The sequence below is a fragment of the Scyliorhinus canicula genome, chromosome 19, assembly GCF_902713615.1.
Source record: "Scyliorhinus canicula chromosome 19, sScyCan1.1, whole genome shotgun sequence".
In the NCBI taxonomy this organism is placed as follows: Eukaryota; Metazoa; Chordata; class Chondrichthyes; order Carcharhiniformes; family Scyliorhinidae; genus Scyliorhinus; species Scyliorhinus canicula.
Genome location: NC_052164.1, coordinates 77,636,738 through 77,780,916, shown reverse-complemented (window position 1 = coordinate 77,780,916; position 144,179 = coordinate 77,636,738). Strand labels below are relative to the sequence as shown.

The 144,179-nt window shown below is 48.7% G+C and overlaps 2 protein-coding genes and 1 non-coding gene across 5 annotated transcripts in view; 2 read left to right on the top strand and 1 right to left on the bottom strand.

The window, feature by feature from the left end:
* LOC119954379 (myb/SANT-like DNA-binding domain-containing protein 2) overlaps window positions 1–17,922 on the top strand; it is a 21,558-nt gene extending 3,636 nt beyond the window's left edge. The window contains exons 1-4 of one of the 2 annotated variants that reach the window (XM_038779576.1): window positions 9,280–9,467; window positions 13,115–13,163; window positions 14,259–14,703; window positions 17,510–17,922. In XM_038779576.1, coding sequence (XP_038635504.1) covers window positions 9,461–9,467; window positions 13,115–13,163; window positions 14,259–14,703; window positions 17,510–17,911 — 903 coding nt within the window. In that variant the 5' untranslated portion in view covers window positions 9,280–9,460 and the 3' untranslated portion in view covers window positions 17,912–17,922. Of the gene's footprint in view, window positions 1–9,279; window positions 9,468–13,114; window positions 13,164–14,258; window positions 14,704–17,509 lie in introns of those variants that run through there. The other variant, XM_038779577.1, reaches the window with a different exon arrangement.
* Window positions 17,923–61,299: 43,377 nt separating this feature from the next.
* On the top strand, window positions 61,300–119,477 carry LOC119954500 (cystathionine beta-synthase-like protein). Of its 2 annotated transcripts, XM_038779787.1 has the most exons (15): window positions 61,300–61,436; window positions 65,543–65,649; window positions 67,034–67,168; window positions 69,508–69,587; window positions 84,353–84,487; window positions 85,144–85,213; window positions 88,388–88,479; window positions 92,972–93,097; window positions 94,936–95,020; window positions 98,325–98,430; window positions 100,070–100,138; window positions 105,801–105,935; window positions 108,422–108,530; window positions 110,569–110,653; window positions 119,163–119,477. In XM_038779787.1, exons 1-15 carry the CDS (start codon window positions 61,300–61,302, stop codon window positions 119,294–119,296), a joined length of 1,605 nt encoding a protein of 534 aa, XP_038635715.1. In that variant the 3' UTR covers window positions 119,297–119,477. The 2 variants fall into 2 exon arrangements, with proteins under 2 accessions (XP_038635715.1, XP_038635716.1); XM_038779788.1 differs by lacking the exon at window positions 100,070–100,138.
* On the bottom strand, window positions 113,420–113,505 carry trnay-gua. The gene is given in 2 exon segments: window positions 113,420–113,455; window positions 113,469–113,505. It is a non-coding gene; the product is annotated as a tRNA-Tyr (tRNA).
* Window positions 119,478–144,179: the final 24,702 nt, after the last annotated feature.

Sequence of the window (144,179 nt, the reverse complement as noted above, 5' to 3'; positions counted from 1 at the left end):
TTACAGGGATAGAGTTTGGAGCTGGGCCTAGGTCGGGTGCTCTTTCAGAGGGTCGGCGCAGGCTCGATGGGCCAAATGGCCTCCTTCTGCAACTGTAGGGATTCTATGATTCTGGACACCTTGGCAGTGCCAGGCTAGCAGTGGCATTGCTGGGGTACCCAGGTGGCAGCAGCCGTATAAAGGTGCCACCCTGCCCAGAGAGAAAGCACCTGGGGGCCTCCGATCCCCTGAGAGATGCCCACGAGTGCCGTTCTATCTGTCTCAGTTTGTGGAGACTAACGTTTTTTTTTTCAAAAAATATACTTTATTCATAAAATCTCTAATAAACATTACAGAACATTTCAAATTGTCTTGACTGTACATTTCCATCAAAGTTACACATGCACTTGTCTTTCTTCCATTCACTTGGGATGACATTACACACATATCCTTCTTTATGTTACAGTTCTTTCTTAAATTGTTTGTGGAGACTAACATTGAATGGTGCTCACCTGAGGTCTCCACGGAGAGGGGGGGTCTGGTAGTATGACTAGAGGTACCACGGTACCTGGGAGTGTGAGCTGCTATTGGTGGAGAAGGCTCGCTGCTCATTGGCCCAAGAGTTGCTTTCTCATTGGTCAAGACAAAGGTAGCTCCGCCCAATGAGGCGGAGTATAAGAACCCGTGTTTCCCAGCAGCCATCGTTCTTTCTGTACTCAAGCTGCTGGGGAAACATCTTGTAGATTAAAGCCTTCAACTCAGATTACACCTTCGTTTCTGTGGTTATTGATCGCGCATCAATTTAATCTACAAGTTTTAAAGGATGGAGCTCCACATCCAGCCGGAGTGTCTACCACTCAGCCCCCATGCAGCTAATGCAGCATTCAAGCACTGGCTGGCTTGTTTCAACAGCTACCTCAGTACGGCGGAAAACGTACCGACGAGGGAGCAGAAGCTACACATCCTCCACTCGTGCGTCGGCACCACCATCAACACGGTCATCAAAGACACAACCGACTACGATGTGGCCATGGAACTGCTCAAAGGGCACTTCATCCGGCTGGTAAATCAAGTTTACGCTTGGCACTTACTGGCTACGAAGCAGCAGATCCCTAGTGAGTTGTTGGACGATTTTTACCGTGCTCTCCTCGTACTGGGGAGGAACCGTGCGGCTGCCTACAAGTGTCGGCTAATGAGCACACTGAACTCTTCATCCGAGACGCTTTTGTTGCAGGCATGCAGTCCCCATAGATCCGCCAGAGACTATTAGAAAGGGAAACCTTGAGCCTCACGGAGGCACGGTCCCTCGCTACCTCCCTAGATGTCGTGAACAGAAACACCCGCTCATACGCTCTCGACCACGTGGCGGTCCCCTGGGCAGCATGGAATTCAGCCTCCCTCTCCCCCACGGACTCGGACTCCCCAAGGCCTGCGTCGCAGGACGCCACGAAAAACCCGCGGGGCCCCGCTGTGATTTTTGCGGCCAGGCGAAACACCCTCGGCAATGTTGCACAGCCCGATCGGCAAATTGCAAGGGCTGCGGGAAGAAAGGCCACTTTTGTCCATCTGCTAGGCCAAGGCAGTCGCTGCGGTCCTGGGCAGCGACCGCAGGACTCCCCCTCTCTCTCCAAGCGCCCGTGCGGCCCGCGAACCTCTCTTCCCCATCCCCCAACGCCACATGCGGCCTCCGGGCGCCGCCATCTTGTGATTCCGACGCCACGTGCGGGGGACGGGCGCCGCCATTTTGTCCAGCCCCCACCATGTGCGACCGATGGGCGCCGCCATCTTGGATCGGCTCCAAGGACCCCGCGGGTGACTACGCACCTCCCGATGACGACTCCGACTATCTGCCACGACTCACTTCAGTCACTCTGGACTAGTCTCGACCCCGCACCCTCTCTACTGCAACAATGAAGGTCCTGCTCAACGGGCACGAAATGACATGTCTACTGGACTCCGGGAGCACGGAGAGTTTCGTACACCCTACCACAGTAAGACGCTGCGCTCTCCCTGTCTATCCCGTCAAGCAAAAATCGCCCTTTCCTCTGGCTCCCATTCAGTGGAGATCACGGGGTATTGTATAGCAGACCTCACAGTCCAGGGGAGGGAGTTTAAAAATTACAGACTCTACGTCCTCCCCCACATCTGCTCGGCCGCACTCCTGGGTTTAGACTTCCAATGTAACCTCCAGAGTCTAACATTTAAATTCGGCGGCCCTATGCCTCCCTTCACTGTCTGCAGCCTCGCGACCCTCTATGTCGATCCCCCGTCCTTGTTTGCAAACCTCACCCCTGATTGCAAACCTGTCGCCATCAGGAGCAGATGGTACAGTGCCCAGGACCAGGTCTTCATTAGGTCCGAGGTCCAACGGATTATGAAGGAAGGGGTCATCGAGGCTAGTAACAGCCCCTGGCAAGCACAAGTGAGGAGATAAGTGAGATACTAAATGAATACTTTTCGTCAGTATTCACTCAGGAAAAAGATAATGTTGTGGAGGAGAATGCTGAGACCCAGGCTTTTAGAATAGATGGCATTGAGTTGCGTAGGGAAGAAGTGTTGGCAATTCTGGACAAGGTGAAAATAGATAAGTCCCCGGGGCCTGATAGGATTTATCCTAGGAATCACTGGGAAGCCAGGGAAGAGATTGCTGAGCCTTTGGCTTTGATTTTTATGTCATCATTGGCTACAGGAATAGTGCCAGAGGACTGGAGGATAGCAAATGTGGTCCCTTTGTTCAAGAAGGGGAGTAGAGATAACCCCGGTAACTATAGGCTGGTGAGCCTCATGTCTGTTGTGGGTAAAGTCTTGGAGAGGATTATCAGAGATACAATTTATAATCATCTAGATAGGAATAATATGATTAGGGATAGTCAGCATGGTTTTGTGAAGGGTATGTCATGCCTCACAAACCTTATCGAGTTCTTTGAGAAGGTGACTGAACAGGTAGACGAGGGTAGAGCAGTTGATGTGGTGTATATGGATTTCAGTAAAGCGTTTGATAAGGTTCCCCACGGTCGGCTATTGCAGAAAATACGGAGGCTGGGGATTGAGGGTGATTTAGAGATGTGGATCAGAAATTGGCTGGTTGAAAGAAGACAGAGGGTGGTGGTTGACGGCAAATGTTCGGAATGGAGTTCAGTTACGAGTGGCGTACCACAAGGATCTGTTCTGGGGCCATTGCTGTTTGTCATTTTTATAAATGACCTAGAGGAGGGCACAGAATGTTGGGTGAGTAAATTTGCAGACGACACTAAAGTTGGTGGAGTTGTAGACAGTGTGGAAGGATGTTGCAGGTTACAGAGGGACATAGATAAGCTGCAGAGCTGGGCTGAGAGGTGGCAAATGGAGTTTAATGTAGATAAGTGTGAGGTGATTCACTTTGGAAAGAATAACAGGAATGCGGAATATTTGGCTAATGGTAAAATTCGTGGTAGTGTGGATGAGCAGAGGGATCTCAGTGTCCATGTACATAGATCCCTGAAAGTTGCCACTCAGGTTGATAGGGTTGTGAAGAAGGCCTATGGTGTGTTGGCCTTTATTGGTAGAGGGATTGAGTTCCGGAGCCATGAGGTCATGTTGCAGCTGTACAAAACTCTGGTACGGCCGCATTTGTAGTATTGCGTACAGTTCTGGTCGCCTCATTATAGGAAGGACGTGGAAGCTTTGGAACGGGTGCAGAGGAGATTTACCAGGATATTGCCTGGTATGGAGGGAAAAACTTATGAGGAAAGGCTGATGGACTTGAGGTTGTTTTCGTTAGAGAGAAGAAGGTTAAGAGGTGACTTAATAGAGGCATACAAAATGATCAGAGGGTTAGATAGGGTGGACAGTGAGAGCCTTCTCCCGCGGATGGAGGTGGCTAGCACGAGGGGACATAGCCTTAAATTGAGGGGTAATAGATATAGGACAGAGGTCAGAGGTTTTACGCAAAGAGTGGTGAGGCCGTGGAATGCCCTACCTGCAACAGTAGTGAACTCGCCAACATTGAGGGCATTTAAAAGTTTATTGGATAAGCATATGGATGATAAGGGAATAGTGTAGGTTAGATGGCCTTTAGTTTTTGACTTCCCATGTCGGTGCAACATCGTGGGCCGAAGGGCCTGTACTGCGCTGTATCGTTCTATGTTCTATGTTCTAAGTTCTGGTGGTAAAGACCGGGGAGAAGAATAGGATGGTCATAGACTACAGTCAGACCATCAACAGGTTCACGCAGCTGGACGCGTACCCTCTCCCCCATATATCCGACCTGGTCAACACGATCACACAGTACAAGGTCTTCTCCACGGTGGACCTCAAGTCCGCCTACCACCAGCTCCCCATCCGCGCGAGCGATCGCAAGTACACTGCGTTCGAAGCGGACGGGCGGCTCTACCACTTTTTAAGGGTTCCCTTCGGTGTCACAGACGGAGTCTCGGTCTTCCAAAGAGAGATGGACCGAATGGTCGATGGACACGGTTTACGGGCAACCTTCCCGTATCTCGATAATGTCACCATCTGCAGCCACGATCAGCAGGACCACGACACCAATCTCCGCAAATTCCTCCAAACCGCAAAACTCCTAAATTTGACTTATTTCAAAGACAAATGCGTGTTCAGCACCGACCGCCTAGCCATCCTCGGCTACGTAGTGCGAAATGGAGTGATAGGCCCCGACCCGGAACGCATGCGCCCCCTGATGGTGCTCCCCCTCCACCACTGCTCCAAGGCCGTGAAGCGCTGCCTCGGTTTCTGTGATTATTGATCGTGCATCAGGGGGTTAGAGCCTATGCCATGGTTAGATCTCGGGAATGCATATTAGAGTGAGGCTAGCTGTCTTGCCCTGATGTGCAGATTTGCCAGAATGTGATCCTGCCCAGAATAAGCAAGGTTCACATTGCGACGTCTCGTGAGATGTGTCGTGAGGCATCTACCGGCCACGCTGCTTTTCAGGCGCAAGACGGCGGGTAGATCTCACCCGTTATAGTTTTTAAACAAGGCAGGGAAAGTAAGGGAGGGCAAAGAGAATGAAATGGGAAAGTCTCATGATTAGATGAAAGGCAAGTAAGATTACATGAATAAAGGGATCACAGCGCAAGGCAAACAGAGATATGAAGGGGCCAAGTAAAAAAGTAAAAGATGGATTGAATGTTGGTGTAATTGGGAATACCAGAATTATTACCAACAGCTGCAGTTCAGAGGCAAGATAAAATGAATGGGTACAGGGGTTATGATCTAAATTGATACTCTCAGCGCTCAGTCTTGAAGGCTGTAATGTGTCTAAACAAAGTTGTGAGTGGGAGCTCTTGCGGTGCAATGGGTAACATCCCTGTCATTGAGCTCGAAGCTTCAGGTTTGTGTCCCACCTTAGGACTTGATGGCAATAGAAGATGCATTCACAACACAGCGCAATAGGTTGAGTGTCAACCTGCAAATCTTCCCAAAACCAATGGAGGCAGTAAGAGCAGGAGAGACTCCTGTTCAGCCATGTGATGGGGAGAAAGCTGGAGCCTCTACCATTGCTATCCACAGCTCCAGCATGTTGTCATTTGCTATTTCGGATCATGGAAAATCTAGATGTGTATTACACTTGAGAAAAATAAAGAGCCTGTTATCCAGAAAATGACTTTCAAGGGGAATCATTATGTTGGAAGGAGAGAAGCCCAGAAATAGCTGCTTTCTAATAACGTGAAAAATACATTTTTGCAATGCAATGTTGCGAGTTCCATCATTATTTAGTTATTTTGTTTGATTATTTACGAAACTATTGCTGAAGTTCAGTAAACAATGAAAAAATAGTCCGTCATTTTGCTCATGACCCTGTGATCAAGTGGTGCATGTGTGGTGAACCAATCAGGGTTTAGATAGAAGAAAAACATTCTCCAATGGATTTACGTTGATATTTTTCCAATAGTCCCAGACCAACTATGCATGTGCTTAATCTTCTGCCACACAATAGCTCGTACTGTACTCAGCAATCTTACTCGACGTCATATTGCCTTATTTTAACATAGTGTAATACAATGAGAATTACTTAATTAGAGTAAAAACATCGCCCGGCAATTATTGTTGGTGATACTGAATGAGCAAACTTCCATTCAGCTTCTTTCACATCTTCAAGATATCCCAACGGATTTTGACAGTTAAGGCAGGGTTTTTCAGAGTCAGGGTCGCGACCCATGGGTGGGTCGCGGGTGGGTGTCAGGGGGATCACAGAACGATCGGGCACGTTGGCCCTGCGGTGGTTCCGATCGGGGGAGGAGCACCGGTCTTTCACTTTGAGAATGGCGGGCAAGTTTGAAAATGTCCACGGCTCAGGCGGAGAGTGCGAGTCAGAAATGGGGGGTGGTCAGCAGGGTGGAGAGAGAAACAGATGTGCGCGGCTCAGGGTTCACCCCCGGTTTGTGTGGAGACATCTAAGCATCAGCTGGTGTCCAGGCGGTTTTGTGCCGGGCGCTCGGTGTGAGTGAGACCCGGCGATTGAGGGGAGGTGAGGCCACTCCATCTTCATGGTCAGGAGGAAAATCGCCCTCTGTGAGTATTTTGATCTGATTCCCTCACTGTGCTGCTCCCGATTAAGTTGTGTGAAGCTTTCCAGAAAGGAATGGCAGCAGAGAGCAGGTCACGTACTCTGCCGCACACCTGACATTAAGTACCCTCCAGGTGTGTGCTTTTGGCGCCAACTCACAAAGCAGTGTTGCTTCCATTTTCCAGTTTCTGGGAAGCAATGCAAATGAACTGTGAAGATAAATGGTTTTCTTCAAATTAAGAGATGGCCAGAGACTCAAATAGGCAGTTTACCTATTGGCCAGGATCTCACAACAGAATCTGCTCGACAGAGCTGCTCAGTAGAATTCAGGGCAGAACAGAGCAGTGCCAGTGAGTGTTTGCTGTGCACCAGCTCCAGAGTCTCTGCTCAACAGCCTAGAAAGCAGAAACTTAACTCGGGAACAGAGCAGTTTCAAGATGATTTCTTGAAGGATGGTTTTGTCCTTCATGAAGCCCTACATGTGCGAGGTTGGATTTTTTGTTTGTGTAAAGGTGAAGACGGCACAAAGGGACTGGCTGAAGTCCTCACCTGATAAGAGCATTCTCCTCTCCTCCTTTGCACCTGATTCAAGTGGGATCATGATCAAGCAGGCTTCCCTTTTGCATTAAAGGTAAGCAAAGATGGTGTTTGTTGCAAAGGTCGGCCGGCGTGGGTTGCGAAAGTCGGCCAGTCTGGGTCCCTGTAATAATTTCACGGAGGCAGAAGATCCTTCACCAGAATTCCTTTTATTTACAAAACCAACAACCAGGTGCATTCAGCTTGCTGTCTACACTGGGACTACAGAGTCTCTGACACTCCCTGTTATATACAGAGAAAGGGGTTCCCTGATTGGGCCACTAATCAGGGAACTCATGTTCTAATTGGCCAATCTCAAAGGCCTGGTTTAAGTCAGTTCAGTCCCAAAGGTCGGCCGGTTGCTATAAGCGGGTCCTGGGAAATAAAGTTTGAAAAACACTGGGCGCGATTCTCCCAGACAGGGAGAAATCGTAAGGCTGGCGTCAAAACCGGGTGGGTTTGACGCCAGCCTCCCCCTCCCCGACCGGGAACCGATTCTGGTCCCCGGTCAGGGCTAGTATGCCGCGGCCGTGAACTCCGGCATCGCGGGCTTAACGAATTTCGTTAAGCCCGCTTGCCAGAGTTTGCGACGGCTGACGCGTCACATGACGTCAGCCGCGCATGCGCGGATTGGAAGACTCCAACCCGCGCATGCGCGGATGACGTCATCGCGCCGGGATGCCCCTCAGCCGCCCCGCGAAGTGATACAGCGGGGCGGCGGAAGGACAAAGAGTGCGCGGGAATCGGACCCGCTGCCCGCGATCGGTGCCCACCGATCGCGGGCCCATGGCACCCTTGGCACGGCCATGGTACTGCCATGCCAATCGGTGCCATGGCATTCAAAATCGGGACTTTTATGAACGGCCAGACCAGGTGTGTTTGCCGTTCGTAAAAACGGCCGTAAAGGGCTTGGACTTCGGCCCATCGGCCAGCTGAGAATCGCTGCTGGCCGTAAAAAAACGGCGGCAGCGATTCGTGTTGGGAGTCGGGCGTGGGGGGGGGAGAATAGCGGGAGGGCGTCAGACTAGCGTGGCCGTAAAAATTTACGAACCCCGCTATTCTCCACACCGTCGTGAGTGTCGAGAATTGCGCCCACTGAGTTAAGGAATGACTTCAGCCAGAACATATGGCTACCAAACTATACACAGCAATGCCCCTAAAATAACAATGAAATAATGATCATTTAATCTGTTTTGTTACTGATGGTTGTGGCAGGGCGTCGGCAGGGGGAGGGGTGGAATATTGACCATTACACCAAGAGAATTCCTCTGGTTTTTTTCAACTTGTGACAGGAAAGTTTACATTCACCTGAACAGCCAGCGAGAGACTGGCTTAAACAATCTATCCAAAAGAAAGCACTCCCAACAATGCAGTATTCCCTCTTCACTGCCTGGAAATGTTACCAGAAATGATATGCTGAAGTAGGCCTTGAACCAACAGCCTCTTGACACAGGAACAACAGTACCACCACTGAGTCCCTCTGACACAAATGTTGAAATTATTTATGTCACATCTCTCTGACCACAAGTAGAGACATAAACTCATTGGAATAAACAGGCTATCATCTATGGTAAAGCAATGCAGGGACGTCATATGAAATCTATTGGTCGCATTAATATCACCAACATGACTTGTATGCTGTGTAACCAATTTGTGAGAGATATTTAAAAAGTTAACAAACAAAATTGATAAATATAGAATAAAATTCTGTTCATAATCAATTGAAAAGAACCTCCCAAAATCTACCCTATTTTAAATAATCTTTTTTGCCATGAAACTCTATTTGAACTATATTAGCATGTCTATTCAAAGAATTCATGCACATCACAGCCAGCTCTGGGGTTAAAGGCCCCAGCCAAACAGTGGGCCATCTGTGTAAAACAAGCAAGTTCTTATTCTTCTAAATGAAGCTCTTGTGCATGTCTTGTGTCTTAGTGTAAAACATTTCCAACAACAGGCTGCATTGAGTTACAATGAAATCCATGTGATTTATAGATTTGGTCTCCATGGAGCAGTTTTGACTGCTTTGAGGACTGCCTGATAATTTTTGCACCAAAATTTGCAGTAGAAAAAAAAAGGTCTGGAATTCATCAGCTTATTCCAAGAACTGTACAAGGATATGTTCCATACATTCATTTACTTCTATTCTATAACATGCCTAGTGTATTTATAGCAAGTTATTTTTGTTGTGTGCCTTAATTAAAAGCATCAAAGGGTTAATTGTGTACAGAGGTTAAGGATGTGAACAGGGCACCGTGAAGAAGCAGCATTATAGCAAAGACCCAACAGTCTGGTCATGCCTGTGGTTCATTCAAGAAGTGTACATTAGTTCCTTAAAAATGAAAAACAAATTGGAATTGAGTGGGAAGGCTTTCTGAATTCAAGGCAGCTTACAGCACCATGGCTGGTAAGGAGACACACTTCTTGAATACTTCTGTGAAACATCAGTGAGATGTCATTTAGCCTTGCAACTAATCTTGTCTGCATTCAGTGGAGTTTTGTGAAGGCAATCATCCTGAATAACAATTGCAAAATTGGTTATCCTATGTGAAAGGATTACATTTTGTAGATTTTTGTGACTAAACGTTTACTACAAACATAAGCCACTTCACTTTGAAAAGAAGAATAGTCGTGCCTGTTCATTGTTGGAGCAAATCAATATATTACCTGATATAATATTAGATTAAATGCTTGTAACATTACTTCATTATTTGTAAAAGTCTGGGCTGAGTAAATCTGATAGTCGCTCCTATGTCACTTTGTGTGCTAAAGAAATTGGATTATCCAATCATTTGAAGTAAACAATGTGAATGACACAGCAAGTGGAGAGTTCGGGTTAAAAATGAATCAATGATTAATTTGATTTATGAGGCGTAGACTGTAGTGAAGGCTCATGGATTTATTGATAAACAAAAAGATTGAACTCTTAGCTTAAAGAATTTCTTTCAAATGAAGTAATGAGTTAAACTATCTATTTTGCTTTATTTATATCTGCACTTCAATTCTGATGTACGTAGAAAACATGGATGCTATAATTAGATGCCACGTCAAAAGTTGAGGCTCGAGTTAACATCAAACAAAATAATCAGCTTCCTTTCTCATAAACTGGTATATAGTAATATACAAATTTTAAGATTATGAGGTGGATGTGAATGAAGAAAGACATTAGGTCAATCCCACCTCTTAATTCCCTGTGAGACTTAACCATCTATTTTCACAGCATCAACTGTTTGCTACATGTTGCCAGGTTTTTATCTTCACTGTCCTGCCCAACTGTTCATTCCACAATGTTGATCAATCTTTCTATGACACTGCAGCAACTTGCTAAACTTCCTTCAGCAACACCCTTCAAGCACGCAACCTCTGCTGCCCAGAAGGAGGAGAGTAGCAGATGCATGCCACCACCCACAGGTTGATCTCCGTCACTGTCGCTGGGTTAATCCTGGAACTCCCTCCCTACCAGCACTGTGGGTGAACGTACACCACATGGATGGCAGGAGTTCAAAAAGGTGACTCACCACCACCTTCTTGAGAACAATTAAGGGTGTGCAACCAATGCCGGCCTTGCTAACAATGCTCACATCCCATGAACAAATCAAAAAACAATTTAAATCATGAAACAACAAGGATGGCATGGTGGCACAGTGGTTATCACTGCTGGCTCACAGCACCTGGGTCCTGGGTTCAATTCCAGCCTTGGGTGGCTGTCTGTGTGGAGGTTGCTCTTCCTCCCCGTGTCTGCATGGGCTCCTTCCGGGTGCTCTGGTTTCCTCCCACAGTCCAAAGATGTGCAGGATAGGTGGGGTGATGGGGATAGGGACAGGGAGTGTACCTGGTTAGGATGTTCTTTCAGAGGGTCGGTGCAGACTTGATGGGCAAATGGCCTCCTTTTGCAATGTAGGGATTCTCAAATTCTATGAATAGCTGTTCTGGTGTGAGTCCTTAACTGATCTTTTATTTGTTATTCCCTCGTGTAAGATGGTTTAACTTGAAATAATGGGCATGTTTCGCTGCTGCAGGGGGCACTCCGCTGTTGGTCTCACGCTGGTGTCAATGGGATTTCCCATTGTATCCACCCCACACTGTCGGGAAACCCCTGGCAGGGGTGCGCCATCGGTAGGACTTGTATGTCCAGCTGGCATGAATAGCTGGAAGATCTCTCTTCTGGGTTTAGCTTTTCGGTATCATTTATTGTTTTCCATATTTCTCTGCGATCACTTAGTGACCCCCTTTCAAAGCTGAAGAGCCTTTCAATCTTCTGGCAGTGTGCTGGATTTCTATGCATTACTTTAAGATTTGAATGACCGACCTTGTATTTTAGTGACCAGAACACATCGCAGTAATCAAGTTGAACACATTCAAGTAACAGTGCTGAAATATTGTTTTAGTCTGAATACATGTCAATAACTTTTTCCATACCACATGTTCTTTTTAAATTTAGAGTACCCAATAAATTTTTTCCAATTAAGGGGCAATTTAGCGTGGCCAGCACATCTTTGGATTGTGGGGGCGAAACCCATGCAAACAAAGGGAGAATGTGCAAACTTCGCACAGACAGTGACCCAGAGCCGGGATTTGAACCTGGCACTTCGGCGCCCTGAGACAGCAGTGCTAACCACTGCGCCACCGGGCTGCCCTGCATCCAACTTCTAATGCCTTACCATCAATTGGTATATGGCCAATCGTGCATTGCATCACCTTGACATCATAATTGCAGGTAGAAATGTAACATTACTCAGCTCTGTCATTCTTATTCAGGATGTTTAAATACCAAAACAATTGTGAATCAAGAATGACATTATTACAAATATGGTGCAGAATAAATCCGTGAAGTTGAAGCCTTCAAATTTTTGAATAGAGATATAGGGAGTGAATTTGAGCCCGCTTTAGCCGTGCATGGATTGACAACGCAGGCGCAAAATGCAGAGAGAATCGGGAAATGCGATTCTCTCCTTGGAGATGGCATTTCACAATTTTATCCGCCCCTTGTCGGTGACGCCACAAAGGACAGGAACATCATTTAAATAGATTGCAATGAGTGTAAATATTATTAATGTGCACCCCACCCCCGCCAGATGAGGCCGCCCGTCACTAAATATACATAACTCGCCAATGTGATGTCACATTGGCGTGGTTTACAACTCGTTTAGCCAAACAGGAATCAGTGGAAGGGTTCCCACTGGGAGCGCAAAGGTAAGTATAGCCTCGGGGGAGGGGTGGGGGGGGGGGGTGCTACTTAACCAGTGCCTTCTCTAGCACAGGTCAGCACTGTGAAAACCTGGCACTGCCAGTGTGTGCCAGGTGACAGTGCCAGGCATGGGTCCCAGTGCAAGCCCCTTGTTGGGGGTAGGGGTCATTTCTGTGTGGTGGGAGGGAGAGAATGGGAACTGGAAGAGAGATGGGGAATGCCGATGGTGATTGCAGGGCGGGAATGTTGGTGATGATTGTTGTGGAGGGGGGGGTGGAGAATGCTAGTCATGATTTCTGGGACAGGGGGAAGTATTGACTATGATTGCTGGGTGGGGGGGGAATGTCACCGATGATTGTCATCGAGGGGGGGGGGGGAAATGTCAGTGAATTCTTGGGGCGGGGGTAGGGAATGCCAGCGATGATTGTCGGGTGGGGGGGTAATGCTGACGATAATGTTCGGTGGGGGAGAATGTTATCTTGATTGCCGGGGGGGGGGGATTCCGGCAATGATTGTCTGGCGGCAGGGCAGAGTGCTGCCAATGATCGGTGGGGGAGGGATTTTAATGCCTGCCTAGTGGGGGTTGCAGGTTGTTACCTTTCAATGCTGATCAGGGCACTCTTTACAGATGGCACCCTGATCTCTGTAGAGCTGTGGGCCTGCTCTGCGAAACCTGCCCATTAGTGTAAACCACGCCCAGTCGTTCGCTTTTCTTTAAAGAGGCTCAAAATCTGGAGAGAAAACTGCTCTGTGCGGCCGTTTTCAGTCTGAGCCTGACAATTGGCCAAATTCTGGTAAGATTCCGCCCATCAATTGTAAATTTACAATGCATGTTATAATAAATATATTTTTTCTTCCACCCTCAGGATTTGCTAACCGTAGATCGATATGTGGAGATATTTCAGGACTGGACAGGTAGGAAATGAAATGAAAATCGCTTATTGTCACGAGTAGGCTTCAATGAAGTTACTGTGAAAAGCCCCTAGTCGCCACATTCCGGCGCCTGTCCGGGGAGGGTGGTACGGGAATCGAACCGTGCTGCTGGCCTGCTTGGTCTGCTTTTAAAGCCAGCGGTTTAGCCTGGTGAGCTAAACCAGCCCCTGAGAGGAGAATAACAGCAAATCTTTTCTTAAATCTTCTATTTTTATTTGCTGTCACCAGGTTCAAAAATTTCCTGTCAGCTTTTCAGTGAAGGTTTGAGAAGTGACCGGAAATCTCCGGTTGTTTTACACCGGAATTCTCTGGATTCTATTGACAAGCAGGGGGGAGGAGAGAATCCCGCCACCAGCGAATGGCACGGCTGGAGGATTGAAGCTCCATATGTTGAAATTAGACTGAATGAAATGTAGATAATAATAATAATCTTTATTTTTGTCAGAAGTAGGCTTACATTAACACTGCAATGAAGTTACTGCAGAACTCCTTCTGCTGATTAATGCCGATTTTCTGTTTGTAGAGGTTTCAACAGGGTTATATTCGGGTTTGTTTCGCTGGTTTGCCCTTGTAGTGAAAATAGTTTGAAAAGGTTTGCCTAGTGGAATAGTTTCTGTGTTTCTGTCATCTGTTGAAAGACAAACATTGCACAGGTACTTAATTTAACCCAATGCCAATCAAGTCAAACCTTGATAGTGAGTTATTTTTTAGAGGAAATGTCAAGATTGAGGGTTGTCGGTAATAAATTTGTAAAAGTCTTACTCGAGTTGCACTTTTCATTCATAATTTTTTTAAGTAGAATTAGGAGGATCATCTCCTGAGCACTGGGAGACCTGTTAGTTTGTGCATGTATATGGACAGGTGGTGCAGACTGCAATTGGTTTGATTGTAATTATTTCCATGCTCAAACGGTCAACCAGCATCAATTATCTAGAGTCACACATGGGAAATGGTCACTTGGGTGAGATTTTGGGGGGGCCAGACTACACCATTGGAAGCATGCTCCAGAATGTATCAGAGGGCAAAAGGAAAATTCCACTTGAAGCACTTTAAACACTAACTATGATTCTTTTACAGGAGAAAGTACCTGACAGTTCGGTCCTACATTAGACTGATAGAAACTGCATGTCCCACTTGGTTGCCTCTCAACATAGATTCCAAAGACCAAATGAGTGACCTCCCTGGGTTCGGACTTTATGCCATTGGATACAACACGCGCTGGAATCCCAGGATCCGCTATTATTTGACCAAGCTGAGTGGCAGGGGGTCAAAGCTGGTGGAATCGTTCTTTACTCCAGGTGGCAAGGGTCACAAGGTCATTGCAATGAAAGTTGAGGCTAAAAAATGGAGAAATGTGTTTTACAAGTATGTGGATATGACAGTAAGTGAGATGGAATGCCTACAGCTTCTCCAACGGGTGATATGGATGCCATTGCGCCGATGCACTTCTGAAGATGTCCTTTCTCGCATCACAGAGGAAAGTGGTCTTTTGGCATTAGGTTACAGCGGACTTAACACAGAGGTCAGTGTTTACCACATGTTGAAGATGAGATAATGAGACTGATAAAGTATGGGTGCTATTTAATGGAACAAAAAACATGGGCATGTATAGTGGGGTGTTTCTCAACACCTGCAGCACCGAGAATGACCCTATCTTATACAATTTACAGTGCAGAAGGAGGCCATTCGGCCTATCGGGTCTGCACCAGCTCCTGGAAAGAGCACCCAAGGTTAACACCTCCATCCTATCCCCATAACCCAGTAACCCCACCCAACACTAAGGGCAATTTTGGACACTAAGGGCAATTTATCATGGCCAATCCACCTAACCCGCACGTCTTTGGACTGTGGGAGGAAACCGGAGCACCCGGAGGAAACCCACACACACACGGGGAGGATGTGCAGACTCCGCACAGACAGTGACCCAAGCCGGAATCGAACCTGGGACCCTGGAGCTGTTAAGCGATTGTGCTATCCACAATGCTACCGTGCTGCTCTAATGGGCCTCAGCAAGAAATGCCCCAGCGAGGCCGCACTTACCTAATTTCCAGGAAGAGTTCTCGCTGGTGGGCCGCCATTTTAAAATGCTGCCCCGATCTTTCAACCCCGCTCGGATGCCCAACCTGCTTAGGGGGTCCTCAAGCTCACGGCTCAATGTGGTACCATTAGTTCCCCGGCCCTGGGGTAACCCGGCCTAGACATATTTCAAGGAGCCCAATGGCTTATTTGAATATGTTAATATGGATCCCACCCAGCGAGGGCGAGATCCATATCGTGACGTCTCGCAAGATCTTGTCAGATCTCGCTAGGCGTTCAGGATGTCGAGAATCTCACGAGAGGCCTCTCGTTTTGGGCATGCATTGCAGGGAGTTTCGAGAACGACCCTCCTATCTAACGGGCATCTCGCAAGAGTAAATGACCTTGTCACATCACTAAAATGGGCATATTGGGGCCATTAAATCGCGTCCTGTATGTCATATTTTCAGAATGATTTATTTTGTCTAGTTGTTTTTCTCTCCTACATTTGAAGGCCTTAATTTTCCTCTTGAGTTTAGGAGTTACATGGTGCCTGAGCCATGTCTGAATTTGAATGGGCTGATCACCTCATTGGCACTCTAGCCCTGTACTTAGAACAGGTCTGAAATCAAAGACCTTAGCTTATGCTTTAAGGTGCATGCTGATTGAGACAAGCCACTGGCCTCAAGATCTTTGCATTATGTTAGTCAAGAAAATCCACAGAGATTCTGGAAGGAAAAGCTGGGGCCTGCGTTTTTATAGACCTGCCTCGTTTCCCTCAGATCATCAGATGTGAGGAGGATCACTCACATGACACCTAGGATGCTTCCATGGATGCCCCTGTGTTTGGGTGTCCTTCCAGGAAACCTTGAGGAAAACCTGATGTGATAGCTGGGACTGCTACAAATGTGCATGCTTTATCGGGGCCTCCATGCAGGCAATCTTCACCCCACCTTTGGGAGAAGCTCCCGAAATCCCATTGCAACATAATAGAGATGGAGTTCTCAGTAACACTCGCTGCTGTGGCATTTCTAGCAAATTGAGTTTGACTCCTGCTTTTGTTTTTGGTTTCACTGTTCATTATTTAGGGTCAGATGGTAGGCAAGCAAACAAACCACCTGACCTCACTTTGCAAATGCATTTTCAAGAAGCAAACTGGTGCCTAAGTTTCATCAATAAACTAATTTAAACATAAGTACCAGGGAACACATTCAATTGGAGCAATGCTTTATCTCCCCTGAAAAAATGAGATAGTATCTAGCCCAGATGGTTGGGAAGAACACTCTTCTACCAACTTCCCAATTAATCCTATTTGAGATAAATTTGAGAATCTCATGCCTCTTTATATCACAACATTGCAGTTGATGGCCGCCCAACTTCAATGACCTGCCAAATTACCCAGGTATTGTCTGATTGTCTAGGTGTGCAGGTAGCAGCAAATATTAATGGACATAAGTGATGGGACCGGACACCAATTGTTCTTGGCAAATTGGCCGCTCACAGACCGATCTTTGAGAAGGTACATTGCTCAAAATTGAAAGTGTTTGTGAATTCTAATTAGCTGCACATGTGCAATCTGACTGACCAACCTTGCAATGTAAATATCCCACTTGAGGCTTGGGAAATCAACAACCTGCTTAGCCGTTTCACTGAGAAGTCACTCTACTATATTAGGGACATTACTATGTGATAGGGAATGCCAAAGCACAATCAAAATGTAGACAGATACAGCTTTTGCGGAGCAGACCCAATGGGCTAAATGGCCTAATTCTGCTCCTATATCTTATCTTATGAATTTGTGTAAATTGATTACAATCTGAAGAGATCTCTTAGTGGAAGGACCCAATCCAATATTAGGATAATGGTCAGGGAGCTAAATAGGCTTTAGTCACCATTCTCACTCATAGTGCAACAGAATATAGACTTTAGTTTATAAAAGAAAAGTCATTTAATATTACCTGGTTAATTCATATTGGTTAGGTGGATTGGCCATGCTAAATATTTCCTCTTAGTGTGCAGGTTAGGTGGGGCTATGGGGATAGGACTGGGGATTAGATCTTGGTGAGGAGCTCTTTTAGAGAATTGGTGCAGACTCTGTGGGCCGATGGCCTCCTTGTGCATTGTAACGATTCTATGGATTTAGAATATTGCACATTATTAACAAACTGCTCCTCAAGTTGTCTTAGAAACACAATAAATGACTGTTGCATCCCATAGAATCAACAATGGTGTTATTTTACAGAAACCAAGAGGTCCTGTGCTTCCCTTATTGCTTTGCCAATCAAGATTTGATCTCATGTTTCTCAATACAGGTAAGGACAGACATGTCAGGCCTGGATGCCACTGACGACTGGGCTGATGAATCGGGTGAAGACCAGGCTGCCTCCCCAGAGTCAGATACCGAGCGAGACAGTGAGTTCAGTGGAGTAAATCAGGTCAAATACTGCTACATAGAAGCTGTGACAACAAATATCCGGGAGCAGCTCATGAAACTGCTCCAATGTCCAGTGAATATAATCGATGATAAACATGCCTGTGCAGATATCCATCATTTCATTTGGCATCCGTCTTCAATGGACCAGAGTAAACTCTATTGTAAGTGGTATCCAGTGAAACCTGAGGTCCTCAAACAAGGCTGCATCCAAGAATGCCTGGAGTCAGCGTTGGGCTATCAACTCAAGTACAAGAAACCTGGAACCTGTAGAACAAGATAAGCTAAATGACAAATATTTAGTTCATTGGTAATGATCTTACTCTCATTTTCTGAGATATCCCAGTAAGAAATGGTACAATGTGTACATTTTAAATATGAACAGATATTATCACAAGTATAAATATTTTCGCCGGGAACTCTGATATGCTTATTCATTCTTTTTATTATACTCGCTTTACCCACATACTGCAAAGTCGCACAGCTTCTCTTAACAAATATATACATAAATAAAACTATTCAAAATGTTCCTGTAATGATTTATGCCCGGCCTTTGAGATTGGCCAATTAGAATATGTGTTCCCTGATTAGTGGCCCAATCAGGGAACCCCTTTCTCTGTATATAACAGGGAGTGTCAGATCCTCTGCACTCCCAGTGTAGACAGCAAGCTGAATGCACCTGGTTGTTTGGCTGTTGGTTTTGTAAATAAAGGGATTCAGGTGAAAGGACCTTTGCCTCTGTGGACTTATTACAGTTCCTTTTTCATAAACTAATCAAAAATATTTCAGAAACTTTGTCTGAATCATACTTTTTGGTGTCACTTCCTCTTTTCTAAACACAGAAAGCACTTTACATTTTTGAAGTGGTCAGCAGCTGTCAATCATAACAAGAATGTTTATAATCTTTAGGATCAATGGAGAGTACTTCAGATGCATTTAAGTGTGAAGGGAAAGATAAATAAACAAACCTCCTGGTAGCTGTGCCAAACCATAAAGTTGTCAGTCAAAAGCTAGGGAAAGGTATTGCATTGTGAAATTGAAAGCTCAGCATTTCAAAGGATCTCAGAAGTTTTCAAGACTTTTCAAGTGTTGTGGACTTTCCAGAAAGGCTCTGACACTTCAAGAAGCAGCAGTTTCAAAAGGATAGGACTGAGGGAGCAGACGTGAAGAAAGAGAATGTTTTCCTGTCTTGATTCTTCACTGAATAGCTTATCAGCTGTCAGAGAGAGCATTTCAGAATGAAAAGACCACTTCAGAGTTTAAAAAAGACAGACTAGGATGATGACCTTGAACAAAGGACTGCCTGAGATCACCATGCCAAGAGTGATATTCAGGTTGCCCAGGCTGGAAGGTGTAGTTCATACATGGACCCCCCCCCCCCCCCCCCACCCCCCCTAATCCCGGTGGAGGTCCCGGGTCATCCTCTTATCACAGAACAAGTCCACCCAACCACCGGAACCCTGAGGAGACCCTCCCTCTGCAGTCTGGCAGTGGCAGAGAGGCACATGAGAATTAGAAAAACCCCCTTGACTCCATTCGGGTCCCATCACACCAGGCTAGGGTGTCACTGCCAGGGTGTCCGTACCATGGTGCCAGGGAGCAATGCACTATTGGCAATGCCAGGGGGCAGAGCACTGAAGGGGGTACTGAAAAGATGGACCAGGGGTGGGGAGGGGGGAATGGTCGAAGGGGAGGCAGTGGCTGAACAGCGGTGGCTGTACTGGGGGCTGGAGGAACTGAGGGAGTTGGGTAGGGACTTCAGGCCACCCATATGTACGCGTGATGTGGAGGGGTAACCTGCTATTCCTATGTGGGGGAAAGGATGCTCCTCCTTGTTAAGGGGTTGGGCAAGCTCCTCTTGTTAGTGGAGGGTGAACATTTGCATTGTGGGGGGGGAGAGGCTGGAAGTTGGGATCAGGACACTGATTCAAAATGGCTTGCCACCCACAGAGGGAGTGCAATGGAGGTTCACCAGATGAATTCTCGGACTGGAGGGATTGTCCCATGAAGAACAAGTAAATAGACTGGGCCTTTATTCAAAGGCGTTTCGAAAAATGAGAGGTGACCTCATTCAGATATACAAAACTCTTCCTGGACTCAACAGGGTTGATGCAGGAAGGATAATTCTCCTGGTTGGAGGGGCTTCCAGAACCAAGGGAGGCAATGTCAGAATAAGGGGCATCTCATTTAGGACTGAGATGAGGAGGGTTATCTTTATTCAGAGGGTGGTGAATATTTGCCATTCTCTGTCCCAGAGGACAGTGGTTGCTCAGCCTTTGAGTAAGTTCAAAACTGAGATTGATGCATCTTAAAAGCAGCAGGGATACAGGGACAGTGCTGGAAAATGATGATGAGGTAGTTCAGCCCAGGTCTTATTGAATGGCAGAACAGGTTGAAAGGCCTACCCCTTTCCTATTTCTTGTGTTTTTATGTTCTTAATTGTCCTGGAGATGGTGATAGTGCAGTCCATTTTTCATATGCAAACCCACAGCACAATTAGGTAGGGAGTTTCAACAGTTTGATCCAGCAATATTGAAGGAATAGTAATATAGTTAGGTGATGCGTGGTTTGGAGGCTAAGTTCTAGGTGGTGGTGTTCCCATGCATCGGTATTCCTTGCCCTTCTAGGTGGTAGAGGTCGCGGGTTTGGAAGGTACTCTCGAATGAGGCTTGTTGCTGCAGTGCTTCTTATAGATGGTTAACATTTCTGTGATTGTATGATGATGGCAGAGGGATTGAATATTTAAGGTGGGGATGGAGAGCTGATCAAGTGGGCTACTTCGTCCTTGAATGCATCAAGATTCCTAAGTGTTGTTGGAGATGCACTCATCCAGGAAAGTTCGGTGCATTTCATCACAATCTTGACTTGTACCTTGGACGTGGTGAATGGGAGTTAGGAGTTGAGTCACGCTCTGGAGAATTCCCAGCCTCTCACCATCTCCCGTAGCAACTGTATTTATATGGCTGGTCCAGTTCAGTTTCTGGTCAATGGTAACCCCTCCCCCTTCTGTATGTTCATGGTGGGGATTCAGTAATGACAATGCCAGTTAATAATAATAATCTTCATTAGTGTCACAAGTAGGCTTACATTAACACTGCAATGAAATTACTGTGAAAATCCCTGGGAAATGGTTATATTCTCTCTTCTTGGAGTTGGTTATTGCCTGATACTTGCGTTGTTCAAACGTTACTTGTTGTGGTATGCCTGTAAGCAATATTATAGATAGCTGGTGGGGTGACCTCCAACCAGCAGGTGGAAATATAGATCCACCATAAGGTCTCTAGACAGTGGTCAGGCGACCAGGCACTCAGATATAAGTACGGGCACATCCGGTCATCCCCAGATGGTCATAAGATGTACATGAGGATAGTCATGCATTGGGATAATTCCAGAGAGTTAAAGAACCGCCATGATAACTTGCTCTGTAACAGATCTTTTATCTTACCACATGTGATTTCATAATCACAACTGGACAAGTCCCCAGTCATTTGGTAGATTCCTTACAAGACATCAAACACCAAACACAACATTAATTGCTCCCTATCAGCCCAAGCCTGGATGTTGTCCAGGTCCTGTCCCATGTTGGCAAGGACTGCTTCAGTATTTGAGGAGTTGCAAATGGTGCTGAACACAGTGCAGCCATCAGCGAACGTCCCCACTTCTGACCTTACGATTGAAGGAAGGTCATTGATAAAGTAGCTGAAGATGGTCGAGCACAGGACATGACCCTGAGGAACTCATGTCCCAGGGTTGAGATGATTGGCCACAAAACTCCAACCAGTAGAGTGTTTTCCCCTGATTCCCATTGACCCCAGTTTTGCTCCTTGATGCCACATTCGGTCAAATGGTGCCTTGATGTCATTGGCTGTCACTTACACCTTACCTCTTCAGTTCAGCTCACCTGTCCATGATTGGTCCAAGGCTGTAATCTGGACAGGATCCGGTGCTGCCTGGTTTGCTGGTACCAGAAGTCATAACGTCATTTTTTTCAGTCATTCTCTCTTTGTATACTCAACGGAATTTTATTTTCCTTCTAGCTGTTCCGATATACTCACTTCCTGCTGAGAAATGTCGGCTGTTGAATATAGATACTCCACTTATTTTACAGGTGACATTTTTGACTTCTACGTGGATCTAAATCAGACATTCCTTTCCAAAAATATCTGAACATTACTTTTTTAAATGTTCTCTTAAATTTAGCATTTTCTCAACTAATAATCTGTTCCAGAAAATTCCTTCAAGTTTTCTAATTTAGGTGAACAAAATGGAAAATGTCGGCATGTAAATAGGACAAGAACTTGACAGCTGGAAGGACACTTTTATATACAGGGTGTGCATGCTGATTAATATTTCTTCAGGTGTTACAGATTCTTATGTGCGTAGAAATTATAATTGGTGCTATTTATATTCCATATTGCATATTCCAATCTGCACTATCTTAAAACAGGCTATTTATGGATTATTTCCCTTTTTTAAAACAACACAGAGAAGATTTGGTCTAATGAGTCCTTTTGCAAGAACGACTTTGATTACAATTTCTACGCTAATGTTAGCGAGCACCTTGATGCAATGGAGAGCCATCTGCTGGACTAAAGATATAAAGAATACATACTCGTATTTGATCAGCAATTCTACTTCTTATTCAAAATAAAATTGTATGGGAAAAAAAGAAGTTAGCTAGTGAATTTATAGTAATCCATCAACTTCATTATACTCTGCATAAACAAGTTGAATGCATCAAAGCTGGATGGTAACTTATAGTAAAGGATTGAAAATGTTCTTCACTTAAAGTAATCTCAGACGTGCGGTAACTGCAGATGGTGCAATAGCCTATATGATTCTAGTCCATGATTGTTGAGTCTTCTGAAATAAAGTGAGCAAAAAAAACACAGGGTAATTGCAGGAGATAACAAGGACCACACCACAGCAGAAGCAAAATAACAAGGAGCAAAGTACGATCTGTAATCTGGTTGTTACTGTGAGTTGCTAATTATTTGACATTTGTGCTTTTTGTTCTCCTTTCAGGCAAACAAAAAAGCATTCTGGTACTCTTAAGCAAAGAGCATAGCAATCTCCTGAAATGACTGTGTTGAAATGGTGCATGCGGATTGACTAGCCAGAATTGGTCATCTCTGTTCCTCGCATTTTACTGCATCTTACTGCTCCAGTCCCTTGTCAACAGAGCCGATTGAAGAGGCCTTTATTTTCTGATCCTTTGAAGGTCACCTGAAGGAAAAATTAGGAACAGATGCCTCATTTTATTGTTTTTAAATTATAACTTTAGAGTCTCCAATTTTGTTTTTCCAAATAATGGGTAATTTAGCGTGGTCCATTCACCTACCCTGCACATCTTTTTGGACTGTGGGGGTGAGACTCACGCAGACACTGGGAAAATGTGCAAACGTCACACGGACAGTGACCAGGGGCCTGGATTGAAATGGGTCCTCGGTGCCGTGAGGCAGCTGTGCTAACCACTGCGCCAACGTGCCGCTCCTAGATGCCTCATTTTAGAATAATTCATCCCCTGTATGTTATGGTGTGCTGCCGGTGAAGGGAAGAACATGCGTCAGGGTATTATCTAGACTCAGCCTTCTCTATTTTGATGCAAGCCTATAAGAAGTGCTCAAAGTCCAGGGTCAATCCTTGTAAAACAATGTGGGACAATCTCAACCTAATTTGCCTGGTGGGAAATTAACATGTCTGGATTTGACGCCTGTTTTGGACCTGGTCCGATTTTTCTTTCCGTACAGAAAAGTACAGAATCGGAAAAGGTAAGACAAACCCCATTAGTTTTATGCTGGGTGGATCGGGCTGGTTGGGTTACAATTTTCAGTTGAACACGTTCAGGTTTATCAAATTAATTGCATTTTATGTCCGCTCAACCTCACAAAGCTACGAACCAAGTGCTGGGAAATGGATTAAGATAGGTGCTTGATGGCCGGTGCAGACACGATGGGCCAAAGGGCCGCTTTCTTTGCTGTAAAACTATTATTCTGACTCTAGGACCTGCCTATCTGAAGAAACAAGGTAGGTTACTGTGGCATTCTTGTAGAAATCATAGAAATATACAGCATGGAAGGGGTCATTTGTCCCACTGCCTCTGCCTGGCTGACAAGAAGTTATCCATTCAAATCCTACTTTCCAGCTCTTGTACTGTAGATAATGGCACTCAAGTGCACATCCAAATAATTTATGAGGGTTTCTGCCTCTACATCTCTTTATGCAGTGAGTTCCAGATTGAAAAAATTCCCTTTGAATCCCCCTAAACTTCCTATCTCTTAACCTAAATCTATGCGGCCTGATTATGCAATGATGCCTTTGCTATCCCCTTTACTTAGGCCCCTCATACGATTACTCGTTTTGATCAAGTTTCCTCTCAGCTTCCAAAGAACCAATCCAAACTTATCCCATCTTGCCTCCTAACTGAACCTAACATAACAAAAATCTCCACACAACATCCCCATAATTCTCCTCTGTGCCCTCTCTAGCGCAATGATATCTTCCCTATCGTGTGGTGACCAGAACTGCATCCCACATTAATTATTCCTTGATAAGGCTATAAGAGCTATTGTCGGTACTATCATTACCGCTGCTCAATCAGATGAAGGAAGAATGAAATAATTTGTAGTATGGTTTTTGTAAAAGTAATGATAAAGTGACAGTTTTAATTTCATAGATGTGTGTTCAGTTGAATTGGCGTTTATGAAAGTGGTCCACGTGATTCAGTTGTGTTCGACTGTCTTATACAATTCAATTAAAGAGATATGGGGCCAAATCTTCTGTGCTCTGTATTTTTGGAGGCTGGATGTAAGACCCAAGATGCGTACCAGGAACCCTGTGGAAATCCTGGTGGCCAGACCTTGGTGGAAATTTCCTGGGACGTTTCTGTGGCGTCACTGTAAATACACAAGGGGTTAATGTAAATACATGTAGACTAGCTAAACATTAGAGGGAGCACCAGAGACATGACACAGACACTCAACCAAGAGGTCAGTTAGGTAGGACACGACCAATGTGCATTCACGATACACACAGAGGTGACACTACCACAGGGGGGCATTACACCAAGCCATATATAAAGGACACAACATATATGATCTTCCTCTTTCCAGTGGCGACACTTAGTGAGTAGAGACACAGGATTGATTCAATATCACACCCACCACGTGGATTGTAGCAGACTGGTTTGTCAGTCTGAGTAGCTATAGAAGGATCATCAGTCGAGACGAACCTAGGTAAGAGAATTGTAAATAGTTTAATAAACGTGTTGAAGTTATCTCCACGTCTGAACCTTCCTTTGTCAGAGTGCACATCAAGGAAGCCGCTTATGTTACACCAAGAGCATAACAAGGCAGTTTCAGCTTCTGATGGGCAACTCCCCGGGTTTCCCGGGACTCACTGTGATTGTCTCTGACTCTGAGTTTGAGTCAGGGACTTCAGATGGGTCTGCAGTACCTGGATATTTACCCACAAAATGTCCCGACTTCCCCTCCAACTTGCCCCTGACCCGGCTACCCGCTTCCCACTGACACAATTACCAAATCAAACTGCACCACCCTTTCATCCCACTGAAAGACTCGATTAACCCTGAACACCCAACTTTCTTTTTGATCTAACAATCCACCCTCGGCCCTACAGATTCCCTGACTAACCACCCCAACACCTGACTACAGACCCGATGAGACTAAGCCCCTGACCGGATCTGTCTACCAACTGACCTACCTACCCAACTCAGCCACTCGACCCAATTACCCATCTTACCCATCTGCCGATATAGCACCTCACCCACATACCCAAATCCCCACCTATCCATTCATCCGTTCACCTATTCATCGACTCACCCATTCACTAACATTCACACTGGACATTTAAACTTACCATATGACAACTATTCCCTTAAAAAGGGGGCATGTCCTGTTTACCCTCTATCCCGCTGCAATGGAGGTCCCTGATGAATGCTGTGCTGCATATTTCTGTGGAGGTCGTGTTCAGAAGGTCCCTGTAAAAATGCGTAGCAGCGCCAAGTCGGGGTCAGTTTTCAAGCAAAGCGACAATCCAATGATGATTTTCGTTGCTCAGAAGATAATTGGTATTGATTAGAGAATGGAGTAACAACTTAAAACAAGAGTAGACCATTGGTTCATCTAACCTACTACCCTACCTCCTGCATATTAATAATAATAATAATAATCTTTACTGTCACAAGTAGGCTTGCACTGCAATGAAGCTCCTGTGAAAAAGCCCCTAGTCGCCACATTCGGGCACCTGTTCAGGTACACAGAGGGAGAATTCAGAATCTCCAAATTACCTAATAGCACATCTTTCAGGACTAGTGGGAGGAAACCGGAGCACACAGAGGAAACCCACGCAGACACGGGGAGAACGTGCAGACTCCACAAAGACAGTGACCCAGCCGGGAATTGAACCTGGGACCCTGGAGCTGTGAAGCCACAGTGCTGTGAAGCCACAGTGGTCCTGTGCTGCCCTAAGATTCACTCTAAATTCTGAATCTTATTTGCCAAAGAGAAAAATTGGTCTAGTCACTCTTCAAAACGTGGAATCATAGCATGGTTCCAGCGCCATTCACGCTGCTGTGTACCCTCTGTGAGAATAAATCAGCTGGTCCCACTCACTTGCCTTTTCCTGCATCCCACCAATTTTGTTTTTATTCTTTCGACAACTATTCATTTCTCTTTTGAAAACCACAATTGAGCCTGTCTCCACACACCCCCAGGCTGTGACAGAGTGTCAGGCCCACTGATCATAGAATCATAGAATTTACAGTGCAGAAGGAGGCCATTCGGCCCATCGAGTCTGCACCAGCCCTTGGAAAGAGCGTCCTTCTTTAGTCAATTTACCTTGGCCAATCCATCTAACCTGTATATCTTTGGAGTGTGGGAGGAAACCGGAGCACCCGGAGGAAACCCACGCCGACACGGGGAAAAAGTTCAAACTCCACCCATCATCCTTGTTTCTTCTTCCAGCACAATTGCTGGGTTGCCTGTCCAACATGTTGGACGAGATTTTAACTATCTCAAAACCTGTTCACTTACAGAGTTAAATTCAGGTCCACTATCTCCCTTTTTAACTTTAATTCTACCAGCAGAGGGCTCCCCATGATGTATTATCATATTAGGCTGCCACATAACATTGGGACGGATATTATTATTAGGGCTAATTTTGTACGGAAACTTGCTGAATTACAGAATTACTCTCTGTGTTATTTTAACATGGGTCTTAATCCAAAATCCAGTTACGCTGGTTTAAAAGAAGGCAGGAAGTAATTTTTTTAACAAAATGTTTTTACTGAAGATTTTTCAGACTACACAATAAAGGTAAACGTGAACATACACCGGAAACAAATATATATATATACATCGGTCATCCTCCATTATTTACGTCAGTTGTCTTTTGTTATTTATCACGGTTACTGCTTCCTGTTTTATCTTCTCCAGCAGGTGCTCATTTCTATCTGGGACTCCTGCCACCCTCACCCACTTTCCTTCCTGACCCACCTCCCCTTCTGGTCGCCCGTTGTGCCCTCTTCTCTCATCAGTTCTTATGTCTTGTTCCTGTTTGATTTGCGTTACACTGTATTATGTTATTTGCTGGGCATGCTTGGACTCCATGCCTCTTTATAACCCCCTCCAGGGCGTTTGCATTTGTTGTTGTACCGTGGCTTCCCTCTCCCTTCCTCTGGCTGTTGGCTACAAACTGGTCTTGGAAGACCTGGGTGACTAACTCCCATGTTGAAGCCCTCTTCCAATCCCCGAATGGTGAATTTAATTTTCTCCACCTGGAGAAATTCCGATAGGTCGACCAGCCAGTCCACAGCTTTGGGTGGTGCTGCTGATCGCCTGCCGAGCAGGATTCGCCGGCGGGCGATCAGGGAGGCAAAGGCAAGGGCATTGGCATACCTCCCCATGAAGAAATCTGGCTGTTCTGTTACCCCAAAGACTGTCAGTCTCGGGCTTGGCTCCAGTTCATCCCCACCACCTTGGAAATTGCCTCGAATATGGCTGTCCAGAACCCGACAAGTCTGGGACAAGACAAGAACATGTGACATGATTGGCTGGGTCTCCTTGGCACCATTCGCATTTGTTCTCCATCTCTGCTCATTTGGGTTCTGGTTAAGTGGGCTCTGTGTACCACTTTCAGCCGCATTAGGCTTAGCCTCGTGCATGTGCAGGTGGAGTTGACCCTGTGCAGTGCTTCGCTCCAAGGTCCCCACCCTATTTCAAACCCTGGGCCTTCCTCCCACTTTTCCCTTGCATCATCCAGTGGTGTACCAGCCCTTCCTATTAGTCCTGGTCATTTTTATAAATTCCATGTCGTTCCAGTTGGGCGCGTACACATTCACCAGGACTACTGGTGCCGCATCCAGGATACTGCTGACCATGATGTACCATCCTCCTGGGTCCGTAACCATCCTCGTTGGGTAAGAATTGTCTCTTATTTAACAGTATGGCTACCCTCCTCACCCTTGTCCCAGAGCAGGAATGGTAGGTCTGATCCAACCAGTCCTTCCTTACCCGCAGTCGGTCCTTCTCCCTCAGATGCGTCCTGGAGGAAGACTATGTCGGCTTTCATGCTTTTCAGATGGGCGAAGACTCTGGATTTTTTCACTGGGCCATTCCAGGCGACTATCCTCATGGGGGTTTTTTGTCCCCCCCCCCACCTCCCTCCTGCGGGATCAACCATACTTACTCGTTGGACACGCTCCTGCACTCTGGGGTTTCCCTTTGTTCAGGGACCCTCCAAAGTGGTTGCTTGCGGTGCTTTTGTGTTCCAAGTCACCACGTGTGACTTGTTGCAGTCAGCTTAATGCCCTTAATAGCTTTGCTCCTATGATTCCCGTATGGTTCTTTCTCTCACCCCACCCCTCCGGATTCCCTTCACCCTGTTTCTTCCCCTAGTTGTTTCCCTGGTACTGATGCGTGCACAACACCCCCCCCCCCCCCCCCCCCCCCGTTGCCTTTGCCAGGTGGTCTCTCCCTTACAGGAGATACTCCATGGCCCCTCTCTCCCTCATGCTTCCCGGTGCCAGCATTCCTGCTGGTATGGTGGCCTCCCGCCCGGGGTAGGCTTTGTATCCACCCATCCCGCTATCTATTCTCCCTATCTGCCGTACTCCTCACTCTTTCCAGCGCTCTACTGCCCTCACTCTTTACTTCTGCTGCAACTCCCATCTTCAGAATAAGGAATGCAGTCCCGCGGAAAGTGTCCTTCGACCCCGCAATGTGTACACCTCAATTAGGTCACCCCGCAATGTGTACACCTCAATTAGTTCACCCCGCAATGTGTACACCTCAATTAGGTCACCCCACAATGTGTACACCTCAATTAGGTCACCCCACAATGTGTACACCTCAATTAGGTCACCCCACAATGTGTACACCTCAATTAGGTCACCCTGCAATGTGTACACCTCAATTAGGTCACCCCGCAATGTGTACACCTCAATTAGGTCACCCCGCAATGTGTACACCTCAATTAGGTCACCCCGCAATGTGTACACCTCAATTAGGTCACCCCGCAATGTGTACACCTCAATTAGGTCACCCCGCAATGTGTACACCTCAATTAGGTCACCCCACAATGTGTACACCTCAATTAGGTCACCCCACAATGTGTACACCTCAATTAGGTCACCCCACAATGTGTACACCTCAATTAGGTCACCCCACAATGTGTACACCTTAATTAGGTCACCCCACAATGTGTACACCTCAATTAAGTCACCCCGCAATGTGTACACCTCAATTAGGTCACCCCGCAATGTGAACACCTCAATTAGGTCACCCCTCAATGTGTACACCTCAATTAGGTCACCCCACAATGTGTACACCTTAATTAGGTCACCCCGCAATGTGTCCACCTGAATTAGGTCACCCCGCAATGTGTACACCTCAATTAGGTCACCCCGCAATGTGAGCACCTCAATTAGGTCACCCCGCAATGTGTACACCTCAATTAGGTCACCCCACAATGTGTACACCTCAATTAAGTCACCCTGCAATGTCCTCTGTTCTGTGGAAAATAGCCCTCGCCTAGTTCCTCATGGTGATAATTTTCAAAGCCTGGCAACATTCTTGTAAATCTCCTCTGCACTCTCTCCCGAGGAATCATGTATTCTGGTTTCCAGATCTTGTCACAATTCGAGCGGTGGCCTAACCAGTGTTTTATACTGTTGACCGGGACCTGCTGTCCAATCGATTCATGGACCCAAGACATTTAGCTTTCCTCAAATCACTTCTTTATTAAACGCAATATAAAAATCCCAATGCTTCTCACTACTACAAGAGAGTTTCTATCATACACTGTATAAAAAGCACATAAATAATTCTACCTTCCTGTACTACCGCCACACGTTCATAAGCACAGGTTAGACAGTTAATATTTATCAAATAACTATTAGTGGACCTGTGGAGACTTCACCAGTCAAATGCATTTGCAAGGCACAAGCTGGGACCGGACTCCATCTTTAAGCTGGAGGCTTGACGGTTCTTCTGCAATTGTTCATTGAGGTTTTGCATATTTGGTCACTTCTGCATTGATATTTATATATTTCTTGGGTTTATGTGTCCGATAGCCTACATGCATTTTGATACGGAACTGATGACCACCTTCCCTTTCATTGGATAGACCACAAGAAAATGCTAATCTTTATGGGCCGCTATATTTCACACACGCTTATCTCTCATCCTTCCTCTTCCTAGTGATCGTTCCCAGACCTTGTCTTCATCTTTTGTTGATAATGAACAGTCTCACAGTGAGAAGCCACCATCTACTGTCCTGTTCCCTGTTTCAGAATCTTCACTCTCAACTCTTGATGTCTCTTTTATTTCTTCAGTGTCTCTGTTACTTGGCCATATTTCCCAACGGCCAGGGGTACAATACAGTTCCAGAATTACTTTGCTGCTTTTGTATTCAAAAGCTCATCCAATAAAGTAAAGCATTCTATATGCTTTCTTTTCTGGAGACCAGCAGGGGCTGGTTTAGGACAATGGGCTAAATAGCTGGCTTTTAAAGCAGACCAAGGCAGGCCAGCAGCACAGTTCAATTCCCGTACCAGCCTCTTCGAACAGGCGCCGGAATATGGCGACTAGAGGCTTTTCACAGTAACTTCATTTGAAGCCTACTTGTGACAATAAGCGATTTTCATTTCATTTCCCACCTTGTCCACCTGTTCTGCCACATTCAGGTACCTGTGAACCTGCACTCCAAGGTATTTCACTTCCTCGACCTCTCTCAAAAGTCTCCCGTTTATTGAATATTCTCTTGCTTTGCTTTCCCTTCTCAGATGGATTACCTCATCCTTCTCTGGATTGAATTCCATTTGCCACTTTCCGCCCACTTAACCCAACCAATTATATCATTCTGGAGACAAGAGCTATCCTCTTCGCTATCAACTACACGGCCAGTTTTTGTGTCATCTGCAAACGTCCCAGTCATGCTGCACACTCTTTAAGACCACGTTGTTACTATATATAACAAATAGCAAGGGTGCCAACATTGAGCCCTATGAAACAACACTGGAAATCACTTTCCATTTGCAAAAACATCCATTGACCATCACACTTTGTTTCCTGTCACTGAGCCAATTTTGGATCCAACTCGCCACCTTTCCTGATCCCGCGGGATTTCAGGTTTTTAACCTCACCACCACCTCTCTCCAGTCCCGCCACCATTGTTAATTTATTGTACTGGTTGTTCGAAACCATGAGCAAACATTTCCTCCAATTAAATATTGGGAGGAGTAAAGTCATGGTTTTCAGTCCCTCTTTCACCTTCCCTAGCCACTGACTCCATCACGTTCCCTGGCAGCTGACTAAGCCTAAACCAGACTGCTTACTGCTGTGACATCATATTTGATGTCGTGGTGAGATTCCAACCATATATTCATGGCATCACTAAGATGGCCAAGCTCCATTACTGTAACATCACCAGATGTTGCCCTGTCTCAGCTCACACGATGAAACCCTTATGTGTGACTTTGTTAGCTCTTGACTCAAGTATCCCAACTCACCTCAGCTGGCCTCCCCATTCTACCCTCCGTAAGCTTGCGATCAACCAAAACTCATCTGCCGACTGTGTCCGAACTCATGCCCCGTGCTGTTTGCCCATCACCCCTGTGCTCATTAAGCTACATTGAGTCTTGGTCAAGCAACAAGTTGAATTATAAATTCTCTTCCTTGTTTTCAAATTCTCCCCAAGCCCTCAGCCCTTAATCTCGGCAATCTGCTCCACTCCCAGGAGCCTGCAAGATATTTGCATTCATCTAATTCTGATCCTTTGAATATCTCTGATTTTAATGGTTCCACCATCTGTGGCCTTGTCTTCAGTTGCCTCGGTGCTGAATTCTGTAATTCCCTCACAACAACTCTCTGCCTCTGTACCTCACTTTCCTCCTTCAAGATTCTCCTTAGAATTTACCCCATTGACTGAACTTTTGGTTATCAGATCTAATGGGTGGGTTCTCTGGTTCTGCCAGCTGCGTGTTTTTCTTCGATGCACCGTCTGCTGGCAGCGGGATTCTCTCTTCCCGTCGCCTGTCAGTGGGATTTCCCATTGAAGTCACCTCACAAAGCCGTCAAACCTGTCGGCGGGGGGTGTGCTGCTGGCAGGAAAAGAGTATCCCAATGGCCGGAACATTCTGGCGAATATCGCCTTCCGTGGTTTTGTGTCATTCTTTGTTTTATTTTTATAATGTTCCAATGAGGTTCCTGGGCTGTTTTATTAGATTAAAGGTGGTTTATAATCACGGACGTGGGATTCTCCATTCTTGAGACTAAGTGTTGATGCCTGGCAGGATTCGTGGACTTCCACAACAGCGAAACTGGCACCACACTTGGACCGATTCAGCGACTTTTAAGGGGCTAGCACCGGTGCCACGTGGAACACAATGAATTCCAATGAGTAATGGTGCCGGATTCGCCAGGTTCATGATTGACATTCAGGAGGCTGATAAGCTGCAGCCGCATATACACACTTCAAACACCACACACCATCCAAGCCAACAAGATGGCTGCAAGGAGAGCAGGCCTGAGATTTATGGATGCCGAGCACAAGACCCTCATAGACACTGTAGGAGGAGAGACGGACCACCCTGTACCATCGTCCTGCCCGGGCGCAGGTGGCAGAGATGGTCGGCGTCACCAGCATCACTGTCTGGACCGGCCTGCAGTGCCAGATATAACTGCACAGCCTCCTCAGGGTGGCCAGGGTGAGAAGGCAGCATTGTGCCCCCGGAACTAACCCCTATCTTACACACCAGTGACCCCCTCCCCACCAGGAGGGAGGCAGAACCTCCACCCTGCACCATATGCCAGCACCCATACCAACGGCCATGGCCGGGTGCCCTGGCCACTGAGGTGACCAGCCACCGATCCCCTAGACTATATGCGTCGGACTGTCTAACATTTGCGTTATTTGTTTCCCCCCACCCAGGAGAAGTCCATAATCGCCAGGAGCCGGAGAAAACTGGAGAGGGTCCGCCGGAACTGCAGCCCCTCACCATGGCAGAGTAGCAGGCCTTGGACGTGGTTGGTGGGCCGGAGGAAAGGGAAGTCGCCGGGGTGGAGATCAGCCTCTGGCGAGGAAGGCAGACTCCGTTTCGTTGTGGTTCCCCGTGACACATGTGTCAACCTCCTCACACCATCCTCACCCCCACACCGCCCTCACCCCGACACCACCATCACCCCCACACCCTCATCCCCACACCACACCACCCCAACCAACACCCCCCGCCCAACCCTGGCAGGGCACCACTTCCCTCAGCCTAGCCAGTCTGGCTAGTGTCAGGACCAGCAGTCCACGATCACACCCAGGGCCGGCTCAAGGTACCGGCAACTCGGGCAGTCGCCCGGGGCGCCATGTGCTAGGGGGCGCCATCAACGAGTGCGTGACCGGCATCAGAGACCTGCCGACAGAGAGACCGGCCCGCCGATCGGTGAGTCCCGATCATATACCAGGTCACTCCGGCCCCCCCCCCGGCCCGACCCCCCCCGCCCCCGACCCGACCCCCCCCCGCCCCCCCCCCCCCCGACCCCCCCCGCCCCTGACCCGACCCCCCCCCGCCCCCCACCCCTGACCCAACCCCCCGCCCCTGACCCAACCCCCCCGCCCCCCCTGACCCGACCCCCCCCAACCCGATCCCCCCCGACCCGACCCGACCCCCCCCCTGACCCGACCCGACCCCCCCGACCCGACCCGAACCGACCCCCCGACCCGACCCGATCCGACCCGACCACCCCCCGACCCGACCCGACCCCCCCCGACCTGACCCGACCCTACCCCCCGACCCGACCCCCCCGACCCGCCCCGACCTGACCCGATCCGACCCGACCCCCCCTGACCCGACCCTACCCCCCCGACCCGACCCGACCCCCCCGACCCGACCCGACCCGACACCCCCGACCCGACCCGACCCCCCCGACCCGACCCGATCCGACCCCGACCCGATCCGACCCGACCACCCCCCGACCCGACCCGCCCCCCCCCGACCTGACCCGACCCGACCCCCCCGACCCGACCCCCCCGACCCGCCCCGACCTGACCCGATCCGACCCGACCCCCCCTGACCCGACCCGACCCCCCCGACCCGACCCGACCCCCCCGACCCGACCCGACCCGACACCCCCGACCCGACCCGACCCCCCCGACCCGACCCGACCCCCCCCGACCCGACCCCCCGACCCGATCCGACCCGATCCGACCCGACCCCCCCCCGACCCGACCCGACCCCCCCCCGACCTGACCCGACCCGACCCCCTCCGACCCGACCGCCCGACCCCCCCGACCCCCCCCGCCCCGACCCGCCCCCCCAACCCGACCCGACCCCCCCGACCCGATCCGACCCGACTCCCCCGACCCGACCCGACCCCCCCGACCTGACCCGACCCGACTCCCCCGACCCGACCCCCCCGACCCGCCCCGACCTGACCCGATCCGACCCGACCCCCCCTGACCCGACCCGACCCCCCCGACCCGACCCGACCCCCCCGACCCGACCCGACCCGACACCCCCGACCCGACCCGCCCCCCCCGACCCGACCCGCTCCGACCCCGACCCGATCCGACCCGACCACCCCCCGACCCGACCCGACCCCCCCCCGACCTGACCCGACCCGACCCCCCCGACCCGACCCCCCCGACCCCGCCCGACCTGACCCGATCCGACCCGACCCCCCCTGACCCGACCAGACCACCCCTACCCGACCCGGACCCACCCCGACCCGACCCCGACCCGACACCCCCGACCCGACCCGACCCCCCCGACCCGACCCGACCCCCCCCGACCCGACCCCCCGACCCGATCCGACCCGATCCGACCCGACCCCCCCCGACCCGACCCGACCCCCCCCCGACCTGACCCGACCCGACCCCCCTCCGACCCGACCCGACCCCCCCGACCCGCCCCGACCCGACCCGACCCCCCAACCCGACCCGACCCCCCCGACCCGATCCGACCCGACTCCCCCGACCCGACCCGACCCCCCCGACCTGACCCGACCCCCCCCGACCCAACCCCCCTGACCCGACCCCCCGACCCGACCCCCCCGACCCCCGACCCCATCCCCGACCCGACCCAACCCCACCCCCGACCCGACCCGCCCCGCCCCGCCCCCGCCCCCCTCCCCCCCCCCCCACACCCCCCCCCCCCCCCCCCCCGCCCCCCCCGAATGGTGCCGAAGTTCAGCTTGCCCGGGGCGCCAGCAACCCTAGGGCCAGCGCTGGTCACGCCTCTCTGTGTCCTACCTCCTCTCTCTCCCCCATCAGCCATGGCACCAGTATCATGACTTTTAAAAACACAGGTGAGCCTCGCCAACGTGAATTGGACCCAGTGGAGGCAGAGGATTGCGGAGGCTCCGGAGAGTACAGGCTTCAGCCTGCTAATGATATGCCAAGAGTGGTTACTGTACATGCATTCTGGAACGCATTGACGCCGCTATCGAGGCACCAGAGAATTGCGCCTTGGCGTGAAACCAGCACCCGCAAAACTTATTCTCCGCCCAATTGCCTTTCCTGATTCCGGCATCAGCCGACAGAGAATCATGCCCGTTGTTCTTGACCTCTAATGTGTCTACACCGCTCTAAATGTTTCACTTTGCCCTATTCATCATAGCCTCTTCTCCGAGATCCGATAGACTCAGTTAAATCTATTTTGTCTTGAATCTTACTTTAGTTTGCATTGTGGTTAACCATAAACTTTTACAGCTGCCTGGAATGCTGTTTTCTATCTTATCTCAACAAGTTTAAACTGCTAACGATGTCTTTTCCTGTGTCAGCAGAAATACAGGCTGAGTACAGAAAGTATTGATTTAGGCTCACACCATCAATGCATGATTCCAGTATTTGCCATTCTCTACTATTGTCCCTGGAACCCACCAATTTGAGAATCCAAAAAGGAACTGATAGAAGTCATTCACTTACTTGAGATATTTAGACTTCGACCAGTCACAACTTGAAGAAAGAAATACCAAGAATTTCTCAGTAATTAATTTGTCTGGAACCCCTTCACTAACAGCGCAGTGGGTGTACCTACACCACATGAACTGCAGCGATTCAAAAAGGCAGCTCACCACCACCTTCTCAAGGGCAATTAGGAACAGGCAATAAATGCTGGCCTAGCCAACGACAGCCAAATCCCATGAATGAATAAAAAAAGGTCCCAGGCAAACATATATGTGACATGGACACAAATGACAAGCTTTGAGAAAGAGTCATCCAGATTTGAAATGTTAGCTCCCTTCTCTCTCCACAGATGCTTTCAGACTTGCTGAGATTGTCCAGTATTTATTGTTTTTGTTGCAGATTCCAGCATCCACAGTAATTTGCTTTTAGCCAGAAAAGAATGTGCATTATGCTCGATTTACCGACCGCATCCCGGCGGAATCAGGACAGGACGCGGGCGGTAATTGCTGCAAGAGGCCTCTTCCAGGATTCCCCACGGCCGTGATGGCCCGTACGATCTAACGCAAACTCGTGGGGTGTCACGATCTGAATCCCGCTCACAATGGGCGAGATCTAAACTTGCATAGTTAAGTGAGCTTCAGAGCACTGACAGGGTGCCTGGGTGACACGGTCAAGGGTCAGGGCTTGAGAGGGGTCATTCCGATGAATGGGGGGAATGAGGGGGTTATGAAAGATGCAGGAGGGAAAAGCAGGTATGAAGGAGCTTGCAAAAGGTTGGGGAGGGTGAAGGGTGGAGGACCTTGTCATAATATCCACTCATATATATAATGAGATGCAGACAGGCAGTGATTGACACATAGGATGACCAATGAACACACAACACAGAACAACCAATCACCAGACAAGACACCACCACTATAAAGCTCACAGGGCATTAAGACTCCCGCTCTTTTCGGGACCCAGACTGAGACAGTCAGAGTGCATAAGTCAGTGGACATTATTGCCAAGTGGTAGCTAGTAAGTCTGGTCGAACCAGTAAGAGGTTGTCAATAGGATTAGTAGAGTGTCAACCCATAGCTGAACATGTACAGCCGTTCATAGTTTAAATAAAACCGTGTTGGATCATCTCTGGTGTTAGACGTTTGTTTCTAGCTTCGCAGTATCCAGTTGCAGTCAACGTCAAACCAACCCGCCTGACACATCATGGTACCAGAGTGCTATTGATCCTGCCGAACCTACCTCGAGTAAATTTGCAACAACCAGCAAGCGGCCATCCAGCGACATGGAAAACATCCAGTCTCCTCCGCAGCTCCGCATCTCCGGCAACCTCGCCGCCAATTGGAAGACCTTTAAGCAAAAGTTCCTCCTGTATATCGAGGCCTCCGACCTCGAGGCAGTATCAGATGCAAGGAAGATCGCGCTATTTCTCTCGACCACGGGGAATCACGCCATCCATATCTACAACTCGCTTACGTTTGCCAATGGTGAAGACAAGACGAAGTTTAAAACGGTCCTGCTAAAATTCGATAGCCACTGCAAAATTGAAGTGAATGAGAGCTTTGAACGGTACATCTTCCAACAGAGGCTTCAGGGTAAGGATGAACCTTTTCAGTCCTTCCTGACCCAGCTCCGCATCCTAGTGCAGTCATGTAATTACGGCTCAGTGGCTGATTCCATGATCCGGAATCAGATCGTTTTCGGGGTCCACTCCGATTCCCTTCGGCAGCTGCTCCAAAATAAAACAGCGAACTCTCTCCGTCGCTATTGAGATGTGCGTGGTCCATTAGCATGCAAAGAATCGTTACTCCCACATCAGGGCGGCGGAAAATGCAAAACTGGCCTCCTACGAGGCAGAACGGGTGCAGGCCATTGACAGAATGCAAGGCCTGAGTATCGAGGCGAGTGGCCCTTTCGCGTGCTTTTCCCGGGTCCCGACGTATGAGCGCCGCAGCCGGATGGACATCAAGGCCGACAGCCCAAATGTGTAGGTGCGTACGTCGGCCGACCGCACTGCGCCTGCGCGTTGGGTCACGGAACGCGCTGACGTCAGTGTTATGACGTGTCCGAATTGTGGCTCTGCCCATTTAAAGCGGCAATGTCCATCCAAAGGACAGCGATGCCGACAGTGTGAAAAGCCTGGCCATTACGCGGCCTGCTGCAGGTCTGCTCCATAGATTATCAGCTAGCAGTCCCAGATACGGTGCAGAAGTATCCGCTCGGTACAACAAGACATGCAGGATGCTGATCCCGACAGCCCAACGGATCCGGATTGCCTCAAATCTCCATATGGGGTGGGCATCATAACCACACGCGAGCTGGTCCCCACTGCACCGGCAACCCACCTTTCGATCCTCAGTGTGGATCCCGACGATGAGTGGTGTGCTATCCTCACAGTCAACCAGGATCACATCCGATTTAAACTGGACACCGACACATCTGCAAACCTCATATCGCAGTCAGATCTTGACAGCATCCGTGACCAACCAAGCATTCTTCCACCAGCATGCCAACTCGTCGACTACAATGGCAATGCCATAGCTGCCAGTGGATTGTGTCGGCTAGGGGTATCTCACAAGGAATTCAAAGGCAACCTTACGAATCGAGATCGTTAGACCTGACAGGGCGTCCCTGCTCAGTGCTCGCGCCTGCAAGCTCCTGAATCTGGTCCAGCGAGTTCACACCATGTCCTCAACACCGACGACTACCTCGACCGATGTGAATCTCCAGGCCGAGATAGACGACATCCTCACGCAATACCACAATGTGTTTGATGGAATGGCCACACTCCCATATCACTACAAAATTCTGCTAAAGCCGACGCCACCCCAGTGATCCATGCACCACGCTGGGTGCCGGCTGCTCTCAAGGATCGCCTAAAAAAGCAGCTGCAAGACCTCCAAGACCAGGGCATCATCTCAAGGGTCACGGAACCAACAGACTGGGTCAGCTCCATGGTATGCGTCAAAAACCCTCTGGTGAACTCCGCATTTGCATTGAGCCCAAAGACCTGAACTGCAATATCATACGGGAGCACTACCCGATCCTGAAGCGTGAAGAGTTGACCAGTGAGATGGCTGATGCCAGATTCTTCACCAAGCTGGATGCCTCCCGTGGTTTCTGGCAAATACAGCTGGATGCCTCCAGTCAGAAGCTGAGCACGTTCAACACCCTGTTCGGCCGCTATTGCTACAACCGCATGCCCTTCGGTATCATATCAGCTTCCGAAGTATTTCATCGCATCATGGAGCAAATGATGGAGGGCATCGAGGGGGTGCGAGTGTATGTGGACGACGTGTTCGTCTGGTCCACAACGCCCGAGGATCACATTGCCCGTCTCCGACAGGTTTTTCAGCGGATTCACGGAAATGGGCTCCAGCTCAACAGGGCCAAATGCTCGTTTGTTCAATCCACTATCAAGTTCCTGGGTGACCACATTTCACAACTCGGGGTGCAACCTGACGCCGACAAGGTGTTGGCGATCAATGCCATGAAGACCCCCGGAGGACAAGAAGGCGGTCTTCCACTTCCTCGGGATGGTGAATTTTCTCGTGAAATTCATTCCCAATTTGGCAGACCACACCACGGCCCTCCGGCATCTCGTAAAGAAGTTGACAGTATTCCAGTGGCTGCCCGCATATGGAAAGGACTGGCTCGAGCTAAAGGCGAAGCTCACCACAGCCCCAGTACTGGTGTTCTTTGACCCCACCAGGGACACCAAGGTATCTACTGACGCTAGCCAGGACGGCATTGGGGCGGTGCTCCTCCAGCGAGATGTCTCCTCGTCCTAGGCTCCAGTGGCATATGCCTCCAGGGCCATGACGCCGACCGAGCAAAGGTATGCCCAGATAGAGAAGGAGTGCTTGGGTCTCCTAACAGGAATAGTCGAGTTTTATGACTACGTAAATGGCTTGCCGAAGTTCACGGTAGAGACAGACCATAGGCCTTTAGTCCAGAAGGATCTAAATGACATGATGCCTCGGCTACAGCGCATTCTTCTTCGTCTTGGCCGATATGACTTCGAACTCGTCTACACACCGGGTAAGGAGCTCATCATCGCAGATGCCCTATCTGTGGTGATAAACATCACTGTAGCTACAAAAGGGGTTAATGTAAGTACACGTAGACTAGCTAGACGCTAGAGGGAGCACCAGAGACATGACACACAGACACTCAACCAATAGGTCAGTAAGATAGGACACGACCAATGGGCATTCATGATACACACAGAGGTGACTCTACCACAGGGGGGCATTACACCAACCCATATACAAAGGACACAGCACACATGATCTTCCTCTTTCCAGTGGAGACACATAGTGAGTACAGATACAGGGTTGATTCAACATCACACCCACCACGTGGATTGTAGCAGACTGGATCGTCAGTCTGAGTAGCTATAGAAGGATTAACAGTAGAGGCAAATCCGAGTAGGAGAATTGTAAATTGTTCAAAAAACGTGTTGAAGTCATCTCCACGTCTGAACCTTCCTTTGTCAGAGTGCACATCAAGGATGCAGCTTATGCTACGTCAAGAGCATAACAAGACACTATCCAGGTCCGTGTGACCAGGGCGACTTCATCTGCCACATAGAGGCACAGGTGCAGTTGTGTGCCAGCAACTTACCAGCCACTGATGAACGTGTGGTCCAAATGTGTGAAGAAACTGCCAAAGATCCTCTACTGCAGCGCGTGATGCAACACCTCACCTATGGCTGGCAAAAGGGGCAGTGTCCCCAGTTCTTTCACGTAAGGGAGGAGTTAACGGTCATTGAATGAGTCCTGCTTAAACTGGACAGGATCGTCATTGCTCAAAGCATGCGAGCTATGGTGCTCAGGCAGATCCATGAGGGTCACCTTGGGGTCGGAAAATGTCGATGCAGAGCTCGGGAGGCGGTTTATTGGCCGGGTATCAGCCAGGACATTGCTAACATGGTCCTCAACTGCCCGACCTGCCAGAAGTTTCAACTGGCTCAGCCCAAAGAAACACTGCAACAGCACGATCTTGTGACCTCTCCGTGGTTTAAATTGGGGAAAGACCTCTTTCACGCCAATGGGCGTGATTACGTGCTCCTTGTTGACTACTTCTCCAGCTACCCAGAGGTGGTGAAATTGTCGGACCTCACGTCTAGGTCCGTCATCAAAGCCTGCAAAGAGACATTTGCCAGACACGGGATACTACTCACAGTAATGAGTGACAACGGTCCGTGTTTTTACAGCCAGGAGTGGTCCGATTTTGCACAATCCTACAACTTCAGACACATCACTTCCAGTCCCCATTACCCGCAATCAAACGGGAAGGCCGAGAAAGGGGTCCATATCGTCAAGCGTTTGTTGTGCAAGGCTGCAGACTCAGCATCCGAGTTCAACTTGGCGCTGCTGGCCTACAGGGCGGCCACTCTGTCAACTGGTTTGTCTCCGGCGCAGATCCTCATGAACCGCAACTTGAGGACAACTGTTCCAGCCATTCATATTCCAGACATTGACCACCTCACGGTGCTGCAAAAAGTGCATCGATCTAGGGACCAGCAGAGGATCGCGTATGATGCTCATGCTACGGATCTGCCTGCGCTGGCTCCCGCAGATGTTGTTCGCGTCCAGTTGCCTGAGGGAGTTTGGTCGGCCCCAGCTGTTGTTATCAGGAAGGCCGCCCCAAGGTCTTTCATTGTCCAATTGGCTGATGGCTCCACTCTCCGGCGCAACAGGAGGACATTGCGGAGAGTTCCCCGCCCACTGCCTAACCGCATTTCTCCGGCTATCGTGCCTCCTCCGGGCGTTTCCTGCCACGAGGACACCGATCTGCCAGCGATCCCGCCTGTCCACAACACCACCGCAATGCCAGCAATCCCGCCTGTCCAAGTGCTGTTGTCTCCTGCTCCACCTCTGCGGCGATCGACCAGAATTCGGCGCCCGCCTCAAAGACTGAATCTATAGACTTTACTTTTGTAAAATTCGTTCAGTTTGCTCTGTACCTGCACGATAGACACCTTCCCATGTATATATGTTCTTTAACTCACCATTTGTACATAGTCAGGCATGTATATACCTTCACGTGTCATAACTTATTTTTAAAAAAAGGGGGGGGAGATGTCCACTCATGTACATAATGAGATGCAGACAGGCAGTGATTGACACATAGGATGACCAATGAACACATAACACAGAACAACCAGGGGCTGGTTTAGCTCACTGGGCTAAATTGCTGGCTTTTAAAGCAAACCAAGCAGGCCAGCAGCACGGTTCAATTCCCGTACCAGCCTCCCTGGACAGGCTCGGAATGTGGTGACTAGGGGCTTTTCACAGTAACTTCATTGAAGCCTACTCGTGACAATAAGCGATTTTCATTTCATTTCATTTTTCAACCAATCACCAGACAAGACACCGCCACTATAAAGCTCACATGGCATGAAGACTCCCGCTCTTTTCAGGATCCAGGCACTGAGACAGTCAGAGTGCACAAGTCAGTGGACATTATTGCCATGTGGTAGCTAGTAAGTCTGGTCGAACCAGTAAGAAGTTGTCAGTAGGATTAGTAGAATGTCAACCCATAGCTGAACATGTACAGCCGTTCATAGTTTAAATAAAACCATATTGGATCATCTCCGGTGTTAGACGTTTGTTTCTAGCTTCCCTGCATCCAGTTGCAGTCAACATCAAACCAACCCGCCTAACACATCAGTCCTGAAAGGAGAGGGGGCCCTGAAGAGGATGTCTAATGGCCTGAAAAGGATGGGCCCTCAGCGACCGCAGAGCTGGGTGTCCTCACTTGGGAGAGAGTGGGGTACTGCCCAGGTGTGTGGGGGTGTCATTGCCCATGGGTGAGGGGTGCGGGGGGCGCTCAAGCTTATTTAGAGATTGGGGCACCCTTACAAAATGGCAGCCCGATCTCTGAGTTTGGCCGGGGTCTTCAGTGATTAAAACATTTTAACGTGTGGGCTAGACCAGGGAGAAACTTCCCAAAAAGAATTACCAAGGGTGCAATCTACCAGCCATGCTGTGTCCCCGTTCCAGGATCTACACAGCTCGCCAAGCCTCGCAAGATCTAACAAAATCTCGCAAGTTGTCGCGATCTGGATCCTATTGTGGGCGGGATCTGTGTTTGGCAAATCTGTATATTAGAGAGAGTAGCCAGTCTCACTCTAATATTTATCTTGCCTGATTTAACACCTTCATTCGGAGATCTCAGGCGAGTGCAGTTCAGTACTGGTCTCCACAAATGGGCACCTAGGTGGCACTGCCAGGTTGACAGGGTTCGGGCCCGGGTGTTCCCTGCTTGTGTGAGGTTGGATGCAGGGGGATGGGCCCCAAGGACCTCCTTATAGGTGAGTGGGGGTTCTGGGTGGTTTGGCGATCACGTCAGGGATGTCGAGAGATCGGGGCGCCATTTAAAAATGAGTGGCGCTCAGTGCAGGAAACGGGACTAAGTGCAGCCTCGGTGTTCCGTGCTGAGGCCCCGGATTGCAACAAAGTCCCGTTCGATAGCATGATCTTTCTCTGCATTGCGAGTGTCAGGAAAGAAATGGCTAAAGCATTCGGCGCAGGACTCTGTTGCAATTCAGTTAGATTGCGCCCTTAGTGTGGTTAAATAGCAGTACGGATCACACCGACAAAGCTGGCAGGAAACACCCGGCCAGACCCGCCCAAAACGATACTGAGGCGCGATCTACTGGCCATTGTACACCCAAAAGGTAGTGCGACATGACAGGTAGATGCGGGAGATCCCTCTTTCAGAATCTACCCAGTTCGCCACACCTTGCAAGGTCTAACACGATCTAGCAAGACGTTGCGATGTGAATTCCGCCCACCGTGGGCGGATCACTATTTAGCAAATCTGCATATTAGGGTGAGACAGCTAGTCACATTCTAATATGCATTCCCCCAATCTACTGAGGTGTGGGAACTAACCCCTTCGTCTTCAAGACCATGGGCGAGCACTGTTCAGTACTGGTCTCCAAAAACAAGACTAGACGTAACAGAACTAGTGGGGGGTCTCCCAGGAGAACGGAGGCATCCAGATGTTTGCCCTCTGGGCAGGGTGGCACCCTGGAATTGCCAACCTGACACCATGGCACTGAATGCCTGGCAACCTGGCAATGCCTCCTGGGTGCGAGACTGGCACCGCCAAACTTCCCAGGTGGCACTGACAGCTGGCAGGGTCACTGCTGGCACACTAGTCTGGCGGTAGCAGGCTGGCATTTTTCCTGTGCTGGGGGTCGAGCCCAGGGTTGCCCTGCGCGCGTGTGGTGGGGGGCCTGAAGACACCTTATGTGTGAATGGGGGCTTTGAGGGGTTCAGGGGTTTTGTCAGAGGGGGTTGAAAGATCGGGTTGGTCTTTAAAAATGGCCTCCCGATCTCTCCCTGCACTGAAGTGTTAAGGCGAGCGGAGTTCCTCAGACCAGGAAATTGGACTAAGTGTGGCCCCATCGGGGAGTTCCCTGCTGAAGACCGTATCGAACCAGAGTCCCAAAAGATAGCGCGGTGTTTGTTGGCGTTGTGAGTGCCGGGAATCACCTGGATAAACGTGCTCATCCCGGGAATCTGTTCCAATTCAGGATAGATTGCACCCTTAGAAACCTTTCCGTCAAATCGTGTCCATTGTAAAATATCCTAGTATGTCTGGAACTACAATCATTTTACACAGAATCTTCCCACTTCACAGCTATCAACATTTTATACCAATAAATGCTTGCCTGGGATTAACTGCTCCTTCTAAGACTGTTGAAATCCATTGTTTAATAAAAGAAAATTCAAAATTTGCAGATGATGCAGAATACAGAAATATTGTGAACTGTGAGGAGAATAATGATAGACTTCCAAAGGTCACAGACAAGTGGCGGATGAAATTTAATGCAGAGAAATGTGATGATTCATTTTATAGGAAGAATGAGATGAGACACAACTGAATTAATGTTGCAATTCTACAGGGGGTACAGACGTGGGGGTGTCTGTGCACCGATCATTGAAGGTTAAAGGCAGGTTGAGACAGTTATTCTTAGAGAAGGGAAGGTTGAAAGGAGATTTGAGGCAGTGATTTAAGATGATTGATAATAAAAGCAACAGGTCATGAGGAATTTTCTTTTTAGGCGGCAAGGGATCAGAATCTAGAATACACTGCCTGAGCGTGGCCTGGAGGCAAAATCAATGGGAGCTTTCAAAGAGGAATTGGATAAGCACCTGCAGGTAAGCACCTGAAGAAAAGGATTTTCAGGGGCTAGGGAAAAGGTTTGGGAGTGCAAATGGCTGACCTGCTCTCGCAGAGGATCGACATCTGTGTGGCAACCATGTTATGATTCTATAGGCTGGATTTGTCATTTTCCTGTGAGAGGGGTTTGTAGTGTTAAGGGTCTGGCACACATTGGGTTAGCATGTGACTGTGTAGTCCCAGCAGCGCCAGCTAGGAGAGATGGCTACTGCTGGAACTGCAGGCAGTCCTCCCTCTCTTATGAGTCCAGGGGGGTCATTCAGAAGCGTGATCTGGATTTGCAACACTAAAATAAAGCAGGTGACCAGCCCGCTGCCTCCTCGCCCACTCTCAACCTGTCCCAGATAATAGGGGGCAGGCAAGGAATCAGGCAGTCAATTAAGGACATCATTCGATCTCTGCCGCAATTGTATGACCTATAGGGAAAGGCAGAAGGGAAATGGCCATTCCAGCAGCTCTGACATTGGGCAGCAGTCAGAAAGGAAGGGGAGGTGGGGGTTCCCTACTTTTGGGGAGGGGCCCCCTCTGTTCATTGGGGGCACTCCCCCATGTTTCTTGCATTACAACACCCACCTGTCCCTGATTATAGGGAGCAAGCAAGCAATTAGGCAGTCAATTAAGGTCAGGTGCGTGTGTTTGGGCCTAATGGTTCGGATTATCAACATAAAACATTCTGAACCTCACAGGAGATCCCAGGTTCTTTCGGAATTGGAGATGCCGACCACGGAGTGCTCTGCCAGCGGGAGAAGAGAATCCCAACAACCGGAGAATTTCGGCCATTGTAACGAATTTGCACACAGAAAATCCCACCAACAGCAATAAGATAATGAATTAATTATCAGTGTTAGTGATGTTGGCTGAAGAATAATAAGTACAGGCCAAAACACTGGGAGAACTCATCAGCTCTTCTCCGACGGTGTCATGGGATGTTTTATGTCCATCTGAGGGATGGTTTAAGATCTCAACCTAAAGACTGCAACACCACCAAGGCAGCACTGCACCAGAGCCGACTGACTCAAAGGTGAGAAAGCTACTGCAACACAATTATTGAGTTAAAAGTCCCAATAATTAGAGAATAAATGAATAATGTTCAGTGGAAGCAATTAAGGCTTACAATGTTGTTAGAAAGATAATTACAATGGAACGGAGAAGCCCTGGGCCGGGTTTCTCTCCTCCAGGAACTAAGTCCCCACTCCGGCAGGAAAACCGTCACCAATGACTCCGGCACCAGTAGGTCCCCAAGGTGAGGGATTCTCACCTGTCTCGGGGGCTAGGTGGATGTCGGAGCGGTTGGTGCCACTCCAGCCGGCGCCAAAGGGACTGCGCGAGTCCGCACATGCGCGGAATCGCCATCGTGATTCCGCGCATGCGCAGAACAGTCTTCGTATTTTGCCACATAAGCAGGGGGTTCTTTTCTCCGAGCCAGCCATGGTGGAGCCCCACAGGGGCCGGCGCGGAAGGAAGATGTGCCCCAACAGAACAGGCCCTCCCGTAGATCGGTGGGCCCCGATCGCGGGCCAGGCCACCCCTGAGGTCGGATCCCCCCGCGCCCCCCCCGAGAACTGCCCATGCTGACTTACCTGCCATGTGCAGCAGTGTGGAACCATGGGTAACTGAAGCAGGCAGGACTGGCCAAAATCGGACGGCCGCTCGGACCTTGGGGCCCAGAGAATCACTGCCAACGGCCCCAACCAGCGTGGCGTGAGAGGGGTTTGTAGTGTTAAGGGTCTGGCACACATCGGGTTAGCATGTGACTGTGTAGTCCCAGCAGCGCCAGCTAGGAGAGATGGCTGCTGCTGGAACTGCAGGCAGTCCCGCCCGAAAAACGGCGGCAGAGAATACGGCAGACGGCGGCGGGGCGGCAGGGCTTGATTAGCGCCGCCCCCCGGGGCTTCTCCGACCCGGTGGGGGTCGGGGAATTCCGCCCAATAATGTTTTCCGACTAGTTGAGATCCTGGGCTGAACTCTCTGCCTCGAGATGTTGCAAACGTGAATTGCGATCGAGTGGAGACTCGAGCGTCCATCCAAAATTGAGGTCCATGCACAACACCATATTGTGTGCCATGCTCCATTCCCTCCCTGTTGAGGAAAACGAGGGCATACAAAACCAGCATTTACATTAATTTACATGTGTTTAGTGCATTTGGCCCAGTATGCTCTGGGCCACTACGATACTCTTCCCCTCTCCGGCAGAAGTCACGCGGGCTTGATTTACTACAGGTATTTACAAATGGGAACTGGGTGCCTGGTTGTTGAGGGGAGAGAGGATGGAAATAAAGTTTGAAAAACGGTTAAAAATTGGAGCACTTACAGGGAGATGGCTACCAGGGCCGGGGTAGTAGCAGGGAGGGACTTGGTGATAGCTCTGTGGATTTGGGGTATCCCCCCTCGGGATCAGGGTGGGCTGGCTCAGGTTACCATTGCTGCAGTATTTCTTTAAAACCTACCCATTTGGTACAGGTTACAGGTTCCTGGGTGCTCACTCTGCTGACTGCTCACTGTGTCTTGTAAATGTTCACACAGCCTCTGGGGCAGCACGGTAGCATTGTGGATAGCACAATCGCTTCACAGCTCCAGGATCCCAGGTTCGATTCCAGCTTGGGTCACTGTCTGTGCGGAGTCTGCACATCCTCCCCGTGTGTGCGTGGGTTTCCTCCGGGTGCTCCGGTTTCCTCCCACAGTCCAAAGATGTGCAGGTTAGGTGGATTGGCCAGGCTAAATTGCCCTTAGTGTTGGGTGGGGTTACTGGGTTATGGGGATAGGGTGGAGGTGTTAACCTTGGGTAGGGTGCTCTTTCCAGGAACCGGTGCAGACTCGATGGGCTGAATGGCCTCCTTCTGCACTGTAAATGCTATGGTCCTTTGGGAGCCACCCCACTGGAAACCTCAAACCCCAGCTGACCCATCAACGGGATGGGCGTGGCCCATCAGGTGCTGTCACTCCTCAGTACGCTCAACAGAAGAGGCTCCCCATTGAAGGGATAGCAGGTGAGTAGCAGAGCTCACCCCAAATGAAGGGGTGCACCGTGGCATCTCCTGCACCGTGGCATCTCGCATCCTCCCTGTCACACTGCCCCTCTTAGGGCAGAGTCCTCAACAGTGACACTATCAGCTAGCCCACTCTTCAGGACCACCAACTGGCTCCAACCCCACCTGTCCATGGGGTCCCTGCTCCCATCCATCCTACCCCGGCCAGGTTGTCACACCTGTGTGTCACTCCACGACCCACATCACACTGCAGCTATGCTCCCAGCAGACGCACACATCTCTTCTGTAAGACCTGCCCACACACAAGCCTCTACACATGGAGGAGATTAGTGGCACACGGTGACCATCTCTGCCCCTTAACCAGGTGCCACCCTTCTGGCGGGATAACACACGATCCACCCAATGAGGACACCACAACAGTAGACCCCACTGGAGGAATCAGAACAGGGGCTGCAAATCCTATTGTTGACATGGATTGCGGTAGCCATCGGTACCACTGTTGATATGGATGGTTGGTGAGGATAGAGGCTCCCTGCATCTCAGGCCTTGTGTCACTCACTAATGGGGACAGGGGTGTAGTGTGGTAGGTAACATATTGGGGGGAACAGCAGAGGGGTGGTGGGTGGGTTTATGGAGGGTGGAGCTGAATTGCACCTCATGGTCACCATGTAGTCTGCTGGATTTGGATGGGTAAGGGAATATTCATCTTGCTAACATATCTTCCCTTTTTTTCCCCTGGAGAGAATGAATTTCGGAGTTCAACCAGCAATGCTCACTATCTACCTGGTCGCAGCTGCTGCTGCAGATGCACGGAGGCTAGAGGCACGGGGCCAGCCCGGGGAGGACTCTGCACAAGTGGAGCATGCCCCAGAAGAGGAGGGGCCGATGGTGAGGGTCAAGTGCCGGCCGTCCAGCAGGCCGAGGAGGAGGTGCAAAGGAGATGCCGCATCAGGCCACGTGTATACCGTCAGAGCCTGTCCTTCGAGGATATACCGGACTGCCTTTGATGGCAAAGAATTTGGCTAACCAGGGACACGGTGTGCCACCTGTGCTAGATAGTGATGCACCTGGCACCGCAGGGGTATGGAGGAGGATACCCATTCCCTGTGTCCGTCAATGTGACGGTCACCCTGAACCTTGATGCCTCTGGGTCTTTACAGGGGCCAAGCGGGGACCTTTCTTGGGTCTCTCAGACATCCGCACTCATGTGTATCCACGCCGTGATGGACTCCCTGTATGGTACTCACCAGATTGTGCCACAGAAGTCTGTCCACTAATGTCACCGACCGAGGTGTGTGTCTCTGCGCTGGTGGAAGGTGGAGGTGATAGCTGTGACACCTCGATGGTGGCATCCTCTGAGGTCTCCTCTGAAGTGTTCTCCTAGAAGACAGGGGGGTTGTGGTTGGACCCAGATGGCTGTCACCATTCGATAGAGATCCTGCAAGAGAATGGGCTTGTGGTTAGTGCGAGGGAAGGATCATTTTGTCTGACATGACCAACACATTTGAGACAGGCCGTCTGGGTGAAGGGGCAGTGGATCCTCACCTCCGTGGTGCAGGAAAAACTCACTGTCAGTGACCGCTCTATCCTTGGCCATCCCTGCTATCTCCAGGGCCGGTTTCTCACAGGGGCTGAGGAATCTGGGGCGGGATTCTCCACGAACCTGCGGGGCAGGCCACTCCTGCACCGAGGAGTGGCGTGAACCACTCCAGAGTCGGGCCACCCCGAAGGTGCAGAATCCTCCGCACCTTCCGGCGCGGAAGGCCTTGGCGCCACGCCAATCGGCGCTAAAGGGCCTCCACCAGCCGGCGCGAATTGGCGCATGAGCAGGGGGGTTCTTCTCTGCACCGGCCATGGCGGAGGTTGACATTGGTCGGTGCGGAAGGAAAGAGTGCCCCCACGGCACAGGCCCGCCCGTGGATCGGTGGGACCCGAACGCGGGCCAGGCCACTGTGGGGAACCCCCCAGGGCCAGATCCCCCCGCGCCCCCCTCCTCCAGAACTCTGCAGGTCGCCCATGGAGCCAGGTCCCGCCAGTAAGGACCTGTTGTATTTTACGCTGGCGGAACCTGCCGAAAACGGGCGGCAAGTCGGCCCATCGCGGGCTGGAGAATCGTCGGGGAGGCCGCTGCAAGCGGCTGCTGACCGGCGTGGCTCGATTCCCTCCCCCGCCAAAACCCCGGCGCTGGAGAATTTGGCAGTCGGCAAGGGCGGGATTCACACCGACACCCGGCGATTCTCCGACCCGGCCCGGGTGGGGGGTCAGAGAATCCCGCTCCTGATGTCTGGACCCTTTCCCGCCTGTTATGTACCAACTTCTCCTGCGGGGACAAAAGAGGGCAGCGTGATCCGGTCACTTGATGCATCAGGAGTGGGGGTGGGGGGTTGGGGGTGGTCTATGGTTGCTGACATGTGCGGGCACAGCTGCTGGGCATGGGTGGGTTGTGCTGATGGGTGCCAGGGTGTTCTGGGGCACAGGCACGGCGTTAAGCTGAGAGGTGGTTTGGTGGTGTGTGTGCGATGTCAGCCGTCGGCTTGTTGAGGGGAGCGGCGGGGAGGATAGGGGGATTACAGAAGGGGGAGAGGGGGGGAACAGGTCAGGAGGGGTGGCAGGTGGGACCAGTGCCATGGAACCCCCCCTTACGGCTGGGTGGAGGTCGTTGGTTTTCTTCCTGTAGTGGACTGCAGCCTTCCTGGTCACGCTACCCGAACTGACGGCCGCTGCCACTGCCTCCCAGGCAACACTCGCATCCCTGTTGCTGATCCTTCGACCCCCTCGGGGGAAGTAGGTGTCCTGTCTCAACTGCACGCTGTCCAGAAGCCGAGCCAGCTCAGCATCACCGAAACATGGAGAAGGTCTTCGTGGTGCCATGGCGGTGGGCTGTCAGGAGTGTGTTCGGAGGGAGCCGTTCATGTGCTGGTCCCCTTTGTTAACGGGCAGTTGCCAGGCACGGTCCTGATGAATCAGCTGGCGGGACAGCTATTTCCACTATGAAGCCCTTGGGGGATCATTTCCGGCCCCAATTGACATTAGATTCCGGTCGCCGTCCCGCTGGGGATCACCCAGCAAATCGAGCTCGCTACCACACTTTGTGCTTCTCCCATTAGATTAGCGCTCAAAATCTTCTCAAGTACTCCTTATCAGTTATTTAGTTTACAAAGAATTTACAAACTGTGGAAAAGCAGATTGCAAAATCAGGTTCTGCTGCTTGTGCCAAATATACCGTAATTATGCATAATGGGGACAACAAAAAGTAGGCGGGTTTACAAGCCATAAATCTGAAGATAGTCACTGAGGTCTCCTTCACTGCTGGTGGCATTCCGAAGCATTTCGTACTTCCCTGTAACTATTTTATTTCTCAGAAGAAACACTTCAGAATTTGACACTGATACTCTGCAGGTATGGTTTGAGCGAACAAGATTGCTCTCATCTATTTCTTCGTAACAACATTTGAAACAAAACTGCCAACAACTAGGACTTTTAGCAGTACAACTGACAAGAGAAAATAGCAAATTAATTATTTTTTTAAAGAGGGAATATCTCTGCATTGGTTGTGGCATTTGTTTTGCTGATGTGAGAATGCTGATCAATCAGAAACTTGAAAAGGTGATTGTTTTTTTGGGCTGTCTGTGAGGTAAATGAATGCAATCGGGGCCTCACGGTAGCATGGTGGTTAGCATCAATGCTTCACAGCTCCAGGGTCCCAGGTTCGATTCCCGGCTGGGTCACTGTCTGTGTGGAGTCTGCACGTCCTCCCCTTGTGTGCGTGGGTTTCCTCCGGGTGCTCCGGTTTCCTCCCACAGTCCAAAGATGTGCGGGTTAGGTGGATTGGCCATGCTAAATTGCCCGTAGTGTAAGGTTAAAGGGGGGGATTGTTGGGTTACGGGTATACGTGTTACGTGGGTTTAAGTAGGGTGATCATTGCTCGGCACAACATTGAGGGCCGAAGGGCCTGTTCTGTGCTGTACTGTTCTATAATTGTGCTGCTGTTGTTCTCAGGCTTAAATCATCAATCAGTGTCAGAATTCATTTCATGGGGAAATGTCAACTTGCGGGGAATAAGGTGTGGCAAAATGAAGCATCAAATTGTATCATGGTGTCAGAGGGTGTTTTTCATTACGGGAGGGAAACAGCTCATCTCATGAGTTACATTTCAAGGCTTTTTAAAATCTAATCGAAGGTCTGCCCAATGATCTAGAAAGAACAGAATAGTGGAAGATAGCTTTCCAAATACGTTGCTTCATTCGGAGCTCATTTTGCAAGTATGCAGCAGAGGTTGGGCAGCTTGATAGCTGGAGAATTAATTTGGAAATATTATTTGTTATTCAAAATGCTATTCACAAAATCTCACCAGTGTAGATTCTGGGCAAAAATGTGTTCACAGTTGATGATAACCTGGTTTCAACAGCATATATGTGTGGAACTTAATGGGCGGGATTCTCCAGCCGCCCAGCCGCATATTTCCCGGATTGACGGAGACATCTAGCGGCCTTGCTGAAGAGACCCTTGCCAGGCACCGTTCAATACTGGTCCCCACAAACGGGAACCAGGTGGAACCGTACCTGGAGGGCAGGATCTCCTGGGCGATCACGGTAGCAGAGTGGTCAGCACTGCCGCTTCACAGCTCCAGGGTCCGAGGTTCGATTCCCGGCTTGGGTCACTGTCTATGCAGAGTCTGCACGTTCTCCCAGTGTGTACGTGGGTTTCCTCCGGATGCTCCGGTATCCTTCCACAGCCCAAAGATGTGCAGGTTAGGTGGATTGGCCGTGCTAAATTGCCCTTAGTGTCCAAAAAGGATAGGTGAGGATACTGCGTTACGGGGATAGTGTGGAGGTGTGGGCATGGGCTTAGTGTTCTTTCCAAGGGCCGGTGCAGACTTGATGGGCCTAATGGCCTCCTTCTGCACTGTAAATTCTATGATTTTACAATTGTAGACCCCCGAGTGGTTGGCCTCTGGGCAGGGTGGCATCTTGGCACTGCCCAGGTGGCACTGCCAAATTAGCAGGCGAGTTGGGGTGTTAGATGTCCGTAGGTTGTGTCTGGGAGGTCGTGAGATCGGGGCGGCATTTAGAAATGGCATCCTGATCCCTTCCTGTACTGAGAGAGCAGGTAGGCCACTGAGAGGCATGACCGTGGGTTGTGGGCCATTAACTGGCCAGGCTGGCGGGGGTGGGAGGTGGCACTGTCAGGGCCGGGTGGGGGAGGTGATGGGGGAATGGGCAGTGCGGTCGTGTTGACCCCCCCCCCACGGGATTGGGACAGTGTCCAGGCATGCACCGCCATTGCCGCGTCCTGCAAGTCAGCCATCTTGCTGCGCATTCCACTGACAACCTACCTTGGTCCCTGGTTCTGCAGAGTGACACTGGCCATATGGGTGCCCCCAACCCCACACACCAGCAACCATTCCACCATCCCCCACACCCCAGGCTCCATCTCGACACCCCGCACCCTAGCCCCCACCCTATCACCCCTGCACCCCACCATCCGGCATACCCTCCCAACTGCCCTCCACCCACTGGTAGTGAATCCTGTGGCCTTCCCAGGGCAATGCCCACTGTAGCCCATATGGGGGTGCTGGACAGGTGCTGTGGAGCATACCGTTGTCAATGGCAGTGCCAGCTGACTGTACCCAGGCAGCTGGGACAGGTGCCAGGGCCAGAAGCCACCATGGTTCCGGTCACCAACAGAACCCGTGGTGCGGAGAGGAGGGGGTGGTGGGAACATGTCAGGGCAGAGCCCACATTGACAAGCGGGGCACCAAGTAGCCCACTGAATCTCGCTGGGCATGGGAGTACGCACCATGCTAATCCCTGTGCCAGCCTTTCATCCCCGCAGACAATGGATATTGGAATACAGCCAGCAATGGTGGCCTTCCTCCTATTCACCGCAGCCCTGGGGGATGAAATGTGGCTCTACGAGCTGGAGCTGCTTGAGGAGGAGGAAGCTGCAGCAGCAGAGCATGCAGCAGCAGAACGGGAGGCAGCCTCTCAGGATGGAGACCCGTCCACCCAACAGTCCAATGAGGAGGAGGAGCAGGAGGTGGTGTGTAGGAGGCGCCGCATGAGGCCTCGTGTGCATCGGCAACGCCTGTCATTCAAGGATCTGCTGGTCCGGGCATGCCATTGAAGACTCCGGCTGAGCCATGGGAAAGTGCGACATATCTGCCAGATCGTGGCACAAATGACACTGCGGGGGAATGAAGCAGGACCCCCAATCCCGATAGCCATCAAGATGACAGGCGCCCTGAACTTTTACGCCTGGAGTCCTTCCAGGTGCCGAGTAGGAACCTGTCCGGGATCTCACAGAGCTCAGTGCACAGGTGTAACCGCAGCGTCATGGAGGCCCTATATGCCCGGTCAGCACAATACATCCATTTCAATGTGGACCGAACCCACCAGGATGCCCGGGCAGTGGGGTTCACCACCATCACCGACATGCCCCGGTTCAAAGGTGTGATCAATGAGATTCATATCACCCTACGAGCAACTGCAGATGACAGGTCGCTCTACACAAGCCGAAAGGGGTCCCAATCTATGAACGTGCGGCTGATATGTGACCATCAGGTGCGCATCATGCACGTCTGGTACCCAGAAAGTGTGCACAATACCTTCATCCTGACACACTCGATGATTCCCGGCCTATTCGAGGCACCGCCCTGGCTGGGGGTTGGCTCCTGGGTGACAGGGGTTATCCACTGCAGTCGTGGCTGATGACCCCTATACGAATGCCACAGACAAATGCGGAGACCCACTACAACAACAGCTTTGCAGCGACCTGGGGCATAATCAAGTGGTGCTTCGGCATCCTGAAGATGCAGTACGGTGGCCTGGACTGCTTTGGAGGGGTTCTCCAGTATGGCGCTAGGAGGGTCGCCCACAGCGTGGCGGCCTGCTGCGTCCTCCACAACATCGCGCAGCAGAGGGGCGACATGATGGAGGAGGATAATGAATGCCAGGCCTTGTCTGACGAGGAGGATACAGGGAAGGGTGAGAATGGGCAGGACATGGGTCCCAGGCAGGCATGACAGTCTGCACAACGTGTGCATCCGGGCGAACAAGCACAGGACGCACTGGCCGCCTCCAGGTTTACTGACAGGAGGTTTGGGGGGGGAGAAGGAGGTTGGGGTGGGTGGAGAACTGGCCAGGGGTTCAGACGCCGCATCCCACTGCCACATCCACACCCCCTCCCTCCTGGCCACCCCCCTGTCTGCAGCCCCTTCCATGATACATACCTGCCGCACTGTGGGGGTGTGGGCCCTGGATTGGCCACAACAGTGTGTCTGGTCCATGGAATGTATGATGATGACAACCTGCTCTGCAATGAGCTCTGCTGCTCCACATCGTTCGTCAACATCTGATTCCTGCCAGTAGCACTTCCCACTGTCCACCTGGGTGATCCCTGCATGCGAGCTGGCTATTCCATTACATGGTCCCATCAGATCCCTAAGGTGGCGGAGGTGGGTTGTTGGGCGTGGGTAGCCCAGCCCACCCACAATGTATGCTCATTTGGCATGTGTGCCCCCCCCCCCCCTCCCCCCCCCCCCCCCCCCCCCCACCACACCCGCTCTTTGGTCAGCCCAGGCCAGCCCACTGCTCACAACCTTCCAACAGAGTCCCGAGACAAGTTGTAACAACGTGTTAAATGTGAACAAATATATACAGAGTCGTGCCCTAGCTGCTATCACTATACTGTGCCCTGCACCTGTGCCAACGTAACTGGTGTATAACTTTCTGGCCTTACACACGCTGCTTCTAAGTGGGTCCCCAGATGGTACATCAGGAGTGGAGGCAGCCTGCTGTGATTCCCGCCTTGCAACCTCGCTCCCCGTTGGTGGCCGTTCCTCTGGGCCGACTGGGCCCGAATGGGCCCAGTTGTTGCTCAGGTGTTTCAGGTGGCATGGCGCTGCCCTGTTCTACCCGCTGCCCGCCAGATGCGCTAGAGATAGAAGGGGGGGAGTCCACGGTGCTGCGGTGCTCCAGCACCTCCCCTGCGGGAGTCACTGGCACAGGCCCCATCACCTCCTTCTGCCTCGGGGTACCCAATGGCTCCTGGGCGACTCCATGGGATGGGGTGCAAACAGAGCTATCCTCTGAGGGTCTCCCGCCATCTGGCGCTGCCAGTTCTGCAGGTGCGCCCTCATCTTGGCCATGGAGCACAGGGAATGGACCACCTCCGTCTAGAACTACACCACAGCATGCTGTGATTGTGCCTCCACCTTCTGGGTCTGTTCCATATCCGCCAGTGATTGTGCCATCTCCTTCAGGGACTGGGCCACCACCCTGTGCATCTGTGTAACGTCAGCCAGCGCTTAGGCAATGCCACTGACACTCTCGGCCATGGCCCGCTGTGACTGGGCCACACTCAGGAGTGTGGCCACAATGTCCAATGGCTGGCTGTGGGAGGGCAGCCATATCCTGGGCCTTGGCTACCACCTGCACAGATTGCCCCAGGTCTTGGACATGCTGATCCATAGCCAAAACCCATGCCCTTTCCAAGGCCACGACCGCAGGCGACACTCATGCAGTTTTCGCCTGGGTGGCAAGCATGGTTGGCACCACCCTCCCACTCCTGCACACGATTGGATTCCTCTACTTGTGCCTGCAAGTGCTGGATGCTCGCCAATAACCCTTCACGTAATCCCAGGCTCTGCGACTGCATCTCCGCATGGATGGAACTGTCCGTTCCAGAAGCCCAAAACCCATCTGGACGGCAGCTAGTTCCTGGGATCAGCCTGCCCTCCTACTGTCCGTCCCCTTGGGAGTGCCTACCGCCAGCTGATTTACCAGAGCATCTGTGTGGTGAGCACCAGAGAATGTCCCAGGAGCTTCTTCACTAAAGTGCCCAACCGAGGTGAGTGCCTCTGGGATGCTGGAGAGTGTTGGAGACAGCTGTGATGGAAAGTCAGTGTCATCCTCTGACTTGAGCGCTTAGGTTTCCTGGATCTCAGGCATATGGGTCTCCTCCGTGTCTGTGTTATCATCGCTGCTTGGCACACGGAGGGTTTTGGGCTGTGGCTGGGGTCGGAGGACAGCAAACGGACCCACCCCATCACCAGAAACACCTGCAAGGCACAAGACAAGACTCATGGGGGCGGTGTGGTGGTGATGGTGGTGTGCGGGTGAGGGTGGGGTTGAGAGATGTGAGGGTGGTGTTGCGGGGGGTGGGGGGTAGGTTGACACACGTGGCACGGGGCACCGCATCTCAGCAGGGTCTCATTTCCTCACAGTGCTCAGCAAAGGTTTATACCAATAAAAAGGAAGGACGGTAGGAAGAGGGAAAATCGACCGTGGATATCCAGGAAAATAAGGGAGAGTATCAAATTGAAGGAAAAAGCATACAAAGTGGCAAAGATTAGTGGGAGAATAGAGGACTGGGAAATCTTTAGGGGGCAACAGGAAGCTACTAAAAAAGCTATCAAGAAGAGTAAGATAGATTATGAGAGTAAACTTGCTCAGAATATAAAAACAGATAGTAAAAGTTTCTACAAATATATAAAATAAAAAAGAGTGACTAAGGTAAATATTGGTCCTTTAGAGGTTGAGAAGGGAGATTTAATAATGGGAGATGAAAAAATGGCTGAGGAACTGAACAGGTTTTTTGGGTCGGTCTTCACAGTGGAAGACACACATAACATGCCAGTGACTGATAGAAATGAGGTTATGACAGGTGAGGACTTTGAGATGATTGCTATCACTAAGGAGGTAGTGATGGGCAAGCAAATGAGGCTAAAGATAGACAAGTTTCCTGGCCGTGATGGAATGCATCCCAGAGTGGTAAAAGAGATGGCTAGGTAAATTGCAAATGCACAAGTGATAATTTACCAAAATTCACTAGACTCTGGGGTGGTCCCAGCGGATTGGAAATTGGCAAACGTGACACCACTGTTTAAAAAAGGAGGTAGGCAGAAAGCGGGTAATTATAGGCCAGTGAGCTTAATTTCGGTTGTAGGGAAGATGCTGGAATCTATCATCAAGGAAGAAATAGCGAGGCATCTGGATGGAAATTGTCCCATTGGGCAGACGCAGTATGGGTTCATAAAGGGCAGGTCGTGCCTAACTAATTTAGTGAAATTTTTTGAGGACATTACCAGTGCGGTAGATAATGGGGAGTCAATGGATTTCCAGAAGCCTTTGACAAGGTGCCACACAAAAGGTTGTTGCATGAGATAAAGATGTATGGCATTAGTAGCATGGATAGAGGATTGGTTAATTAATAGAAAGCAAAGAGTGAGGATTAATGGGTGTTTCTCTGGTTGGCAATCAGTAGCTAGTGGTGTCCCTCAGTGTTGGGCCCACAATTGTTCACAATTTACATAGATGATTTGGAGTTTGGGACCAAGTACAATGTGTCCAAGTTTTGCAGACGACACTAAGATGAGTGGTAAAGCAAAAAGTGGATACCGGAAGTCTGCAGAGGGATTTGGATAGGTTAAGTGAATGGGCTAGGGTCTGGCAGATGGAATACAATGTTGATAAATGTGAGGTTATCCATTTTGGTAGGAATAACAGCAAAAGGGATTATTATTTAAATGATAAAATATTAAAACATGCTGCTGTGCAGAGAGAGACCTGGGTGTGCTAGTGCATGAGTCGCAAAAAGTTGCAACAGGTGATTATGAAGGCAAATTGAATTTTGTCCTTCATTGCTAGAGGGATGGATTTTAAGACTAGGGAGGTTATGCTGCAATTGTATAAGGTGTTAGTGAGGCTTACCTGAGAAAGGACTTACTGGCGCTGGAGGTTGTCAGAGGAGATTCACCAGGTTAATCCCAGAGCTGAAGAAGTTGGATTACGAGGAGAGGTTGAGTCGACTGGGACTGTACTCGTTGGAATTTAGAAGGATGAGGGGGGATCTTATAGAAACATATAAAATTATGAAGGGAATAGATAGGATAGATGTGGGCAGCTTGTTTCCACTGGCGGGTGAAAGCAGAACTAGGGGGCATAGCCTCAAAATAAGGGAAATAGATTTAGGACTGAGTTTAGGAGGAACTTCTTCACCCAAAGGGTTGTGAATCTATGGAATTCCTTGCCCAGTGAAGCAGTTGAGGCTCCTTCATTAAATGTTTTTAAGATAGAGATGGATAGTTTTTTGAAGAATAAAGGGATTAAGGGTTATGGTGTTTGGGCCGGAAAGTGGAGCTGAGTCCACAAAAGATCAGCCATGATCTAATTGAATGGCGGAGCAGGGCCGAGGGGCCAGATGGCGTACTCCTGCTCCTAGTTCTTTAGTTCCTTGCCCTCAGCTGATCTCCACCCGGCGTCTTCCCTTTCCTTGGGACTGCCGATCACATCCAGAGCTGCTCTACCATGGTGAGGGGCTGTAGGTCGGTGGCCCACCCTCCAATATTGTCCCACTCCCTGCAGTTATTGGAGGCCTTCTGAAGAGGGCTGGCAGGGGGAAACAGATAACGCACAGTGTTAGACTGTCCGGCGCATGCAGCCCATGGGGCAGGTATGGGTGCTGGCATGTGGTGCAGGGTGGGGGGGGGGGGGGGGGGGGGGGGGGGGGGGGGGGTGTCAGCCGCCCTCCAGGTGGGAAGAGTGGTGGGTTAATGGGTGTATGGGTTAGGGGTTGGTGCCAGGACACAGTGCCGCCTACTCACCCTGGCCGCCCTGAGGAGGACGTGCAGTTTCTTCCGGCACTGCTGGCTGGTCCAGACGGTGTTTTTGGTGGCGCTGACCACCTCTGCCACATGCCCCCAGGCAACAGCGGAGGTTTGTAGCGGTCTTCCTGGGCCAGGGTACTGGGTGCCCACCTCTCCTTCACAGCATCCAGGAGGATATCTGGCACGGCGTCCGTAAATCTCAGGGCCGCTCTCCTAGCTGCCATCATGTTGGCTGGGATGGTATGTGTGGGGAGTGAAGTGTGTATATGCGGCTGCAGCATCTTAGCCTCCTGAGTGCCAATCGCAAACCCGTGAATCCCACTGGAATTGATTGTGTTCCACGTGGCACCCGTGCTAGTGCCTTAACACTTGCTGAATCAGTCCAGGTGCGGTGCAAGTTTTGTTCTTGTGGAAGTCCATGAATCCTGCTCTGGCGTCAACACATTGGGCAGGATTCTCCATTGCCCAACACCGATATCGTAATCGGCGATGGAGTGGAGAATCCCTTTCAATGCCCAAATTGGGGGTGGCAATGTGCTTTGACGCCGGTTTCCGAGTCCCCGTCCCCTCCAAAATGGCGTCATCGCATCATGCCGCGTAAGCCGTTGTAACGGCGTTGGCACATCATTGGAAGTCCCTCCCCCGATTCTCCGCCCCCAATGGGCCGAGTTCCCGACCGCGCGGCTGATGTGTGGCCTGAGCGGTCGGGAACCCACCGTGGCAGCCGGGGACTGCGTCCACACCATGTTAGCCGGAGGATTCCGGGAGGGCTGGGAGGACTGGTGGGGGGTGCCAGGAGGTTGCCAGGGGGTGACCTGTAGGGTCATATTTGGCAGGTCGGGTCCACGCACGGCCGGCACCATGTTGTACGGCGCGTACACCTTCGTGGCCACAGACCCAGCCATTTCCCTGCCGTTTTTGATGCAGGAGCCAGGAGTTTTACTCAAAGCTGTTGCTGGCCCCTCACCGATCCCAGAATCAGTGAGGGTTCGGCGCTGATTTTGGCATGGTAAAACGCCCAGGAATTCTCCGTTTCAGCCGGAACTTACCCGCTGAAATGGAGAATCCAGCCCTCAGTCACAGGAACGGTGAATCCCGCCGCAGGTTTCTGCTGCTGACTCTATCCTCCATAACAGGATTCACCCCACCCTGCTCACTTACAGACAATGTTCAATACACAGTCAGTAGGGATTAAAATCTATTCCACACTTCCCAGCAATTAGATTATAGAATACAGATCAAGTTTGGGATCACTGACTGAGTTTTCTCTGTCTTAAATAGAGCATCAATAGATACAAACAGACTTAGCAGCTAACTCTCCCCTCTCTGGAAATAGAACTGGGGACTAATCTGCATATCAATTTCCGAGTTTGCATCATTGAATTGTACACCGGACAGAACCATTGAAACATAAAGAGTACTCAGGACAACATCCCAAATTTTTTTCCTGCTATTGACAGGATGACCTCCGAACGGAGCACTGAAGTGGAAGATTTCCAAATGCAGACAAAGCAGTGGAGGATGCCAGACCTTCCATCGCGCTGCACCTGGAGTCTGGGGACGCCACCATCCAAATCTCCACACGGCCAAGACAAGTTGTGAGTATAACATACGGTTAGGAAAAGTAGCATCAGAACAAGAAGACGCATGTCATTTAAAGCTGTATAAAGCGAGGCATTTCTTTCCAATGGTCTGAAAAAGTCGACTGCTTTATAAGTAGGAGATTTTCTAAACTCATTTTTGAGGAATCTTATTCAGTTACTCTACTTATTTTTATGTGCAAGAATTGGAGATTAACAAGATGATTCTATTTGAATGGTTAAAGTCCAAACACATTCAACGGATTCAGATCAATACACAAATGAAGGGCACTGCATTCACTGTTCTGCTGTATTTCTCTGCTTATTCAATTAACTCTTGTGATTAAGAGTGTAATCTATTGTCTGTAACTTCTTCAGCCAGGTGAATTATCACCAGAGCCTACAGAGTAAGTATTGAATTGATTACAATTGATTGTAATCTAATCAAAAGGCCGGTAAACATAAACTAGAAGAGGCTAGGCTGGGTGGCTTGTATTCATCAACAGATGGGCTGGACTTAATGCAACCCCCCCGCCCCCTCCGCCACCGCAATAAGTTGGAAAGTTGGGGTTCTCCAGTGCTTGAAAAGAATGTCCATTTAAAGGCCTAACCCCATGACCACCAGTATTTAATTGGCAGCAGGAGGGATCAAGCACCCAGGCTGGCTGGTATCCCTGGGCCCATCAGAGGACCCCTCAATTTTAACCACCCGTTCTCACCCAGCAGTTTGCCCTTCCTCCCCATGAGCATTCAAAGCCCAGGCCCCAAATACCCTGCAACCCTCACCAGAGCCTGCCAGCTCGGCCTGAGTGAGACATCTGAACATGTATCCAAAACCTGAACCAAGTGCTCACATGTCTGACCCTGGAGCCAAGGCAAGCTGCTGGTGACTGATTGACCTGTAACTCTTTGAGGCTGGACTTCTCAATCCAGAAGGATAGGATGGGAAATAAGTCTTTGCATTGCTACAGGGCATCCTTGGCGAGATTCCTCCCCCTCAATCACAGGGAATCTAATACCCCACACAATTCGGCCCATTGAGTCTGCACCGACCCACTTTAAGCCCTCACTTCCACCCTATCCCCGTTACCCAATAACCATTCCTAACCTTTTTGGACACTAAGGGCATTTTAACATGTAGCACCTAACCTGCACGTCTCTGGACTGTAGGAGGAAACCGGAGAACCCGGAGGAAACCCACGCAGACACGGGGAGAACGTGCAGACTCCGCACATACAGTGACCCAGCAGGGAATTGAACCTGGGACCCTGGCGCTGTGAATCCACAGTGCTAACCACTGTGCACAATGCTGCCTGCAACCAATGGTTCATTGTCTTTCTCATTTACTTTGAAAACTTAACGCAGTTTTCATTTGTAGAATTGCCCTGGCGTGCGTGGGAGGTATTTAATTTTAGTTTATGAATTTGTTCACAAGATGTGTGAATCGCTGGCAAGGCGAACATTTATCACTCAGCCCTGGATTCCCATCAGAAAGTGTTGGTGAGCAGTTGCCTTAATCTGCAGACATTTGTGTGGTGAAGGTCCACGCACAGTGCTCCTGGGTAGGGAATTCAAATATTTTGATCGGGATTCTGAATGAATGCAGCTACTGGTGTTGTTTGCTCACTTAAGATTCAATTAGATTGACCTTTCCACTGGGTTGTTGAGTCAGGTTGACTTGAGCTGACTGCTGATTGCTGAAGCCGGGAATCACACAGGCGGGATTTACTACTGGTATTTCCCAGCATGGCCCTGATGTATTGGACCTCACGTGGGCCAAGGGGGTAACCTCTTAAGAGTGTTGCCCCCAAGGTCCATCTGGTGGCCACCCCCCCCCCCCCCACAATGCCAGAATCTGCCTCCAAGACCACTACAGCATCCCTCCCTGAGACGCCCTAAATAAAGATACGCTCCCAGAGACCCCTGAATAGGGGGACCCCAATGAGCCTCTGAATAGGGCACCCCCACAGAGACTCCCTGAATGGGGGGATCCCCCACAGAGACGCCTTAAAAATAGGGACCCGCACAGAGGCCCCGAAATAGGGGGCCCCCACAGAGACCCCTAAAGAAAGTGACACCCCCAGAGTTCCCCTAAATAAAGGGAATCCCCCAGAAAAGCAAAACCTGTCTGGAAGCTAGAGAGCAGTCCAGATGGAGGCAGTGAAAAAAACACTGTAGTAGCCTTCACCTGGTCAACACACCTGCTGGCTCAGGCAGAGGAAACACCACTTATCAATTCCTGGAAAGAGAAAGCTGTGACCTACATTTAAACCCATCAGACCCTTGAGCTGCAAGCCAATCATTCACTTTCCTTAGTGGTCTGTGATTGGCAGCTTCCACACAAATAGCTGTGAACCTTATTTCACTTATCTTCTTTTATGGTTCAGTAACTCTAAAGTGCTCTGACCACAATGTTTACAAACTTCAACCACTTCAAAAAGAGTTAAATGCTGTCAATTTCCACCTGAGCACTTCAAAATCACTCAAGCGTGAAGAGGTGATTGGAATGCACTTAACCCTCTTTGAAGTGGTTGATGTTTGCAAACATTGGGATCAATCTGCCTCTGGCTGGACTGCTCTCTAGCTTCCAGAAAGTTTTCTATTTTCTGGGGGGGGGGGGGGGCTTCCTGACAGAGGTCTCATTTCTGGGGGGCTTCCTGTCAGGTGTTTCATTTCTGGTGGCTTCTTGACAGGTTTCTCTTTTCTACGGGAAATCCTGATAGGGTCTCATTTCTGGGGGGCTTCCTGACTCTTAAAGAGCTAACCCCTTGGTCCACTGTGTCAGGGCCACGTTTATCCAGACCTACATTCATTTTCGCCTATGTGATTCCCGGCGCAGAGGACCGGAGAATCATGTAGGACTGGCCGGGATTTTCCGATCCTGTGCCAGGTTGGAGAATCACCGGTGGGGGGGGGAAGAGGGCGAGAATAGCACCATGCTGCTCTGACGTCAGCCCACTGATTCTCGGGCGCCTATTCTCGGGCGCCGGCAGATCGCCACCGCGCCGATCGGGAGCCACTGAAAGCGCCCCCCCAGCGATTCTCTGCGCCTCGATGGGCCAAGTGCCCGCCAAGTTTGGCCAAGTCCCACCGGCATGGGTTACGTATGGTCTCACCCGGCGGGACTTCGGAGTTCTGGCTACAGGTCCGTCCAGGTGGGGGGGCGGGGGGACCCGACTACGGGGGTGCCTCCACGGTGAGCTAGCCTGCAATTGGGGCCTACCGATTGGCAGGCGGGCTAATTCTGCACCGGGCCCCTGTAGGGCTCTGTCATATTGCCCGGGGCCCGGCGTGGAGACGGGAACCCACATGCATGCACAAACGCATGCCGGCCATGGCGTGCCTGCGTGTAGTTGCGTGGCTGTGGCGCGCATGTGTGGCTTTTGAGTGCGGAGCAGCGAGGAAGGGGTGAGACCTGGGCCTGGAGGCCCGTTGACGCCGGAGTGGCTCGCGCCACTTTTAACATCAGCGTCATAACTTGGCCGCGGGATCAGAGAATCCCAGCCATGGTGTCCGGCCCGTTGATGACCCCCTGATTTACGTCCTCCCGTTGGCGTGAGGCATGAACTCAGTCCTGACACTAACGGGGGACTGGAGCATTGGAACAGGATTAGCGCCCAACACTGGATTCTCTGCCGCATCGCAAACTCCACTACCCACAGCGGGCAGCAGAGAGTCCTGCCCTCTGTTGCTGCTCATAAATCTAACCCCATCACTGGCTCAGCCTCTACTGTACTCCGGGCAAGAGAATTCCAAAGACTAAGGGCTGGATTCTCCGTAGTGGGTTTGCTCCACTCCGACCAAGGATGGGCCATGCTGTTCGCTGGCGAAAATGTTGTCTACTCCCGTCGTTTGTCAACGGTAATTCCCATTGAAGCCACCCCATGCTGCCGGAGAACCCACAGGCAGGAGTGCGCTGCCAGCAGGCCCAGGGAATACCGCCACCAGTGAACGGTTGGAGAATTCCGGTCTAATACTCCTGATCTCAGGTGTAAATGGGAAACCCCACTTTAAACTGTGTCCCTTAGTTCGAGCCTGTACAGGTAATACCTTTAAAGGCAGTTCAGATTCTTTAAGACTCTATTATAACATTATGTTAAAATGTATACGATGTTGATTTGCAGAAAGGATTCACCCAAGATCCTGCCTAATGTCCTTTATAAAATTGGTAACACTCCCCTCATCCGAATCAATAATATTGCAAGGGAGTATGGACTCAAATGTGAGCTATGTAAGTAACCACGTTTTTGCCTCCCATAAATCATCGCAATCTTTCATAGACTTGTAACTTTCAAATATTTTGTTTTGTGGTGTTGCAGCATATAAATGTGGCAGAGTCTGGAGACACATCTCTATGAGACAGTGAGCTTGGAGCCGTAGTTTAGTTCTTAAAGTCATGCTCTAATCATTCTGTTCCAGTATTTTATGCATCTGGTACTGGTCAAGTCACTGTATACAAAAGTTCTATTGGTTGCAGTCAGATTTGCTGGATTACCGTTCAATAAAACAATCTTCAACTAGTTTATAAATTTCACAGGGAAATTAATTATTCTCAGGATATTCTATAAATTGAATGTTTATATAAGAATATCTTATTCACAATTAATAACTAATCCTTAAAGTGTTATTCACCTTGCGGAAGGATCTCACCAGTTGCTATTTTTAGGAAAATTGCAAGAAAGGTTTAAAATTTTTAAAAATTATTTCTTGGAATGTGAGCATCACAGGCGTAATTTGCCCATCCCTTATTGCCCTTGAGAATGTGGTGGTGGTCCACCATCTTAAACCATGGCAGTAGTGATGTAGGTACATCCATAGTGCTGTTAGGGAGGGAGGTCTAGGGTTTTGATTCAGTGACAATGAAGGAATGTCAATATAGTTCTAATTGAGCATGGTGAGTAACGCGGAGGGGAACTCGCGGGTGGTGGCATGCCCATGCATCTGCTTGTTCTTGTCCTTCTAGGTGGTAAAGAGTGTGGGTTTCGAAAGTGCTGCTGAAGGTGCTCCCTGGCGAGTTGCTGCAGTGCCAATTGTAGATGGCTCATCCTGCTGCCAATGTGCGCTGGTGGTGAAGGGAGCGAAATTTAAAGTGGTGGATGGGGTGCTGATCAAACAGACTTCTTTATTCTGGATGGTGTCTTCTTACTTGTTGCTGAGACTGTACCCGACCAGGCATGTGAAGAGCATTCCATCACATTCTTGACACGTGCCTTGGAGATGGTGAACAGGGATTTGCGAGAGTAGACTTCCCCAGTATATTCATGGTATCACTAATATATATATAACAATTAAAGGAGATCTTCCCATTTTTAGTTGGCTTATAACAGTTGAGAGAATCTCATGAAAGGGTGAGATGTGATTTGGATCCTCTCAGCCTGGCAGAAACTGGGCTACCTTGGGTTATTTAGTACGCAAAAATGTTTTGCAAAAGACTATTTTTAAAAATAAAATTTTTCCTACCGGCTTCCATTATTTACAAACTCAATACTTGGTGCTACTTTTTGTTTGCATTTCTATCATTTTTGTTCATTGTCCTAGATAATTAATAAAATGTTGGGACAGAAATAGCTAGAAATTCAACTTCCCTAAGGCGACTTTTCAACCATCTTTTCTAGTGGCAAAATGTGAGTTCTTCAGTGCCAGTGGGAGCATTAAAGATCGCATTGCTTTACGGATGATTGAAGATGCTGAGAAGCAAGGGATTCTGAAACCAGGAGACGTCATCATTGAACCATCCTCGGGTAACACAGGTAAGACATCGGAAGAAACATCAAATTCTAAGTGGGTTATAGGGCTGCAACAAAGTAGAAGAAAACAATACATCTTTAGGACGTTCCAGTGTAATCCTTCCTCAGTGGTGTGTCCAGGTTTTGTCCCATTCTCCAGGTCTTCTGCTGGATTTGCAAGACTGCACCTAAAGGATTCTGTGGGCAGGATTCTCCGTCCCGCCAGCCCCGTTTTCCGACACAGCGTGACCCTGTCGGCAGCGGGATTTTCTGTTCCCGCAGCCGGCCAATGGGGTTTCCCATTGTGGCTACCCCACGCCATCAGGAAACCCGCAGGTGCGTGCGTACTACCGGAGAAGTGGAGGATCCCACCAACGGAGAATCCTGCAGAGTATTTTTGAAGCTGGTGCCCATTTCCCGGGAGCAGAATGTTTGCAAAGCATACCAATTTGAAAGTGGTATGGTCTTTCACAATCTGTGATAAACTCGGGATCATTTTGTAAATATCCTGAGTGGCAAATCAATGCAGCACTGAATGCATTCTGGGTGAATTTTCCCGCTACCAAAAAAACACCCCGAATTCTCCTTTTCAGCGGTCTTTTAAGACCAGAAGATCTATCGAAATCCTCACCGATTCCGGGACCGGTGAGGGGTTAGCACCAGCGCTGGGTGAAACTCCTACCTCCCGTGCCGAAAACACCGGAGAATGGCCAGGTCGCGGGCTGTAGATGCGCAAGGCTGACGACCTGCAGTGGTTGCACCATACAACATGGCGCCGGACGTACGCGGACCCAACCCATCATCCACAACCCCACAGTCCACCCCCTGGCCACACCCCAACAGTCCCCCCCCCCCAGCCTTTGCAGTAGCCCCCCCCCAGGCCAGTGGAATGGATCCCAGCTGAGTGAGGCACAGTCCACAGTCGCCATGTCGGGTTTCCCCACACCTGAGACCACATGTGTCCCGCGCCATCGGGAACTCGGCCCACTGTTGCAAAGGTGCATGACGCGTGATGCAATATCACCAGTTTGGAGGGGGCTGAGCATGGATGACCGACATAAAACTGGTGCCGGCACCAATTTTGGTGTCGGAATCCATTCTCCACCCGATTGCCGAGCACGATTTTAGCGTCGGGCTCGGAGTACCCTGCCCCATATCGTGAGCTTTAAAACACAACAGTCAAAGTAACCTGCTCTATTTCATTGCTGTGGGGAATCAGTCAAAAGATCCCAAAACAAATTGCCTAAAGACTCAATGCACGCTGATCCCTGTGGGTAAATATTTGTCCAGCTTCTGGAAAGTGAAGGGAATTTGAGGATACAATGAAGCTGATACTAAAACTGGAGGAGCAAGTGGTTTTGTTACTACATGTGTAATCTTCCAGTATGACCATTGGCCCCTGGCCTTCGGTACGTAATTCCATAGCCAACATCAGAAGTCAATGTTGCTGGCATGGAATGGCTGCACTACTATTTTTCCCAGACATTGAAAGACTAGACTACATGTCCTTGCAACACGAGTCAAATGTTGCCTGCAACAAAATAGCTAGGATTTGAATCTGTCATGTGAGAGTACCTTTAAGAAATAGATGTTTAAGCAATGTACCTTTAAAAAATAGAGAAGCTCATATTACTGAAGTGATGTCAGAGGGTGGGGGGAGCTGAGCTGAGCTCACTTCTGCTTTTTGGGAGTTTTAGTTTCTGTTTTGAGGAAAAGAGCTTGGGTGTGTCTGTGTTTGCAGTGAGCTGGATCTGCTTTGATCTCTGCCATGAAAGACTATCTCTAAATCATTTGGGTGATTTAAACTCATAATAGTAATGTCTTTAACCTGATGTGTTTCTGTTTAAAGGTGTTAAGTCTCTTGGATTTTTAAAGGAACAACTGAAGGATTATATAGTGTTGTATTATTTTTGGGGATATCTTTGAAGTAAGGGGTGTTGAGTGATCCAATGTTTATTTAAAAGGTTAAGTTGAATTCATGGAATAAACATTGTTTTGTGTTTAAAAAACCACATGTCCATAATTGTAATACCACATCTGGCGAACAAGCCGTGAGCTTCAAAAGCAACAATACATTAAATGTTGAACTCCATGATACCTTTTGGGGTTCTGATGCCTCTCCCATAACAAATCGCATCACTGTACCTTTAGTGTATTATGTACTCCAATTGCAATCTATGATATAATGAACAGAACCAACTGATCTGGTGAGATTCAGTGATGGAAAATCAAAAACCAGAACCAATATTATTCCAGGAGGTAAGTCATCAGATTCGAGTGAATAATAAGTTGTGATTTTTAGCACTGCATTTAACCACTCCTAAGTGATTACAGATTTTGTTCATCAACTCATATTTTCACAGGCATTAGCCTGGGATTGGTGGCTGCTGTGAAAGGATATCACTGTATAATCGTCATGCCGGAGAAAATGAGCTTAGAGAAGGTAAAAGAAGCACTAAGAAATCCTGAAATTGAATCAAAGAATGGTCCCTATTTGGAAATACCCCAAAGTGGGAGCAAAGTTTATTTCAGTTGTAACAAAGATTCTCCTGGCAAATTAATCAAGAGTTGGATTTACAGTTCATCGTGCACTGTTGTCATGGCAGTGTCCCTTAAAGAAATGTTTTGTCTTATCACATGGCTTTAGTGATGTCATTGTGTGGGTGGAGCTGGGCTGTGGCTCTGAGTTTTACTTTCGCTTTGGTTTGGGGTGGTTTTGTGGCTCTGAGATTTTGCTTTCGTTTTCACATTTGACTGCTGGATTCAGATAGAGAAGTCTTGTCCTGCCTCACTCTCTCTCTCTGCATTTTAAAAACTGTTTCCAGATTACTTGATAACTTGAAAATAAATGATTGTTTTCTGAATTAAATTCAAACCTGCTCTTTTGGAAAGGACACAAGAGCATCTAAACCAGATCTCAAGTGCTGTGTGCTCGGCCACACCTTTGAAAAGGGTTTTCAAGATAATGGGATCTTGTTATTAAATTGGAACAGTTTAAGGGGGAAATTTATTTAGGGTTATATATAGAGTACCGTAGCTGTGTGGGTATTTTTGTTTGTAGTTGATAAAAAGGCCTACTCCATGTGTTTATTAAAATTTTAGCTAAATTTGTACAATGAACTTTGTTTTTGATCAAAAGTGCTTAAGGCCTCTGTTGAATAACACCTGAAAGGCTAGCCCTTGTGCTCCTCGTAAACAAAATTAATAAACAGTTGTAGGTCAGGTGAACTCCATGATATTCTTTGGAATTTTCTAATCCGTGGCCCTGAACACTGTGCTCAGAATTCGCATTCAGGGCCAACCCTACTCGAGGATCAGAAGTCTGAATTCTACCCCTCCTACACACTCTCTCTTCCTACCCATCCCTCATAAACATTCCCTCTTCCTCCCCACTCCTCGCACGCACTCTCTCTTCCTCCCCATCTCTTATACACACTTCCTCTCCCTCCCCACCCCTCGTACACACTCACTCTTCCTTCCCGCCTCTCACACACATTTCCATTTCCTCCCCACTCCTCGCTCACCCTCACTTTCTCCCCACGCCCTTGCACACACTCTATTTCCCCCACCCCTCACACACACTCTTTCCTCCCCTCACCTGGTGAAGGTACGTTTCCGGTGGATGTCACAGAACGGATAGGTTCACTCCTCCACACACACTGATGGCCCTACTGGGGGATGGGAGGTGAAGTTGTGGGGGGTGGAGGGGTCATTGGTGTGGTGAAGAAGGGGAGGGATAAGGGGTGAAAGAGTGGGGATGGGGCTTAAAGAGGGGGTTCGGTGAAGGAGAGTGGGTGAGGCTTATGCAAGGGATGATGGGGTGAATGAGGGGGGATAGGGTGAAGGAAGAGGGATGGGATTTATGAGGGATGGGGTTGAACAAAGAGGGATGGAGGTTCTGGAGCTGAGATCGGGTGGAGGAGGGGGCATGGGGTTTATGGAGGGAGGATAAGGGGGTGAAGGAGGGGGTTGGGGTAAAAGAGAGTGGATGGGGCTATGGAGGGGGAGGTTGGTGTGAAGGAGGGCGAATGGGGGTTATGTAGGGGGAGGTGGGGGTTATGTAGGCGGACAGGGTGAAGCAGAGTGGATTAGGGTTATGGCATGGGAAATGGTGGTGAAGAAGAGTTGATGGAGGTTATGGAGGGGTGTTGGGGTGAAGGAGGGGGATGGGGCAATGGAAGGGTATGTGGATGAGAGTGGGAGAATGGGGCTTGAGGAAGAAGGATGGATTAGATAAGACTAAATGCCTGCAATCCTAGTTCCTGGGATTGGGACTTACAGGTGCGCATCTCACATTCGAGCCCTGATGTGCCTCACTATGCAGATGCTCAATTGTATGCAGCAATGCCATTCTTAGCGACTAAATGTCTCCACAAGAACTGAGAGCTGCAGTGGTTCAGGTAAAACCCGCCCTCCCATCTGTGCTTGGTTGAAACTTTTGAATTGCGAGCAGGTTTCCAGTGTCTCAACCTGAATCGCTGTGAAACACTCCATCAAACACCCTGCAATTTGGGGGCACCTGCCTTTGGGGGCCCTGTGCGAGAACATGGGCCGGGATTCTCCCGCAATCGGCAGGATGTCCCGACGCTGGCGCCAAGAGCGGCGCGAACCACTCTGGTGTCGAGGCACCCGGAACGTCAGGAAACCTCCGACCCGGAAGGGGCTATCAGCGGCGTGATGTCAATCGCGACGGCGTCACCCATCACTGATGCGCGAGCCATTATTGACACCACATGGCGTTGCAGCATAAAAGAAGCCACCGCAAAATGGCCGCCGCTGCTCAGCGCCGCGGTTCCAGGAGCGGGACATTGAGGTGCTCCTGGATGCAGTGGAGCAGAGGAGGGAGGCCCTGTACCCCGGACACTGCCGCAGGGTCGCACCAAACATCAGCCGGTGCCTGTGGAGGGAAATGGCAGAGGCCATCAAAGCTGTGGCCGTAACAGCCAGGACAGGCATCCAGTGCCACAACAAAATCAGTGACCCAGTAATGGCAGCCATTGTGAGTACCCCCCACCTCCCCAATCCCCCCCCCCCCAATGATGAAGGAGACGACGCACAAAATGCAGCAGACCATCGAAGGCCTGGAAAGGGAAGTGAAGGCGCAGGAAAAAAACGATTCTGGAGTTGGAGAGGGCTGCCTCGGACCAGAGCGACAGGGTGATAACCCTAGAAGCCGAGGTCAAAAGGTTAGTAACGGCCCAGGGGAGCCGAAGAGGGAAAGTGGAGGACCAGGAAAATAGGCCCAGACGGCAGAACATTAAATTAGTGGGTCTGCCAAAGGGGATAGAGGACAGAGACCCAACAGGCTATATCACCTAAATGATGGGCAAGCTAGTGGGAAAGGAGGTATTCCCAAACCCACCAGAAATAGACAGGGCGCACAGATCGCTCCGACCCAAGCCCAAAGCCGGGGACCAGCCCAGAGCAATAATTGCGAAGCTGCACCAGTTCCAAGACCGGGAGAGAATTCTAAAGTGGGCCCGGCAAATGAAACAGAGCACGTGGGAAGGTAAGACCATACGGATGTATCAGGACGTTGGGGCGGACCTGGCCAAAAAAAGGGCTGAATTCAACAAGGCGAAATTAGCACTGCACAAAAGCAAGGTAAAATTTGGGATGTTATTCCCAACCAAACTCTGGGTAACATTTGAGGGGAAAGAGCTGTATTTTAACACCCCAGCGGCGGCTGATAAGTTCGTTAGAGCGAACAAGCTGGGGGAGGAGCACACGCAACCGCAATGAAAGATATGGAGACGGAAAAGGAAGGGAAAACCAGAACAAAGAGCGGAAGACAGTCCGCAAACAAGGACAATGGACTCATGAACTGTGCACATGTGTGTAATGCCTTGTGCGGGACTGTGCTGTCTTGTCTCAGAGCTTGTCTCCTCAATGCAATGGGGGGAGGTGGAGCGAGGGAAATGAGGGTGAGGAAAGCAAGCAGGAGGGCGCGACAAGGGCCAGTAGGAGAAATGTTAAACAGGGCCAGAACTGGACGAATATTGGGAAGAGGGCCACCGTACTAGTGAGGAGGGCCAGCACGGGAGGGCAGGAAGGAAGGAGGGCCGCGGCGCCCCTCTCAGGGGAGGGGGAGTGCCTGACACAAGGAGGGGGGGGGGCAGAAGGGGGGAGGAGAATGCAGGTGGGGGGGACAAAGGGACAGGGGCTGGGGGGGGGGGGGTGCAGAGAGGAGTCTGGGGGAGACTCCAGAACAAAAGAGAAGCAAAGAGAAGGGTGGGATAGTGAAGCAGTACAGACATAGGCCTCAGCGGGCATGCAGCAGGGCGAGGAACAAAGAGGGCGCTGCAAACAGCCACTTGAGGTGGCATCAGGGCGGAGGGAGACCCCGGAAGGCAGCGGTGAACCCGTGTGGTGTACACACAGTTGGTGGCCGCCTTGGGTGCCCCCTGTGCAAAGGGAAACCCCTGAGGGCTGGAGCCCGATCCCATGGTGAGAGTGGTGACCCTGGCCATTTTGGACGCCCCCTAGCAAAGGGAAAGCCCGGAGTGCAGAGGCGCGTCTACCAGGTAAGTATGGGTGATCCCACAGGACCCGGGGGTCAGAAACCCCCCAGCAGGATTGTTACCTGGAATGTAAGGGGACTCAATGGCCCAGTGAAAAGATCCAGAGTGTTCGCCCAACTAAGAAGCCCAAAAGCAGACATAGTCTACCTACAAGAGACGCACCTAAGGGAGAAGGACTGACTGCTGGTAAGGAAGGACTGTGTGGGACAGACGTACCACTCATGCTACGGGACGAGGGCTAGGGGGGGTAGCAATATTAATTAGCAAAAGGACAAGGTTTACGGGAACCAAGACAGTTCCGGATCCAGGGGGAAGATACGTCATGGTCAGCGGTGTCTTGGAAGGGGCACCGGTCGTAGTGGTAAATGTGTACGCTCCCAACTGGGACAACTCAGAATTCATAAAGAAGACCATGGCGGAAATCCCTGACCTTGACACACACGGACTGATTATGGGGGGTGACTTTAACTGCGTGCTGGACCCACTGACCGACCGATCAAACACCAGAACGGGGAAATCGTCTGGCATGGCTGGGGAGCTAGGAGCCTGCATGGAAGAGATGGGGGCGTTGGACCCATGGAGGTTCCTGCACCCAATAGAAAAGGAGTTCTCGTTCTTTTCGCAGGTGCACAAGGTATACACCCGTATCGACTTCTTTGCAGTGGGGAGATCGGTGCTTCCAGGAATCACGGGAACGGACTACTCCGCGATCATTATCTCCGACCACGCTCCACACTATATGGATGTGAGGCTGGAGCCAGGCTGGGCCCAGCGCCCCACATGGAGGCTGGACATGGACCTCCTGGCTGACAAGGTTTTCTGCCAAAAAATATCGCAGGCCATAGGTGATTATGTTAGTAGCAACCAAAACGGGGAGGTCTCACCCTCCACGTTTTGGGAGGCACTGAAGGCCGTGATCAGAGGAGAGATCGTAGCCTACAAGGCAAGTAGAGATAGGGAAGAGAGGGTGGCCAGGCAACAGCTAGTGGACTCCATTCTGGAAGTCGATAGAAAGCACTCCGAGGCCCCGACCGTTGAGCTGCTGGCGGAGAGAAAAAAGCTGCAAATGGACTTTAACCTGTTATCCACTTGGAAAGCAGTGAACAAACTCCGTCAGACACGGGGGGACCTTCTACGAACATTGAGACAAGACTGGCTGCCTATTGGCTCCCCAGCTGAGAAAGCAGGCAGCCACGAGGGAAAAGCAGCAAAGGCAGACTGGTAACAGAGCCAATGGAGGTCAATTGGGCATTCGAGACCTCCTACCGGAGACTGTACACCTCCGAGCCCCCCAACGGGGATGCGGAAATAAAACAGTTCCCAAACAGATTGGAACTACCAGTGGTGGGGGAAGACAGATGGGGGGTGCTGGAAGCACCAATAGACCTGGGAGAAATCATGGAGAGCATCAGCAGGCGGGGAAGGCACCAGGACCCGGCGGGTTCCCGGCGGACTTCTACAAAAGATTCGGACCAGTCCTGGCCCCACACCTCAGAAACATATTTGCGGACTCACCGGCAGGGGGCACCCTTCCCCCAACGCTAGCACAGGCCACAATCTCACTAATACCCAAAAACGATAAAGACCTGACGGAATGTGGATCATACAGACCCATTTCACTGCTGAACGTGGATGCGAAAATACTCGCAAAGGTCCTGGCCAAAAGGCTGGAGGGCTGCGTACCAGAGGTGGTCGCTGAGGATCAAACGGGCTTTGTCAAGGGTAGGCAGCTCACAGCGAACTGCTGCTGCTGCTGCTGAATGTGATAATGACCCACTCCGGGGAGAGAACACCAGAGGTGATCGTCTCCCTGGATGCAGAAAAGGCCTTCGACAGAGTCGAATGGAAATACCTCCTCGAGGTACTGGAACGGTTTAGGCGAAGGGCGGGGTTCACCACCTGGGTGAGGCTCCTGTACAACGCTCCCAAAGCGAGTGTCCGAACTAACACCACCAGCTCTGAATACTTCCAGCTACAGAGAGGAACGAGACAGGGCTGCGCCCTGTCCCCACTCTTGTTCGCCCTAGCAATCGAACCCCTGGCGATAGCCCTGCGGGACGCAAAAAGCTGGAAGGGAATCCGGAGAGGAGACAGAGAGCACAGAGTCTCACTCTATGCATATCACCTGCTCTTCTATGTCTCGAAGCCACAGGAGGGACTGAAGGCAATATTGCAAATACTGAAAGAATTTGAAACCTTCTCGGGCTACAAACTTAACCTGGGCAAAAGCGAGACTTTCCCAGTGAACACAAAAGGGGGAGGGACAGTGCTGAAGGGGCTCCCATTCAAAACGGCCCAGAACAGATTCCGTAACCTGGGGATCCAAATAGTCAGAGACTGGACACAGATCCACAAGTGGTACCTGACCAGCCTGGTGGAGGAAGTAAGAAAAGACCTTCTACAGTGGGGCTCACTCCCACTCTCCCTGGCGGGAAGAGTGCAGACGATCAAGACGAACGTACTGCCAAGGTTCCTCTTCCTGTTTAGATCCATCCCGATCTTCATCCCCAAGGCCTTTTTCTAAAACAGTCTAATCATGGCATTTGTGTGGGAGGTCAAGAACCCGAGAATTCCCAAACCGACACTGCAAAGAGGGAAAGTTAGAGGGGACCTGGCTCTACCGAACCTACAATACTACCACTGGGCAGCAACGGCAGAAAAAGTGAGGGGATGGGCACAGGAACCTGACACAGATTGGGTACAAATGGAGGAGGCATCCTGTAAAGGAATAAACCTCCGGGCCCTGGCCACAGCAGCACTCCCATCCTCCTCAACAAGGTATACAATGAGTCCAGTGGTAGCGACCACGCTGCGAACGTGGAACCAGTTGAGACAGCACTTTGGGATAACCAAAATGTCCCTTATGGCCCCCATCTGCGGCAATCACAGATTCCCCCAGCCATGCTAGATACCACCTTCAAACGATGGAGGCGGGACGGGGGCACACTGACGGTCGGGGACTTCTACGTAGGGCGCAGACTGGCAACACTGGACGAACTGACGAGGGAGTGGAAACTAGCAAGAGGACAGGAATTGAGACACCTCCAAATAAAACACTTCCTCCGCAAAGAGACAGTAGGGTACCCCAGGGCCCCAGAAACCACACTACTAGAAGACCTGATAGGCACAAGCAGCGAGAATGTGGCAAAAAATACGGACAGCTACTGGACAGAGCCCGAATACCACTGGACGGGACCAGACAGAAATGGGAGGATGAACTGGGGACAGAGGTAGGATGGGGACTCTGGAGCAAAGCACTGAGCAGGGTGAGCTTCACATCCTCCTGCGCAAGGCTAAGCCTAATGCAGCTCGAAGTGGTGCACAGAGCGTACCTTACCAGAACCCGAATGAGTAGGTTCTTCACAGAGGTGGAGGACAAATGTGAACGGTGTCAGAGGGGCCCGGCCAACCACACCCACATGTTTTGGGCTTGCCCCAAGCTTGTTGGGTTCTGAGCAACCTTCTCTGAGGCAGTGTCCAAAGTCGTGGGGGTGAGGGTGAAGCCATGCACAATAGTGGCAATCTGCGGGGTATTGGAGCAGCCAGAGCTACACATGGGGAAGGGGGCCAACGCCCTCACTTTCGCTTCCCTAATCGCATGCCGGAGAATCCTGCTCGACTGGCGATCGGCAGCACCGCCCAAAGCTGCTCACTGGCTCGCTGACCTCTCGGAATTTCTCCAGCTGGAGAAGATTAAGTAGGCCATCCGAGGGTCAGAGAAAGGCTTTCTGGATACGTGAGCACAGTAAAAAGTCTTACAAAACCAGGTTAAAGTCCAACAGGTTTGTTTCAAACACTAACTTTCGGAGCACTGCTCCTTCCTCAGGTGAATGAAGAGGTATGTTCCAGAAACATATATATAGACAAATTCAAAGATGCCAGACAATGCTTGGAATGCGAGCATTTGCCGGTAATTAAGTCCTTACAGATCCAGAGATAGGGGTAACCCCAGGTTAAAGAGGTGTCAATTATCTCTAGCCAGGACAGTTGGTAGGATTTAGCAAGCCCAGGCCAGACGGTGGGGGATGAATGGAATGCGACATGAATCCCAGGTCCCGGTTGAGGCCGCACTCATGTGTGCGGAACTTGGCTATAAGCTTCTGCTCGGTGATTCTGCGTTGTTGCGGGTCCTGAAGGCCGCCTTGGAGAAAGCTTACCCGGAGATCAGAGGCTGAATGCCCTTGACTGCTGAAGTGTTCCCCGACTTTAAGGGAACATTCCTGCCTGGCGATTGTTGCGCAATGTTCGTTCATTCATTGTTGCAGCGTCTGCATGGTCTCGCCAATGTACCACACTTCGGGACATCCTTTCCTGCTGCGTATGAGGTAGACAACATTGGCCGAGTCGCACGAGTATATACTACGTACCTGGTGGGTGGTGTTCTCACGTGTAATGGTGGTATCCATGTCGATGATCTGGCATGGCTTGCAGAGATTGTCCTGGCAGGGTGTGTTGTGTCATGGTTGCTGTTCTGAAGGCTGGGTAGTTTGCTTGCAAACAATGGTTTGTTTGAGGTTGCGCAGTTGTTTGAAGGCAAGTAGTGGGGGTGTGGGGATGACCTTGGCAAGATGTTCATCTTCGCCGATGACGTGTTGAAGGATGAGAAGAAGATGTCGTAGTTTCTCCGCTCCGGGAAAGTACTGGACGCCGAAGGGTACTCTGTTGGTTGTGTCCCGTGTTTGTCTTCTGAGGAGGTCGGTGCGGTTTGCTGCTCTGGAGCGTTGGAACTGTCGATCGATGAGTCGAGCTCCATACCTCATACGAACGTCCCCGGCACGCCCCCCCCTCGGCACTCCCATCGTGGCACACCCCTCCCCAGCACCCCCATCCCCGCACCCCCTCCCCGGCACCCCCCACTCCCGGCACCTCCCTCCCCGGCACCCTCCCTCATAGGCACTCCCATCCCTGGCACCCCCACCCCTCGGCACTCCCATTGTGTCACCCGCCTCCCCGGCACTCCCATCCCCGGCAGTCCCCATCCCCGGCAGTCCCATCCCCGGCACATCCCATCCCCGGCACATCCCCTCCCCGACACCTCCCCTCCCCGGCACCGCCCCACCCCGGCACCCCCCATCCCCGACACCTCCCCTCCCCGGCACCGCCCCACCCCGGCACCCCCCATCCCCGGCACCCCCCATCCCCGGCAAACCCCCTCCCTGGCACCCCCCCTTCCCTGCACACCCATCCCCGGCACCGTCCCTCCCCAGCACCCCCCCCACTCCCATCCCCAACACCCTCCCTCTCCTCACTCCCCTGCACCCCCCCTCGGCACTCCCATCCCCGGCATCCCCCCTCCCTGGCACCCCCCCTCCCCGGCACTCCCATCCCCGGCATCCCCCCTCCCTGGCACCCCCTCCCCAACACCCCCCCTCCTCACTCCCATCCCCTGCACCCCCCCCTCGGCACTCCCATCCCCGGCACCACCCCTCCCCGGCACTCCCAACGCCGGCACTCCCATCCCCGGCACTCCCCACCCCGGCACTCCCATCCCCAGCACACCTCCCCACTCCCATCCCCGGCACCCCACCTTCCCTGCACACCCATCCCCGGCACCGTCCCTCGCCAGCCCCCCCCCCCCCCACTCCCATCCCCAACACCCTCCCTCTCCTCACTCCCCTGCACCCCCCCTCGCCACTCCCATCCCCGGCAGCCCCCCTCCCCGGCACTCCCATCCCCGGCATCCCCCCTCCCTGGCACCCCCCCTCCCCGGCACTCCCATCCCCGGCATCCCCCCTCCCTGGCACCCCCTCCCCAACACCCCCCCTCCTCACTCCCATCCCATGCACTCCCCCTCGGCACTCCCATCCCCGGCACCACCCCTCCCCGGCACTCCCCACGCCGGCACTCCCATCCCCGGCACTCCCCACCACGGCACTCCCATCCCCAGCACACCTCCCCACTCCCATCCCCGGCACCCCCCCTCCCTGGCACCCCCCCCCCTTCCCCGGCACTCCCATCCCCGGCACTCCCCTCCCCAGCACCCCCCCCCTCACTTCCATCCCCAACACCACCCCTCCTCACTCCCCTCCCCACTCCCCACCCCGGCACCCCCCCTCCGGCTCTCCCATCCCCGGTACCACCCCTCCCCGGCACTCCCCACGCCGGCACTCCCATCCCCGGCACTCCCCACGCCGGCACTCTCCCATCCCCGGCACTCCCCACCACGGCACTCCCATCCCCAGCACACCTCCCCGCCCCCTTCCCCGGCACACCTCCCCCCCCCCCCCTTCCCCGGCACTCCCATCCCCGGCACTCCCCTCCCCAGCACCCCCCCCTCACTTCCATCCCCAACACCACCCCTCCTCACTCCCCTCCCCACTCCCCACCCCGGCACCCCCCCTCCGGCTCTCCCATCCCCGGTACCACCCCTCCCCGGCACTCCCCACGCCGGCACTCCCATCCCCGGCACTCCCCACCACGGCACTCCCATCCCCAGCACACCTCCCCACTCCCATCCCCGGCACCCCCCCCCCCCTTCCCCGGCACTCCCATCCCCGGCACTCCCCTCCCCAGCACCCCCCCTCACTTCCATCCCCAACACCACCCTCCTCACTCCCCTCCCCACTCCCCACCCCACTCCCCACCCCGGCACCCCCCCTCCGGCTCTCCCATCCCCGGTACCACCGCTCCCCGGCACTCCCCAAGCCGGCACTCCCCTCCCCGGCACTCCCATCCCCGGCACTCCCCTCCCCACTCCCATCCCCGGCACTCCCCACGCCGGCACTCCCCTCCCCGGCACTCCCCTCTCCACCCCGGCACTCCCATCCCCGGCACTCCCCTCCCCACTCCCATCCCCAGCACCCCCCCCCCCCCCCCTCCGGCACATCCCCTCCCCGACACCTCCCCTCCCTGGCACCGCCCCACCCCGGCACCCCCCATCCCCGGCACCCCCCATCCCCGGCAAACCCCCTCCCTGGCACCCCCCCTTCCCTGCACACCCATCCCCAGCACCGTCCCTCCCCAGCACCCCCCCCCACACTCCCATCCCCAACACCCTCCCTCTCCTCACTCCCCTGCACCCCCCCTCGGCACTCCCATCCCCGGCAGCCCCCCTCCCCGGCACTCCCATCCCCGGCATCCCCCCTCCCTGGCACCCCCCCCCCCTCCCCGGCACTCCCATCCCCGGCATCCCCCCTCCCTGGCACCCCCCCTCCCCGGCACTCCCATCCCCGGCATCCCCCCTCCCTGGCACCCCCTGCCCAACACCCCCCTCCTCACTCCCATCCCCTGCACCCCCCCCCCCCCCTCGGCACTTCCATCCCCGGCACCATCCCACGCCGGCACTCCCATCCCCGGCACTCCCCACCACGGCACTCCCATCCCCAGCACACCTCCCCACTCCCATCCCCGGCACCCCCCCCCCCCGCCCCCCCCCCCCCCCCTTCCCCGGCACCCCCCCCCTTCCCCGGCACCCCCCCCTTCCCCGGCACTCCCCCCTTCCCCGGCACTCCCCCCTTCCCCGGCACTCCCATCCCCGGCACTCCCCCCTCACTTCCATCCCCAACACCACCCCTCCTCACTCCCCTCCCCACTCCCCACCCCGGCACCCCCCCTCCCCACTCCCCACCCCGGCACCCCCCCTCCCCACTCCCCACCCCGGCACCCCCCCTCCCCACTCCCCACCCCGGCACCCCCCCTCCCCACTCCCCACCCCGGCACCCCCCCTCCGGCTCTCCCATCCCCGGTACCACCCCTCCCCGGCACTCCCCAAGCCGGCACTCCCCACGCCGGCACTCCCCTCCCCACCCCGGCACTCCCCTCCCCACCCCGGCACTCCCCTCCCCACCCCGGCACTCCCCTCCCCACCCCGGCACTCCCCTCCCCACCCCGGCACTCCCCTCCCCACTCCCATCCCCGCCCCGGCACTCCCCTCCCCACTCCCATCCCCACCCCGGCACTCCCATCCCCACTCCCATCCCCGGCACTCCCCTCCCCACTCCCATCCCCGGCACTCCCCTCCCCGGCACTCCCCTCCCCACTCCCATCCCCGGCACTGCCCCTCCCCGGCACTCCCCACGCCGGCACTCCCCACGCCGGCACTCCCCTCCCCGGCACTCCCCTCCCCGGCACTCCCCTCCCCACTCCCATCCTCGGCACCCCCCTCCTCACTCCCCACCCCGGCACTCCCATCCCCGGCACTCCCATCCCCGGCACTCCCATCCCCGGCACTCCCATCCCCGGCACTCCCATCCCCGGCACTCCCCTCCCCACTCCCATCCCCTGCACCCCCCCTCCAGCACTCCCATCCCCGGTACTCGCCTCCCCATTCCCATCCCCGGCACTCCCATCCCCGGGGCCCATTGCGTCGTGCCAATTCTCTCGATTCTGTGAGGCTCACGGCACATTTCCCGTCGGCAGGATTTTTCGCCGGCCAAAGAATACGGCGGCCGGCATCAGAGCTGTGGTACCGGATTCACACACCCCCCCACCCCACCTCCCGGGGATTCTCCGACCCCCCGCCGGTATGTTTCATTGTAAATTAGCCCCTGAACTAATCTGATGAATGTTTGCCCTGAAAAACCCTTGTCCCATTTTACAGATATATCCCATGGCAATTTAAAATGATGTAATTCAAAGTGACATGTGGTCATATTCCATGGAGAGAGTGTGGCTCGGGGACTATGGCTATCGGTTATCACATAATAGATGAAAGAACTCTTACATTGCTTCTGCGGAGAAGAGCACTCCTTCTACACACATCCCGTCACTAAGGTTCTTTTATGACCTGTGCTGTCTGTATATTTTGGCATGATGTGGAGATGCCGGCGTTGGACTGGGGTGAGCACAGTAAGAAGTCTTACAACACCTGAAGTGTTGTAAGGAGCTGAAGAAGGAGCCGTGCTCCGAAAGCTCGTGTTTGAAACAAACCTGTTGGACTTTAACCTGGTGTTGTAAGACTTCTTACTGTATATTTTGGGGCAGTGAAGTAGGCAGGGCAGGACGTAATACCTGACATCAGCCTTCTTAAAATGCTGTCTGATTTTTCCCTTGCACTATCCTGCCTCCTTGCTTCTCCTCCTCCCTGATCATGGTATGTAACAGAACATCATATCTGCCCTGGAGAATCCCTCACATTGAGGGAAGAACGAAGAGATTAAAATCCCTCAGTGGTCTCCCTCTGTTGGAAGGATTGAAGAGCACGCTTAAATCTGTGTGGGTAGGGTCGGCATGATGGCGCAGTGGTTAGCACTGCTGTCTCACGGCGCCGAGGACCCGAGTTCCATCCCGGCCCCGGGTCACTGTCCATGTGGAGTTTGCATATTCTCCCCATGTCTGCGTGGGTCTCACCCCCTCAACCCCAAAGATGTGCAGGTCAGGTGGATTGGCCACACTAAATTCGCCTCTTAATTGGAAAAATGGAAAATAAATCTGTGTAGGTAAAATGGGAAATGTTTGAAAGAGCATCACTGTCAACTACAAAGGCTTGCACTGGAATTCTTGACCTTCTTCAGTGCCCTTCAGCATGTTTCAGCTGATCCTGGCAAATGTTGCACATTGTATAGGCAAGCCCTAAAATCTAGGATGACGCTCTAGCCTGGTGAAGTATTTGAGGAAGTGCTGTGCTGTTGGAGGTGCTTTCTTTTGAATGAACCGCTAATGAGAGTCACTGACTGTTCCCACGGCACACTTTCAAAGACTAACAGGGCAGTTACCCTCCACGCCCTGGCCAATAGTTATCCGTCAATCACTGAGAGAGAGATACCGCATCATTTTCACATTGCTGTTTTAGGGAGTCTTCTCTGCAAAGATTAGTTGCTGCATTGTATGAAGAAGGGATTAGGGGAAGAAAACAGATTTGAGATAGAATATCATGCACAACCTTACTGTGGTGAACGTATTGTACTGACCATTCACCACTGTATTACATTGTATCACGCTGTTGCCCATGTGGGCTCCACTTATGGACCATTGTATGATATTACACACAATGTATCATGTTGGTGCCCTTGTGGGCTCTGCCCCTGGCTCCGCCCCTTGAGGGGAGGTATAAAGAGCAGCTGCCCTGTAGGCTGCTCTCACTAGCAGAGCAGTCACAGGCTTGCACTGTTCATTTCAACTCTGTCTCGCGTGAATTGATGGTCGCATCACTTACTGAATGTCAGAGCTGACCCGAGGACCCAAATGGTCTCTCCTATTCCTATTTCTTATTGCAACTAGTGGCTACATTTCAAGTTTATCTCAATGGCTGAAAAGTGCCCTAATCCCTTCTGAAAAATGAAATGAAATGAAAATCGCTTATTGTCACAAGTAGGCTTCAAATGAAGTTACTGTGAAAAGCCCTGAGTCACCACATTCCGGCGCCTGTCGGCTCTTCATAAAATGCAGCAACTAATCTTTGCCCCTTTGTCCTGAAATCATGAAAGGCACTATTTAAGTGCAAGTATTTTTTTTTTGTCACTGGTCATCATGATAATACATTTCAATGACCTCACCGTGGACTTGCAGGCCAAAAAAACAAACAAAGGAAATTCAAGGATTTGAACTTGGGGTGGAAAACTGGGATAAAAATATTCCCACCTCATTTTTTGACCAAAAGTGGACACTAGCAAAATTGGCAGGGTTTTTCTAGTTCATGAATATGTTTTTGGTGTCAGCATGTTTTTTTATTGTTGGAGATTTCAGCAGTTATTTTTGTAACCTTTACACTGATGAGCAACAATTTCACAAAACATCTCCCTTTCTGCAGGTCGATGTGTTGAAAGCCTTGGGGGTTGAAGTGGTGAGGACACCAAACGCTGCAAACCTCAATAGCCCCGACTCTCACATTGGAATGGCGTGGGAGCTGCAGAGCAAGATCCCAAACTCACATGTGTTTGATCAGGTGAAAGCTCACCTTTTAGTCTAACCACTGTAAACCTGTAGCGCTCTTCTTATTACAACAGTATGTTGCGCGATATACATTTTAAAAAGTGCACCTAGAAGAACATGGATACCTTCATGGGGATAGAGCGGGGACTGCATGGTTGGGAGTCAAGCCATTCAAGTTCAAATAAAGTATTGTAAAACTTTCAGGCAGCTTTAACTCAACCTTTGAAATCGCGCCCTCCAATTCCCCCGGAGGCTCCATGGAATCCCTACAGTGCAGATCGAGCCATTCGGTCCATCGAGTCTGCACCGACCCTCTGAGCACCCTATTCCATCCCTATTCCTTTAACTCCACCTAACCTGCAAATCTTTGGACCACGGGAGGAAATTTAAGGGGCAATTTAGCATGTCCAATCCACCTAACCTGCACATCATTTGGACCATGGGAGGAAACCGAAGCACCCGGAGGAAACCCACACAGACAATGGGAGAACGTATAAACTCCACACAGACAGTGACCCAAAGCCAGAATCGAACCCGGGTCCCTGCCGCTGTGAGGCATCAGTGCTAACCACTGTACCACCATGCCCTCCAAGGTTGTAAGACTTGTCTCTAAATCTGTTGCTTTAATTTAAATGGAAAAGATAACATCAATATTTATTTCATCCCCAGTATCAAAATGCTGGCAATCCATTAGCGCATTATGACATTACGGCTGAGGAAATTCTGGAACAGTGTGGTGGTAAGTACAATTGATAGTGATTCTTAACGTTACCCCCAAAAAACACACAAAGAAGCTTGTGCTCGTTGTATTGTAGGCTAGAACAATGACTGAGTAATAATCTTCATGTTATTCATAACATGCTTACATGCTAGCTTTCAATGAAAAGCAAAGCAAGTCACACCGTAGTTGCCAAGTGGATAGTGTGTTATGTTATTGCTAGTAACATAAGCTGCCACTTGATGTAGGCTCTGCTGAAAGATGCTCCAGACTCAGAGATAAGTTTAACATATTTTTGAATGATTAACAATGCTCTTAAATAAGTTCGACACTCTACTAATCTGCCTCTAGTAACTCAGTCTATTCTGCTAACTATACAAGCTTGCTCTCGACCATGTGCTAGGGTGTGATGTTGCTGATAATCAACCCTGTCCTGCTCTCTTGGTTTCTGGCGGTGGAAGAGGCAGGGCCTTTGTGCCTTGCCCTTTTTATATGGGTCGTGTAGTGCCCCCTTGTGGTAATGCCACCTCTGGGTGTCCTGATTACCCATTGGTTGTGTCCTGTTCTAATGACCCATTGGTTGCGTGTCGGCATGTCATGACATCTCTGGTGCTCCCTCTAGTGTTTACTTAGTTGTAGTGTATTTACACTGACCCCTTGTGTATATACGGTGATGCATATCACTACAGATAGATGTCATTACACCCCTTGTCCTACGAAGCATGAGGCATAATGCAAACTAGGATGAAGAACCAGTATTCTTCATGTTGGTAGGTGCATCAGCCTGTCATTGTTGCAATCAATTGGTTCAGTTGGGCACAAGTTTCTTATTTCCTAACTTTTTATGCAGCTAGAATTTTCATTTAAACTGGAAACTATAATGCTGGAGCTCACTTTATTACTTAAAGTCACTACACCCTCCATGCCACTGTGCCGGTGAACTTCATTCTGGTGTAGCCCAAAGTGATTCCAAGATTCTTCCTATTCATTACCTACATGCTGCTGCCTCATAAAAAGCACTGGGGTCAGCTTCTATTTGTACATTGATGACATCAAAGTCAAATTCTCCACCAGCACCATTATCTTTGGGGCAACTGTAGAAAATGACTGCCTATCTATATTCAAAGATTGGATGCCTCCACAGTATCAGCAAAACCAAAATCACCCTGCATGTTCCTACCTCCCAGGCATTGACTCTTGTGACAAATGCAGGATTTTGGATATATTAGATTCTAAACATTTGGCAATTTAAGGGTTAAAAGCCTGGGTTACAGTGTGTTTTACTACAGAATTCACGTTTTTAAAAGAATCTTGTTTAGCAAGCTTTCAGGAGCCAGCTTGAGAAAGCTTTGAGGAGCCAGAGGCGAAATTGACCATTGGAAAAGCCTGGGCTTAATGCACTATGGTTTGACTATGGGGCATTCCTGGGGAATTAATTTGTTTTCAGCGAGGGGAGATTATGTCATTGCTGGGTGGAGACAAGGCATTCAGACGTTTTGTGAAAGCATTTTTGAGTTGAGTTGTGATGTGGCTCACACTGAGTCCCCAAGTAAGGCAGTTTTCTCTCGCAGTATAATTGTTTAAAAAGATTAATAGTACTTACAGCAGCGCAGAATTGTCTGAGGACAATGGGGAAGTTGAAACAAACCAGTTAAAACAGTTTTTTGAAGACATCCAACCAGAGTCTGCAGGGGATCTAACAGGAGCCAAATCTGTTCTGAAAAACAAGTATTACTCTGTGCCGTTGAGATGTTGGATGGATGGAGAGCTGTATTTTTTTTCTTTCTTGTTGTTTAATTGGGAATAATAATAATCATCTTTAATAATAATCTTTATCGTCACAAGCAGGCTTGCATTAACACTGCAATGAAGTTACTGTGAATAGAGATAGGAAAAGAACAAAGAAAAGTACAGCACAGGAACAAGCCCCTCAGCCCTCCAAGCCCGTGCTGCCCGACTAAACTACAATCTTCTACACTTCCTGGGTCCGTATCCCACTATTCCCGTCCAATTCATGTATTTGTCGAGATGCCCCTTAAACGTCACTATCCTCCCTGCTTCCACCACCTCCTCCGGCAGCGATTTCTAGGTACCCACTACCCTCTGTGTAAAAAAACTTGCCTCGTACATCTCCTCTAAACCTTGCCCCTTGCACCTTAAACCTATGACCCTTCTACTTCAAGATCTTTGTCCTCACTTTGAAGTTCCTCTACAGTTTTGCTCCATCCTATCTTCTCTAGCCATATGTTCCAATCCAAACCCCGGATGATCCTTTATCCTCTTCGATCCACCAACAAATGGTAACCTTTCCAGCCCCTATGACCCAGCTTCTGAAACTCTCTGAAGTCATTTTTCTTTTCTGCCATCTTCTTTCCAAATAGCCTTCCATCAATCTTGTCCATTCATTTCCCTCGCCCTTACCTTCTCTTTCTCTTTCTTCAAGTGCTGTGCCTTACGAGGGTATTGGCAATCATGGACCACCATGTTAATCTTGCTCTGGAGCAGTAGGTCATCTTTGTTGGTACATTCATCCAATTGATGAGACTCTTTAGAACGATTGTTCTTTATCTACCTGGATCTCGTTTACTATCGACCTTTCCCATTCGCTTTAGACTTTCTAAATCATGATTTCTTATCCCATGCCCAGGAAGTTCCAACTGTCACTTCCTGATCTTGGTCATCAGATTTATTCTGGTCTCAGATTTTACTAATCTCATTGGTAGGTCCAAGTTATCTTCATTATTCGCTCCAATTCTTCCTGTATTCCTTCACTGATCATCTAACACTCACGTCCAAAACTATCAAAATTGGTGTGATGTCTCAAATCACCCTTGCTTCCTGATACTGCATTTCTAACCTGGCAGATTTTTACAGAGGGTAAATTATTTGTGGTAGTGCAGGCAGATCTTTCAGACAGCATGCATCAAAGGAGTGTCAGTGTGTACTCAAGGCTCTTTGTAAAGGACAAGTTGTTCTGTAACCTTAGTGAAATCTAATCCTGTCAGGATGACTCTCTGCTGATGGCTAGAGCATAACTAATCTCATAAGACTGACCTATATTAAGACTGCAACACAATACTAAAAATAATCCTGAAAAATGTTTTCCCAATGAAATCAATGGCACATTCCCCAATTCCATGATTTGACAGATTTGCCATCCTGAGATTGATTTTCTATTTGGTTTGATCTTCACAGGACAAGTCGACGTTTTGGTAGCAGGTGCTGGAACTGGTGGTACCCTAACTGGCATAGCAAGGAAATTCAAGGAAAAATGTCCTGGCTGTCAGGTATTTCATGTTATGGGGAACAAATGAATACCAATGGAGTAAAATGTAAAATGGCCACAGATATTAGAAACACAGTGGGCTATGATTTTCCGTCCCTCCGCACCTGGGGCGGGATTCTCCGACCCCACGCAGGGTCGGAGAATCGGCCGGCAGCGGCGTTATTCCCGCTCCCGCAGGGTTTTTAAATCTCTGACCGGCCAAAAACCGGCGCTGTGCAAATCCCGCCGGCAGCCTCTGAAAACAGCTGGCGCCAGCGGGATTTCATTATATTTTTAGATTCCACAAATCTCCGGCCCGGATGGGCCGAAGTCCCGCCGACGTGGCCATGGGTCACGTCGGCGAAAATCACAGTTGCTTTAAAATGGCGTCAACCATTGATGATGGTTGACGCCGTTCAGTATCGGGGGGTGGGTTGCGGCATCGGGGGGGGGGGTGGGTTGCGGCATCGGGGGGGGTTGCGGCATCGGGGGGGTGGGTTGCGGCATCGGGGGGTGTGTGTTGCGGCATCGGGGGGGGTGGGTTGCGGCATCGGGGGGTGTGGGTTGCGGCATCAGGGGGGTGGGTTGCGGCATCGGGGGGTCGGTTGCGGCATCCGGGGGGTTGCGGCATCGGGGGGGCATGGGGGGGGCATCGGGGGGGGGGGTTGGGGCATCGGGGGGGGTTGCGGCATCGGGGGGTGGGTTGCGGCATCCGGGGGGTGGGTTGCGGCATCCGGGGGGTGGCTGCGGCATCGGGGGGTGGTTTGCGGCATCGGGGGGGTGGGTTGCGGCATCGGGGGGGTGGGTTGCGTCATCGGGGGGGGGGGGTGGGTTGCGGCATTGGGGGGGGTGAGTTGCGGCATCGGGGGAGTGGGTTGCGGCATCGGGGGGGTGGGTTGCGGCATCGGGGGGGTGGGTTGCGGCATCCGGGGGTGGGTTGCGGCATCGGGGGGGGGCATGGGGGGGGCATCGGGGGGGGGGTTGCGGCATCCGGGGGGTGGGTTGCGGGGTCCGGGGGGTGGGCTGCGGCATCCGGGGGGTGGGTTGCGGCATCGGGGGGTGGGTTGCGGCATCCGGGGGGTTGCGGCATCGGGGGGGGGGTTTGGGGGCAGCGGCGTGCAGAAAGGGGGGGCTACGGATGCCCTGGGCCAACGCACCGTCGCCCCCCCCTCTGTACACCGCTGCCCCCTACCCCAACCCCCCCCCACCACCCCTACCTCCCTCCAATGCCCCTACCCCACCTCCCCACTACCCCTACCCCCCTCCCCACCACCCCTACCCCCCTCCCCACCACCCCTACCCCCCTCCCCACCACCCCTACCCCCCTCCAACGCCGCCCCCCCCATCTCTCGCAACGCCGCAACCCCCCCCCCCTTAACGCCGGGTCCCCCCCCCCTCATCGCCGGGTCCCCCCCCTCAACGCCGGTACCCACACCCCGTCCCCCTCCCTCTGAAGGCCGGTACCCACACCCCCCCCTCCTCCTCCCCCCTTCCTTCCTCCTCCCCCCCTTCCTTCCTCCTCCCCCTTCCTTCCTCCTCCACCCCTTCCTTCCTCCCCCCCTTCCTTCCTCCGTCCCCCCCCTTCCTTCCTCCCCCCCTTCCTTCCTCCGTTAGTGGGGGGGGTGCGGCGTTAGTGGGGGGTGGTGGGGTGCGGCGTTGGAGGGGTGTAGGGGTGGTGAAGGGGGTAGGGGTGGTGAGGGGGGGGTTGGGGTAGGGGCAGCGGCGTTCAGAGGGGGGGGCGACGGTGCGTTGGCCCCGGGCATCCGTCGCCCCCCCTCTCTGCACGCCGCTGCCCCCAAACCCCCCCCCCGATGCCGCAACCCCCCCCCCCCGACGCCACAACCCCCCCCCCAAATGCCGGAACCCCCCCCCCCAAATGCCGGAACCCCCCCCCCCAAATGCCGGAAACCCCCCCTCCCCAAATGCCGGGTCTCCCCCCCCCCCCCAAATGCCGGGTCTCCCCCCCCCCCCAAATGCCGGGTCTCCCACCCCCCCAAATGCCGGGTCTCCTCCCCCCCCCAAATGCCGGCTCCCCCCCCCCCCCCCCCCCCAAATGCCGGGTCTCTCCCCCCCCCCAAATGCCGGGTCTCTCCCCCCCCCAAACGCCGGGTCTCTCCCCCCCCCCAAATGCCGGGTCTCTCCCCCCCCCCCCAAATGCCGCGTCTCCCCCCCCCCCAAATGCCGGGTGTCCCCCCCCCCCAAATGCCGGGTGTCCCCCCCCAAATGCCGGGTCTCCCCCCCCCCCACCCACCCCCAAATGCCGGGTCAGTCTCTCTCCTCCTCCTCCTCCAAAAAACGCCGGGTCTCACCACTTCCGCAGCTGGTGAAACTGACGCGTATCACGTCAGTCAGCTGCTGGCCCCTCCAGGAACGGAGAATAGCGGCCTAAAAGAAGGCCCCGACGCCGGAGTCATGTACACCAATTTTTCTCGCCGGAAATCGGCGTTACGACGGTCTGCGGAGAATCCCGCCCCTGTTTTCTTGTGCGGCCGCTCCCGCCGTCTGCGGGATCCTCAGTCCTGCCAGCTGGCCAATCGGGTTTCCCATTGTGAGCGCCCCCATGCCGTCAGGAAATCCGCAAGCCTGAGTGCACTGTCAGTGAAGCGGAGGATCACCCCGGCAGAGAATCCAGCCCAGGGTTCCTATTGTCTTTACAGCGCAAAGAGTAAGAGTATCAATGAGTAAGTAATTTGTATTTATTGAGGTACTGCAGATATCTATCTGGTTATGTATGCATGAATCAAAGATAGCGTACTTTAATTTTGAGAGTTTGGGTATCTTGCATTTTATGCTCATCAACAGAAAGAATATTAGGCCAAGGAAATGAAACCCCATGGCCTGAATTTTTGCGGCTTGACTCTCATCATCTGTGGTGTCAGCGGAGAATACATCTCCACCAATCCCGAGAGCACCACTGCCATTTCACACTCCAATGACTTCCTCCCCGACCAGCTGAGCAGCTCGTTCCACAAAGTGCGGCATGGGAGCTCTCACATCACTCCGGGTGGCTGTACCCACTCATGCCTGTTGTGCTCAAGTTTGCCCAGCGGAGTCAGAGAAGAGATTGTCTGTGGGAATCCTGCCAGTTCAGATGGTTGAGGAGTTGCATGTGTGAGACTGGACTGAAATGGGAGCAGGATGTGAGGAGCAGAGTAGAGACTGGGGGAGGGGGGGTTCCATGGGGATTGAGGGGGAGGTGACGAAGAGTGGCTCGTGACAGATGGGAAACCCACAAGGTGGCTGGATGAGTTTCCACCTGGACGTGGGTGAGGGGGTGCAGCGACAGAATGGAGGTGGCAGAACTACTCTCGCCGCGTGAAGAAGGTACTTCACTGTTTTCTGGCATTGCTGCCCCGTCTGCTTCTGTGCGGATTTGGCACTAACGAAAACATTCACAACTTACCAGGCGGGGGTAGTCACTTTGCTGGAGGAATGCCTTCTGGAACGCAGGTACAGGAGGTCCCGCCTCTGCTGGACTCCATCCAGAAGTCTGGTGGGGATCCCTTCAAGAATATTGGAGCAGGCTTTCTGGGTGCCTTCCCATCGGTTGGATCTCGAACAAGTGCTGGGGAGGTGGAAAAATGGAGCTCCCTGGTGATCGCAGTCATCATGTTTCATAAGCATATCAGCGGGAACCCACCAAAAACGTGGCATGATTCATGTGAAGAAAAACGTTTGCTTACGAGGCTCAATGTTCCGTGAGAATTCCCACCACCGCTGGCGGGATATGCACCGTTTTTCTCAATAGAACTGACACTTTGCCATTGTTCTTTGGGAAAATTCCACCCTCAATCCTGGGAAGTGGAGGCCCAGGTAACTGGCCTGGGGTCCCAGAGTGTGAGGTATAGTAAGACGTGGTGGAGCGTGATTGGGATCTTGGGAGATAGGCTTGGGAGGGGGAGAGGGTGGAAGGCCCAGAGGTCACTGGGCCTTAAGGGGAGGGCAACCCCAGCCAGATGGGGGCTTCTAACGGGACCTCCCCAAACTCCTTTCTAAACCGTGGTTGGCCTGTTTTCATTTCCGGGATTCCCTCCGAGCTGTCACCTGCCTGCCGACCTAAAAAGTGAGACCAGGTGGGTTATGGCCTTAAGTGGTCAATAAGTGACCAGTTAAGAGCTTCAATTGAGCCAAGCTTACTGTCTGATGCTTTGCCCACCGCAGCACATAATCGCTGTGCGATCGGGGAGGCCTAGAACCCAGAGGGACCCTGTCCATGCACTTTCATGCTCCCTTGTATTAGAACCCAATAGGAATGGGTAGGTTGTGGTGATGCTGGTGATGACGGTGGTGGTGGTGGGGTGTGCTACCATAACAATATACTGCATTTAAAGCAGATACATCACTGTCGGTGCAATATTTGATTGAAAGCTCAGTAAGCTCATTTCAAGGTCAAACTGAAGAAACTGAACATTTTACCGAAGCAGAAATCTGCTGCAATTTTGATTACATTTTATTCACAAATAAAACTTAAGTCGAGTCTGTGAAATGTAATTTATTTTCTTTATTGTTGTTAGATCGTTGGTGTTGACCCTGAAGGTTCAACCATGGCTGAACCAGAAGAGCTGAACCTCGCAGACAAGACTTCCTATGAAATGGAAGGAATTGGCCACACATTTATACCCACAGTACTAGACAGAAAAGTATGTCCCAGCATCTCAGATAATGCTCACGATTTTTTAACTGGCTCACTACTCATAATTTATGATAACATTATGACAATATGATATTTAGGATTCGTTCCACTTGAGTCCTGATTTAAAATATGCAACATTTAAAGCCAATTTCTTTGTAAATGCTTTCCATTTGAAAATAAATCCAAAATTGTTTTCAGTTATGATGAGCTGAGGAAGGCCCAATCTTGTTAACGAATTTTGAAAAGATTTATGGCAGAGATTCCTTGAACAGGCAGCAACAATCACTCACTTGAGATTCAAGCTATATAAAATTTTGAAGAGTGCAATGTAAATGACAAAGAAGGAGCTATTTAACTAAATGGTCTCGTGGCGCAGCGCATAGCATCCCTACCTCTGAACCAGTAGCTCTGGATTCAAGTCTCCCTCCACGGGACCTGATGGCCAAGGGAGGTGTGTTCATAAAGAGGTCAAACAGGTGAGTGTGTCAAGCTGCAAATTCTTCCAAACAGCCAATGGCTGCTGGTAAGAGCGAGAGTGATTTGTGGTCACCCATGCTTGATGGGGAATGACTCGCCTCAAGCCATAAGCCCTTGGCGACTGACTCTCGACCTGTTCTGGGAATTACTAGCTATGGAAATGGACGAAACACCATAAGACATAGGAGCAGAATTAAGCTATTTGGCCCATCAAGTCTGCTCCACCATTCAATCGTGGAGGATATGTTTCTCATCCCCATTCTCCTGCCTTCTCCCCAGAACCCTTGATCCCCTCATTAATCAAGAACCTATCTATCGCTGTCTTAAAGATTTTGCCTCCACAGCCTTCAGCGACGAAGAGTTCCACAGATTCACCACCCTCTGGCTGAAGAAATTCCTTCTCATCCTAGTTTTAAAGGATCGTCCTTTCAGTCTGAGGCTGTTCCCTTGGGTTCCAGTTTTGCCTACTAGCGGAAAGATCCTCTCCACATCCACTCTATCCAGGCCTCTAAGTTTCAATAAGATCCCCTCCATCCTTCTAAACTTCAATAAGTACAGACCCAGAGTCCTCAGCCACTCCTCGGTTGACAAGCTTTTAATTCCAGGGATCATTCTTGTAGACCTCCTCTAGACCCTTTCCAAGACCAGCACATCCTTGCTTAGATATGGGGCCCAAAACTGCTCACAATACTCCAAATGGGGTCTGACCAGAGCCTTATACAGCCTCAGAAGTCCATCCCTGGTCTTATATTCTAGCCCTCTCAACATGAATGCTAACATTGCATTTGCCTTCCTAACTGCCGACTGAACCTGCATGTTAACATCAAGAGAATCTTGAACTAGGACTCCTAAGTCTGCCTCAGTGTAACCACTAGATGTGGGAAGAGAATTGCACTTCAGCTGAGTGAACCTGCTGCCAACTTTCTCCTCACAGACTAAATGAACAATGAACCACTTATGGATATATCCCAAAATGATCCAAAATATTTGCTTTTGCTTTGTACAGAGTGCCATGGGGCTGGCAGGACGATGGTTCTTTCTCTGATGCTCCTCAGTAGGAACATAGCTGATTTGTATCACAACTCGTTGACATGGGATAGGGAGGCATGAACCCTGCCTATACCATCACCAAATACAAAAGCATGTTGTTATCAAGCTCTTGACAATAAAATGCATGCATTACCTCCTTGCTCAATAATAACATGTATCTGAAGACAAAATTAAACACTTTTTGAGGAAGAATGCCAATTTCTTGGAGAACGAATTAGACCGAGCAGCTAAGAAAAGATTGTTTTGATCTTTCGCCAAATTCTTCAAAACAGCATTCTCCCACATAAGAGTAACAAGAATGTTCTTTCTTCACAAAAGGTGATTGACAAATGGGTGAAGACTAATGATGAAGAAAGCTTTGCAATGGCTCGGATGTTGATCAAAAAAGAAGGATTGCTGTGCGGTAAAGCATGTTTCAGATAGTACTTATATCAACTTTGCTCTGCTTTGATTTCAAATGATGTTCAGAAAGTGCATCTTTCCAACAGTCTTGTTTCCCAGGTGGGGTGACATTGAATTGTGGGACTTATTGCTTTTGATCTTAATATGCCAAATCAAGACGGTGTGAAATTGGTCCAAAACACAACTGGAAGGTGGAATGATTGATCTCTCAAACATAATGTTGATTTTGACTAGAGTAGCTCCTTGATAATTACCAGCACTCTGTTGCACACATCATTAACTCCAGAGCTTAGAAGAGAACATTTGCTTCAATTAAAGGGATTCTTGAGCCTTAATGATAGTCATCAGATAGATTTTAAAGCATGACTCGGTATTTGTTTTTGCCTTGCGTTTGCGTGCACTCATATCCCAATATATGTAATGCTGAGCAGGAAACCACCTGATAGGTGGTAGCAGTTACCTTGGAGAGTTTGACGGATATTGTTGTCATGGAATCATTATCCTTAATTAAATGACCCACCAAAGAAGACACCAAAATTATGGAAACAGTCATCTTTTGAATCCTTTGGTGGGGGTGCTAAAAACATAATTCATGATGCATCACAGTCCCCTGCCTTTTTAACAGTTAAATCCCAATAACAAGAGAGAACATCTTATAAAGAATGTATCCACCCAACAGCTGTCATGAAAGAAATGATAGAATATTTGTTTTAAGGAAAGTGGTTTTGGAATTGCATCCTGATTATTACTGAATAAATTTTGCTTAAATTGTGGATCACATTTTGCAAGTTCGAAAATATGCGATCTGATATTGAATGGTCATTTATATCTATGTGCTGGGAGATAGCCTCAAGCAACTTTCCCTGAATGTCGTAATATTTTGATTATAAAATTAACTAAGGGGAAAAGGATGCCTCCTGGACAACTGCACATTGGTAGAAGGATATTTTTCAAGGTTTTGTACAGTATCTCAGTCCTTCATGTAGTTATGGGAAAGAACCAAAATGGCATTAGTGAGGGAGCTGAAGATTTGCTCTGAGTCACCTCAACATTGGTGTCAAATATCCATCACTGATACTGTCTGACAGAATTGTGAAAAACAAATGTTTTCGGAATCATTATGAGTTAAGATGCTAAAAATATTGTAAAAGTAACTAACTGGCCCATCATGACACAAGGGCCAGATTTCACCAAAATCTCAGCCAAGTGTTGATGCCGGCGTCAAAACCGGCACGAGCGATGCCTGTGTCAACAGGCCTCCAAGCCCGGGTATTCACGCCTTCCTAGGGGGCTAGAACAGTCTTTGAGTGTTGTGTGTTTCTCCGGCGCCAAAAGCCGGCGTGCCACGGCCGGCGCGTGTCCGCGCATGCGGCCACGGTGCAGTTCTAGCCCCCCAGAAAGGGGTGTTGCTCGTTCTGGGTGAGTGTGCATTACACTCAATTTGGCTCTGTTTTATTCCTTAGCTCTAGAGTCGTCAGGTATCGTTATGATACTACCACAAGATTCAAGTTGAAGTTCAGACCAATAACTCAATACACCAGTTAGGCTTCCAGTTGGTGTGGACTAAAGGGGTCAGGAGTGTCTACTCTCGTAGCGTGCGTTGTATGACACTTACTTGATGGCAGCTGCTGACCAGGCCTCTCCTTCTCAAGGTCTTCTGCTGCAAAGGTGCTCTGCTGGGAGGGCCGGCTGGTCAAGAAGAAAGAATCAGTCCTGGGACCTGACTTTTATAGGTCCCAGGGGCTTTGCGCCCTTCTGGGCGGACCCTCTATAAACTTGCAATCGATTGGGTTTCTTCCCAATCGATTGATTTGAATTCCCCCAATAACGGGGCTGTTCCTCGATCACCGGGCGGTTCCTTCCACCTTATTTGTGTCCTTTTGTTTCAGACTCCACTGGCGCCGGGATGTCTGACCTTCTATAGAATGTTTCAATCTCTTCTAATTGTTGTGTCCATTGTGCCTGGGAATCACTGGGAATCGCTCACTTAATATGCGCAGCTCGTTAGTTACAATGCTGTCTGGTTTCTTTAGCAGCTAGAATTACAGGGGATTCTGCAAACTGCTTGTCTCTTTGCAACTGTCCATTTTTCCCTGTAACCTTTGTGTTCTTCCATTTTGTGTGAGGAAGTGGCCAGTCCAGGTGGCTGCAGGGGTGACTGCCTGGGCTTGAAGGCCCGTTGACGCCGGCGTCGCTCGTGCCGGTTTTGACACCGGCATCAACACTTGGCTGAGATTTCGGAATATAGCGCAATTTACAATATATGGGTTCATACAGTCCACTATTGGATTAAATACAATACCCAATGCATTTAATTTTAGATGTTGGTAGCATTGATCTGAGTCATTGGCTCAGATCTTTTAATGATGGTAAAACTGTCAGCTTCCTCCTCTGAAACTGACAGCAAAATATTTTTTCCCCCATTTCAGGGGCAATTTAGCACGGCTAATTCAACTACTCTGCACCTCTTTTGGTTGTGTGGGTGAGAACCAACCATATATGGGGAGAATGTGCAAACCCCACAGTGACTCTGGGTCAAACCCGGGTCCTCAGCATTGTGAGGCAGCAGTGCTAATCACTGCCCCACCGTGCCGCCCAAAACTGACAGCGAATTCTGGAGTTCACACATGCACAGTTACACAGAAAAATCCAGAAATCTCCATCAGTGTACTCCTCAGTCTACAATCAGTTAGTAATCACTGAACTGATTAGAACCTGTCCTTTTATGCTATTAGTCTTGCTATGAAAACCCTTGAAAAAGTTGTACCATGTTGCACCTTTTCACTGATGCATTATGTTCAGAATTACTCATGATCAGCTCAATGGTCCTAAAAAACTAAATTTCTGATTGTGGAATGTCAAATTTCTCCTGTATTCAAACGCAAAACATATTTTCTAAATTATTTTTATTAACAAAGTTTGTCAGTGATATTGCAGCTGCTGCCTGAATCCCATGTTTATCCCCAACATTTATTTCACTCTCTGTAATGGTAAGTTAACATGAAGATTAATCAGTTCCTTTTACTAGATGTCAGTGAGAAAACTTCAATGTGATTTGGCACTTGACCTGCCTGATGAGATCACTATTGCTGTGCACATAGAGAGCTTTTGCCTTGTGACAGATTCAAACTAGCATCAGGAAAATGGGAATCAATGCCACAAAGATTGTAAAACTTTTGTGCTCATGTTTTTTTGAGGTGATGACGAGCATCGTTGCTTCAATATTTAAGTGCAAATTACAGTCCGTTGTATGACAAATGTAACCTGTGAATGCTGTGTTTTTTTCCATCTTTCTTGCTATGTAGGTGGAAGTTCTGGTAGTGCCATGTGTGCAGCTTTGAGAGTGGCAAAAGAACTGAAAGAAGGGCAGCGCTGTGTTGTGATCCTCCCAGACTCTGTCCGAAATTACATGTAAGTTATTAAGCAAAACCTAAAATGATTAACCTTCATACTTTTCTACCGAACACAGGAAATCTCATAATGTACCTGCCCTTTACCCTGAGGCCTTAGTTGCTGTTCCATTCATCTCTGAACCTTGGTTGATTTTGAGATGGGACGTGGGTGAAATTTAACGTTGTTCCTTCTCCTATTCTAACTGGCGAGCGAAGAAACCAAAAACAGTGCCTATATCCCAGGAATAATGAATGGTTCTTTCAAATTATTCAAGCGATAAGAATAGATTTCACACTTTTGAACTTCCAGCATTGAGGAACACAAGCTGAGTGTAGACGATGGACCTGTACACATGCTACGGATTTAAATTAGTGTCCTTGCTACTTGTTCCTAGCATGAACTACTCTGACCCAGAGGTGAAATATCAGGAACCCCTCCAGTTTTTTTTCATAGAATTTACAGTGCAGAAGGAGGCCATTCGGCCCATCAAGTCTGCACCGGCTCTTGGAAAGAGCACCCTACCCAAGGTCAACACCTCCACCCTATCCCAATAACCCAGTAACCCCACCCAACACTAAGGGCAATTTTGGACACAAAGGGCAATTTATCATGGCCAATCCACCTAACCTGCACATCTTTGGACTGTGGGAGGAAACCGGAGCACCCGGAGGAAACCCACGCACACACGGGGCCCACGCACACACGGGGAGGATGTGCAGACTCCGCACAGACAGTGACCCAAGCCGGAATCGAACCTGGGACCCTGGAGCTGTGAAGCCATTGTGCTATCCACAATGCTACTGTGCTGCCCACTTGTCACCACTCTCTGTAGAGAGCTACCTGACCAACAGCTGTTCAAGGTACCTGATTGCATTTATATTGTGCAAAGTGTAGGGAGACATTAGTGCAGAGTTATCACCACTAAACAGTGAAGCCTGTCAGAATTCCATTCAGAGTAGTCATGCAGCAAGCCATGAGCAGAGAAGTTGGCCTTTTAGCACAGATGATGCCAAGATTTGATCTTAACATCTTGAAGCAAGTAAGAGATCATTCTGAAGTTCAGGGAAGAGGAAGTTTCAGAAGGAAGTTGTGCATTGAGCTGAATTTAAACTTGGGTAACTAACAGTCATGGGACATCTTGGAGTCTCCAGGAGTATAAAGACAAATCCCCTCAATACTCAGAGAAAAACACAAGGAGATTTTCTGATAATCCCCCCTGTGCATGCAAGGCATTGCCACTTTGCATTCTTGAAAGTATACAGGACTTTCCCTTACAATACAGTTGAATATCATGGTGGCACAGTGGTTATGTCTGCTGTCTCATAGTACCAGGGACCAGGGTTCTATTCCAGCCTTGGGTAACTGTCTATCTGCAGTCCAATCTTACCGCCTGCCATTGGTGTGTGTTGGAAGGATTTGCCAGTTGTTACTTAACCTGTTTGGTGGCTTTATGAATACAGTAAAGCTCAGCAGGGCTGATAAAAATATTTCAATGAAAAGATTAGATAAAATTATTGAAATTTAGGAAGCTTTTTGATGACGTTTTAGTAACAACCTAAGGAAAATCATCCAGCGTTGAGCATATATGCTTGCATTTTTGAAAATTAACTGCGTATTTCTTTTCTATTAATTTGTTCTTCAACTTGCACTAACATAGGTCAAAATTCCTCAGTGACCATTGGATGGAAAAGAAAGGATTTCTCACAGCAGAGTGTAATCAAGAGAGGTACAGAATTAAAGTTAGCTGATTAGTTCTCCTATGTGCTGAGCTATTAGAAATCAAATAATTCTCTGGAGGAACAGCACCTCATCTTCCAATTGGGCATGTTACAGCCTTCCAGACTTAACATTGAGTTCACCAACTTCAGACTGTGAACTTTCTTCTCCACCTTCACCCCATTTTTACTTCCATCAATTTATTTTCATTTCTTCCACCAAAACCTTTTTCTCTCACTATTATCTACACTCCCCCCCCACCCCCACATAACCTACCCCACTAGGGCCATCTATTCCCTGTTCCCAATTGTTCTGTAACCAAATGGTTACCTCTGATCTGCTATTAACACATTCTGATCTCTTAATGCGCCACTATCAGCACCATTCTTAGTCATTATCACCAGCATTTAGATTTCCTTTGCCTTTTTGTTCACAGTGGGTGTGATTTTCCCACCATGCCGGGTGAATCATGTGAGAGTCCCAAATTAGGCTCCATGCCGGTAGTACCAGGGTGCCCGGTTGGCACTAACAGGGTACCAGGAGACCTGCCAGACTGGCAGTGTAAAGGCACCTGGTTAGAACTACCAGGGGACCTGCCAGGCTGGCACACTGGTAGTGCCAAGGTTCCCGGTTGCCAGATTCACACTGCCATGAGTCAGGGCCTGGGGGGGCCATGTCCATGAAACAGGAGGTGAGGGGTGTTTGAGGGGACCAACAAAAGATTTGGAGGGGGGGTGAAGGGAGGGGTGTCCTGAAAGCGGGGTCCTGAAAGATGGGGGAAAGGGGGGGGGGGGAAGTGTAGAGATTGTGGCAGGCTTTCTAAATGGTGCCCCATCTGTGAGGAGCTGGCCTCCTAAATGTGGCCTCGTTGGGGATGAACTCCTTAAGGCCCAAATAAATGGTTAGGTTCCATTGAATAACGGTGTCAATCTCTTTTTTTTTAAAACTTAGATTATTCAATTCATTTTTACTAATTAAGGGGCAATTTAGTGTGGCCAGTCCACCTAGCCTGCACATCTTTGGGTTGTGGGGGCGAAAGCCACGCAAACACGGGGAGAATGTGCAAAGTCCACATGGACAGTGACCCAGAGCTGGGATTCAACCTGGGACCTCGGCGCCGTGAGGCAACAGGGCTAACACACTGCGCCACCGTGCTGCCCAGTGGTGTTAATCTCGACACTGCAGCCATCGGGAAACACCCTGCCAAACACACTCGAAACTGGACGGACTTGGAAATTTTTTTCTGGTGAATCACAGCCAACAGCTTTGTCTTAATTCCATCTATCGCTGGTCCTCTATCCAGCTCCATTGCTCCATGGTTTCTCTATCTCTCTCTGTACACCCCCCCCCCCCCCCCCCCCCCCGCCCATGCCACAACGGTATAAATTTCATCCTATATCCAGTTCTCTCCAGCTTTGACAAAGAATCATCCAGACTCAAAACGTTAACTCCGTTCTCTCTCCACAGATGCTGTCAGACCTGCTGAGATTGTCCAGTATTTTCTGTTTTTGTTTCAAATTCTAGCGTCCGCAGTAATTTGCTTTTATCTTAATTCTCTGTCTCACTTGTCAGGTAATTATAAACAGAAATTTTCATTCACAGCCAGCAGTACATGTCTGAGGAAACAACTCCTCCACTGTAAAATTAGAGATAAATTATTTCAATTGTCAATCTGAAGAAAATATTGGCAGCTTTGCCAAACGTATATGTTCCCGTGGTGTGGCCACTGTATCAGAACGCAAGGAGTAGCAATGGTTGCTAAATATTTGAAATGTAAATATTTTATATTTTATGTGAATATTCTTACCTTGCCTTATGAAGATAGATTGAACAGTTTTGGCTTACTGGAGTTTAGGAGAATGAGAGGGGATCTAATTGAGGAATGGAAGATGTAAAAAGGGTTGACAGGGTAGGCATAAAGCAGATGTTGCCCCTTGTTGGATATTTGAGCATGAGAGGCCAAAGTTTTAGGCTAAGGGGTGGATGATTTAAAACAAAAATGAGGAGGAATTACTTCACCAAAAGGGGCGTGAATCTGTGCAATTCTCCAGCTCAGAGTGTAGTGGATGCTGGAACATGAAACAAATGTACAGAGGAGTTAGATGGGTTTTTAAATAGCAACTGGATGAAGACTAATGATGAACGGGCAGGAAGGTCGAGTCGAGGTGGCAATGAGATCAGCCATGATCACGGTGAATGGCGGGTCAGGCTCAAAGGGCTGAATTGCCTATTCCTGCTTCTAGGTCTTACGTTCTTATAAACTTAATGTGGAGATGCCGGTGTTGGACTGGGGCGAGCACAGTAAGAAGTCTTACAACACCAGGTTAAAGTCCAACATGTTTGTTCAAACACTAGCTTTTGGAGCACCAGGACTTGGGATTCATGTCGCATTCCATTCATCCCCTACCATCTAGCCTGGGCTTGCAAAATCCTACCAACTGTCCTGGCTTGAGACACTTCACACCTCTTTAACCTGGGGTTACCCCTATCTCTGGATGTGTGAAGACTCAATTACCTGCAAATGCTCTTACTGTGTTCACCCCAGTCCAACGCCGTCATTTCTCAATCATGGCTACCATCGACACCGCAAACTACCGGCTCAAAGTGGAGAGGATCTCCAGGAAGATTGCGCATATAGACACGGACATTAAGTTTCTACAAAGATGCAAGAAAGCAGACAAGATCCCGAATGGGCTACAGATCACAAACCCACTCGAGTCGACCTACAACACAGACTACGCTGAGAGACTCTGCCGTCACACCTCTCTCAAATTCCTCAACCACCTCGTACGCCAGCTCTACAGCAGACGATGCAACCTGGAAACCAAGATAGAGGCCATATTCTCAACTTGCGCTCAGGACGCTGCAGACCAGCTGTGGAACACTGCCAAACAGGTGAGACAACGATACTATGCCACCTATATGCACACCAAGAACAGGAAGCTTGAGAAACTCGGCATTACCACCAGCAACAACCAAGCCTCTCCGGTACCATAGTAGAAAACAATACAGGGAAATCTATTGTCAACTTGTTGGACTACACGCTTCAACCAGATGAAATCGAGGTCCTCAGCAGAGGGCTCAATTTCTGCACCACCACCAAAATGGACCCCATCATTCTTGCGGCAGACACGGAGGAATTCATCAGGCGAATGAGGCTCCGGGAATTCTTCCACAGACCCCAAGAGGCCGACACCGAACCCAAGGAGACTACCCATGAACTGGAACAACAGACCGAGAGGTCTGCGGTGCGGCAACCGAAGAGGAAAGAGTTGAATTGGACCCCTCCGGAAGGCCACTGCTCCAGACTCGACATGTATGCTCAAGCCATCGGGAGTCGCGTCAATGCCAGATTCATCAGTCGCATTCACAAGACAGCCCCGAACGTCACACAAGCACAATGCAACGCCATCCGCACTCTCAAGACCACCCGCAACATCGTCATCAAACCAGCAGACAAAGGAGGGCCACCGTCATACTGAACAGAACGGACTACTGCAAAGAAATATACCGACAACTCAACAACCAGGAACACTATAGATAGTTACCCGCAGAGCCAACCAAGGAACACATCCGCCAACTCAACAGACTGATCAAGACCTAGTATCCGGACCTTCAGAGCATCCTACGTGCTCTCATCCCACGTACTCCCCGCATTGGAGATCTCTACTGCCTCCCGAAAATACACAAGGCCAACACACCAGGCCTTCCTATCATTTCAGGCAATGGGACCCTGTGTGAGAACCTCTCTGGCTACATCGAGGGCATCTTCAAACCCATCGTACAAGGTACGCCCAGCTTCTGTTACGACACGACGGACTTCCTACAGAAAATCAGCACCCATGGACTAGTTGAACCAGGAACGTCTCAGCATTCTACACCAGCATCCCCATGACAACGGCTTTGCTGCAACAACCTCAGTACTCAACACCGACAACTGCCTATCTCCAGATGCAATTCTGCAACTCATCCGCTTCATTGTGGATCACAACGTCTTCACCTTCGGCAACAAGTTCTTCATCCAGACGCACAGAACAGCTATGGGGACCAAATTCGCACCTCAATACGCCTTCATCTTCATGCACAAGTTTGAACAAGACCTCCTCGCCGCACAGGGACTTCAACTGGCGTTATACACCAGGTACATCAATTACATTTTTGTCCTTTGGACCCACGGCGAAGAATCACTGAAACGACTGCACGATGACATCAATAAGTTCCATCTCACCATCAGACTCACCATGGACTACTCTCCAAAATCAGTTGCATTCTTGGACACACTCGTCTCCATCAAGGACGGTCACCTCAGCACATTGCTTTACCGCAAGCCCACGGATAACCTCACGATGCTCCACTTCTCCAGCTTCCACACTAAACACATTAAAGAAGCCATCCCCTATGGACAAGCCTTCCGTATACATAGGATCTGCTCAGATGAGGAGGAGCATAACAGACATCTACAGACGCTGAAAGATGCCCTCGTACGAACGGAATATGGCGCTCGACTCATCGATCGACAGTTCCAACGCGCCACAGCAAAAAACCGCACTGACCTCCTCAGAAGACAAACATGGAACACAACCAACAGAGTACCCTTCGTCGTCCAGTACTTTCCCAGAGTGGAGAAACTATGACATCTTCTTCGCAGTCTCCAACATGTCATCGATTGAAGATGAATATCTTGCCAAGGTCATCCCCACAGCCCCCACTACTTGCCTTCAAACAACCGTGCAACCTCAAACAAACCATTGTTTGCAGCAAACTACCCAGCCTTCAGAACAGCGACCACGACACCACACAACCCTGCCATGGCAATCTCTGCAAGACGTGCCAGATCATCGACATGGATACCACCATTACACATGAGAACACCACCCACCAGGTATGCGGTACATACTCGTGTGACTCGGCCAATGTTGTCTACCTCATACGCTGCAGGAAAGAATGTCCCGAAGCATGATACATGGGCGAGACCATGCAGACGCTGCAACAACGAATGAACGGACATCGCACAACAATCACCAGGCAGGAATGTTCCCTTCCAGTCGGGGAACACTTCAGCAGTCAAGGGCATTCAGCCTCTGATCTCCGGGTAAGCGTTCTCCAAGCGTTCTTCAGGACGCACGACAACGCAGAATGGCCGAGCAGAAACTTATAGCCAAGTTCCACACACATGAGTAATGCCTCAACCAGGACCTAGGATTCACGTTGCATTACATTCATCCCCCACCATCTGGCCTGGGCTTGCAAAATCCTACCAACTGTCCTGGCTTGATACAATTCACACCTCTTTAACCTGGGGTTACCCTTATCTCTGGATCTGTAAAGACTTAATTACCTGCAAATGCTCGCATTCTAAGCATTGTCTGGCATCTTTGAATTTGTCTATATGTTTCTGGAACATACCTCTTCATTCACCTGAGGAAGGAGCAGTGCTCCGAAAGCTAGTGTTTGAAGCAAACCTGTTGGACTTTAACCTGGTGTTGTAAGACTTCTTACTTATAAACTTAGAGAGAGTTATTTGACCCAGCTAAATAATTTACACTTAAGGCCACTGTGAAGTATTCTAGAGACTACCAGAATGACATTTGGAGTGGCAGGGAATTTTGCGATACATCACCTCAACTCTTTTATTAATTGAATTGACGTGTGGTTTCTTTTGGTCTTTATAGCTGGTGGGGTGTACCGATCAATCAGATGAACTTTCCCCCAGCTCTGACAGTCCTTCCAACAACCACCTGCCAGGACATCATCCAGATTCTCAAAGCGAATGGTGCGGACAATGCAGTGGTTGTTGCTTCCAATGGGTAGGCACTGTCCCAAGCATTAATTTGTGGTGAAACTGAGAATTTTATACCGGGGACCAATTAATTACATCACATACATAGCTAAAGGATATTAGATGTGGATATGAAATTCCCAAAATCTGTCATTCAGTTCCCTATTATTGTCTGCAACCATTTAAACATTCATATTTTGTGTATGACAAGATTTTTTAAATCCTTTTTTGAAATGCAACCTTTCAATGAGAAAGACAATTAGGAGCATGCACTGTGGTTAATATTTAATTTGAGACATTGTTCAGTGCAGACTGGTCGCTAACCTGGAACACCAATTCGAGTTGGTTCAAAAGTAAATTCATTGAATAACTAAATTCCAAACAAAAAACTTTGAAAGTTCTAAAGATACATTCCCTTTACTACAAAATCATAGAATCCCTACAGTGGATAAGGAGGCCCATCGGGTCTGCACCAATTCTCAGAAAGAACACCCTAACTAGACCCACTCTCCCACCCTATCCCCGTAACCCAGTCACCCCAATTAATCTTTTGGATATTAAGGGGCAACTTAGCACGGCCAACCCATCTAACCTGCACAAATTTGGACTGTCGGGGGAAATGGAAGTACCCAGAGGAAACCTACACAGACACGGGGAGAACGTGCAATCTTCACCTGAGGCAATAGTCAATTTTTTTCTTTCAAAACCCCTTTGTTGCAGGTATTTATAGAACTGAGTTGATTAATTATATATAAAATAATTATATAATTTAAACATAACAGCAGATTTTCTATGGCAATATTTACATGGTGCATGGGGATCATAGAATCATAGAATTAACAGTACAGAAGGAGGCCATTTGGCCCATCCAGTCTGCACTGGATCTTGGAAAGAGCACCCTACTTAAGCCCATGCCTCCACCCTATTCCTGTAACTCAGTAATACCACCTAACATTTTTGCACACTAAGGGGCAATTTAGCATGGCCAATCCACCCAACCTGCACATCTTTGGACAGTGGGAGGAAACCGGAACACTCGGAGGAAACCCACACAGGGAGAAAGTGCAAACTCCACACGGACAGTCATCCGAGGCCAGAATTGAGCTGTGAGGTAGCAGAGCTTACCACTGTGCCACCAGGTTGCTCTAAGTTTAACTGTTCCTGCTGGAAACAAAATGGTGCCCATGTGTTGGTCCCCCGTAACCCCATTGACTTGAGTGTAAAGGAAAATCTGGCATTGGAGTGTTTCACGAGGTTAAAGGAACATCGCTTTTGTTGTTGTTCAATCATAGAATCCCTAAAGTGCAGAAGGAGGCCATTCAGTCCATCGAGTCACCACTGCCTCCGATAGAGCACTCTACCTAGGCCCAATTGTCTGCCATATCCCTGTAACCCCAACTAATCTTTGGACATTAAGGGGCAATTTAGTATGGCCAATTCACCTAAACTGCACATCTTTGTACTGCTTAGTTGCAAATCTACTCTGCCTCTTTTTGTTCTCGCATCAAGTACTGTAGTAAACTTAAAATCATCTGTGAATGTCAGATTCGTGTCACTAGCTTCTTTTCTCCCTCAAATTTTAAGATTGCTCAGCAGCTATAATTGACAATGATGTCTGGTTAACTGAATTTACTGTTTTAGATACAACGGTAGCACAGTGGTTTGCACTGTTGCTTCACAGCGCCAGGACCCGGATCCAATTCCCGGCTTGGGTCGCTGTCTGTGCGGAGCCTGCATGTTCACCCTGTGCCTGCGTGGGTTTCCTCCGGGTGCTCCGGTTTCCTCCCAGAAGTTCCACAAGACGTGCCTGTTAGGTGGATTGGACATTCTGAATTCTCCCTCAGTGTACACGAACAAGCACCGGAGTGTGGCGACTAGGGGAGTTTCACAGTAACTTCATTGTAGTGTGAATGTAAACCTCCTTGTCAAACTAATAAAGATGATTATATTATTATCGTAAACAGATAGTCCATGGCAGAAAATATGTGCAGGAAAAATTATTCTGAACTTCGAAGCGATTGCTAAAATGACCTGATGATGATCTTTCCTCTTTGATATTTCCAAGTTATTTGCAACCGCTGACTGTTGAACTTTGTCCCCCATCCCCAGTCTGTAAATAACTTTCTAATCACATAGCTTGCAAGACTGAAAGCAAAGTTGAAGGAATTGATTTTGAGGCTGGTTTTTAACTTTGCAAGGACACGGAGGAATACTCATATGATTTCGCCAATATGTCCATTATACCACTGAATATATGAAATATTACACTGGGTGATTGTGGAAAGACCAAGTACACCCAATATCGTTTGCCAATTCCAGCATTCCAATTCTAACCACAGATCACAATGAAAGACAATTGGAAATCAACTTTAACAATCCAAGTAGTTGCACAGAATGTCTTTATGCAACCAAATTATCTCTGAAATATACGAGCTGTTGCAGACAGCTTAATATCATTATTGATATTTTGACGGTTATGCAAATGGGTGATTATGTTTTTTAATTTATCTGCAGCGTAATACTCGGTTTAGTCACTCTCGGGAATGTTATGTCGTCAGTTAAAGAAGATAAATTGCAGCTTACAGATCCAGTGTCCAAAATAATTTACCAGCAGTACAAAAAGGTAGGGAATTCTCTTTACAAACTAGATATGCACTTCGCAAGGTTACAACTTTGTTGACTTATCCTGATAGTATATTGAGGAAATCAGTGTGGCTTCCGAAATAATGGCTAACTACAGTTTTAATGCTGATTTATCTTTCATTTGACATGGTTTAAAAAATCTAATGCAAATTTAAAACTTGACAAATTACTAACATCTGGGGGCTTGTGCCGAAGTTGGGAGAGTGATCTCACAGACTTGTTAAACAGCAGCCTGACATAGGCATGCTCACAGAATCATACCTGACAGACAATGTCCCAGACAGCACTATCACCATTCCTGGGTATGTCATGTCTCACTGGCAGGACAGACCCAGCAGTGGTGGCAGCACAGTGGTATACAATCGGGAAGGAGTTGTCCTGGGAGTTCTCAACATCGACTCTAGACCCCATGGTTTCAGGTTAAACATGGGCAAGGAAACCTCCTGCTGATTACCACATACCAACCATCATCAGCTAATCAATCAGTATTCCTCCACGTTGAATACCACTTGGAGGAATCACTGAGGGTGGCAAGGGTGCAGAATATGCTCTGGGTGGGGGACATCAATGTCCATGACCAAGTGTAGCTTGCTTGAACCACTGCAGACCGAGCTGGTCAGGTCCAGCTGCTAGACTGGGACTGCAGCAGGTAGTGAGGGAACCAACGAGAGGGATAAACATACTTGTCCTCATCTTGACCAATCTGCTTGCTGCAGATGCATCTGTCCATGACAGTGTTGGTCAAAGTGACCACCGCACAGTCCTTGTGGAGACAAAGTCCCGACTTCACATTGATGATACCCTTCACTGTGTAGTGTGGCACATGCTAAATGGGATAGGCTTCGAACAGATCTAGCAACTCAAGACTGGGCATCCATGAGGTGCTGTGGGCCATCAGCAGCAGCAGAATTGTATTCAACCACATACTGCAACTTCACAACATGGCATATCTCCCACTCTACCATTACCACCTAGTCAGGGGATCAACCCTGGTTCAATGAAGTGTGTGGGAGAGCATGCCAGGATCAACATCAGGCATACCGAAAAAGACAATCGGCAATAGTTTCATGGTCATCATTTGACTTTTTAATTCCAGATTTTTAATCAATTTAAATTGCACCATCTGCAATGGTGGGATTTGAAGCTGGGTCCCAGAGCCTGACTCTTTCTGGTTAACTATTGCCACTATTATAATACCATAATTAACATAATACCACTATGCCACTATCTCTCTCATTGCCCAGGTGTGTCCTATACACAAGAAACAGTACAAATCTAACCAAGCCAATTACCGTCCTATCAGTCTACTCTCCATCATCAGCAAAATGAAAGAAGGAGTGATTAACAATGCTATCAAGCGGTACTTAGTCATCAATAACCTGCTCATGGATGCTCAGTTTGGGTGCCACCGGAGTCACTCAGCTCCTGACCTCATTACAGCCTTGGTTCAAACGTGAACAAAAGAGCTGAACTCCGGAGGTGAGGTGAGAGTGACTGCCCTTAACATCAAGGTAGCATTTGACTGGGTCAAGGAGCCCTAGTTAAGCTAGAGTCAATGGGAATCAGGGGGAAAACTTTCCTCTGGTTGGAGTCATACCTGGCACAAAGGAAGATGGTTGTGGTGTTTGGAGGTTAATCATCTCAGTTCCAGGACATCACTGCAGGTATTCCTCAGGGTATTTTCCTGGGCCCAACCATCTTCAGCTGCTTCATCAATGACCTTCCTTCCATCATAAGGTCAGAAGTGGCGATGTTTGTGGATGACAGCACAATGTTCAGCACCATTCATGACTCCTCAGATAATGAAGTAGTCCATGCTGAAATGCAGCAAGACCTGGACAATACCCAGGCTTGGGCTGACAAGTGGCAAGTTACAATCGAGCCAAACAAGTTCCAGGCAATGACCATCTTCTTTAAGAGAGGATATAACCATCACCCTTTGACATTCAATGGCATTAACAAAGTGGAATGAATATGGAATATACTGCCTCTATCTAATCATTTGTTTTCTCTGACAGGTGAATTTAAATGACAACCTTGGAAAAATATCTCAGACTTTGGCATTGAACCACTTTGTCTTAATCATTCATGAACAAATACACCGTAAGTCATGGTTGATTTGATTGAGCTGGTTATAAACGCAGGCTATAAAGGGCAGTAATCTTCCCCAGCAGATCACTCCCCATCAGGCAGTGAAGAGGGCAATAAAAACAGAAAATGCTGGAGAAACTCAGCAGGTCTGGCAGAGAAACCAAGTTAACTTTGCGACTCCATATGACACTTCTGCAGAACTGAAGAGGGATATAAATGCAATGAATTATATAGTTGGAGAGGGGGTGGGGCATAATAGAAGGTCAGGGATTGGTTGGAGCTAAAGAGAGATTGACAAAGATGTCACGGACATTAGACAAAGGGCGTGTTAATGGTGCCATTAAGGACTGAAGAGTGTTAATAGTGGCATAATGGGAAGTTGGCAGAATGTGTTACTGGAAGAGCAAAGGTCAATGCTCAGTTGAAACAAGACTGAACAACAAAGGACAGGTGGTCCTGTGGGGAAAGTGTGAAGTTATATTGGGACAGGCGAAGGGAACCGAAAAATGAAAACAAAGTGGAGTGGGGGTTCAAGGAGGAGGGGAAAGTTCACAGTCTGAAGTTGTCGAACTTAATGTTGAGTTCAGAAGGCTGTAATGTGCCTAATCAAAAAATAAGGTGTTGTTCTTCCATTTTGAGTTGGGCATCGCTGGAGCATTGGAGCCGGCGATACATATGTAGGCATGAGAGCAAGGTGCTGAGTTTAAATGATCACTTGCATGTTCTGTTTTCATTTTAAAGCAGTATTTTGTTTTCTTTTGAGTGTAGAGGAAAATTTCTCCAGTTTGTGCTACTTCTAACATAGTACAGATTACAGATTGAACCCAGCTACCTTCATTCAAGGTGACTCACAGTTCAAATCACTCAGTATATTTGCACAAATACCCTGTGCATGGCTTTCTATTTTTTTCTCAATGCTTACACAAAATTGACAAAACGGTACTAATTTTTCACATTTTTTATTCCTATTTCCCATACACAATGACGTAGATGTATAAATCCATTTTCAGAATAACAATGTCAACTTCTATCTCTGTTTCTCCTAACCCCAAGTTTAAGATAGAGTGAGACCGCCAATTTAATATCAATTTGCATTGATTTATAGGCAATGCTGTGTTATGCATTCATCGTGTCAATTAGTAACATGTTATGTTTATCCCAGCTCGTTTTTCTTACGAATCTGACAACTGGAAGAGAGAGACAGATCTCATCAGTCTGGAATTAATTTAAATCCTGATCCTAGAGGTGACAGACACTCTGACCCACTGTGTAACCCAGTTCCCTCAGTGACTTCTTTATTATTCAAATAGAAACTCTCAATGGCTGAACAATAATCAAATATCAAGCAAATATTGGAGTGTGAGTATAGGGAGAACAAAATTCCTGAATAAGAATTCATTCAATCTTTTCATTAATCCAGCATCAGCTATAATTTATCAATGCCTAACTGGCTTCCACTTATGCTACCGTATCATTTGTTCCGTTTGATAAATGTTTGGGAAGATGATGGTGTAGAGTTAATGTTGCTGGAGTAATAATGCTGAGGCCCAGGCTAATGCTCTGCGGCCATGTGTTTAAACCCCACCACAACAGCTGGTGGAATTTAAATTCAATTAATAAATCTGGGGCTGAGTTCTCCAATTTTGGGACTGTGCCCCCACGTCAGCATGGGAACGGTGGCGTTTAATGCCAGGAAAACTGGCGCAAAATGGCCATTGATTCCCTGTTTTGCTGGGGGCTAGCAGGACAGGAGTGTAGAGCACCCGGGTCCAGCTGCCGATACACCCCGGAGAATTTCCATGTCCATGGCCACGCAGCGGCCGCGCCATGCAACATGGCGGAGGTCACTCGCAGACCCGGCCAGTGAAAAAGCCCCCCCCTTGGGCCGGCTCAAGCGCCCTGAACCACCCCCCACAGTGTCCCCAGCCCTGAACAAGGTCCCCCGTGCCTGCAGATCGACCCTCCCCCGATAGTGGTGCCACTGGACTGAGTCCGCAACCAACGTGCCGAGTTCCCGATGTGTGAGACCACATGTGTCCCGCGCCGCCAGGAACTCGGATGGTTGGGGTGGAGCATCAGGGATGGGCCTCAGGCAATGTCCTGAGGCCGCCGATATGTGGCGTGACGTACTTGCAGAGTTTGGAGGGGGCGGAGTATTGTGAAAGCTGCACCGTCCCTGATTTCGTCGGGAATTTGAATTCTCCGGCTGTTCGTCAAACACGATTTCGGTGTTGGCGACCGGAAAATCCAACCCCTGGAATTGAAAGCTAATCTCCATAATAGTGACCAATTGTTGTAAAAACCCATCTGCTTCATGAATGTACTTGAAAGAAGGAAATTCACTGGCCATACATAGAAAGTAGAAGCAGAAGAAGGCCATTTGGCCCTTCAAGCCTGCTCCGCCATTAGAACATAGAACATAGAACAGTACAGCACAGAACAGGCCCTTCGGCCCTCGATGTTGTGCCGAGCAAGGATCACCCTACTTAAACCCACGTAACCCGTATACCCGTAACCCAACAATCCCCCCATTAACCATACACTATGGGCAATTTAGCATGGCCAATCCACCTAACCCGCACATCTTTGGACTGTGGGAGGAAACCGGAGCACCCGGAGGAAACCCACGCACACAAAGGGAGGACGTGCAGACTCGACACAGACAGTGACCCAGCCGGGAATCGAACCTGGGACCCTGGAGCTGTGAAGCATTGATGCTAACCACCATGCTACCGTGAGGCCCTAAGAAATGAAGAAAACATACGGCTTGAAATGATGTCCTTCGAGCCGGAATCGAACCAGCGACCTAAGGATGGCCACGGAACAGCTACAGTCCTCCGCTCTACCATCTGAGCTATCGAAGGCGCTTATTGTGATAATGGCTGATCATCAAATTCAATATCCTGATCCCACCTTCCTGCTTGATTCCTTTAGCCCCAAGAGCTATATCTAATTCCTTCTTGAAATTACACAAAGTTTTGGCCTCACCTATTTTCTGTGGTAGTAAATTCCACAGATTCATCACTCGCTGGATGAAGAAAGTTCTCCTCATCTATATAGTGGTTCAATGGAAAAATGCACCTCATGGTGTTGTACACAGCAGTACACAACAAAAAGTTATGTTTAGTTCTTAATCTGTGCTGTGTTAATTGTCTCAGTAAAGGCAGTTTATTGGAGCAGGCCTCATTATTCCTGGAGAAAAATGAAGTAAAACCAGTCAATGGGAATGCCAACTTCTGGGGTGGAATTTTAAGGATGGAAAGTGATCAACGTTCGTCATCCCGAGAGTCAGTGCCTAATGAGGACTCTTGAACCCCCACTGCCATTTAACGCATTAATTGGCAGTGGGTGTACTGAAGTGATACTGAAGTGCTATAGCTGGGACTATGCCCTGGGACCTTAGAAAAGGTAAATCCTGGGGATCCTCGAGTCAGGGGGTAAGGGACGCCAGGTGGATATTGAGGGGATGGAGGGGGGGGGGGAGCATGTAGGATGGGGGCAACTATGGTATTGGAGGGTAGGACAGGGGAATAGAAGGTCCCAGAGCTCCATCATCCTGTGGGGGGGGGGGAGGGGGGGGGGGGGGGGGGGAGAGAGCTGTGGAAGGAGCCCCAACTCTGAGGGGGTCTTCAGAGTGAGGCAACCCCTCCTCTCCCCACCTTCCCGCTTCTGCCAGCCTAAAAACTGAAGCTGGGTGGATAAGGCCCAATCTTATACAGACCCATTTAATGAACACTTCAGGGCCTTAATAGGTGACCAAACGGGTTTCCTGCCCGAGGCCCAGTCCACCTAAGCGTGAAATTGTGTCTGTGTTTGGGCGGCAGGTATGATATTCTAGATTGACAAATAATCTGCTGGCAATCAGATCAGTCATGGAAAATGGGAACTTGAGTGAGTTTCCAAAAGTTTCTCGGTATCATGAGAAAGGAAGAAAATTGGAGGGAAAGTAGCAATACGGACACAGAACTTCAATGATAGGAGAGAAAGTAGAGAGAGACAAACAGGCAATAGATTCGGAAAAATAAGAATAAGAAAAGGATTTAAGACCATTAAGTGATTGTTCATAAGTCTTTTGTAGCAGTTGTGTAGTGGTAGATTGTATAAATGCAGAGATTATACAATCTAGGCGGTGTGGTTTTCAATGGGGAATTTTAACTTCAATGTCGATTGGGATAAGCAGACTAGTACATGTCAGAAACCTTGTGAATTTCGTGACTATTCAGGGTAATTTTCTGCGGCAATATGCCTCCGAGCCAACAAAAGGAAATACTACCTTAGATTTAGTAATGTGCCATGAACCAGATTTACTTAAAATTTTAGCAATGCATGATTTTTTATCCAATGATTGAGTTCAACATAACGTTTGGAAGAGACAAACACAAAAGAACTATATGCTTTTGTCTTGAATAATGCTGATGTCCATATAATGAGAATTGGGCAAACCCTTTAGCGGTAAAAATGAGAGACAATCAGTGGGACTTGGTGTTCAAAAAATAATTTGTTCTGATACCGAATCAATTTGTAACCCAAGAGCCACTCACCGACAAAGGCAACAATGAACAACTAAAGATGTTAGAGTCAAAATGAAACAAAAATGGATACACAAATGCAAAAATGACACAGATCCTGAGTGAGAAAAATTCAAAGAACAGTAATGCATGACCAAATAGATGGTATGAGCGACAAATAGGGAGTGTGAGAAGACATTTGCATGGGAAATCAATACAACACAAACCTTTTTTACAATCATATTAGGAAAAAGCGGCAGGTCATGAGACAATGGTGATATTGTGAATGATGTTATGTCAATTGTGGACGTGCTGAATAATTACTTTGCATTCGTATTTAGCGTTAAGGAAGATGTCCGATATCCCAACAAAACTAATACTGAATCAGGCGTGTCGCGTCTTTTTGTCCGACGTCACTTCGTCCAACGACACTTCGTCCACGTCTTTTGGTCCAACGTCTTTTTGTCCGCACGTCTTTTGGTCCAACGTCTTTTTGTCCAATTATCCAATTACAAATTTAGCTGGACTTACCTGGTGATTTTTCTTAACTAGAAATAACTGCAAATTATCTTCGATGTAGTGCAGTAACACAGACAATACTTGTTTAGAGTTCGAATGCTCTTATTTGACTGTTAAGTGCATGAAACTAGAAAGTAACCCTTTCCCACAAAACTTCATAAAATGTAGCCGATTTAAGTTATTTTTAAAAATCTGCGAGGGACATGCAGAGCGTTGTCACCTCACGCCTGTGAACTTCTGTTAGTTCATTAAGGAAGGCATATGCAGGGTGTACTTGATTTTCCGGTGATTGACATTTTAAAATATATCCATCATTTGGGGCACTGGCGCCTGGCATATTTTAATGCAAAGGTCTTTGCAAAATGTGAAATGACAGCTTTGCGTTTCGCAGATATTAAACAGATTGTCGGAAGGAACTTGGTTCCCGTAAGTACACTAACACAGCAAAATCTGAATCAATCCGTACATGATCGGAATATACATTATTCAATATAAGATTTCAACCCTCTGCTAGGTAAAGTGCAAACACCCCTCTTGTAGGAAACACATACGAAAGGTGTATCACAAGGAATGGCGTGATTATGACAAATTGCAGCATCGGTTTTCAGTGATGTCCCCACTGCTAGTTACAGAGCCGGATCAAATTTAGACTGAGTAAATGTTCTGTTTATATAATCCCTATTTCAATAATCGCAGAGATCAACTCTGGCAATATAAGTCAAGTTACAAAAAGTCTTTGACAAAAAAAATCATCCGAGAAAAAAACGTAACAAGTCACAAAAAGTCTTTGACGAAAAAAATCATCGGACAAAATGACGTTGGACCAAAAGACGTGCGGACAAAAAGGCGTTGGGCCAAAAGACGTGGACGAAGTGTCGTTGGACGAAATGACGTTGGACGAAAAGACATAGCACCGAATCAGGAACAGGAGCTCACCAAAATTTACATGAGCAAAATAATAGCAATGGAGAAAATAACGGCATTAAAATGTGACAAATACCCTGGACCAGATGCTTTTCAATTGAATGCATAAGGCATATTAATGAGAAGATTACATATGCCCTAACTGTAATCTTCTGAAATTCTCTTGAATTTAGAAGAGTTTGGGGCAGCACGGTAGCATGGTGGTTAGCATAAATGCTTCACAGCTCCAGGGTCCCAGGTTCGATTCCCGGCTGGGTCACTGTCTGTGCGGAGTCTGCACGTCCTCCCCGTGTGTGCGTGGGTTTCCTCCGGGTGCTCCGGTTTCCTCCCACAGTCCAAAGATGTGCGGGTTAGGTGGATTGGCCATGCTAAATTGCCCGTAGTGTCCTAAAAAGTAAGGTTAAGGGGGGGGGGGGGTTGTTGGGTTACGGGTATAGGGTGGATATGTGGGTTTGAGTAGGGTGATCATTGCTCGGCACAACATCGAGGGCCGAAGGGCCTGTTCTGTGCTGTACTGTTCTATGTTCTATGTTCCCTTATTTTGGGAAATTGTGAATGTTGCTAAATTATTTAAGAAGGGTAATAGGGAAAACTAGAGAATTGGGGATTAATGAGTTTAATATCTGTTGTATGATTGTCAGGGTCCATAATTAAGCACAGAGTGATTCAACACCCTGAACATTTTCAGCTGATCAAAGAGAATTTATAAAGAGTACATTATCCTTATGAAACTGATGGGATTTTGTTTTTTTAAACAATGGACAGGGAAATCATAGAATCCCTACAGAGCAAAAGTAGGTAATTTGGCCCATCAAGTCTGCACCAACCCTCTGAAAGAGCACCCTACCTCGACCCAATCCCCCACCCTATCCTGCAACCCCACCTCGGGGAAATTTAGCAATGCCAATCCACCTAACCTGCAAATCTTTGGACTGCGGGAGGAAACCGGAGCACCCGGACGAAACCCATGCAGACACCGGCAGAATGTGCAAACTCCATACAGTCATCACCTGGGGTTGGAATCAAACAGTGCTGTGAGGCAGCAGTGCTAACCCATTGTGCCACCGTGCCGCCCCTATGTTAAATGTTAATGGCATTTCCAGACTCCAGCAGGGGGAAATCTCTCAGTGATTGAGTCATGAAGGGAAGGTAACAAAACAGAAACCTTACCCATTAGTGATGGGAGGTTTGTCAATATGCTTAATTCTCCAGTTGTATATAACTTAAATAGAGTTCAACACAATTTAATCCTGCCTTCCCGATGTACTGAAACTCCCACATGTCTCTCATGCCCAGTGAGAGCTGTTGAATTATATATGGCTTCCTTGACTCATTTTGAGAGTCCTCTGTACTTCCAGGAGGCTGAGTCTCAGGACAGTGGATTGATCTTGCAGATGTTTCTCCTGAGTAAAAAGTTGCTGAATTGACACTCTGGTGGCCATGCCTCAAGCAGGAAATTCAGAACCTGGGCGTTCTGAGTCCAAAATTGAAAGGGACCACACGCAACAGAGGGGCAGAGGAGCCATCTCTTAAAGTGACATCAGAGCTCTGATGTCCTAAGGGGAGGACACTTAGGAGGGTGCTGGCAAGGAAATGGAGAGATAGTGGCAGCATGGGATTCATCCACCCTGTCCTTCTTCATCCTCGAGCACTGGAGAGTCTGGACCATGACATCTCAGGCCTCAGTCGAACCCACCAAAGGATCTTGTGTGACACAGGGAGAATCTTCTCCTTGGGCTCTGGAATGTCCTTTTGTACTTAAAAAAAAAAATTCAGATACTGGAGGCTTAAAGTATTGAGCATTCTTAAAAAATCTGCAAGACACTTTCCAACTCTAACACAGGATTGGCTGCCCTTACAATATGGTGACAACTCGTGCATGGCCATCAGATGCTTCGGGCTTGCTACTTTCGGAATTGCCCCACCCCCACCACGTGATCCTTGCAGCAAGCCCATTCATCCACATGCCGCATATAACTGGATTGAGCAGACCACCACGGATCAATGCCAGACCCTTGGTGACTTTCAGGACCCTCTGGCGGGTGCCACAATGGCAGGACTAAACCCAGATCAAAATATTATTGGGACCAGACCGGGTAAATTGAGAGAGACTATTTCCATTGGTTGCAGAGCCCAGGACTAGAAACGATTGTCTAAAAATGAGAGCCGGATATTTCAGTAGAGAAACGAGATAACATTTTTGCGCTACAGAGATAGAACATAGAACATAGAACATTACAGCGCAGCACAGGCCCTTCGGCCTTCGATGTTGCGCCGACCCGGGTAGAAGTTTGGAACTCTAATCCACAAAAGGCAATTGATAATAGAGCAATTGTTAATTTTCAGCAGAGATTAATAGATTTTATTGACCAAATGTGTTGAGGGTATGAAGCAAAGGCAGATATATGGAATTAGGTCACAATCCTTTGTGGAAACACCCATGGGGTTAATTGGCCTATTTCTGTTCATATATTCCTATGTTCCTAAGGTATAGAGTTCCAGAATGGTGCCATCAACACTCACACCATTGTAGACCTAAACAACATTTATTTTTTCTCTTCATGTTTTAGATAACGGGAGTGGAGAATGTGGAAAGAAGGAAATAGTTCACGGCGTGGTAACATTTAATGATCTGATAACCTTTATTACAGCCAAGGAAAAAAACAATGAGCCGAACAGAAAAAAACCAAACCTCAGATTTTAAAAACTGATAGAGTGCCAACGGCATCAACATTTTTCTGGATGTTGTGCATAATTCAGGTTATTTATGCTTTTTGAACCTTGCCCCAATTGTGTGTCCAGATGACATAGTTGCAGAATTTCGTTCCATATTATCAGCACCTCCAGTATATTGCAACTTGAGTCTGTCATAACTAATAAAAATCCTTGGGAGCTTTAAGAGTTTCAATAGAGTTGTATAATCATTTACCGCACAGGATGAGGCCATCTGGCACGTCCAGTTCATGCTAGAGTTTATGCTCCATTCAAACCTCTTTCTGTCTTTCCCCATCTAATTCTATCGGCATAGCCCCCTGTTCCAATCTCCCTCATATGCATACAACATCTTCGATGCACCTATATTATTTTGTTGAATTAATTCTTGTTCGCTACATGTCATATTGCTGGCCTCCAATCTTGCTCCTCCCGAAAGTGGAAACCTTCTCTCTACTCAATCAAAGCCACTCAGATTCCTAAAGACATTTATTCGGTCACCCCTCAATTTTTCTCCTCAAGAGAGGATTCCGCACCTTTGGGGCGGCCCGACGCCGGAGTGGTTCACGCCACTCCTTCGCGCCGGAGTTGCCCGCCACGCCGCTTCCCGCAGAATCCCGCCCTATAACTGTTTGAAAGCTCCACAACACATTAGCAAATAGATTTATCTTTTTTTTGCTGTTCTGTGGGATAGTGAGAAAGGAGAGGGTGAATGAGTCAGTCAAAACATTTAATTGATGATCCTGTACGAAAGTATTTATCCTGAATCAGAAATAACAAAGGTCACTGAACAGTCACACATTTTTGTTCATAACAGTGTGAATGATAAGTGAAATTACATTTAAATTGCAAGTTAGTGTCATTTTGGACTCAAAGGCATTTCAAATCCACACCACTCCTTGCAAAGAATTAGCAAAACTCCCTTCTGAGTGAACTTCTGTCAGCTCCTCTAACAATATGGTACTGGCACCAACTCTGCAGTCATGGCGAGAAAGCCCAAAACATCTCAACTGAAAGCTGAATGGTGATGACTTTAAATAGCAGTGGTGGCTGGGATCCTCCTGGACCTGAATCTATGTTCAGCTCCACATGTTTAGGAACAAGAGGATAACATGAACAAAGCGGTCCAAATTGCAGATCCGCGCCCCAAATCAGTGTTAGACATTGCCGCCTTTGTTATTGTCTTTCGAAACATGGCAATTGGCCCGGGTCACACCGAAAAGCTATCAGCAACGGAACTACTTTCCTTCTTTTCACTTCAAAGCCCAAAATTAAAGGCGCTGCAGAGCCAAACATTGCAACCTTTCTTCCAACATCACCAAGCTAGGTTTTCATTACCATGTTTTCAATATTCAAAATTCCTGGGACAGTACCTTTCCAGCTCCTCCACGGTTGGCAGGATTTTCCAGTCCCACTGAGATGAATGGAGTTTTGAACAGCTCACTGGATTTCCCATGCCCATCCCTGCCACAATAGGGCGGTACAATTCCACCCTTGGTTAACACTATCATTGTCCAGATCTCATCCAATGACAAAGATCACATCACATCTTTAGAAGAGTCAAAACAAAATGAAAAGGTGCAAGGTGGGCGGCACGGCGGCACAGTGGTTAGCACTGCTGCTTCGCTGAGCCAGGGACACGGGTTCAGTCCCAGCCTTGGTTGACTGTGTGGAGGTTGCGTGTTCTGCACGTATCTGCATGGGTTTTCTCCGGGTGCTCCAGTTTCCTCCTAAAGGCCAAAGATGTGCATGTTAGGTGGATTAGCCATGCTAAATTGCCCCTTAGCGTATAAAAACATTAGGTGGGGTTAGGGGGATAGGGTGGGGGGCGTGGGCCTAGGTAGGGTGTTCTTTCAGAGGGTCGGTGCAGACTCTATATATATATTTTTTTAAATTTTAGAGTACCCAATTAATTTTATGTTCCAATTAAGGGGCAATTTAGCGTGGCCAATCCACCTAACCTGCGCATCTTTACGTTGTGGAGGCGAAACGCAAACACGGGGAGAATGTGCAAACTCCACACGGACAGTGACCCAGAGCCGGGATCGAACCTGGGACCTCGGCGCCGTGTGGCAGCAGGGCTAACCCACTGTGCCACCGTGCTGCCCTAAGGGTCGGTGCAGACTCAATGGGTTTCTATGATTCTAAGGTCGTTTTTAAAAATTATATATTGACAATTTTCCATCTGCCGAAAATGAAATTAGATCAAAAATCTCACCCAAGCGGTGTTAATGGAAATTCTCATTTCCACGTAAATTCAAAGCAGCTTAATGCATACACAGTATCAAATCTTGCTTCGACAGAGTTAATTACTTTTGCCATAGGACTTCCTTGAAGCTGCCTTAACTTCACCTGGAAAGTGATGAAAATTGCATTGTGGAAACAGAGCCTGTGCTGTATTTCCACTCAGCGATTCTGAGAAAGTTTCCAGCCTTTCTATTTTTACCACCTAAGTAAAGCAACAAAAGGTGGGTCTAGAGGAGGTGTATCTGGCAACCGAAAAATCATAAGCAGCGCCTGCTCTCTGAACAAATTGTTATGGTTTGAAATCATTGAATTCAATGTTGAGTTCGATAGCTTCCAAAGTATCTTACTGAAAGGGCGCTTCCACTTTAGTTCATTGGAACAGTGTTGGAGGTTGAGGCCAGAGAGGTCAGAATGGGAGGGGGGTGGAGAATTACATTTTGAATTGGCCAGAATCTCAGGGTCACATTTTTGAACAGAACTTAAGTGTTCAGCAATGTTTTCTTCCAATCTGTGTTTGCTGCCCCTGTGTACAGGACACCACATCGTAAACAGCAAACACATTATTATTTAATTTAAAGAGAAATAAGTAAATCACTTTTTCACCTGGGATCCTGAAGAGTGGGAAGGGAGGAGGTGAAAGGGCAGGTGTGATTCATCTGCACGAAAAGGTGGCCTATGAAGGGGAGCGAATATTAGGGTGGTGGAACGGTGGACTATGAAAGTCCCTTTGGAATGCTGAAAGTGAGGGGAAGATGAGTTTGTTGATGGTATTGCATCAGTTTGTAGGTATCTAATATAGTGGAGGATGGTTTGTTGAATCTGGAGTCTGGCAGGGTAGAAGGAGGACACTGCGAGTTTAAGCAGCTCAATTAAGAGAGGGAAAGGGTTGAGAGCAGAGGTTTAGAAAATAAGACGGACAAGGCAATGGAGTTGGTGGGGGCGCCAACCACAGTGGGGAGCAATTCTTGGATGAGGAAATTCATCTCATCCAACATTCCTATCCTTGCTGACCACTGATCAACAAACTGTGAAATCTTAAACTCAAATCTTTGTCTTCAAATTCATCCATGACCACCACCCTATCGCAGCCCAAATCTCTCACTAAGCCTCTGCCCATTTCCAATTTCCTTGCCACTTTTGAAAAACATCTCAAGCTAATATTTTCAACCAACATTCTGAAAGAACTGTTTCAGCCAAGCTCTTGCTCACATTTCCACCATTGTCTGGGCTGTTGCTCATTTGTCTATTTTATTTGTTCCCTCTCCCCCTCCTCTTTTAAGCCCTCTTGGCATTTCCTTTTCTCTAAATTAAAGACAGAAGCTAAATGTAAATTACTATGCTTCTGGATAGTTGAATGGAGATATGAAAATATAAGTCACACTTATAGTAAACAAGGTGCACAAAGTGATAAATGCAACTGCAGAATGACAATTGCTCTTTTTGTGGCATCCATGGACTTTTCAGACGAGGAATAAAGAGAGGAATTCTGTAGTGAGTGACTCATGTCCTGGCTCCCCAAAGCCTGCCCACCACCTACAAAGCAGATGGATTACTCTCCACTTGCCTGGATGAGTGCAGCCCAGTAACACTCAAGAATCTCAAAACCATCCAGGACAAAACAGTCCGACTGATTGGCACTCCATCCACTAACATAGACATTCATGCCTTCCAACAATGGCGCACAGTGGCAGTAGTGTGTGCCATCTACAAGATGCATTGCAGCAACTTGCCAAGGCTTCTTTGACAGCTCTTCCAAACCTGCGACCTGTACCATCTAGATGAGCAAGGGCAGTAAGTGCATGCGAACACTGCTGCCTCCAAGTGCCCCTCCAGGCCCCACACCATCCTGAGAACCACATTGCTGTGGATCCAGAATCATTGAAACATTTTTGACAGGGCTGAACTGTCTGGATGCAGGAATGCTGATCCTCTGGCTGAGGGCCTAGAACAAGTGACCACAGTCTCAGGATATAGGGTAGGCCATTTATGGCTGAGAGGATGAGACATTTCTTCACAAAGAGGGTGGTGAACCAGCAGCATTCTCTAACACAGAAGGATTTGGAAGCCAAACCGTTGAATATATTTCTGAAGGAAATAGATTTCCAGGCTCTAAAGTAGTCAAGAGTGTGGGAAGTGCACTGGAGCATGGCGTTGAGTTAGACGATGAGCCATGATCAAGCTGAATGGCGGAACAGGCTCAAAGGTTGAATGGCCTCTTCCTGCTCCTATTTTCTGTGTATCTATGTGGAGACCAGACCAGGTAAGGACAGCAAATTTCCTCCCCTCAAGGTCATTCATGAATCAGTTGAGTTTCATAACAATCGGCTGGTTCCAGGATTATTATTAATAATGATGTTGAGATGCCGCCTTTGGACTGGGATGAGCACAGTAAGAAGTCTTACATCACCAGGTTAAAGTCCAACAGGTTTGTTTCAAACACTAGCTTTTGGAGCACTGCTCCTTCCTCAGGTGCCTGCTGTACCTGAGGAAGGAGCAGTGCTCCAAAAGCAGGTGTTTGAAACAAACCTGTTGGACTTTAACCTGGTGTTGTAAGACTTCTTACTATTATTAATAAGAATAACATTTCATTCAAAATTTATATATTAATCGAAGTTAAATTCCCCCAGTTGCAATGGTGGGATTTGAACTCATGTCTCCTGAACATTAGTTCCAGTATTTGGATTATTCATCCAGTAACATAATTGTCTCATGTATAACTCATCGTACCAACTATTTGGAAAATGTACTTTAGGTAATGGGTTTGATTTAGTGCAGGCTGCTGGAGTGGGCATAGTAGCAGGGAAGCCAGAAGAATTGGCTGTACCCCCAGCAGATTTCTGACATCGGGAAAACTGTCCCCAAGTTAGCTTGGAACCAGGAAGAGCCCAATGGGGAAATCAGCGGGAAGGCAATTTGGCTCATTAATGATCCAATTATCACAAAACCACCAGTCCTGAATTCACCTGGCTTTTCTGTGCCTTCCGAACAGTGTCCCGGGATTGCGCATCAAACCATCAGCTATGCCTGAGGTGGTTTACCAACATCAGCCATTGCTGATGGTGAAGCTGCTTGCAATGGAGGCTGGCAGTTTCACAGGAGTGGGAGTTCCACCCTCCAGGGTCTTCAATTGTGTGGGAGGACTGACTCTGACCAGTAAAGTGCCTGATGAGGCATTCAATTGAATTGTCGGGGTGTAGTGGGGAGGAGGAGGAGGTAGGCCCGCCTACTGGCTATCCATGTCATTCAATACCGTTTGCTGAATCTACTGTTGTCTCTGTGCCTCAACAAAAATCTTTTGAAAAGGTGATTCAGGCAAAGCTAGTGATCTAACTCCATTTATTTTGCTAAATCTGACTCCTGTGTGTATGTCAAAAACCAATTGCAAAAACGGTACAATTCTTCTTATCTCAAAGCTCTGGGCAATGGAAGTATCCTTGTGGTGATTTGTGGCGATAGTCCCTTTAAGGGCAAAACAGCAGAAGAGGGTCACATGGCTTGGACGGCCAATTAGGACTGAGAGTGGGCATTCACCCCTAGGGCTGGAGCCCTCTCTTAGACATGAGACATCTAGAACCACTACAGTGCAGAAGGAGGCCATTCGGCCCATCGGGTCTGCACCAACCTTCTCAAGGAACACCCTACCTAAGCTCACGACCCACTGTCCCGTAACCTAATAACCCCACCTAATGTTTTGGACACTAAGGGGCAATTTATCATGGCCAATCCACCTAACCTGCACATCTTTGGGCTGTGGGAGGAAATTAGAGCACACGGAGGAAACCTATGCAGTCATGGGGAGAACGACAAACTCTACACATAAAGTGTCCCAGGCACTATGAGGCAGCAGTGGCACCACTGTGCCACCAAGCCACCCTGATTGTTTCCTCTTGCTTGCTCTCTTTTCTGTTTGATTATTTTCTTAGGTTAGATACACCAATGCTCCTCCTGCTATAGTGCTAGTATTTGAAAGCTAGTGTTTGAAACAAACATGTTGGACTCTAACCTGGTGTTGTAAGACTTCTTACTGTCCTCCTATGTAATAATTAAATTCTTGCCCTTCACGACACTGAACGGACCATTGCTACCAATGCTGATTTTGATTACTTTAATCTAGTTTGTAGGCGGTGGCATAAGAGGAGGCGGTGGTCTAGTGGTGGTATTGTCACTGGACTAGTAATGCAGAGACCCTTGGTGATGCTCTGGAGTCACAGGTTCGAATCCCACCACGGCAGATGGTAAAATTTGAACTCAATAAAAATAATCTGGAATGAAAAGTCCAATGATCAACGTGAAACCATTGTCGATTGTCATAAAAACCCATCTGGTTCACTAATGCCCTTCAGGGAAGTAAATCTGTCGTCCTCACCCGGTCTGGCCTACATGTGACTCCAGACCCACACAGCAATGTGGTTGACCCTTAACTCCACCCCCCCCCCCCCCCACCCCCCCTCACAACCTCCATTGATATGGCCTAGCAAGCCACTCAGTTCAAGGGAAATTAGGGATGGGCAGCAAATGCTGGCCCAGCCAGCGACGCCCACATCCAAGAACGAACGATGAAAAATGAAACTGTCCAGCTTACATTCAAATAAAATGTAGTCTGCTGTACCAAACAGCACACACAAAAAAGTTTGCTTAAACTATTAACTTCCAGCAAGCTTTACATGTAACTGATTTTTATTTATTCATTTGAGATGTTGAATACAAAGGGGAGAAGTCATGCTGCAGGGGTAGAAAGTCCTCATTAGACCATGCCTAGAGTACTGTGAGCAGTCCTGTGCACCACACCTCAAGAAGAATGCAGCACAGACTTACCAGAATATAACCTGAAATCAATTATATGGCGGGATTACACAAGGCAGTATTGTATTCCCTGGAATTTAGACGGTTAAGGGTAATTTGAATAAAGTTTTCAAGCTATTAAGGGAAACAGATACTGCAGATGGAGAAAATGACTTCTACTGATTGGGGGAGTCTCGGACTATGGGGCATAGTTTAAAAATTAAAGCTATACTTTTCAGGAGTGAAATTAAGAAAAGCACATGGTGAAAAACTCTCCCCAAGCAGCAATTGATAGTAAAGGTTTCTAGGGACTGTGGGGGCTTTGGGGCTGCTGGCCTCTGTACAGTTTTTCTTATTAATAAATACCTTTCATGTTTCTAATGAATCTGTGAACATGCATCATTACAATCTTCTACATTTCCCTTTTGGTGTCATTAACAGTGGTGGAATGTGGTTCATCCGATGTGTGAAGCGTTTTGTTTCCTTCCTCCTCACAGTGGTTCTAGGACGCTGGAATTACGAGAACAAAATGCACACAGCATTTGTTCAGCTCCATCTTAGATTCATACATTTACTGAACCCACAAAACCACAAAACTAACCCCTGTCCAATTTGACTGAGATTTAGATAGAATTTTATAGAATTTACAGTGCAGAAGGAGGCCATTCGGCCCATCGAGTCTGCACCAGCCCTTACAAAGAGCACACTACTCAAGCCCACGTCTCTACCCTGTACCCGTAACCCAGTAACCCCCCACTTAACCTTTTTGGACACTAAGGGCAATCTATCATGGCCAATCCACCTAACCCGCACATCTTTGGACTGTGGGAGGAAACCGGAGCACCCGGAGGAAACCCACGCAGACACAGGGAGAATGTACAGACTCCATACAGACAGTGACCCAAGCCTGGAATGGAACCTGGGACCCAGGAGCTGTGAAGCAACTGTGCTAACCACTATGCTACCGTTCTGCCCTTAATTTACAATCGCCCATGTGGCTGGTCGTCACTTGTGTTGATCGCAGGCCTGGATCTAGAGATGATCAGTCTCTGTCCTTCTTCCCCTGACTTGCAGTAACCACGCTTCAATGTTGTCTCTTTTTTACAATGTTCAAGTCACACTTGGCCCTCAGTCATAGATTCTGTTAACATGCCGCCAAATTTTTCGGCAATTTGCATTCCTTTACCATTAGTCTCCTGAGATAATCAGAACTGCAAGGGAATGGACAATTATTCTGCTGATTACCCAACTGTTATAACTTGCCTGCTTACCATTGGCTGGGGACTAATGACAATCCCACAATCCTGTGGGAGTATGAGCTTCCCCATTGAGGGGGGCGGAGAAATCATTAGCAGACTCCCTGCATAAATAGAGCTGGCCAGTTTGGAACCAGAAAGAGAGGGGTTTGGCAGCAAGAGAAGTTGTTGCTGCTGTTGTATATATATATATATATATGTTAATTTGTAAATAAATGTTATTTCTTTGTATCCTGAAAACCTGTGCTGGATTCTTTGTGGCCCTCACAAAACTGGCGACGAGGATGGGATTGTCATTAGTCCCCAACCAATGGTAAGCAGGCAGGTTATAACAACAACAGAGGGATAATATGGGCCGGAATTCTCCGGCCGCTGGAATTCTCTGTTCCTGCATGCAGCACACCCCCACCCACGGGTTGCTTGGCTACGTGAGCTGGCTTCAATGGGAAATCCCATTAGCAAGCAGTGGGAGTAGAGAATCCCACCACCAGCGAACAGTGCGCCGCCGAGAAACACACGGATGCGGGATCAGAGAATCCAGCCCATGATTTCCCTCCCACGCTGAGAACCACTTAGCTCATAGCTTATTCCAGTGTAAATGCTTCTTTCAATCTCAACACGGGAACTGCTCACGAGTTGTGATTATAGTTAACCTTTGTCATTGTCCAGTTTCTAAATCAATCACGAGTCAGTTAGTTCATTCCCTTTGTGTTCAGTTTAACTGTTTCATATACTGTAGTTCAACAGTTAACTGTTTTATGTCCTTCAAATGGAGGACTTCAAATTGGCAAAAATAAGTTCATATACATTATTATATGGTTATAGTCTTTAGGTTTAGCTTATTTATGTGGTTTGGTGAACCATCATGGTCTGCCCAGCAGCCTGATTATCTGCAAAGTCTCATTGCGAGGTTTGGCTCCCTGTCATTGAATAGCTCACTGTACGACAGAACTCATAAAAATCATCCTAAGTAGCAAAAGAAAAAGGAGGAACTTGCATTTATATAGTGCCTTTCATCTCAAAGGGTTTTAGAGCCAATGAAGTACTTTTGAAGTGCAGCTGGCAATTTGCACAACGTGAACTCTGATGAATGGCAATGTGAAAATGACAAGTAATCTGTTTTTGGCACGTTGATTGAGGGATAAGTATTGGCCAGGACTCCCCTGCTCTTCAAAATAGTGCCACGATACCTTGAACATCCACCCGAATGAGAAGATGGGGCCTCAGTCTCCTGTCTCATCCAAAATGGCAGTGCAGTTCTCACTCAGCCCTGCACTGGTGTGGCAGCTGTGATATTTGTTCTCATGTGGAACTTGAAAACCACAACTTTGTGATTCAGAGGCAATAGGAAAATATATCGAAGAGCCGATCTTAAAATGCTTCACTGTTTCAAAAGTGGAGCAAAATGTTGTCTGAAACTAACTTTAAAGCCTATATAATAACATGAATTGAAACAGAGTGCCTCCGAGGCAATACAGATAAAAATCTCAATACGTTATAGCCACTAGCTGCCTGGATTACAAAAGGTTATGCTGCAGCTGCATTATCGTTTGCCATTCTCTTCATAATTGCAGTACAATCACTTTTGCTTCAGTCCATGATTCATTCTTGATGCTAATTTTCCTGTTCTTTTAAACCTGTTTTCAAAGTGGGAAGCATGCCAATCATCTTTCTTCCCCGTGATCCAGCACTATGGCTACAGGCAGATGTTTGATCTACAAGGGGGGGGGGTCAACATTTTATGGAGGAAGAAAGGAAAGTTGACGAAAAGTCACAATCAGATTAACCATGATCTTATTAAATGGGGGAACCGGCTTGAGAGGCTAAATGATGTACTCCTGCTGCTATTTCTTATGATCTTATAATTTTGAGTCCAATGACCTCTGTGGTATATTACTAGCCGCAGAAAACTCAGCAGATGGTTGCCCAATGGGTGGTCAACTGAAAAAATCAACTGAAAAACTGAAGAAATCAAGCACCCAATTAAGGATAAGTTCCCACCCACCACAGCATTTCATTGGCTTCATGGGGAAACTACGTCCTTGCAGCAGGTTCCGAATGGGTTTGGGGGATCCTCCTCTATGGCCACTCCATGGCCCACAGAGGGACCCCTGGCAGCAACGGCTGCTTCCCTGGCTATGGTGCTGCCAATGGAAGGAATACACCACCTCTCCCCTCCCCCCCCACTCCGCCCCCCCCAACATGCCGCACTCCCCGAAAATCACTGAGGCCTGTCTACCTGACCCCAGTACACTGCTTAAAACAACTTTACATGACTTCAAAGCCAGCTTGGCACGGAGGTTGCTTCTTCTTCAACCTGCAACCTGAGCAATGACCACCTTTAATGATGGCTGTAGTGCCATGACTGTAGTTGTCCTGACTGTAGTTCTTCTGACATTGTCAGAATCAGGATTACCTGACTACAGCTTGATCAGGAATTCGATCAGAAGTACAAACATAAGCAATATCATAAAACAGGCATCACCTTGCTGACTTTTCAGGACTCTGTCACTCAGATCATTATTTTGTCCTTTGATGGAATGTTTAAGAGTCGGAGGAGGTTTGTTTCTTCCTGACCTTAACTTGTCGTATTTAGACTGCTTTGGGTTATGATGAGTTAGTCTTATCAGAATTTACGGAGTCCAGGCATTTCGGATCAGCTTGACCTTCTCTGGTCATGCAAAGTCAGCTTTTCTTACATTGTAGCCAGTAGTTGACCAGTTTTCCCATCATGCCATTATTTACTTCGTACAACATCACACTGTGACTGTAGCGTTCAATAGACTCAGTTGTTGCTCATCAAGGTGCCAATACTAACTCGCTGTCCTCATTTGACATCGGCAGTGAGTTAAATTTATCTTTATCAGTACATACTCCAGAATACCTTTCATTTACCAAATTTGAAATAACTATAACTGGACAACCTCCATAAAATGGTAAACCGCTCTTTTAAGATCATAAAACAATAGAAAGTAATTCTATTTTGATTGCAACCAAAGGCAAAATAGATGGTTAAGACTGCTGAATGAATCAGAAATGATCTTCTATGTGAATCGCTTTGTTATCAAATACAATACTCATTATTTAGATGGAGAGGAGGTCTTGAGGCACAGTGGCAGCATCTATACTTCTTAATTAGACGTTCCACGTTCAAGTCTAACACCAGGACTTGTTGTCCATGAAAGGAGTGAACATAACACAGTTCAACAAGCTAATAATTAGCTTCCGACCACTTCCCCACTATCCCCACAGGGAAAAAGTGTGTGATGATACATATTTGAAATTGGGGGCGGTGGGGGGTGGCGGGGGGGGGGGGGGGGGGGGGGGGGGGGGTTGGGAGGGGAAAGGTGTGGCATCAGGTGACCTTCCTTTAGTTGGCCAAGTCTGACCATTAATTTACTTTTTTAATATTGTTTTTTAAAATAAATTTAGAGTACCCAGTTATTCTTTTCCAATCAAGGCACAATTTAGCATGGCCAATGCACCTAACCTGCACATCTTTGGGTTGTGGGGTTGAGACCCACGCAGGCACAGGGAGAATGTGCAAACTCCACACAGGCTTGAAGAAAGGCGAGATTGAATATTTCCGGTGATGAAAAGTGAATGGTTGCTCACCTTCCCCCCCTCCCAGCAGCTCCACCAACACTCCCACCGGCCTCCCCACCCCAGCCACGCACCCGTCCCAGCACATTGAATCAAACAACAGATGGCAATTAACAGCTGCCCAGTGGGAAGGTGCCCAATTAGCAGGTAGATCGGGAGTATAAACCGGGACATGAAGTGGTAGAGGGGTTATGCTGTGAACACAAATGTTGGTCGTGGCAAGAAATGTAAAAGCCCCTTTCCTCTGAATCTGCCTTTATTTCAGCTCCAAAAATTTAATGAATGATGTCAAATATCATACGGACGGTACAACCTTCACCAGCAGGCCCTGCTGCTACATGCAAGCCATATGACAGGTCTTCTCACCTACCCTTGTGCTGCCTCGCCATACGCCATACAGCACTAGCAAAGGTTTTTTTGTCCGACGCTGAAAAACGTAACGGGCAACAAATATTGCACACAGTTGTCTCCTTAACCAGTTCACTAACTTATTAATTGGTGATTTCAAAATGGCGGGTGGGAAATCTGATTTAACATGGCCACCTGCCTACTTACCATCTGAGACTGGTTTGATGATGCTGTATTGTCGATCTGATATCATTACGCCATGTTTTGCATACACATGGGGTGGCAGGGACTGGGAGGCTGGGGGCCTACCTGATTTACAGCCATAAGATCCAGCCCTGAGTTTCAAGCAAGTATAAATTAAATTGCGTTGACCACTGAAACTACAGTCACATTTACAGGTTCACAATAACAACTGGTCATATTCCTATTATAGACCTGCGACAGAGACCTTGGGGTTAGGTTTAGAATCATGATTTTCAGGCAGCCGACATGATATTATTACTCTGATGGGTGAAAGTAGTGTGGCCTCTGTAATTCTGATGTGATGTGGTACAGCAGGTGTAATTTCCTGGAAACATTTAAATATTTTTATTGATGTGTTATTTCCAAAATATAACTATGGTATTGCAGTAACCCACCAACCCCCACTCACACAGTTACTTAGATTCAGACATCCACACATCCACTCACACTATACATATTCCTGATTTCAAAGGCTTGGTGAGTTTGTGAAGGGGCGAGTGAATGTAGATGCGTGGGTTTGAGATCGCTAAGCTGCTAAGCTGCACTCATTTCTGCAACAATCCCATCTCACCTATGATAGCACAGTGGTTAGTGCTGCTGCCCCACAGTGCCAGGGACCTGGGTTCAATTCCAGCCTCGGGTCACTGTCTGTATGGGGTTTGCATTTTCTCCCCGTGTCCGCGTGGGATTTCTCCAGCTGCCCCCAGTTTACTCCCACAGTCCAAAGATGTGCAGGTTAGATGGATTGGCCATGATAAAATTTTCGCTTAGTGGACATGTCAGGTGGAGTTATGGGGATAGGGTCGGGAGTGGGCCTATGTGATTCACATTGCCATGGAGATGAGCATTGGGATCAAAAGGGTTTGATATATTCCCTGGAAGCTCAAATTCGCAGCTAGTCTGTCCGTGTCCACGAGAGGGGGCAGCTATAAAGTCTCGATGATTCATCTTGCAGGAATGTGGGTGATGGTTTACACTCAAATTGGAAAGACCAAATTTGTGAGGAGTTAAAATAAGGCTTGAAGGTTCACCTAATTTGCATGAAAGAAGAATCTTTGGGGAAAATACTTCACTGTGAAATAAAATTCTGTGATTGAAAGCTCCCAGGCTGAGAAAGAAAAAGGACAGCATCAATCCCCGAATTCTTAAGAATTATCTTGTAACAAGCTGAAATTTCATGACTTCAGTTTCAGCATTCACTGCAGCATGACGAAGTTCATGGGCCTCTGCTCATGTTGCAATGGAAGCTGAGAAATTGGCCATCAGATGCTGCAGCGTAGCTGGATCTATAAGTGTTCTCATGGAACATAGAACAAAGAACATACAGTGCAGAAGGAGGCACATCGAGTCTGCACCGACCCATTTGTGCCTTTACTTCCACCCTATCCCCGTAATCCAACAACTCCTCCTAACCTTTTTGGTCACTAAAGGCAATTTAGCATGGCCAATCCACCTAACCTGCACGCCTTTGGACTGTGGGAGGAAACCGGAGCACCCAGAGGAAACCCACGCAGACACGGGGAGAACGTGCAGACTCCGCACAGACAGTGACCCAGCGGGGAATCAAACCAAGGACCCTGGCGCTGTGAAGAGTGCTAGCCACTTGTGCTACCGTGCTGCCCCAAGTTGGATATTTCTTACACACTAGAAATGTTGGGCTCCAAGATCTGTGTGAGCACCATGACTTACAAAAGAAATTAAGAATTGTAGTAGATCCAAAGAAGGGTCATATAAAGTTTCCAGAAAAAGTAGCAAGCCTGAGGATTCAGCAAAGGAGGATCCACAAATTGATTAAGACAGTACGACAGTAAAATTGCAAGTAGCATATAAGTGGACAGTTATAGCTTTGATAATACATTAAAATAAAAAGATTAGTCAAGGCAAATGTAGTTTCCTTATAGTCTGAAGCAGGATAATTTATAATGGAGGACAAGGAAACGGCAGAGCAATTAAACAACTACTTTAGTTCTACCTTCACGGATAAACACACAAATAATTTCGAAGAAAAGCTAAAGCATCAAGGATTTAGTGAGAAGGGAGAATTGAAGGAAATTAGTATCAGCCGAAAAATATTGCTGGAGAAATTAATGGGACTGAAAGCCAATAAATCCCACTGCCTGACAATTTACATCCCAGGTTACTCAAAGGAAGTGGTCATGGAAAGAATGGCAGGCTTTTTCTGAAATTTTGGAACAGACCAGACTTCATGGTGGCACGTTGGCAGCACTGCTGCCTCACAGCATCGAGGACCCAGGTTCAATTCCATCCTTGGGTGACTGTGTGGAGTTTGCACATTATCCCATGTCTGCATGGTTTCCTTCGGGTGCTCTGGTTTCCTTCCACAGTCCAAAGATACACAGGTTAGGTGGATTGACCATGCAAAATTGCCCTTTAGTGTCCAGGGATTTGCAGGTTGGGTGGGGTTAGACGGATAATGAAAATCGCTTATTGTCACGAGTAGGCTTCAATGAAGTTACTGTGAAAAGCCCCTAGTCGCCACATTCCAGTGCCTGTCCGGGGAGGCTGGTACAGGAATCGAACCGTGCTGCTGACCTGCTTGGTCTGCTTTAAAAGCCAGCGATTTAGCTGAGTGAGCTAAACCAGCCCCTTAGGGATAGGGTAAGTCTGGGTACGGTGTTCTTACGGGAGGTCGGTGAAAAAACTGAATGGGCCGAATGGCCTCCTTCTGTACTTTAGGGATTCTATATTTCTATGAGTCTATGACCCAGCAGATTCGAGAGTGGCAAATGTAACTCTGTTATTTGAAAAAAGTGGAGGGGAGAAAACTGGGAATGGCAGACCGCTTAGCCTAACGTCGGTTGTAGGGAGAATGCTGCAATCAATTTGGATTGCAGCATTTGGATTACAGCAGGATGCGAGAATTAGACACTTGGGAAATATAAACTGGATTAGAGAACATCAACATTGATTTATGAAAGGGAAATCATGGGGCAGCATGGTAGCATAGTGGTTAGCACTATGGCTTCACAGCGTCAGGGCCCCAGGTTCAATTCCCGGCTTGGGTCATTGTCTGTGAGGAGTCAGCACATTCTCCCCGTGACTGAGTGGGTTTCCTCTGGGTGCTCCGATTTCCTCCCACAAGTCCTGAAAGACGTGCTATTAGGTAATTTGGACATTCTGAATTCTCCCTCTGTGTACCCAAAAAGGCGCCGGAATGTGGTGACTTGGGGCTTTTCACAGTAACTTTATTGCACAGTTAATGTAAGCCTACTTGTGACAACAAAGATTATTAACTAATTAATAATGTTTAACAAACATATAGAGTCTTTGAGGACATAACTAGTAGGATAGATAAGGGTGAACCAATGGATGTGGTGTATTTGGATTTTCTGAAACCTTTTAAAAAGGTCCACTTAAGAGGTTAATGTGCAAAATTAAAGCACATGTGATTGGGGGTAATATATTGGCATGGATTGAGAATTGGTTAGCAGATAGGAAACAGAGAGTAGGAATAAATGGATCTTTTTCAAAGTGGCAGAAAGTGACTGGTGCAATCCCGCACGGCCTAAGCAATTCACAATTTACGCCAATGATTTGGATGAGGAGACCATAAATAATATTTCCATTTTTGCTGATAACATAAAATTTGGGGGGAATATGAGTGGTGAGAAGGATGTTAAGAGGATTCAAGGTGATTTAGACAAGTTGAGTGAGCGGGAAAATACATGGCAGATGCAGTACAATGTGGGTAAATGTTAAGTTATCCACTTTGGGCAGGGAAACAAAATGGCAGAGTATTATTCACGTTGTGATAGATCAGGAAATGTTGACATACAAGGCAATTGGGTGTCGTGGTGCACCAGTCACTGAAATCAGGCATGCGGGTACAGCAAGCAGCTCGGAAGGGAACTGGTATGTTGCCTTCATTGCAAGAGTACAAAAGTAAGGATGTCTCACTACAGCTATACAGGGCCTTGGTGTGACCTTGAGTATTATGTGCAGTCTTGGTCTCCTTATCTTAGAAAGAATACACGTGCCATAGAGGGAGTGCAGTAGGGTCAGCAGGCTAATTCCTCAGATGGTAGGAATGGCGTATGAGGTGAGATTGGGTCAACTGGGCCTACATTCACTGGAATTTTGCAGAATGAGGGTATATAATTGAAATGTATAAAATTCTGACAGGGCTGGACCGACTGGATGCAGGGATGTTGTTTCTTCTAGCTGGGACCTAGAGCATGGGGTCAGGATGTGGGGTACGCCATTCAGGACTGAGATGAGGAGAAACCTCTTCACTAAGGGTGGTGAACCTGTGGAACTCTCTACCTCAGATGCTGTGGAGGTCAAATCGTTGAATATATTTTATAGAAGGAAATGGATAGATTTATAGGCTCTAAAAGTGTCACTGGGTATAGGGAGAGTATATTGTTGCAATGAAGGATCAGCCATGATTATACTGAATGGTGGAGCAGGCACGAAGTGCTGAATGGCCTACTCCTGCTCCTATTTTTTGTGTTTCCATGTAACACGCGTGAGTTATTCATATGCCAATCCCTGCGTCTAATAACTGACCTTATCCAATTAAAAAAATTTATTTTAGAGTACCCAATTCTTTTTTTCCAATTAAGGGGCAATTTAGCGTGGCCAATCCACCTCTCCTGCACATCTTTGGGTTGGGGGGGGTGGGACCCACGCAGACACGGGAAGAATGTGCAAACCCCACACGGACAGTGACCCGCGGCCAGGATCAAACCCGGGTCCTCAGCGCTGTGAGGCAGCTGTGTTAACCACTGCGCCACTGTGCCGCCCTGACCTTATCCAATTTTACCATCTAGGTGTTTTTAAAAGGAATGGAAAAAACTGCTTGCGAAAAAAGTATTAAGTGTCAGTTATCGGAATCTGATGAGTTGCGAATTATTCATCAAGATCAATGCGTAGAATTTGTTTTCTTTTATTCCATATAGCTCAGCTCTTTTATTTTACATTGAGAGATGGAGGCGAGGGACATATTGCTTATCTTTAGAAATCTGTAACCTTTCTTATATTCCCTCATGTTCCTCAGACATTTCAAATCATAGGTAAATTTTCTGTAATCTTCACATTATCAGCACCTTCAAGAACATAAATATAGCCGTCTCAGTGAAACGCTCTCTGATAGTTGTCATTTTCCACCTGCTATGCTAAACCTTGATCATCTGAAAAGTTCATTGCTAATGATCTAAATTGAAAACAATGTTGGCAATTATTTTGCTCCAAGTGTCCGATGTCAGCCAGTCTTTTGTAGTTAAATATTTCACACACTTTGATTGAAAAATATTAAAGACGAGAGTGAAATGGGAATCGACAGAGAAAGACATTCTTGAAGAAACTCCTGCAATCAGGAACCAGAGAGAGCCAGCTGTGAAATATTGAATTCTAAGGTACCATGCTTTTCTGAGTAAAATGCACACTAAATTATAACATGCATTCCAATTTTCATGATTGAAGAGTCAAATTTGCCCGATCACCATGTTTAATACACAATAATGGCCAACATTTCCAACAGGATCTTCAATTTCCGTTGAGTCCTGTGGCATGTTCCCTGATGGCAGTGGGTGCGGGATACTCAAAACTACATAGACATCTAATGCCAGGGGGCAGTGTCAAGGGGCAGTGTCAGGGACATTGCCAGGGTGCCGCCTGTGCATGTCCCTCTCTCCCCCAGGGCTGTACGTACCTGTGCATGCCGGTGGATTCTCTTCACCAGATTCCTGTTTTTCAAGACCTGTTGTAAATAGGACATTTGTGATGTTACATCCGGGTTGTGGAGGGAAGGGGAGTGGGAGATCTGAATATGGGGGAAATGAAGGGAAGCCTGCTAATGATGGCATGGTACCACAGTGGGTAGCACTGTTCCTTCACAGCGCTAGGATCCCAGGTTCGATTCACGCTTGGGTCGCTGTCTGTGTGGAGCCTGCATGTTCTCCCTGTGTCTGTGTAGGTTTCCTCTTGGTGCTCCGATTTCGTCCCACAAGTCTCGAAAGACGTTCTTAATGGGTGAATTGGACATTCTGAATTCTCCCTCTGTGTACCCGACCAGGCGCCAGAATGTGGCGACGAGGGGCATTTCACAGTATCCTCATTGCAGTGTTCATGTAAGCCTTTTAACAATAATAAAGACTTTTAAAAAAGCTTAATGAGATCAAAATGTATTTAATTGGGGTTCCTGTCACTGCAACATAGTTTGGTGACTGGCAGGCTTCCGCACCCATTACAAAAGTTCAAGTTGACCAAATGAGTCGACAGTGTTTCCTGATCAAACAAGTGTCGCATGTGACATGCGGATAACATTTTTAGGGCCGCAAGGCATACTGATGTTAACATGGCAGACAAAAATTCAAGTTACACGTCAACTTTCAGATCTAAGGCAAGAAAAGTTGCTGAAAACCATGTTAACAGAACAGTAGCATGGGAATTCATTGTTAGTGAGGCAAATGTTAGACTTTGCCGAAACTCGAAGGATAATCGAACATCCTCAGGCACGTTTTGGGAGACGATGCTGCAAGTGGTAGACAATGAAGTCGCAGACAAAACCTATGGTGATGCCCCTTACAGTAATGATGCAGCAAAGGAGCTTTATGAGAAGAGCGACTCAGGCATAGCATTCCAAGATTTTACTGAAAATGATCTGTAGCTTTGAAAATTAAAAGTAGCAATGATTAGTTTTATTTCCGAACATTTCCAATTGTATTTAGCTTCATGTAAATAAATATGAGTAATCTCACGGCTCAGCTTCTTGATCATTCCTTTCAAAAGTGAAGTTTAGAAAAGCTGAAAATTCATGAAAACATGAGACGATTCATGATGTGCCTTTGAGACAGAAAGAATGTGAAATAAATGCTATTGAAATACAATGAGCGGGATTCTCCGACCGCTTACGGCAGCGGGATTTTCCGACCATCCACGGCAACGGAATTTTCCGATCCCCCTGCAGTGAATGGGAGATTTGGCTGAGCGCCAAATTCTCCATCCTCGCTAGCAGCTGTAGCGGGGCAGACTCACAACGGAGAATCCCGGCCAACATTCCCAATAAGGATGCATTCATCACGTCCAGAAAAAAATGTTCTTGACAAGCTGCAACAAAATTAATTTTGATTTGTTACCATACACAATACAGACGTCAGCTTCTAGATGACCGGGAAAGGGAAAAATTAATATTATATTCAGAAAATGATAGTAGTGCATTCTACGGTGCCCGCCGTGAAATTTCTAAATGCCTTAATGCCCATTGTGATCCTACCGCGAAATGGGGTTCATTGGAACAGAGCATAGAGACATGCGCCTACAACTGATTTTCAATATAGTTACCACATGTCAAGTAATCATGTTACACTGAAGAATGCATTCATCTCATTGCCAATCTAGCTTCTCCTGTTCTGCCAGATCCAATGGTTAAAGTTACTTCGTAAAATGCTCTCCCAAAATCTTTTTGCCTCACCATTTCCCTCCCTTCTTTCGAAAGCTTTGAAAGACATGTTTCTGTTCCTTAAGTGCAATATAAGTTGATGCAATATATACCTTATTTACCTTACAAATATCCCAAAGGGCTTCCCAACCAATTAATAACTTTAACATGGAGTGTCAATTTTAATTGGCAGCCATTTTGCAAACAGCAAGATCCCACAAATCATTTGAATGACCAGTTACCCTATTTTGGTAAGGAAACACTAGGCAAATTCTCTTTTTAAAAAAAAAATGAAATTGTTAACGTCCATGTTTATGCTGAAAAAATAGACAAGGAGCGTGATTTAACCACTGCATTGCACCCAGCACGGATCTGGGCGCGCCAGGTAAAAAGCCTGGAAAGGCCAAAATCGTGATTCACGCCAGACGGAACCGTTTTGCGATTCATCAGGCCCGCTGCCGGTGGCGAGTTCCCAATCTCACACAGAAGTGTATAGCATATCATTAACCTTCATTAGCATTCATTTCATCTGATTAGTAAGATTGAAGTCGAATGCAGTGGTTTCTCGGAGTTCCCCGACACCCCAGCGAGAAATCACGTGGTGCCGTTTAGTACACCTGTTTAAAACATGAATCTGGTGTAATGGCTGCTGAGGGGAAGTGACGAGGTGAGTAGCCATTTCCACTTTCCGACATGCTGCTCAAGGACACTGGAACTGCTTCCCCAGTGCTCAGGGGAGAGGAGGGGAAACCCCTCGGGGAGTTGGGCTTGATCAGGGGACTGAAGTGTTCTAGGTCGGGGACTGCCCCTGGGCTGGGGGGGAGGAGGTGAGGGGCTTTTCATCTGTGAGGCCTTCAAGCCTTCTTTAAATATTGTCCAATCCATAACAGGGACAACCATAGCTGCAGCCTTTCTGTCCTATCAAACACTTCCAGGACAGAACCTTGTTGTGGCTTCTCTCATTAAAGTCAATTTCACTCACTTTGACTGTGACCAACCTCAACATTCATAACTGAAGGCTATTTCAACTGAGGAATTAGCGCTGCTAGTTGTGATAGCACTTCATGCCCCTCAACTTTCAAGTACCTTCTCGAGGGTACATGTGCCATGTCTTAGAGGATAATTATTGTACTGCATGTCAAGCAAACTTTGACGCCAGAACAGTGTTCCAGAACTCGCGGAGCATCAGTACCATCGAGGCAGCTGCCAACAATCAAGCACCAAAGATCAGGGGTTGGATTCTGACGCCAAATCGCAATTTTCTATCACCTCGACAGCAGCTTCAATGTGGTCCGGAACGCACATAAAATAAACACCGCTTGCATGTCATTAGCGGGCCTGACCTGGGGCTGGATTCTACGCTGGTGGGATGCTCTATTTTTTCAGCAGTACGGGGGTTTCCCGACAGTGTGTGGCTGCCCCAAAGTGGAAAACCCTATTAACTGGCCGACATAATGGAGCATCATGCCGGCGGGGTGGAATTGAAATGTGGCGCGGCAGTGGGGCAGATAATCCAGCCCTTGGTATTCTCCAGGGCCTCCGCAATTCTCCGCCTCTGATGGGACAAAGTCCCGACGTCGTGGTTCACTTGAGCTTTTAAAAATTGTGAAACTGCCATCGTGGCTGATGAGGGAGAGAGAGAGGAGGTAGGACACGGAGAGACGCAACCGTGGGCTGCCGGGTCGGACATTGGCTGGCCTGGCTGGGGTGAAGGGGGGGTGATGACAGGGGAACAGGCCGTGCGGCCGGGGGGAACCCCTATGGGACTGGTGCGGTGTCCAAGCACGGTATGCCATTGTCATGGCCTGCAGGGCAGCCATCTTGCTGTGCACCCCACTGACTACCCACCTTGGGCCCTGGTTCTGCTGAGAGACACTGGCCTGATGGGTGCCCCTATCCCTCCGCCCCGCGCACCCCACCTCTGCCATACCCTCCCCCACCCAGCCGCCACCTACCGGTAATGATATGTTTCTAGACATAACACTAAAGGGTTAATTATTACATCTCAGTGTAATTTAAACACTAGAGGGCACCACCAGTTTCCAGTATAAATATCAAAGCGCAGGGAATCTTGAGTAGTGTTAGCAGAGGAGAGAGATAGATCACAACTCAACGACTAGTTTAGGTTAGAGACAATTAGCACGTGGAATTCATTAGTTAATACTTAATCATAGATTATAGTTTAACAGACTCAGTCTTATTTTATTAATAGTTACAGCTCTGTCAAATGTGCAAACTTTATTTAATTCAATAATTATTCAATAAATCAGTTTTGCTTCAAGTTAAAGATTGATGGTTTAACAGACTCAGTCTTATTTTTTACTAAGATTTTTTTTCTCTGTGAAAAGGGCATGAAAACAAACTTGAGGTAGAATGTGCTAAGGCAGTGTCACAGATAAAGAAAATTTCCGTTTTGGAAGGCAGCCATCTTGCGTATGCGCATTCTAAACATACACATGCACACTTCGTCAAATGATGCGAGACGGACGAAAACCGATCTGCGCATGCACGAAGAAATGTCATGCGTGATGACGTAAACGTCATGACATGTGGAAGGTGTGGCACCACCCATTTGCAAAACAAATACCCTGCTAGAGGAAAACAATGCTCACAACGTGGCAAGCAAAACCACGTTGCTGCTCAATGCAGATCCACACATGCATTTAAATATGCAAAGACAAATTCAAGACAGATTAATGTGAGAAGTGTAGTCTAAGAAAGACAGTCTTGAACAAAATTTTTCAAAGGATACAGATATTTACTCTTTGGAAGACACTTTTTTTTGTCGGAATCATAGAAAAGTATGATCAAAACACTGAAGTATCATTACCTCTCAAGTTAGTCCCCTCCATCAATTCTGACACAGAATGTAACACTGTATTGCAAGTCACTGGTTATCCAATCAACTTTAAACTGGATACAGGCGCTTCTACCAATTTGCTTACCAAGCTTGACTTCACAAAGCTAAAGCAAACTCCTCAAATAAATCAATCAGCTTGTCAACTGCGCGAATACAATGGCAATTCAATCACATCAATTCTATCATGCTATTTGCTAGTTTCCAATAATAATATAGCAATTTCACTAAGATTTGAGACTGTTGACTCAGACAAATCATCACTCTTAGGTGTGCAAGCCTACAAGGATTTACACCTTATACAGAAGATTTATAGTGCAACTACAGCTCAACCAACGATTCAATATGACATTGAAGGGATTCTGAATCAATTTCCCGACATCTTTGAAGGCATGAATACGCTTCCATTCAAGTATAAAATCCTGTTACAGAGAGATGCCAAACCCATGGTACACCCTCCAAGGAGAGTTCCTGTTCCACTCAGGGAATGATTAAAAGTTGAACTCGCAAGATTGCAACTTCAAAGCATCATTTCAAGGATCACTGAACCGACTGACTGGGTCAGCTCGATGGTTTGTGTGAAGAAACCTTCTGGTGATCTGAAGATATGCATAAACCCCAAGGATCTCAACAAGAAGATCAAGAAGGAATACTATCCCATCCCTAAGAGAGAGGAAATCACCAGTGAAATAGCCAATGCACACATCTTTTCCAAATTGGATGCATCTAGAGGATTCTGGCAAATGCAACTTGATGAATCTAGTAGAAGGTTATGCACTTTCAACACGCCATTTGGCAGGTTCTGTTATAACAGGACGCCATTTGGGATTATCTCAGCACCTGAGATCTTCCATCATGTTATGGAACAGATGACTGAGGGAATCGAAGGTGTTCGTGTCTATGTAGACGACATAATCATTTGGTCATCTACACAAGAAGAACACATCTCACGATTAAAAACGGTATTTCAATGAGTGCACAAGTATGATCTGAATCTGAATAGAACCAAGTGTAGTTTTAGCATTTTGACTCTGAAATTCCTGATTTCTGAACATGGTGTGTGACCTGACAGTGACAAGAATGCTGCCATTCAACAAATGACAGTTCCAGAGGACAAGAAGGCAATTCTACATTTCTTAGGTGTTGTGAACTTTCCAGGCAAATTTATTCCCAACCTATCATCCAGATCCATTGCTCTTCAAAATTTAATAAAGGAGTCTGCTACATTTGATTGGACAACCGATCATCAAAAGGAATGGCTCGACTTAAAATCTCAATTAATGACTGCACCTTTTCTTTCGTTCTTCGATTCGAGTAAAGAGTCGAAAATTTTGACTGATGCTCGTCAGATCGGAATAGGAGCAGTTCTGTTGCAAAAGGATGGCAACACATCTTGGTTACCTGTTGCCTATGCATCCAGAACGATGACACCAACAGAAAGACAATATGCACCAATTGAAAAAGAGTGCCTTGGTTTACTTACAGGTGTATTGAAGTGCCAACTGGGCATGGTGGACCTGATTGGGCACTGCGATAAGCACCATGCTAATATGTCGGCATTTCATCCCCTGCAGACAATTGATCCTGGAATTCGACCAGCAATGGTGGCCTTCCTGCTGGTGCTGCAACCCTGGGGGATGCCCTGTGGCTGTATGAGTTGGAGATGCTCGAGGAGGAGGAGGAAGCTGCATCAATGGGGTGTGTAGCAGCGAAGCATGCAGCAGCGGTGCCTGTCCCAGAGGAACAGGAGGCAGCTGCCCAGGACGGAGAACCGGCCACCCAACAGGCCAACGAGGCCAAGGCGGTGAAGGAAATGGCCTTATGTGTACCAGCAGTGCCTGTCATTCGAGAACCTACTGGACCGGACATGCTATTGAAGATTCCGGCTGAGCAGGGAGACAGTGCGACATATCTGCCATATCAGCCATATCATCATACACCTGGCACCATGGGGGTATGGGGGAGGACACCCAGTGACCATCAAGGTGGCGGTCGCCCTCAACTTTTATGCAATGGGATTGGCAGTAATACCGGGTCTGGCCTACGGGATGGAGGATGATACCAACCCGCTCTGCGATGAGCTTTGGTGCTCTGCATCATTTGACAACATCTGACTCCTGCCCATGTTAGCACTTTC

Excerpts from the sequence above, each read along its gene's own strand:
- LOC119954500 (XM_038779787.1), top strand. The coding sequence starts at position 61,300 with ATGACCTCCGAACGGAGCACTGAAGTGGAAGATTTCCAAATGCAGACA. Across the intron at positions 69,588-84,352 it reads AGAAAATGAGCTTAGAGAAG|GTCGATGTGTTGAAAGCCTT; the intron begins GTAAAAGAAGCA and ends CCCTTTCTGCAG. Across the intron at positions 88,480-92,971 it reads AAAAATGTCCTGGCTGTCAG|ATCGTTGGTGTTGACCCTGA; the intron begins GTATTTCATGTT and ends TATTGTTGTTAG.